This window comes from Onychostoma macrolepis, chromosome 09 (assembly GCF_012432095.1).
Source record: "Onychostoma macrolepis isolate SWU-2019 chromosome 09, ASM1243209v1, whole genome shotgun sequence".
NCBI classification, from domain to species: Eukaryota; Metazoa; Chordata; class Actinopteri; order Cypriniformes; family Cyprinidae; genus Onychostoma; species Onychostoma macrolepis.
The window spans coordinates 11,775,536-11,919,714 of NC_081163.1; the positions used below are offsets into that span (position 1 = coordinate 11,775,536).

The following is a 144,179-nucleotide window of genomic DNA, read 5'->3' on the forward strand; positions in this document are numbered from 1 at the left end:
GGGCTGAAAGCTAACAAGCCTATATTTGGCCCTCTGCCTACATCTTGACCCAACTATTTTACTCAAACACATGCAGTCATTATAGGTTAGCAGAAAATGATTAGTTAAAAGCTCATACCATGTAAACTGTCAGTCAGCGATGTAGCGGTCAAACCAAATGCAGGTGGACTCCAAAGACAAAATGCATCAGTCCTGATGCATCAATTACCGTGGTACCTGTGAAATCGTGCCATGACAGGACAGGGTCAGGGCTCTTCAAATCCCTGTCAGACTAGTATTTTCCCTCAGGTTTAATTAGAAACTCCTCTCTCGGTATCCAGTATAGTTAGTCTTTCTCTTGCACAACCCAGCAGGAGACAGAAAACATGATCAATACGCATAATACTGCTCAAGTTCTAAATATATCCTGACCTGACCCTGACCACGAAACCTCGTACAGTCTGTACATGTAGCTTAGATCATTGCCTCATCCTACACTGCGAACTATTTAGCAGACCATATTTTCACATTTATAACACATAAAGCCATGTAAATAATGAAACAACCAAACACACTGCCAAGAACCCTTGCTACAGAAGCACAACATTCAAATGTATCTCTCCAGTGGCAATCCTTCAAAGCATAAACAGCATTATTATAATAGTATTATCAATATGTCAGCTATTGATTACATGAACTTCATGAGAAAACTGTGCTTTCCTGCCCCATGATTATGTGGTTGTCTCAGAGCGGAGAAAATAAATTACAATTTCACCACTGAGCTTTTTGTTCAGAGCTGCACTTTATTCTGGTCACGGAGCGAAGGGCCCCTGAATCAAGTCCTATTTTCAATCAAAACAAAAGCTCTATTCTCTCTAGGCTAGCGGAGTGATGCTGTTACCGCCAAATCACATTTAGTGGAAAACAATATACGACATTCTGATTAAGACAAAAGCTAGAGTTTAGACTCAGTGCTTTGGGTCAATAAAGGTATTGACCTGCACAATGGAAAAAAAAGCTCTTGAGGCCTTTAAGGCTTTAACTGCACTGTCCTTCTCAAATTTAAAGGAACACAAAAGAAGAACGTTTAAAGAAAGTTCATGTAGCAGCATGTCAAGTGCCAAAAAGGGATGAAAAATACCATAACAGCAGTACATAAGAATCATGTGCTATATAGTTAGTAATAATATTCAATTAACATTATTAGCATTTTTTCCCCCAAGAAGAAGTAGTATGATTTTTGACAGGCATAGTCCTACACTATGCGTATTATATTTGCTACTACAGTTTCCCTCAGATGACCTCTCTGCCATTAGGCCTAACATATTTTTTTTGCTGTAAAAAAAATACACACTAAAAGATAATTATAAAAATGGGAGTGAACAGTTCTCCTAAATAGTTAGTCATTTACTCACCGTTATGTTTTCATCCGTGAAACACGAGGTAAACGGATGAGAGGAAGATGATTGTCCCAAAAGCATGAAGTCTGAAAGTATTACATAGCTTTGTATCAAAAACAGGCTGGTAATTAAGTCGATATTTACTCAAAATCTTGTCCTATTCCATTTAAAACTGGCCAGCACGAAAGCGTTTGTTTGTTGACAAGCGTTTCTCTGTAAACACAATGCGGTTTCTCACTCACGTGGACTTGAAAAGGGATTAACCGCAGGTGTATAAAAACACTCAGTAGGTTAACTAGGCACAGGTGTGGAATAAAAGGTTTACAAGGGGATAAATGTAGCTAAGTAATAATAAAAAAAGACAATTAAACAAGACAGATTTGACATGAATGAGAGTAATATTGACTGTGGACACATCTGGCTCTGTCAGGATCAGGATCAGGGTTATGCCGAGTTCACACTGCACGATTTTAGCCCGATTGTTCACTCGCCGACAGGTTTTGATAAATCGCCGACAAATGCCCGACATCGGAGGCAAATCGGAGCTCGTTCACGCGAGTGACAATCGCGCAGTGTGAATTACCAAAGACGCGATCAGAGAGAATCGCCGACATGTCGCCGACGCCTGTGAAATATTTGGCATGCTAAATATCTGGAGCTGTCGGCGATTCACAATCACGCTGTGTGCAATGATTTCTGACTGAAAACTACATCACGATGACCTTCAGCCAATGAGAGACAAAGATACAGGGCAGAGGGAAGTTCGGTGAGGAGTTATAGACCATATCAGTATTTTAATATGTACAATTATATCATACATAAACAAGCACAAACGCTTGACCAGCCGCAACATCAGCAGTTACTGCAAAATTATTATTTACCACTCTTTGCAGAACACAATCCCTGTTCCCTGCATCCCTCCTGCAATCTGTTTTTGTTTTTGTAGCTGGAAATCAGTGCATTTGCGGGCTATATTGTTTTAATAGCTGTCTAGCTCGAGAACAACGGGCTGACGCACGCAGGTTCTCGCGTATCACTTCTCGCGTGTGTTTTGTTGTGAAACGTAGTTTGCGGATCAGACAGAGTTGTCGGCGATTCTTCCTATTGTGAAATCGTGCAATGTGAAAGCCCCTGTCGCCGATCCATCGTGCAATGTGAACACAGCAGCGACTGAATGCTTCCCCAGATAGTCACGCAGTGTGAAAACAACAGCGATCCGACGAGTTTGAAAATCGTGCAGTGTGAACTCGGCATTAGGTGTTGGGTTTGGCATAAACACGTGAGGAGTTTTAATTAAATAAAGAGAAATTGTGTCATACACACACTTTGAGTTTCCATGTTTTTTGGGGGCATTCCATAAAATAATGCCTTTTAAACTGTACAAACTGTATATTCTAATCCCTACCTTAACCCTATCCCTCCCTACCGATCACACAAAACTTTATGCATTTTTAGATTTTCAAAAAATATATATTATTCTGTATTATTTATAAACTTGTTTACTCATGGGGAACAAAAATGTCCATACAAGGACAAAATTTACTGGTATTACTGTTATTAATATCTTTGTGGGGTTTTTGTCCCCATAACGTGCGAACACCCAGACCACACACACACGTTTGTTTTTGTGAAAAGTGGGGACATCCCATAGGCGTAATGGTTTTTATACTGTACAAACTGTATGTGCTATTGCCCCACACCAACCCTACACCTTACAGGAAACTTTCTGCTATTTCAGATTTACAAAACACTCCATTCTGTGTGATTTATAAGTGTTTTGAAAAGTGGGGACATGGGGTAATGTCCTGAAAAGTCACCTTCTCCTTGTAATACCTATGTCATACCCTTATCATTATACAAATTTATGTCCTCATTTGTCACAAAAATGCACGCACACGCACACACACACACACACACAATTAATTATAAATAAAAAAATTTGAAATAAAAAATCCCTATGAGAGTCATAACATTTTTAATCAGTACGGGTACATAAATATAAATCTGTTCACATATATTTGTTGTATTTTTCCTTGCTTACAGAGACATGACCTTGATACCCAACAAAATTCTTAACAAAATATAAGCTTTACAGTTTATATTCAACTACTGTTTCTGTTAGACTGAATATGCCAAAATGAGTTGTTACTTACATTCACAACAAAGTCTGACTGAGATCATTTTAGCATTTTATTTGACTGCCAAAAAAAGAAAGAAAGGAAAAAAAAAAAGAATAGCATGCACTACGCACTAATATATTGATGAATCACAATCTACAGTGGGCTGAATAGTATTGATCGAGAAGTTGAAAGGGGAAATGTGTCACTGCCATTTCATGTTGCTCATACTGAAAACGAATCATACAGCACATAGTACAATACAGTCACGATTTATGAGGCAGTTAGAAAAGTAGTTGAATTATCTTACGTGGGAAAATGAGTGGTTTGCTTAACTTTTGGTGAATGTATTGCGCCAAATCAACGGAAACACCACTGCAGGATAACAAAAAGCAGAGAGTGGCTTAACATTCCAGTGGCCTCTAAATGAATGAAGGACAGAGAGGAAAATAGAGGCACATTCTGTTCCTTCAATTCTGAATGAAATAGTTTAGGACTACTGCTGTATCCATGCCAACATGATTCTATTATTCTGGTTACTAGGCTCTTAGCCATCTTGAAAGAACCATCCAGTGAGCAAGTTAAATGAAAAAAAAAACAAATTCTACCTATCCTCGTTCTGTCTCTTATTTTTTGCACTGCTTCTGTCAAGTATATTCTATGTGTTTCTTAAAACATTTAAATTTAGAAGGATACATTTATACACAGGTAAAAATGAACTTCTATGAATTACACTAGGATACGTAGTACAGATCAGCAACAACATCAAGTTATTGAATGAGACCACATTTTAGTCAAATTGACAGTTTATTCAAGTTACACAATTAAAAACTTTTTTTCAAGTCTATCTTAAGCATGGCAGCAGGATTTTAGTACTGCAACTATTCTATATAAAAATATTTTAAAATTTACAGGTTAAATTCAGAATAGCAAATCTACTGTAACGCCACAAAGATAACACACTGAAGTAGTTCTAACACTATAGACGTCTAGTAGTACGTCTCTCTTTCCACCCAACCTGCAAAGAAAGAAAAAATAAAACTTATTTTTACTTTTACAGTTGAAAAATATAAAATGATGCACTCATGCATTACTTAGACATTCATTTGTATACTATTCATTTAAATCCTACGATACAGTACAGTTGGTTAGAGCAAGGTTGCAGTTTCCTGATTACCTCCGGGGTTCCGTCTAAGGATGAGCTTTCTGATTTCATCATAAATAAAGATGAGAAGAGAGTACGGGAAGGCACAGAACCACCAGTTGGGCCTGTAGATAGAGCACAGAATATAAACCACAGAAGCAGCCAAGAAAAAACTGCATATTTATTTTATACAAATCAATTTTAGCCTACTTGAGCGGGTACATTCTGAGAGCCACATCCATGCCAGGGCAATAAGACAAGAAAGCCGCCAGTGCTGTTTCCTCGAACAATCCAAAGATCAGGATTTTGTTCCTTGTAGGACACAAATGTAGTAAACAGACAATAAATATAAGAAAATCTCCTCAAGAACATGGCTTACGCTCATTTGTTCTCCCAGACTCACTTCATTCCCTGCTGGAAGACAGAATTACGTCTGGTCTTACAGATAATCAGATCAGCCCACTGCACGACCACAATGCTGGCGAAGAACGCTGTGTGGCACGTGAACTCCACAATCTTTCTCTGTTCGTATGTCTGGGAAAACGAAACATTGTTTTGACCAAAGCACAATATCATCATTAAAATTAGGGTTTTGAAGCTTTTAGTAGATGCCTGTTAGCTTTGAGGTAAATCTAAATCCCAAAGCACACCTAAATTCAATTTTCGCCGATATACACAAATTTCAGCTTTGCCATCATTGGAATAAATTAATTATAGTAAAATAGAAAACAGCTATTTTAAATTGTAATAAAATGTAAACAATATTATCATTTCACTGTATTTTAAATCAAATTAATACAACCTTAGTGAAAATGAGAGACTTCTTTCAAAAACATTAATAATTTTACCCATCCCAATTTTTTGAAGTTGTGTGTGCATTTTAAAAGGACTTTCTCTTTTGGGAAAATACAGTAATACTGTTGACTGTTGAATAATTGTATCCAAAACTATGCTGTCAAGAATGAGAATGTCCCTCCCCTGACTAGCATTTAGCAACTTTATGGTTCACAGCTGTGATGTAATTCTTAATACCTACCCACTGTTGCCCATAACTGTCCTCCAGATCATTAATATGCTTGTCATCCCAATATACACGAATTCCTAGTAGTCTTGACGGTAAAAAGCCATTTTCAGCAAGAATGACAAAGTATGTGAAAAATCCAGCGAGAGCCTGAATCATACCTGCAGAACAAGACAAAATCTTCTATTTGAACTCTTTTAAATTGTGAAGCCATTTTCACATTTTGACATGGGAAGCTTTTATATGATAGCATGTTAGTCAGGAAAAACTTTGGAATGAGATTCACAACATTCACATAATTTAGCACCTGATCGACGAACACCATTAAAAATGACAGTCTTCTTCGAATCTTCTGTGTTCTCCAGGAAACTTGGACAATTTTAGCATTTTTAGTGCCATGCTCAACCATTTAAGCTACTGGAACAAAGCAACAAACTGTCCACCTACCTATCTGGCCATATGCAATGCTAATAAGTCTTTCATTCACCAGCTTGTCTGTTTTAGGGTTTCTGGGCTGTCTCTTCATGATATCACTCTCAGCAGCCTCGTATGCCAGAGAAATAGCAGGGGCCTTGAAAACAAAACAAAATGATTAACTGTCATCTCTTGTAGAGATAAAATGCCAAATGTGAAAGTGTGAACAAAGAAATTAAGCCAGTGTGTTGTGCACTGACCATGTCTGTTCCCAGGTCGATACACAGAATGGTCACAGTTCCTAGAGGCAAGGGGATGTTGGCGATAATGAAGAACAGGAAGGGTGTGATCTCAGGGATGTTACTGGTCAGGGTGTAAGCAATGGACTTCTTCAAGTTGTCAAAGATCAGACGGCCTAGAGTGGAGAGAAAACGCTAACAAAGGAGCCCAAAACATTGAGAGGATATGAAAAAAAAGGTCTCCTGTACCTTCCTCTACGCCTGTGACAATTGAGGCAAAGTTGTCATCCAGGAGGATCATGTCAGCAGCCTGTTTGGACACGTCTGAGCCAGCAATGCCCATAGCAACACCAATATCAGCCTTCTTCAGTGCTGGAGAATCATTCACACCATCCCCTGTTACAGCCACTATGGCTCCCTTTGGAACAGAAATGATTTTTTTTGTAAACATTAAATTAAATATTGCAATTTCTAAATGCTCTCTAAACTGGGGGTTTTCAAAACGGGGACCAGAGGCTGCAAAGGGTCCTAGGTGGTTTATTCAACAATTTGTCTCCTCTCTGTCGCTCTGTGTCAGCGTAGCGCCATTTTGAAGAGCATCCGATGGACGCAAAGTGCGTACGCTATTCTCTGTCATCAGTAATGCATGGATATGCTGTATCCGTTCAAATCAAAGCGTAAATAAACGTACAATACGTATCCATGCGTTACTGATGAGAATAGCGTACGCACTTTGCGTCCATCGGATGCTCTCCAAAATGGCGCTACGCTGACACAGAGAGACAGAGAGGAGACAAACTGTTGAATAAATGTCGTTATTTTTATTTTCTTTGCCTACAAAAGGTATTCTCTTCGCTTCATAAAATTCAGATTTAACCACTGATGGCAGATGGACTATTTTATGATGTTTTTTATACTTTTCTGTGCCTTGACCGTGTAATTTACTTGGCAGTCAATGGGACAGTCACAAGCCTCCCGGTTTTCATCCAAAATATCTTAAATTGTGTTCCGAGGACAAAAAGCTTTTACGGGTTTGGAACGACATGGGGGTAAGTGATTAATGACAAAATTTTAATTTTGGGGTGCAGTATCCCTTTAACATGTTTGTGAAAACTGATCATTTTATTAAGGATTGAATAAAAATATCAATTTATTTCAAAAACTTCTGTAATGTGCATAAAAAATATTGAATGATTACCTGTCGCTGACACCCCTCAACAATAATCAGTTTCTGCTGTGGTGATGTTCTGGCAAACACAATTTCTGTGTGGTACTTCAGAATGTCATCTAGCTGTTCAGCTGTGAGGTCCTTCAGGTCTCCACCGTGAACCACACATGCCTTTGCATCTCTGAAAAGAGATATTTATTGACTTGATAGATTCATGTCAAGGAAATTTAGAGTGACGTTTTAGTAAAAGTATCACAATACCTGGGATTGACCTCATTGACAGGGATATTCAAGCGAGCAGCAATGTCTTCCACAGTCTCATTACCCTCAGAAATAATCCCAACACCCTTTGCTATGGCTTTGGCAGTGATTGGATGGTCACCGGTTACCATGATAACCTAATAGTTGAGAAATATACAGTATGTGTAAACTATAATTACATAATCATTTCAGCACATTGTAATGGAATTGCATCTCTGCTTTACCTTGATTCCTGCACTTCTGCATTTGCCCACAGCATCAGGTACAGCAGCACGTGGAGGGTCGATCATTGACATCAGACCCACAAAGCACAGATTCTCAGTAGGGAAATTTACATCCTCCGTATCAAACTGGAAGCCTTCTGGAAACTGTTCATCAGGGAGGTAGAAATGACAGAATCCTGTTGGAAAAAAATGTGAATGATCAGTCCACAGTCTGCTCAGGTGAACTCACAACTTTTATTTGAAGAAGCAGCTTTTTCTCTTTTACCTAAAACTCTTTCTCCAAGTCCCCCGAGCTCCAGATAAGCATTCTGAAAGGATTCTTTCATTTCATCATCCAAAGGTTGCTCCTTGCCTTGCATCAATATAGTAGCACAGCGGTCCAGGATTCTCTCTGGGGCTCCTTTCATCACTAGCAGGTGTTTAGACTCTGTGCCACCATTTGGGTTATTGTGCACTGACAGCTACCAATGCAAGCATCAGATCATTTCAGATAATGATGAGATGTATTTTATTAGTTGTGTAAGGGCTGTCAATGTAACACATTCATTTGTGGCATATTTTACATTCTTGAATTGGAAATCTACTAGTAAGTAGAGATCCAAGATCCTAAATCCAGTACCTGATATTTGTTTGTCGAATTGAAAGGGATTTCTGCCACTTTGGTGTAGTTGTCTCTCATTTCTTTCACTGATCCACAGCAAAGCTCAATGCATTTCAACAGTGCAGATTCAGACGCATCCCCAGCAACATCTCTCTAAATATTTAAACACACAAATGAGATATTAGAACATCTTACAAATTATATCCACAATGAAGATGTGACATAGCATGTTTTTGCTTTTCAATTTTCATTAGGAGCATTATTAGATGGTGCACTGACAAATTTATATATATATATATATATATATATAAATTTCTGGCTGTGAGAGACAGAAATCTTGCTTGTTTGTAGGTGACCAAATACTTATTTTACCGAGGAATTTACAAATTAATTCTTTAAAAATCCTACAATATGATTTTCTGGATTTTTTTTCTCATTTTTTCTCTTATAGTTGAGGTATACCTATGATGAAAATTACAGGCCTCTCTCATCTTTTTAAGTGGGAGAACTTGCACAATTGGTGGCTGACTAAATACTTTTTTGCCCCACTGTATATATGTGTGTGTGTGTATTTATACAGATTTTTGTATTTATTCATATGTATACATGTAAATACATTGTATTTGCACAATTGGTGGCTGACTAAATACTTTTTTGCCCCACTGTATATATGTGTGTGTGTGTGTGTGTGTGTATTTATACAGATTTTTGTATTTATTCATATGTATACATGTAAATACATATTTTAGATGTATTTAACAAATGTTTGTGTCAGTAAGATTAATGTTTGAAAGAAGCCTCCTATGTTTACAAACGCTGCATTTATTTGATCAACAATACAGCAAAAAAACTTACATTGTGAAATATTATTACAAATTAAAAGCATTAATTTCTATTTTGATTTATTTTAAAATGTAATTTATTTCTGTAATGCAAAGCTGAATTTTCAGCAGTCAATTCTCCAGTCTCCAATGTCACATGATCCTTCGGGAATCATTCTAATATTATCCATAATAATATTGTCTGACTTGATTCTTAGGAAACATTTCGTATTATTATCAATGTTGCAAACATTTTTGGGGGATTCTTTTTATTTCAGAAAGAAATCAATACTTTATTTTTTTAACAAACATATAACAAACTGCACTGCTTTTTTTTTTTTTTTAAAAAGCAGACCTTCACCAAAAGTCATTGTATAACTTGCGCACTTACCTACAGCGTCACACCCTGTAAGTATAATGCTGTGCATCAAATCAAAAACTAACCTTTAGAATTGGCACATCTGTCTGCTCTGCCAGGAACACAGCCCTGTTGCAGAGCCCAGCAACACGAGCCAATGATGCCCAGGTGGCCGAGCTGCGGTCAAAGGATGTCCCGCTCTGATTCTCTGTGGTGTCAGCCTCATGGATCTGGTTATCAAACCACATGTGGGCTACGGTCATGCGATTCTGCGTTAATGTGCCAGTTTTATCAGAACAGATGGTTGAGGTTGAGCCCAGTGTTTCAACAGCCTCAAGGTTCTTAACCAAACAGTTTTTCTTAGCCATGCGTTTCGCTGTGAGGGTGAGACAAACCTAAAGAATGAGAAGCAGAGAGCAGGTGTCAAGCACATATTAGGGCCTAATCTTCAAACAAAGTAAGTTTAAACTAACTAACCGTGACTGTAGCAAGAAGGCCTTCAGGCACATTGGCCACAATGATGCCAATAAGAAAGATAACAGCTTCCAACCAGGAGTAACCAAGAACGAGAGACAGAATAAAGAAAGAGACGCCCAGGAAGACAGCCACGCCTGTGATGATGTGGATGAAGTGCTCAATCTCAATGGAGATGGGGGTGCGCCCGACCTCTAGTCCAGATGCAAGTGTCGCGATTCGGCCCATGACTGTATGGTCTCCGGTGCTGATGACGATGCCACGTGCAGTACCTTGGTGCAAATATTGCATGAGAAACATTTAAATGTAAATTACATTTAAATTTAATTTGATTGAAGTGATTGATCAATTATAATATTACAAAAGATTTCTATTTAAAATAGCTGTTCTGTTGAACTGCATATTAGTCAACGAATCCTAAAAAAAATGTTTCAGTTTCCACAAAAAATATTAAGTAGCACAACTGTTTTCAAGATAATAAAAAGAAATGTTTTTCGAGTGCCAAATTATCATATTACAATGATTTCTATGTGTGAGGTACTGAAAACTGAAATAATGGCTGCTGAATATTCAGCTTTCTCTTCACAGGAATACATTACATTTTAAAATATAATAAATAAAATAGAAAACAGTTATTTTAAATTGTAAATGTCTTGCTGTATTTTCGATCAAATAAATGCAGCCTTGATGAGCATGAGAGACTTCTTTCAAAAACATTTTAAAAAATCTGATAATGTGATATTTTTGCTTACAACAAAAGTAGTTGCAATTAAATTAGAATTAGTAACACAGCAGAATAAATCACAGATGCTGAAAATTATTCAATGGCTCCCACATGAAGTCTATCATTTGTTTAATTTCTGAACAAATCAGTGTTTTTAATGAATTGGTTAAGTCAATGACTCAATGATTTACTCATCATTTGTCGCCACCTAATGGCATTATGAGTAATATTAAAAGTAAAAGTGTAAATATAAAAATAAAATGAGATGAATGTAATTATTGTAATTTTAACAATTATGAAAATATAAGTGAAACACTTTACTGAACATCTGTAGTGAATGAGAATATAAAATACCTTCTACACAGTTGGTGGAGAAGAAAGCAATATTCCTGGTCTCTAGAGGATTATCATTTGAGAAGTCCGGGGACCGTGTCTGAGGCTCTGATTCTCCAGTCAGAGAGGAGTTATCCACCTTAAAACACCCAATTTAAAAGCTATTTTTACATAATGTCACTGCCACAGAAAGGAAATGTGATGTTCACACTACACTGAACAGCTCAGATAAGAAATAGCGGCTCATAATAACCTTGCAGCCATGTGAGGCTATGATTCTCAGGTCAGCAGGGATCCTGTCACCACCTTTTACCTCCACCAGATCACCAACCACCACATCTTCAGCATTGATATGGCTCTTCTCCCCATCACGGACAACCAATGCTTGCTAGAAAGGAAAAAAAGCTTATAATCTGAACAAAAAAATACATAGAATACAAAGAATACAATCCTACAGTACATTTAAACGTATAGATTAATTTATTAGACAAATTGAATGGCAAAAAAAATAAATCAATAAAAAATTCTACCTGGGGAACCAAATTCTTGAAGGAGTCCATAATTTTTGAGCTCTTAGCCTCTTGATAGTATGAGAAACATCCAGTGATGATCACCACAGCTGATAGCACAACTCCCAAATACAGCTGCATTGCACAAAGGGATAAACAAGACTAGATATAAAACATCTAAGAAGCAGAACACACATTTACATATTTTTTTAGCATTCCCTCTCACATTGTCATTAGCTGGCTCATCTTCCATTGCAGCCTGAATGCCATACGCAAGAAAGCAGAGAACGGCACCAGTCCACAACAGCATGGAGAAACCTCCAAACATCTGCTTACAGAACTTCACCCACTCTGGGGTGGTTGGAGGTGGAGTGAGGGCATTAGGTCCATCACGGGCCAGAATCTCTGCTGCACGAGCACTTGTGAGACCCTGGTGAAGTCAAAGAGAGGGCTATGTTAATTATTGATCACTAGAGATTTATTAAAGAGTCATTTTATAAAAGAGACACTCTACTTCATGAACTTACTCTGCTCAAGTCTGTACCATATTTACGGTGGAGCTCTTCCAAAGTCAGTTTGTGATCATCCTGAAATACATTTTGTACAGAAAGCTTCAGTCTTGGAAAACTTAGAGTGTACCTTATTGAACAAAGCTAAGTAAAGTCTCACCAAATCCACTTCCTTTTTCAGTTCATCCATATCTTTTTCCTTCTTCTTGTTTTTGTTCTTTTTCTTTGCTCCTTGCTCTGACGTTGCCGCCAGCTCATACTGGTCCCGTCCATCCTGAAATAGATGTTTGAAACATCAAATAACAAGGCTGTGACAATTGAGTCATTTTGTGGAAAAAGTTAAAGAAATAATAACCCTATTACAAAAAAAAGAAAAGAAAATTCTGTCATTGCTTATTTTCATGTTGTTTCAAACCCATATGACTTTCTTTCTTCTACAGAACGTAAAAGGAGAAATTCTAAAGACTGTGCTGCTCACTTTTTTCATACAGTTACTAAGCTTTCTTTAGTTTTCAAGCTTCTAAAAGCACTATATATGTGGTCCATGTGGTTTGTGCACTTCACATTTTTCAAGTTATCACTTTTATGATACCTTAAAGTCTGTAAAGTTCCTCTTTTTAAAAAGAAGGAAAGCTGTATAAAATGCAACCTATACATTAAATGGGTTTTTTTTTTCCATGTTTCCAGTCATTATTACCTTGTATCTCATGTGGTGGAGATGAGGGCAAGTCCAACTATCTGACTATCAAAACATATTCAAATTACTGCCAACCTCCTGAGTTGTTAAGGGTCTTTGATGTATTTCCAAGGGATCCGCTTTCTCTTGACATGATCTGCTACATGGAACGAACAAGCATAATAATGTTCTGTGGCAAAGGGCCAGGACCAACTATAGGGACATGGAAGCAACCAAGTCATATTGGCCTCTATCCAGTGAAAAGGAATAAGCAGAAGCAACAAAGACCTCAGTGCATTTCATTTCCCAAAGAGAACACGAGTAGGCAAAGGTGGGAGTATTATTAGTTTATCTCAGAATTTCTGTGAGGGTCACGCATCCGCAAACTCGCAACAGATAAACACTCCGGCACAAAGACTAGTGCTCATGTTTTATTCAACTGTCCAGTCAACCAGAGTTCAGTGCAATTGTTGCCTCAGGCAAACATGTTATGCCACCTTTGTGGCGACACACAGGAGTGTGACAGGAGCAACTGTTTATGAGAATGAAAAATGGATTTGAGGATGTTTTTCCAAATTAGATCTGCTTTCATTGTACGACGTCAAACAAATCCACAGCAGTTGTAAACAGTCCAAGTTAACACAGTTGTTTGGTTGTACAGTGAAAGAATCTTTTAGTCTACATTGTGAAAATGGCTGCAGTACATTAGGAGGCAAAAAGTAACTGCATGTTGACATCTTTCCTCCATTCTTATTGCAAAGGATTAGGAAAGTTTTGTGGTAATTCAGGTGAACTGACCTAGATAAAGCACACCATGTTCTTAAGGGGAGGAGAGAAAACTCCACTCTGAAACAACAACCTGTGGCTCTAGAACTAGCGTTAGAAAGTAAGGAAAATGCGCAACAACAATAATAATAAAGTAAAAACAAATATAATAAAGTAGAACGTTGTTAGCAAAACAGTACAAGCACAATTACAAATCCTGATTCCACACTAAGTATGCAAATAAGGCCGTAAATAGCGATGAATAGTAATGAGTAGCCTACTGCATGCACTGCACAGGTCATACCACAGCCCACTACACTCCCATTTCTCAGTCAAACGGAATATAAAATGCGATCATAAAATAAGAAACAATAAACTAATCCATATGCCCAACAACATGATTACACAAAATTGAATTGAAACTTTTTGGTCTTTTTTGAATACATAGCCTATATACATTTATATGAATGTGTGTTTGTGTGTATAACTTATACATTTTAGATAAAAGATAAGTATATTAATATTTTCGTTTTAAGTTATACAAAATACTAACGTCTAGTTAATTAGTTCATAGCTGGTATTTTTCACCAGCGATTTTCACACACTCATTATAATCTTTATCTTTCTGAAAAAATATCTGCCGTAACTAAGCGCATCTCCATTGTTATTAATATGCTTCAAACGAAACAAGTTATTGAAACATATTTTACTTACCCCAACTCCCATTTTTGCTTGTGAACGGCGGCTGTGCTACTTTACGTTCACTTTCAAAGGCTTTTTCAAGCGCGTGGAGCAGAGCATCAGATCATCAGCGGCTCTGCTGCAGCTCAACTCATATGAGTCTCAATCACACGTTTGTGTAGAAACTGAACAACCAATAGGAAGAGAGCAAGCTCTTTGTGTAGCCTGTGTGTGTGTCTGTGTGTGTGCATAAGAGAAGTGTAAATCTAAGGTTTGAATCCCCTGAAACTGAGAGACAACGTTCTTTTTGCCGATGCATTTATATTACTCTTAATAATTAACAATGTGGCAAAATTCACAGCAATAGCTTGCTTAGGATAAGATAAACAATAAATAATACAAAAAAAAAAAAAAAAAAAAAAGTTTGTATTTCATTTTTTATATTACTGTATAGCCTAGCCTACTGTATACTGTATACTGTATAGCCAGTGCCGGTTAAAAGTTCGAAATAATTTACTGTATGTTTTTGAAAGAAATCTCTTCTGCTTACAAAAGCTGCATTTATTTTATCAAAAATATAGTAAACACAGTAATATTGTGAAGTATTATTACAATTTTAAGGAATTGTTGAATTATTAAAATATTCATTTAAAAGAACTATTTAAAATGTTATTTCCTGCAGTGGCAAAACTGAATTTTCAGTAGCCATTAATCCAGTCTTCAGTTTCACATGATCCTTCAGAAATCATTCTGATGTTGATTTGGTACATAAAAAAACTTAATTATTCCAAAATTTCTGTATTTTATTATACACACAAATAAATCCCCATTACAGGGTATAATGAGTATTAACAAATCTGGCTAAATTTGATTAAAAAAAAAAAAAACATGGAAAGATATGTCTGTGTGCAATATGAGATTTTCTGGTTTCTTTATTTCTTTCCTTTAACAAATCTTTCGCTCTGTTAAAATGAATCATTAATTAAAAAAAAAAGAGTGAAGAAAATCAAATATATTTTTCATCATCGTTTGCTTTTTCCTCCCTTGCATGTTTTACACTGCTTATGAGGAAACCATGACAATGTGGGAAACCAAGAACAGCGCCAGGAAACCTCAAGTGGCTAAAAGATAATGCAGTGGTGTTGAGCCTTACTGTGGAGCCAAAGAGGGGTTGCTGTGTAGTCTCGACTAGTCCTATAACATTATATTATGCAACATGAGAATTGTTAGCTTATATCTAAATACTACTGCATTTTAAAGCTGTTGCTCTGTAAATCTAAACGCTTAACATGGGGTCTTAGAACCTATTATGCAAGAGCTTTGGCGGTAATCTGTGTATATAGCTAAGCCGCGCTTTTCTGACACCAAACATTCTTAAACTAAATATCAGTCACACACAAGAGAAAGAGCTGCGGATGGTATGAATCCAGGCCATTTCAATGGGTTTTCCAATTTCATTTGATGCATTGCTTTTATTTTGTGTGTAAGCCTGTGATTACAAATGATTATATCACTCAAGCCTCTGTTTGGTGTTTTATCTGTTTATGCCAGAAGGACACAGATGCTACCTTAGACAAATGCATTGTAATTCTCCCCTTTCAAACCCTTTGATCTGATACAAATCCATTAAAGGTATTTCTCTCGTTGGGCCATATCAAAGACCCGCTCTGTTTTCTCTTGATCTCCGTCCAGCTCACATTCACCCTCTCCCCATTTCAGATGTCCACAGAAGTCTAAATATAGACCACACGCACCTTTTTAAACAGCTCAGGTACACTTTCTTATAATGGATCCTGTTGTAAATAAACACAAACGTGTCACACTATAGATGAGGCTTCAGATAACACCAGCTATACCTGCACTGAGATACAATGGCCACTGTAACGGTTCTGTCGGGTGATGGACAAGCCATTTCTTGTTTCCAAGTAGAGCACCGGTGCTGCTGGGTATTCTGACCTCACTTTACTGATGCCTGTTTGTAATGAAGTGTCGAAACCTGTCAGACAACGAGAAAATGAATTATTGACCTGAGCCATGACAGCAAACAGAATGACACTTCATATTAACATGGCATATCAAACAGTAGGTTTGACAGAACACATCTTTAGATCAGATACTTGTTTGCATATAGTGGAAATGCTATTGGTTTTGCATTTAATATTCAATGGGAAATAGACAAAGTTGCTTCAAAGGTATAAATATGTTTAATGGCTGTAATGTTGGATACAAAATGTCAGTGCTGAATTTTATTGGTCATAGGTTCATTGTAAAAATATCCTGTTAAATTTACTGTAGATAACCGGCAGCTGTAGTTGCCTATAAATAAATAAATAAATGAAAATACACTGTAAGAAATAAACAAATATGGTGACAATGTTTTGGGTATTGCAGGATACCTGTAAATTATATAGTAATTTATGCTTTTCAGTAAAACAGAAAAAAACAAACAAAAAAAAAAAACATTACATTTGATGTTACATTTAATTTAGAATTTCATGATGACAGAATATTAATTTTTGGGTAAACTACACCTTATTATTAACTATTAAATACAGTATTAACTTTAGATGTTTCACCACTTAAGACTGTTGTTGACAGTTGCTACACAATTATTGCAATTGCTCTGATAATTTGGTCTGGGAAGAATCTGATTAGAAAAGTGTGGGTTTATATAAAGCGCAGACTTTTTATTACAGACTGTGACATCTTGGAATCTAAAATTCATGAAAAGGGATCTTCTGCTCAAAAACAAGGCATAAACAAAATAATCTCTTCCCATATTTATCTCTTTCAACATTGGCTGGGTTTCTCAAAACACTAACTTTACAGTCATACTCCAGTTATTATACTCCGTCCTTACTCCCTTAGTTTCTGTCTGTCTTTGCATATTTGTAACTGTCAGTCGATATCTGTGTCAATGGGAAACACTTCATCTTCACGTCAGTCCCGATGTCACGCCAGCCCTTCTCTATCGTTTCCTCTGCCCACAACCAAACTGCATGCATTTCTCTCTATCAGTGCACCTGTCACCGCTGTCTGTCTGTCTCTCAGACTGTGCCACTCAATCTTGTCTTGATGCTGAACATCTTCGATCGAAGCCCTTTGATGTTAGCTCTGTCTCCAGCTCTGAAAGATGCAATAGACGTGGAAGTATCTCAAACACTGAATGTAACAGACGGTCCACATTTTTCAAATTAAATGAATAGTTCCCCCAAAACTGAGAATTCTGTCTGATTTATTTACTCATACATTTTTCCAAACCCCTTAGCTTTTTTTTCCCATGAAAGAAATGTATTAGATTATTAGATTATTGCAACCACAAGCTGTAAAGCTTTAAAAAGCCATATCTGTGTCGTAGGAATCACTAATGGATTACTTATGTGATACTTGTACTGTGCTTTTATAGTATTATGTCTCACTTTTTTATTAAAAGCAGTCCATGTGAATAGTGCACTATATTTCAAATCCACCCCATATGTTTTCGGGTATATTATTTAATTTACTTCTAATTAAACTTATAAACATATATATCCACTCGCCCAATATGTTAAATATAAACATATTAATGCTGTCCAAAATATATTAAAAAAAATACATTTTGTGTTTACCCATTTGTTTAAGACCAGAGGGATTTAATACATTTACCAAATATTATTATGTTTACGTAAATATTTTTCTTTAGTTTACTTTAGTTGTAGAGGTTCTAAAAATAAGTTTAATTTCCATGCAAATATAAATTTTTTTGCCCAGTTTTATATATATTTTCAATATATAGAATAAATGTGTTATTTTAAAGTCCTTTGTTTCACCTTACGTAATTTATTTTGCCATTCTCAGTTTTAAATAAAATATATTTTAAATAAAAAAAACCCTATTCCTTTAGCAATGCTGTTTACAAGATATGTTTAGCATATACATTTAATAGCTTTATTTACATCTGTGAATAATGACTTATATTCATAAAACAAAGACATTATAAGACATTCAAGAGACATGCAATATAGCCATAGCTATAAGGTGTATAGACTAATTTCATGATATTTCTGTATTGCTTTTTAAAGCGGTCATTATAAATGGTCACTGAATGGAGCTATATGAAGATGAAAATGACAGCATAATTTGAAATGATAATAGAGTGATTTTCATTTTTGGGTGAACTATTCTTTTGTTTGGTTTTTAGTTATGGTAGATAAGTGGTAATGTTAATACAACACATGGTTGACTAGAAAAGGCAGAAAGTATGTTTGCATTTTGACATGTTTATGGGAAGCAGGGCTATTCCTCAAGCCTTAACATAATAACTCTTGCCACCCAGATGACAGAACGTCCAGGGAAAGCTGTCTCACACTGAAACCATTATGCCATCGTCCCAGCAGGATGTTACGCACAATTGTCCCTTTTCAAATCCAGCGTGAAAGAAAGCGTGTAACAAAGAGTGAAAGAGAGGGTGACTGTTTATCGCCATCCAAGGGAATGTTCCCTCAGTCATTCACTGAGGCAGTCGCAGGGCTCTCCTCTATTTGAGTGCCCTCACTGAACTCAGCCTCAAGAGTAATTCATGTTTAATAGTACATGATGCAAAACGTGACTGATTTTTACTAATCACAGTAATCAGACTATTGGAACTAGAAGATTAGAGGAGATAAAATGATAGAGAGGGAAAGAAAAGGTGAATGAGAGACAGAGGGAAGATGAGGGTCTCCCAGTCTATTGCGATGCATGAGCGGGCGCCTGGCACCCAAAACAAAGAGCTGCTTGTTTCTTGAAATTCACTGCGAGTGAAAAAGACTGCATTAAAACACATGGCACAACATATAAACACAACTAGAGGAGTTACACGCACAAAACAGGCCCAAAGGGCAGAACTTTCCTACATGGTTGAAAGGGAAAAGTGAGGAAGTTTAATCTTTCCAGAAGTGTTAGGAAGACGAATGTTAAATCTATCCTGCATATGGTTACTAATAATTGCAACTGAAATTAAGAACATTGCAATGCATCTAATTTTTCAACAGTAAAATGTCTCTGGCATGTAGACATTGATTACACATGAACGTGTTAAAATATTAAATGAAATTTGTTAAACTATATTAAAATAGAAACCAGTTATTTTAAATTGTAATAAAATTTTAATTTTAATGTTTAAATATTTATTTTAATATTCATAGTACACACACACACACATTTAACATTTCTTATTATTATCAATGTTAAAAAAGGTTGTGCTGCTTAATATTTATGTGAAAACTGACATCTGCTGAATTGTAAATATCTTCTCTGTCACTTTTGATCAATTTAATGCATCCTTGCTAAACAACATTATTAAATTATTCAAAATAAAGAAATAAATAAAAAATCTCAATCGTAGTTGCTTACAGCTAGTGAGGGACTTACTGGTGCTCAGTGCTCAGTAAAACGCTGCTAGCTATTTTGTTTTTAGTCAGTAGCTAAAACAAGATGGTGTCTATTTTCTACTCACTCAGTCACAGCTTGAACACCTCTATATAACAAAAATGTCCTTCTGAATGAAATAAAACAGCACAGCTGCAGATGAAGGACACATGAAAAATATGAACTAACAGACATATGATAAAGCTGTTTGATGTAGGAATATGATATGAAAAACTTGATGTTTAGAAGATGCAAAACTCACAAATCTGACACCTTACAATTCTGTCACCTCTGGGAGATAAACAGATTCATTTTGTGCTGAGAAAAGCAAGACTATAGTCATAAAGGCTTCCGCATACTTACCCTGCATTTCCACTCCAATGATGGATTTCTGCACTGAAGAGACACAGAAAACAATGCTTCAAGCTGGATGTTGGATATTACTCAATACTTCATGAAATGTTCTGGGTGGCTGTTGGATATACTGATGGATATGTTGGACTGTTATTGTCAGGTTGAGTAGTAGCTCCTAAAGGGGTTTGGCTCTTCAAACTGTAAATACAAACTTGTGTAGACAATGTCAGATGAACAAACTCAAGAAAGCTTGTCATGAACATGCAACATTTATTATTAATTAAAACCACCAAAATAAAATTTAAAAAAAGACTTTCCAGTGTCTATGTACCTCATTTACATCCTTTTTCAACATTAAGCTAAAGTTATCAGTGTGTAGGCATAATGCAAACGGGTTTCTGTGTAGTTAGTAAAATTATCTAAATTGTTCTATGTTGAACTATCTTGTATTGGTGACCTGCTTTAAAACAGAACTTGGCCTAATTTAGTTATATATGAGTTGTTATTGTTTTGGTGAATGTCTGTTTTTTTCAGATTATAAAAAGTATGGCCCACTACAAAAACAAAATGCTCCCTCCCCCCACCAAATTCTATATGTTGTGAAGGGGGCCGGCTTCACGTGTTTGCCTGGGGGTCCTCAGCACCAGCGTTACACCCTGTCGAAGCGTGCGCTAGCGCCTCATCCCAGGGTGTGCATGAGTAATCTGGGTGCCAGTAACCAGATGCTGCTTCACAACTGAAGCAGCAGAAACGTCAAGTCTTTCGCTGGAATTGTGTTTAGCGTACTTAACCCGCTAAATCCTAAATTTCACAAAGAAACTTCACTCGACCGTCGGTATTGAACTTACCTTTCTGTCCTCCAGTTACAGATGCACTGAGCTCCAGTGCAAACCTTTAGAACGTGTGACATCACTGAAACTGGCTGTGTGATTTGGCCTTTTAGGTGCGCAGAAGACAAAGGCTACTGTCCTTGTCCATGTTCTGGTCGGAGTGTGTGCACAGGAAGCTTCCTGTCAGCAGCAGATTCAGTTCTCTTTCACAGCTTATTGCGCTTTTAATCGTACTTTTTAATATCAAGCACATCCCACTCTTTACTTTCTTATTCATCCATGTTTCTTTGTTATAATTTCAAACTGTCCCACACACTGAAAGCTATGCGGATTATCATACTTAAATACAACACATTTATAGGACATAAAAGGTCTGTGCGGTAAAAGAGAAATTACGAGGTGAAATGTTAATGAAATGAAATGTACAGTATTTCAGTCCAGTCACTTTTTTATACTTTTACATTTTCTCTTCTGTTGTAAAAAATCGTTCTTTTCGTCATTACCACAAACAAACTGCTTGAATCTGAGCGCAGGAGCTATAGGTTACCATAAGCCAAAGTGGTTTGCAGTTGATTGCTGCCACCAACAGCACTGTGCACTTGGCTGGCACAACGGTAAATTATATTATTCTAAAATTTTCATTAACTTCAGTAGGCTGCACAGCGAAGGAGTTTTAATTGGCTGTTTTTTAGTCTGCAGAAAGTTGAACTCTAGTAAAGTGTCTTTTTTTAATCATCGATCATTTCTTGGTAAAAGGTGATGATTTCTGATGATATGATTTCTGTCAAAGAGCCAGCGTGGCTCTCAAACCATAGGTTCCCCAATGCTGCGCTAAAGAGTACAAGACACTAATAAATCTGATTCCAGTGACATTTGGTTAACATTTTGACGAGCATTAAAGGAATAATTCACCCACAATTTAAAATTATGTCTCATTTAAACTTCTACATATTCAAACTGGCAGTGTCACAATGTGTCAGAACCAGTTGCCATAACCTAGCCCAGTCAGGTGCCTATTATAATTCGTTATTATTATTTTAAATCAGAGGATTTTAAAAATAGTTAACCAATGATACGCATTAAAAAGAGCTTGTCAGTAAAACTTCGTAACGCCATTGGATCATCAAGCTCTCAGAGAAACCTCGTAACTTCACCCCGCCTCCTTTCAGATGGACGCGCCGCGCACAGCCTGGAGACAGATCTCCGCTTTTTCGCAATAAAAGAGTAAATAAATAATTGATGTTTGAATAGTACAGCGTTTTCTTTACTCAAACACTATGTCTGTAAAGGCTAATGTTTTTGTGTGTTTGAAAGCGGAGAAGAATTAGGCTATTTCAAGCCATAGCCTATAGGCTACTTTTGTACGTTTTAAATATCCTGTGCATAAGCGCTTCATTTGAGATTTTGGCCAAGTGTATTAAACAAGAAAAACTAAACGCCCATATAGCTACAATCAACGTTATATAACCTGTAAAGGTTGATGAAAGCATATAATTCACTTGCTGCCTCAGATAACAGTTACAGCCGTAAAACACAGCTCCATCTCAGTCATTCTCCGGTCAAAAACACTGTTAACTCCATTTGAGCTTGATTTTCATATAATGTTAAGAGTAAGTGTCTGATACAATAACAACGCTAACGACGGGGTGTTGATTAATTATTGCTTTTTCTACCTCTTGTAACAAGCGTTGCTGTAATCACAGTGCCCTCTGCTGGAAAGAATTAAGGGTTCCTATAGTACTGAATATGAGAGTTCAGCATGTAAAGTACATCTTATCTGAAAAGATAAGCAATTCATTGTCCAAAAAGGCATTGATTATTTGAAAATAAACAAAACAAAAACATCATATGAAATAAAAATGGTGCATTTCTGATGAGAAAATATTTAATTAAGTCAGCATGTCAATTATTCAACAAAGTTGGCCTACTGTTTAAAAAAAAAAAAAAAAAAAAAAAAAAGAATTCTGGTGAAAATTTCAGCATCAGACAGACATAAGGAAATACATGCATACTTACTTTAGCCAACCACAGCCTATTACCATGATCATCTCATCAATATGATGCAGTCAGAACAGAGCACAGCTAACATAGATCTATGCCATCTAACCCACAAAGGAAGCTTCTAATGAACGTATGTTCCAGGGTTGTCCAGGAAATTATTGATCTTCTTTGCCACGTCATCAAGCTCATTAGTATTGCTGTATTTCAGGAGGTTGTGAGATCGTACAAAATAATGCCGGAGATAATGCTGGCTAACACACTTATGTAGCTTTTGCACCAGCCGTAATACACATCCTCTGAAGTCTCTCCAGTCCCTGGTGCAGGGGTACTTCTCACATGTCCAGAAAAGCAGTGTCTAGATGACGTAAAGACAGTGGGAAAGTGTGTAAACCTGAATTTGTGTATAAGCATGATGTCTCAAAAACAAAAAAAGAGTGGAAGGCTGTTTTGCTTGGGCTGGTACCTGTAGGTGGTAGGCAGTGATGACGGGTTTGCTTCCAGGACACCAGACGTCCTCCTTGAGCTGTCTGACCACCCGATAACACTTCCTGCGGCAGCCGCCGTCGTCATCTATATTGCTCAACAGCACCTGCTCTGCTCGTGAGAATGACAGCAGCCAGTGGTAGTTTGATGTGGCCATTAGATTGAATCCAAACGACTGCGGGGGATTTAGAAGATTAATCATCATTGTATTGTATGTAAACAGTACTCAGGCCATTTTCTGTTTATTAGTTAATTGAAATATAGCTAATAATAATAATAATAATAATAATAATAATAATAATAATGTGACCCTGGACCACAAAACCAGTCTTAAGTCGCTGGGGTATATTTGTGGCAATAGCCAACAATACACTGTATTGGTCAAACTTATCGATTTTTCTTTTATGCCATAAATCATTAGGATATTAAGTAAATCATGTTCCATGAAGATATTTTGTACATTTTCTACCGTAAATATATTAAAACTTAATTTTTGATTAGTAATGTGTATTTCTAAGGTCTTCATTTGGACAACTTTAAAGGCGATTTTCTCAATATTTAGATTTTTTTGCATCCTCAGATTCCAGATTTTCAAATAGTTGTATCTCAGCCAGATATTGTCCAATCCTAACAAACCATACCATTTAGTCAGCTTTCAGATGATGTATCAATCTCAGTTTCAAAAAATTGACTCTTATTACTGGTTTTGTGGTCCAGGGTCACATATTAAATTAATGAAAAACCATAATACTGTGAAATGTGATTGCAATTTAAAATAGCTGTTTTCTAGTTTAGTGTACTGAAAAATGTAGTTTTTCCTGTGATAGCAAAGCTGAATCTTCAGCAGCCGTCACATCTTCAGAGTCACATGATCCTTCGGAAATCATTCTAATATGCTTATCTGGAGCTCAGTTGTTATAAATTATTATTGGCTCTCATTAATTATTAATAATGGTTCTTATTATTATCACTGTTGAAAATTTCTTTGCTGCTTAACATTTATGTGAATAACATGATTTCCTCAGTATTATTTGATGACTAGAAATCTCAGAAAAACATGTATTTGAAATAGAAATGTATTTATTCGAAATAGAAATCTTTTGCATCATTATAAATGTCTTTATCATTACTTTTGATAATTTTAATGTGTTCTTGCTGAATAAAAGTATTTTTTGTTCTTGTATTTATTTATTTATTTTTTACGTTACTCCAAACTTTTGAATGGTATGCATTATGGTTTCCACAAAAAATATATTAAGCAGCACACCTTTTTTACTTTGATAATAATAAGAAATGTTTCTTGAGCACCATATCAGCAAATTAGAATGATTTCTGAAGGATCATGTGTCACTGAGGAATAAAGTAATGGCTACTGAATCTTCAGCTTTCCCATCACAGGAATATATTACATTTTAAAATAAAACAGACAACAGTTCTTTTAAATATAATTTCACAATATTACTGTTTTACTGTATTTAAAAAAAAATAATAATAATAATAATAATATGAAAAAATAATAAAAATATATTTAAAAATTATTATATAAATTATGTGTGCAAATTCCTTTGTATATACCCACTGACCTTAATACAGCGAGCACGCTCTGCGGAGGGCCATCTTCGAAAAAGCCGAGGCCACCTAGCTCTCTTTGGCCAGTAGTTCATTAGCTCCAGTGTAGGAACCAATTCCACCTCAATTTGTGCCTCTGATGTTTCCACAGCAACACGCACCACTGACCCAACTGATTCCAGCACACTCACCTTACCTGTCAAAGAACGGCAAAAAGAAAGTTAAAACAAATGAAATGTAGCGTGTATATATGCTTTTACACTTTATTTATTGTGCACATTTATGCTTGTCCATGTACCCAAGTAGTATTTATTCCTGGATCAACATCGTTGTCAACCAGTCAGTTTTTAGGGTTAGAACTGGGGTTACTTAGGGGCTTGAACAAGCTATCAACCTATAGTTTCATGTGATTTTGGCTCATTTATATCATCACAATGTGCTAAAGGGTGTTCATGTGTGTGGAACACTGTGTCTACCATCAACACATTGAGCTTGTGAGTCAAATAAGAAAACAGTCTGTCTGTTTGGAGCTTTTTAAACTTCATACTATTTAATTCTAAAGATTGTCTTTGGTACTCACAATTTTTTCCCTCAAACCAGTTCAGTGAAAATCCCGCTAATAGCTAATTTCATTGGTTAAGGTTAGGGGTTGTGTTTGGTGTAAGCATTCATCACTGTGATTGACATGACCAATGAAATGTTTAGAATCAGCTGTGAAAAAAAATCATGCCTCATCTGTTTTCATAGAATCTCCTAATAGCAGCAAACAAGCTTTTACTGATAGGAATCTAAATACTTATAAGTCTACAGTGAGATCCATCTGAAACATTTGCATTTTTCTAATGTAATACAGTTTTCATACAAATTATTCTTATAACAATTATATATTATAAAAATTTGAGAGAAAAGTTAAAATAAATAATGTGGCCAATGTCGATAATTAACTTAATTATATAATTATTAAATTAGAATATATTACATTAAATTACATTAAATATTTCTCACTCATTTTACATAATTCTTTCAGGTTTCCATGTTGAAATTATGTTTTGATCTTAGATTGTCAATGCGAACTTAAGCACTACTGTATGTATGTATGTATGTATGTATGTATGTATGTATATATATATATATATAAAAATATATATATCAATTAGGGAGACACCAGCAAATATTGTAAATACCCTTGATACTCTGTTTGTGGTTTTCATGCAAACTCTGTTAGAGTTACTAGTTATGGAAGAAAAGAAAGAAAGAAAGAAAGAAAGAAAGAAAGAAATCAATCAATCAATCAATCAATCAATCAATCAATCAATCAATCAATCAATCAATCAATCAATCAATCAATCAATCAATCAATCAATCAATCAATCAATCAATCAAATCTGTAATCCCAGAAGAGTTGCATATCAGTAGAGTACGATTGTTGGACGATTATAGATTTTTGATTATTCACCAGACAATGTGTAAAAAATTAAATCGAAAACAGATAGAAATCTAATTTAGAAGCACCTTTTCTCTCATTCTGTCTGTTTGAGTAAACAAGTGGACACTATAAAAACTCTAACTTGTTAGTCCGCAGGTCTTAATGGATGCCTCCAGTTGCTCTTTGAAGACGTTCACCACCTTGGCAGGCACAATATCACCCTCAATGGTCATGCGGGTATCATGCCACTCCTGACTCGGATTGACGAAACTCTCCAGCTCCAGCCACTGGTGGAGCTTCTCTGGCTCACGGACCGGGGAGAGGAGACGAGACCCGCTCAGTGTGTAGTAACGCCATTGACGCGCACGCCTCTCCTTATAGCCCATCAGACCCTGTAGGGGCACTGAAATCAGGAACAGAGTTGGAGTGAGCACCTGCCGAAATGAACAAAATATCTATTAGTTTATACACAGAGCAATGAAAAAACAAAACAAAACAGCTGCAGTTTTACCAAATACATTCACATTTATATAATAAATAAATTATATGTAATGAATTGCCAACGAGACGAAATTTCATATATTACATTTTTATTATGCAAACAATGAAGATATAGGTTTATGACTATGCATTTAGTTTTATGTATTTTTTATATGCATCCATAATAGCCATACATGGTCCATGCATATATATTGCAGTACATTGAAAAATATTTTTGCTTTTTTTTTTGCTTACTTGGATGGCAGGGTTGTATGCACATCTTCCTCGGAGTAATGCAGACCATTTTGACACTAAAGCTGGCTGGTCCTAAATTGGATTGTGGACACCAAAGGAATTATGATGTTACAAAAGTAGCCATAATTAAAATGCAGTTATTCATTGTTTAATAGACAAGAGGCCTACATGAAGTATTACTTTGAGACTGGCATTATGAACTCCAGAGTTTGCAATGGACTGGAAACGAGCATCCTTTGAGCTGACTTCAGCTGTAAGATCTTTTATGATTTTCTGCACATCTTCCACGGACTTTGAAACCTGACGATGCCTGAGATCCACCTGACAATAACACATTCGGCCACCATTAACAGCACAACAGAACAAAATTAGCATCTTGTAAACAAACCAAAGCAGTCACCCTTTTCTTTGGGCTATGTGAATAAAACAAAATAAAATAAGAAATAATAAATTCTTTTAGCTGACTACAAATAAAATAAACACCATGATTCAGTTAAAGTTAATATTTTAGTCTGGTTTAGATCTCAGTGCCCATGACAGCATAAATAGGTCACCTGATTTTGCAAATAGTTGTCCAGATCTTCTTCTGTAAAGTTGGTCATTTTGCAGTCTATCCTTAGAAGTGCTCTCTTTGAATGCTATTTTTAAGTCTTCTTTCCAGCTGCAAAGCTTGATGTGAGGTCTTTGTGGCCCTTTTTGCGGTTCTTTTGTGTCCCCGTGTACGTGTGACACAGATTGTGCTAGGGAAAAGCACTTCAGCAGAGTCCCATTGATCTCACAATATTGATTTCTGAGATGCTAAAAAGCTCTCATGGTCCTCTGGGCAAATGAGTTCACCAATTGCTTACTCACATGACAGATCACACTCATAGAGATATTTGAATGTAAACATCTGTTTCGTTTTAATCTAGCAGTGTAGATAGTGGAATATACAAACATGCAGATGGATCCCACTAACTTCCTTCTACATGGTGTATTTATATCAGTCTGAATATATCCAATTAATATAAGCTAGTTTCAGAAACATCAAATAGAGACCATTTTATATATGAGATGATATAATTAATAATATATGGGGGGCAGTCGTGGCCTAATGGACAGAAAGTCTTGTAACCAGGGATGGGCAGTATTTCAAATACATGTATTTAAAATACGTATTTGAAATACTAAATACTATTTTTTATTTAAATACCTTTGACAAAATCTAATGTATTTTGTATTTAAATACATTTACTGTTAGTATTTTTGTATTTTCCAAATACATAAAATACTTTTTGCCAATCGACCTCTTTATTAGACTGCTGATTTCCTGTATCAACTAGTTCAGACATGCCACTTTCATTCATGTGAGCTGCAGCTGTATGACATCTTTACAGTTAGCTTGTTGGTGATTCTGGATTTTCAGTCAAATACATGCTGTTTTGTTGTGTATAAACCATACAAAATGCTTGAAATTGTTATATGTGCATGACTTTAACGTTAAAACAAGGTGATCTTGCTTTTGTGGGAAAAAAACATACCTGTCCCAGCAGGTAAAAAAAGAGCACTAGCAAGGGGAACATAGCATTAGCACTAGTCAGTCTTGTTAGGTTTTTTTTTTTTTTTAGATTTTGGTTATCAACTAGCTAGTCAAATGTGTTCATTAAACTTGCTATCATTACTGCTTGCTATGGCGATATGACAATGTATATGTCGGCGATGATATACAGTGGGGCAAAAAAGTATTTAGTCAGCCACCAATTGTGCAAGTTCTCCCACTTAAAAAGATGGGAGAGGCCTGTAATTTTCATCGTAGGTATACCTCAACTATGAGAGACAAAATGAGAAAAAAAAAAATCCAGAAAATCACATTGTAGGATTTTTAAAGAATTAATTGGTAAATTCCTCGGTAAAAAGTATTTGGTCACCTACAAACAAGCAAGATTTCTGGCTCTCACAGACCTGTAACTTCTTTAAGAGGCTCCTCTGTCCTCCACTCGTTACCTGTATTAATGGCATCTGTTTGAACTCGTTATCAGTATAAAAGACACCTGTCCACAACCTCAAACAGTCCAACTCCAAACTCCACCATGGCCAAGACCAAAGAGCTGTCAAAGGACACCAGAAACAAAATTGTAGACCTGCACCAGGCTGGGAAGACTGAATCTGCAATAGGTAAGCAGCTTGGTGTGAAGAAATCAACTGTGGGAGCAATTATTAGAAAATGGAAGACATACAAGACCACTGACAATCTCCCTTGATCTGGGGCTCCACACAAGATCTCACCCCGTGGGGTCAAAATGATCATAAGAACTGTGAGCAAAAATCCCAGAACCACATGGGGGGACCTAGTGAATGACCTGCAGAGAGCTGGGACCAAAGTAACAAAGGCCTCAAATCCTGCAGTGCCAGACGTGTCCCCCTGCTTAAGCCAGTACATGTCCAGGCCCGTCTGAAGAGGATTGGGAGAATGTCATATGGTCAGATGAAACCAAAATAGAACTTTTTGGTAAAAACTCAACTTCTGTCAGGACCACTATCGTCAAAAGATATATACTTAGCATAAGGTTTTGGTTTGGCGGTATGGTTCTGTTCTGTGCAAAAACTCCCTGCCCATCCATGCAGCCTGTCATGAATGAGCAGGGAGAGCAACAATAATAACCCCCCTAGGGTAAACAGAACAGAACAAGCAGATATCATTAAATGTACATAATGATATTTAAATGCATTTAAGTATGATTCAGCAAGGAATATCAGAAGACAAGTCCTGACTGCGAAAGGAGGAGTTGGGGATGGAGGAGGGTGATTTGCTCCTGAGCAAGCGGAAAAAGCTGTTGATTGATACGGAAGAGAGCTTATATAGGAATGCCGCGATAGGTGTTGTATTCCTATAGGTAGATACGATCAGCTGAGAATCAGCTGATGCAAGCTTGACTCACGTGACCTGCCAGAACTAACGCTAACGCTTCATTTCTGTCAGGACCACTATCGTCAAAAGATAGATACTTCGCATAAGGTTTTGGTTTGGCGGTATGGTTCTGTTCTGTGCAAAAACTCCCTGCCCATCCATGCAGCCTGTCATGAATGAGCAGGGAGAGCAACAATAATAACCCCCCCAACACAAACGATAGGCATGAACCCCCCCAACACAACGATAGGTCAGAACCACCCAAACCACAACTGATGGCATCCTGAAAGAAGCATATCCTTCTGAAAATAGCAGAGACTGGGGCAGCAGCCCCTTACGGAGAAGGCAGTGAAGGGGTGCTCTTCTTAATAAGCAGTTAAGAAGAGCAGCAAGCCCCTTACCGGAAGAGAGTAGCAGCGAAGGGATGCTCTTCTTAATAAGCAGTTAAGAAGAGCAGCAAGCCCCTTTATGCAATACCTGAAAAGATGCAGAAAAATTGACAGCTAGTTGACTCACTAAAATGACAGCCTAATTTGCAGCAAACACATGTACTGCAGCCATAGAAGCGAGCAATGAACAGTTCAGAGAGAGATCGCATATTCTACCTGACCTAAAGCTTCAGCATCCATTTAAAAACTATAGAAACAGCATATGATAACTCAAATCAACTCATCAGTTTACAGGTTGCCGTCTCCCATTGTGCTCGTTATGTTACGTGTCTTCAATCTGACAACCCACGTGAGTGAAGACAGAAATCCTTACCAATGCACTCGATTGCTTTGCAACAAGCATGTTGCAGTAGTCAGAGAAACTTAAGGAAATAGCAGTCCCAATAACTAGATGAGCCATAAGCAGCAAGCGTATTTCGAGAACAATCAGATGGCCTAACAACAGGTTAAATATTAGCTTATTGCTGTTGTGAATTTACCAAGTACCAGTACTTGCAGTACAACCAATAGCTTAAAGAAACAAGCTGGTCTAGCAACAAACATGATACTGAGCACTAGATAAGCCCTAAAAGCAAGCAAAATCCCAGTACCCTAACAGCTTTAAAGCAAAGACCTTCTGAAATAACGTAGACTGCGGCAGCATGCCCTTTAAGAAGAACAGAAGCAGCGAAGGGGTGCTCTTTAATCAGCAGCTGAGAAGAGCAGCATGCCCCTTTAATGCAGTACAGCATGTGGTCAATACCCGACGTTTAGGCAGCCCATGTTGCCCTTATCCAGATAATCGTTATCATTATAACCTTTGGTAGCAAGATCTACATACTGCCCTTTAAGTATCAAGCACATTACAGGTACACTGATTAAAGCAACAGCATATCAAATAGAAATAAAAATAGATAAGTTTAATGAAACAGAATTCCCAATACTAGATGAGTCTTAAGCAGCAACCTGTTTCATATCAGACAGCCTTAAACAACATATTAAAAACAAGCCTGCTGTGGTAGGTTTACTGGGTAATGTTACCAGCGTGACAAAATACAACCAATGAGCCTAAAGCAACAGCATGCCTAGCAAACACGTTACTAAACAACTGCCTTAACAACGAGCAATATTTGACGATAGCATAATTGCCAACATAGCATAAGACAATGAGAATGAAATAAGAACTTAGCTTAGCTTCGTGAAGACATTCAGAGATGAATAAAGGGTTAAATGTTCATTTTACGTGGATGCTTTAACCCTCCTTGATATCTTTACTTCTACCAGCGGGGAAGCAGATCTCGTGTAAAAGCGTTGATGCAATCACATTAGCACAACTTCAGCGATGATTTGCGGGCATTGCAGGCGAAGAGTCTATGTCAGTGATATAACGTTATGAGAAGCAGTACTTGAGAAGCTTATATCAATCGCGGCGAATTTGCGTTCAAGTTCACAAACTTGTTGAATCTGGTGAGAACCCCGTGGGAAGGAACCCCTGAAAATTCCTGACTGAAAGCTTTCCCGTAGAGATGGAATTCGCCATCTGATTTGCTCCTGAGCAAGCGGGAAAAGCTGTTGATTGATACGGAAGAGAGCTTATATAGGAATGCCGCGATAGGTGTTGTATTCCTATAGGTAGATACGATCAGCTGAGAATCAGCTGATGCAAGCTTGACTCACGTGACCTGCCAGAACTAACGCTAACGCTTCATTTCTGTCAGGACCACTATCCTCAAAAGATAGATACTTCGCATAAGGTTTTGGTTTGGCGGTATGGTTCTGTTCTGTGCAAAACTCCTGCCCATCCATGCAGCCTGTCATGAATGAGCAGGGAGAGCAACAATAATAACCCCCCCCCAACACAAACGATAGGCATGAACCCCCCGACACAACGATAGGGCAGAACCACCCAAACCACAACTGATGGCATCCTGAAAGAAGCATATCCTTCTGAAAATAGCAGAGACTGGGGCAGCAGCCCCTTACGGAGAAGGCAGTGAAGGGGTGCTCTTCTTTATAAGCAGCCAAGAAGAGCAGCAAGCCCCTTACCGGAAGAGAGTAGCAGCGAAGGGATGCTCTTCTTAATAAGCAGTTAAGAAGAGCAGCAAGCCCCTTTTATGCAATACCTGAAAAAGATGCAGAAAAATTGACAGCTAGTTGACTCACTAAAAATGACAGCCTAATTTGCAGCAAACACATGTACTGCAGCCATAGAAGCGAGCAATGAACGGTTCAGAGAGAGATCGCATATTCTACCTGACCTAAAGCTTCAGCATCCATTTAAAAACTATAGAAACAGCATATGATAACTCAAATCAACTCACCGTCTCCCATTGACATTGTGCTCGTTATGTTACGTGTCTTCAATCTGACAACCCACGTGAGTGAAGACAGAAATCCTGTCTGGGTTTTTCAGCATGACAATGATCCCAAACACACCGCCCGGGCAACGAAGGAGTGGCTTCGTAAGAAGCATTTCCAGGTCCTGGAGTGGCCTAGCCAGTCTCCAGATCTCAACCCCATCGAAAATCTTTGGAGTCCGTGTTGCCCAGCGACAGCCCCAAAACATTACTGCTCTAGAGGAGATCTGCATGGAGGAATGGGCCAAAATACCAGCAACAGTGTGTGAAAACCTTGTGAAGACTTACAGAAAACTGTCATTGCCAACAAAGAGTATATAACAAAGTATTGAGATGAAATTTTGTTATTGACCAAATACTTATTTTCCACCATAATTTGCAAATAAATTCTTTAAAAATCCTACAATGTGATTTTCTGGATTTTTTTTTTTTTTGTCTCTCATAGTTGAGGTATACCTATGATGAAAATTATTTCATATATTATAATTAAGGATTTTGTTGTCATAATGATAACAATAGCGCATACAAAAATAGTAAATTAACAGTTCCATCAGCTACATGGGTACTGCACCAGAGCCACCTCTTCAAGCGGGCCAGGGGATGCTTAAACGAACTGCACTGGATACGGTACAGAGCAGTCACACTTCTGAAATGAACTGGACTTTGGGGGCCAGTCGTGCTCAAGCACGGATCAGATCCCCTGAGTACATCCTAAATCTAAGTGAATAACAGATAGCACTGTAAGCACACCACAACTATAACCATAAAGGCACAAAAAAATAAAGCATAGGAACTACAGTAATGTACAGTATTTGAAAAATAATGTGTTTTTTGAACATTAAAGCATGTCAACATATTCTGTTACACCAAATACACAAAATAATGATCTTAAAAAAAAACATCATATGACCCCTTTAATAGTGTTACTTCACTGGATGGCCAATTTCAAATGTATTTTGTGTATTTTCAAAATACGGTATTTGTATTTAAATAAATTTTCCCACACAGTATTTTGTATTTGTATTTAAATACATTTTTCCACACAGTATTTTGTATTTTTATTTTAAATACATTTTGATGTATTTGTGCCCATCTCTGCTTGCAACCCGAAGGTCACTCTCTCCACCTTCAATACCAAGACTGAGGTGAGACCCTTGAGCAAGGCACTGAACCCCCAACTGCTCCCCAACCGCGCATTCATGAATGCATGCATGGAGTGTCATTTGGAAAAATAAAAGACCTCTCAAAATGTCATGAATTCATTCACCACAATTTACTACATGTGCCTAAATTGGTTGGCTTCTAAAACAGCCCAATTTAGGAAAGGTCATATGAACACAATATGGAAAAAGACTTGCAATCACTGATTGCAGGCCACACGCACATTAACCATGTAGTCAATGATGGAGAGAAAGTGAACTAATGTCTTCTTCTGGGTCTAGCTAATTAATTGCAATACCAGTTCATTAACATCATAAATGAATGCAGTTAGGTGGAGAAAACAACTCTAAAACAAAAAAACAAAACTGAAACCAACCTGAATGGTTTGCTAATCTAGCTCGTAGCAAATCTCACAGAACAGCCAGACTTTCACCAGACTGTGCAAATAGGATAGCAGCAGAGACGCCCTGCACATAAAACAGTGAATTTTAAAATTGTATTGTAAGGAGAAAGTAGCCTAAGTTATGAATGTTCCTGCAAAGTGGCGATTGCGATTTGTCACCACCTAAAGGACAAATTCTATATCGCGCTTTGCCCTGAAAACAGTGACTACATTTCCCTGCATTCTGTTCGACATTAATATATAACAACAAACCCCAGTGCACATTCAAAACGGTGTCATTCAAAACACAAAGACATGCTGACCTAACTCACTCTGCAGTGGAGAAATCCGAGCTAAATTAGTGAGGTATGCCCTTGCTATATATTATTCGTGTTGTATTTAGGTTGCATTATCGTAAGTGTTCATATCTGAAATGTAGGCTAGCTTTGAACATTAGCTTTTATGCTACAACATCTTGTCAATAACACTGGATGTGTACGGTGGTCATATCACCAAACATCATCTAGAAACATTATAGCATTATAACATTATTGACAAAGCATTGCAAAGATCTGACGTAGCAAAATTTAGCAAGTCCTAAACCTACATGAAATTTGCTTGGCAGTTTCTCCGCCAAAATAAAAGCTCGATAGTTTCGCTTTTGACAACGCCATTGCCACACTCTCAGGAAAAAAGGAACAAAAGCTGTCACTGTGACAAATATCTACCTTTTAGGTACTAACATGTACTTTATGCACCTTTAGGGGTAAATAAGGTACACAGGCGTGTACCTTTTGAAAAGTGACAGCTTTCGTAACATCAGTGTTAATTTTTATATAATACAGGTGTACTGTAAAATAAAATTATTATTTTCTTAAACGGGTCATTCCTGTTATACAGTGACTTTTCTGTCTCTATGATTTACTTACTCATATTTTCTCTAAAATAGCCACATATTTATAAGAAATTGCTTAAATTATACATATTAGGTCTACTTTATCACTTAAACAGAGATAATAGACATAAAAAAATATTATTTTGTTTTTTTACACACCTTTTATTGATACATGCGTTCAGTTTTATTATGTCCTCAGTGCAAAGTAATCAACTTCCTCTAGAAATATAAACCATGAAATGATAAAAATCTCAAAATAATTTTAAATTATGTTATGGACTAGGCTAAACTTCATCTAATCATACATATAAATCATGTGAAACCATTTTTATTTATTTTTTTACAATTTTCTTCATTTACCGTGTCCCTAAAGTCATCTTCCACCCTGTTAGTATGTACTCCCTCGCCTTCCAAAATAGACTACTGAAAATAGATTCCACTGAGATCATTTTCAGGAAGTGATATTGTTTATTTTTTTCCGCTGGAATTCAACTGTGCAAATGGAGGTAATTGTCAGCTCTCACTCCTACCTTCTACCTTTGTTTTAAGTTTTTGAAATGTTTTCCTGCTTGTCACACTCTTAAAGTTCCACCCTGTTAGGCTATATTACGGAGAATGTTTGTCCGATCAAAAAAAACAAAAAAAAAAAACATATCTGACATAGTTATAAAAGTTATGTTCATCTGTAGAAAGTTAGAGAGCTAAATGTTGATCACTCAAAAAACTACAGCTAATTTAGCTCAAAATTTTCCACCCTGTTAGGTCTATAAACCTAACAGGGTGGAATGTGAAACTAACAGGGTGGAAATTCTAATAGAATAAATAGTATTTATTGTATACTGCAAATTAATCTACCTCCATAAAACTTTTGAGTGGTAATCCAAAATTATGAACCATCCTGTTGGCAAAAATGGGCACAAAAAAGTACCTGTTCTTAATAATCAAGACATATTCTATTAATTAATAATTGTTTTGTTTTTGTTTCAAGAATAAAAAAATATCATTATGGCATAAGGGACATATACTATCTTATTATTGCTCATTATTGTTTAACATTTACATTATTAAAATTTTGTGATAACTATGTATATGTCCCTAACAGGGTGGGAATGTCTGAACAATATACCCAAAATGTCTGAACAATATACCCACAATTATTATTTTTTTAAGTCACCGAGCTTGACCAGTATGTGTTCCATATAGTTAAACATGTCACCATTTTGGTAGAATGCTAAAAACATGAAAAACGTATAACTTTTTTTCCAAAAATTGTGAAGCCAAAATGTTACCGGATACCAGGAATGACCCAAACACATTTTTTTTTTTTTTACAGTGAAAATGTATTTATTTATTTATTTATTTATGTATTTTACCAAATTGTGCAGCACTACAGTAAAGCACAGCAAACCTGGAGCTTAAAAAAAAAAAAATCGTTTATCTATCTCAAAAGTATTATCTAGTAAAATTAGCACTTTAATGCTTTTAAAGTATTACAGGTTTCACAACCAGGCTTGACAAGTTATATTAGTATATTAGGCCTATATATTAGTGCTGTCAAACGATTAATCGCATCGAAAATAAAAGTACACAAAACAAATGCACACACATACAGTATATATTTTGAAAATATTTACATGTATATACATTTATATGTATATTCTTATATTTTATATTATATATACATATATTTAATATATAAACATAACATATTTTTCTTAAATATATAGATGCATTTGTTTGTATTTATACATAATAAATAAACAGTATACACATATTATGTAAATAAAAACCTTTATTTTGGATGTGATTAATCACAATTAATTGTTTGACAGTACTAATATATATATATATGTGTGTGTGTGTGTGTGTGTAGGACGTTTACTGTTGTTTGACATTTCTTTATAAAGCAGTTAAATTAATACACAAGAATCACTCAATTTTATTTTTTGGTGCCACTTTATATACTCAAAAGCAGTTGCTCAACTCAGTTTAGGATTTTTATATTTTTAATTTTCGTATATATTTAGGTGCCCGTTGCATATAGGCACAATGAGCTGCTGGATGTTGTTACGGCTGCACATCGAGGATCTTCGCAGATCTCTCCTTCCTCTGTACTGTTCCCTCAGCCTGCGAGCTTTCAGTTCTGGAGCTATCAGCCGCAGCTTGAGAGAGAGTTACCGTATACTGCAGCTGCCTGAAGATGGAGCCAGCGATGCTGCAGAGGTCAAGGAGGCTTACCTACGCATGGCCAAGCTCTACCATCCAGATTCCGGTGCTCCCACAGCAGACGCAGCTCTGTTTTCCCAGATAGAGGAGGCCTATCGGGCTGTTCTTGCCCGCCTTGCACAGCAGAAGTCAGCCTCACAGTATACCCAATCGATGGAGGAAGAAGAGGAAGATAAAATTAAAATGAATGCCCCTCAACACAGACATTACCTCAGTTTTGAAGGCATTGGTTCTGGCACTCCGAGCCAAAGAGAACGACAGTACCGACAGTTTCGTGTAGACCGTGCCACCGACCAGGTTCTGGAGTATCGACAGAAGGAGATGGAGAAGGCGGCAGCAGACGAAGGAGCCATGGTGACCCGAGATGCACGTTTGCGCAGCAAGCAAATCAAAATCACTCAGGCGGTGGAGAGGCTTGTTGAGGACCTCATCCAAGAGTCGATGGCCCGTGGAGACTTCCAAAACCTCAGTGGCACTGGCAAACCGCTCAACAAGTTTGATCATAACCCATATATGGACCCCATGACACACAACCTCAACAGAATCCTCATTGACAACGGTTACCAGCCTGAATGGATCGTGGCTCAGAAGGAGATCAGGGAAACCATTGCTAAAATGAGGGCAAGGTTGCAGGAGGTCAGGGCCAGGCTGGGAGAACCCATGAGACACTCAGAAACCTTCCAGTGGAAGGAGCACTGTGCTGTGTTTGCTGATGAACTGGGGAAACTCAACAAGAAAGTGGACAATTTCAACCTGATTGTGCCTCTTATGAGCAGGCAGATGGTGCATTACAGCCTTAAGAGAGAGCTGGAGAAAATACTGAAAACTGATCAGCTGCTCAGGCAGGAGAAGGAAAGAGAAAAAGAAAGGAAGCAAAAGGAGCAGATGGAGACAGCAAGAACATCTACGAGTTGTATTTCACCTGTTGGCCTGTTATTAGTGTGATTAAAATAATTGTGCCCCTTCTTTGTTTTTATTATAACTGTAATACAGTATGAAATAATTTTGTTTTATTAAAAACTAGCAGAAAATTAAACACAATAATAAATAAATAAATACTATCATGTTGATGTATAAATATTTTCATATTTTTACTAAAAAGGAAAAATCTATCTATCTATCTATCCATCCATCCATCCATATATTAAAAATATCTTATATTTTTTGTTACATTTATTATTATTTTTATTACATAAAATATTATTACAAATTAAATATTAATTATGAATATGAACAAATTAAGTGAATTATTTGGCAGATAAATATTAATGTAGTATAGTAAATATGTATAGTAATAAGGAGGCTTGGCCTTTTTGACACTCTATAATTTGTCCCAAAGAGACCTAAAATCGCTTAATAAAAAATAATTTACTTCCAAATTCATTTTAATTACAAATTCCTTAAAAAAAAAAAGTGACACTAGTGATTTTGTCCACAATCTCTAGAGGGCAGTAATTATTTTGTTTCTGTGGAGTTGTCATGCCAATCGTTCATGATCAAGCATGTAAGGTATTCTTGGAAAATCCTATTAGACTTCTCAAACATTCCATGAGCTTATAAATGCCAGTTGAACATGATCATTTTATGACAAATGGCAACAGGGTTAACACACTGATCCTCAAAATCTCACATCTGTTGAAGGTTGGTGTTTGTTGGGACATTGTAAACTAGTCATAACTGCAGGTGAGATGACCCGGTGGCATTATATAAAACCAAACTGACTGTAGAATTCAATTGTTTGATTTATTTTTGACATAATGAACAACGGTGACACTTTTTTTTTTTTTCAATTTAATGAAGCAGAAAATCAAACATATACTCTGTATAGAAATGACAGAAGTCACCGACTGTAATCTAAGCCTGCTCCTGCTCTCTTCCACTGTACCCTGGAAGCTGTCCGAGCGCAGCTGGGTTGCTGATGACCACAGGAGAGGCTATACTAGCCCAGTCTTTAGCTATATACTGATGATATGGATCCTGTGAGTTCTCCACCTTCTTTGAGCGAATATAGCTGAACATGATACCAAAGGTAAAGAAACTAAAGAGTCCCACCATCAGACAGATGTAGATCATGCCGTGACCTTTATCTTGGACCGGAGCTCCACTCAGATGCACAGGTGGACGATGTGGTGGCGCATACGGAGCTGCTCCCACCACCCATGTCTCATTAATGTAATGCTGCAACCAGGATACCAGCAGAGCGTGGACATCTGTGTAGTTCTGCTCTAGCATTTTTCCCACTGTTGATATAGATACTGAACTCAATATATATATATAAATACAGATATGGAATCCATCATTTGCTTATTTTTTATTTATTTATTTAGGAATATTTATATATTGCCAAATATATACAACCAAATGTTTTTTAACACATTTGACTGAATTTGGTTCTCATGATCTAAATATATTGGTCTAATGCTATACTGAATTATTATTTTTATTAATTTTAATTATATATTGACAGTTTTAAAGTTTGTGATCCGTACTTGTGATCTTTTGAAAGAAATTTATTTTTTAAATAATTATTTTTAATTTACTTTTATTCAGAAATTGTGCATTAAAATGATCAAAAGTGACATTGAAGGCACTGATAATATTACGAAATGCAGGTTTTTTTTGTTTTGTTTTACATAAAAAATATTAAGCGGCACAGCAGTTTTCAGTATTTTTTCATTGTCAAAGCAAAGCAGTCCAGCATAGATATACAAACTGATATTGATATTTAAGCAAGTGAGAAAGGTATATAATATAAAATAAATATAACAGACATACCTTATAGTTTTTGGTGGTAATAGGAAGTTTTAGTTTAATGCAAAAGAAACCAAAAAAGTGTGTCGCAGATCTTTCCTGCTAGTCTCCCTGTAGCTCTTCTAGAAAAAAAATCACTAAGGAAGACAGGACAGTATCTGAGATCATGGTTCCACCCCATTATGAACAGAGAGACTTATTCAGAAGGATCCAGTCCCCTCAAGATGTCAACAGCTTTTAATGAATCTAAAACAAGTCAAGGTCATCAGTTTCAACATGGGGAAAGTCTGGGTCTGAACATAAGTCTAGCTAACCAATGACGTGGTCAGATCATGCGCTGATCAGCCCCAGCCCTAATTAACAGCCAATGTGGTTAAGAATGATATTTTTGAATGTATCTTTTTGACTTTAACAAGCTAGTTAAAGGATATGTTGGTGGAGATGAGCATGAGTCACTGGGGACTGTATATATTTCTATCAACTCTGTCAGCTTGGCCTTGATGTTGAATAACTCCACATGCAAGCGGGAACAATGGTTTACATTCAGACAGCCAGGCATTCGAGACTCACAGATTCTATTTCAAGGCAAAAAAAAAAAAAAAAAAAAAGAGACATCACCTTGAAAAATCCTCGACTTGCGTCATTACTGCGATACCAGCATACTGGATGAACGCTGAGTCATCTTTTGAAAATGGCTAAATGCATAAAACTCGAGAGGCATGTGGGCTGAAAGTCAGAACACTTACAATTTCGCAGACTAAAATACAATTTCGCTTTAAAAAAAAAAAAAAAAAAAGGGTAAAAGGACAGCACGACTTTGAAGAAAAAAACATTTTAATGACGTGTTATGGCTTTTATTTATGCATGACAGGACAAAACACCCAAGCCATTGCCAAGTCAGTGACATTTTCAAAACCAAGTAAAAAAACCAGCATATACCATTATATACAGACATAAACAGTAAAAGGCATCAGAAATACATTATTAAGCTCAATGTAATAAAATTGGTGTTCATCCTGGTAAAGGGTGTAACAGTCTTCCAACAAAACTAATTACAGTGTTATGGTCCTACAAATGACTCAAGTGCATGAACTTGAGGACCATGCCTTTCAGTACATCCTAATGGATAAAGAACTACTTTGGGCCATTTCGAGTCTTTTTTTAAAAAAAAAAAGACAGTTTTATTAAAAAATTTAAAACAATGGACTCAAGTATATCTGAATCTAAAGCTCTATACATCTAGACAAAAAATAAAATAGTATACGAGAGTTACACTTAATCGTGATTCGTAATTTAGGAACGTGCTGAGGCACATGGTGGAACGAGACTTACAATTGCCATATGAATGGGAAAAAATAACCCCCTAAATTTTATGACAAAAATATTTACTTCATCATCAGCATTTACTCTAGTTCAAGTTCCAATAATCTCTCACAATTATTCATTAAATAAGAGCCTGAAAATATCAAGCTAAACTAAGAAGAAATAAACTAATCATATTATCACACCCACTGACTGGGATTCAACATGCTTCCCAAAATACAAAAACACTACACAATAGGAGACTCATGTTCTCCACAGCCACAGTTACCAATGAAAGCACTCTTGAAAAGCCCCAGCCTGCAGAAAAATGAGTCATCGAATGCATGCAATGAACCCCTTTGCCCTGTGAGATGGTGGACATATAGGTTATGTCGTTCCTCACAGGGCCGAGGTTCTGTCTTAAGGCGTCCTCTAGTGGTCTGGAGGACCAACTGCATGCCACGGCAGATCCCCAGAGGGTCCTGTGATAGTAAAGCAAAGATTATGGCACAACGAGAGCTTCCTTAAGCTCACTGCATGACAGAGGGACTGTATTCTGGTCGACGGGTCTGGATGATTTTTGGACGTTGACGTCTGCCTCCATCCATTTCCTCCTCATTTACTGAGATTTCTTGATCGTTTTCACAAACATGAACAACCACGCTGGGAGTGGTGGGAGTTCCTGGTTGGAGTTCATACTTTTCACCTGTCGAACAGACAGAATTTATTATTAGATGTCTAAAGCAGGTCAAATTAAATTAATAATTTATGCACTGACCTATTTTTTTTTTAAGAATGGAACATTCAGAAAAGGATTAAATTTAGGAATACGTTTCGTACCTGGCCCTAGTCTGGCAATGGCACACAGAAGGTCATAGTTAATGACAGGTGTGGCGTCCTTTGACTGCTCCCAACCAACAGGAGGCGACGGTGGAGGGGAAAGGAGGAACTGCTTATCTGGTTTAGGAGGTTCCAGGTGTGGACTGCCAATGTGCACAGACTAGATAGAAAACGGTGGAAAAAGAGGTTTTCTTGTAATATTCAGTACACTGTAGCCCTAACCAGGTGTGATAAAATAAACAGTAATAATTAAGGAATAATGCACAGTCAAGTTGGTCATTATTGCAAAATAAACCCTGACGCAAAAGTGCAAAGACATTACAGTTTAGAAGTCATTATACAAATATATATATATATATATATATATATATATATATATATATATATATATATATATATATATATATATATATATGCTACATTTAAAGTGACATACCTGTGCAAAATAGAGTCGCACTTCCCTGCCGTTGAAGTCACTTTTGTGCAGTTTTGCTCTTGCTTCTGCAGCAGCCAGAGCATTGGTGAAGTTAATTCTCACCCGACGAAAACTCTTAAAGAACTGGAAAGTGACGTTTCGGTCGAAGGCACGGAATAGATCCTCAAAACTTGCCTGTGGATGAGAGGAAAATATCTCAAGTGAATACAGTTGACTTTACATCTTCATGGAAACAGAAATTAAGAAAGGAACATTTTGCATGTGATTCAGGAGCACACAAATAAGCATTCCCTGTGGAGCAATCTGAGGTCAGGTTTTAAGTGTGCCCCCATTTAGGCTCTAAGTCAGACTGGCAACCTTTCTAACCAGCCTTAAGCCTAAACCACTAGATTACCCAACCACCCTATGGTGAGGCTGCGCTCTTAAGACATTATAGTGCCGAATCCATTTAGCTTGTTTTTGGGGATGCTGCCAGATTGATATTCAGTAAACGCTTCTATATTAAACCGTACTGACGCACATAGTACTAATCTAATACACATCCTAAAAATGACCACGTCTGTCAGTGCTCTGCAAGATATTGGTTACCAAGGTAACAGAGACTTACTGCATGCTGTGAACACGCAGACGAACCTGACAGAAAGAGTCCTGATGGACCATTTCAAGCTATGCAGAGATTTAATAGAGTATGATCCACAAATCCTGGGTTATTTCTGCATAGGTGTAGTGTGCGTAAGAGCTTACGTCAGATACAAAAACCCCCAAACTGACCAGCCAAATGCTCATTAAATGTTCCCACAGCATCTTATTCCATGACCTAACCACTACTACCACAACCAACCAACTAGATCATTAGCTAAATACATAAATCATACATAAGTAGGTCATTTAGTCAACCACAAACCACACAGAAAGCACAAATCAAGTTGGCATCAATAAAGACGAGATTGCATGAGGACTTCAAATAGCTGTTGGATATCATCTGTTCTATCATCTCATTCATGGCTTTCTAGCAGTTTGACTTCCAGCATTTAAAGCTCTTTTGATATTGTAAGGCACCATGTCAATGAAGCCTTACCCTTTGCTCAGGTCTGTTAAATATATCTGGATCCTCCAAGGAAGCAATAAGGCAGAAAGGGTTACACTTCATGGTTTTCAGGTGCATGACTGAAGCCCGTTGACGGATCCTCCGCAGGACTTGAGAGGTTAGAGAATGAAAAGGGCAGGAGGGGCTGAGACGCGTCCGTTTTGCCTTCCCCAGCGTGAGGACACGAATGACGCCTGCTTCAGGAAACAAATGCTTCGAAAATCACCCTCTTTGCTTCTGCTTTTCTTCCTGTCCTTCTCAGACCGTCTCAGTCCAGCAGAGAGCCTAGAGCGTTTTCACAAAGGAAATAGGTCAAACTGAGCAATGCACAGAAAATAAACCCCCCTGTGTGGTCACGTGACACTACTTTGTTGAGACAGAATCTTCTGGAATGGTCTGTGCTCCTCCACCACCGATCAAACGTCTTGAAAGCTTCGTAAGACTGCAGCTCACTCATCCGTCTCCTTTTATATAATGGCCCCTCTCAGCTGCACAACAACAGGCTCCGCCTACTGCAGGGGAGGGGTGACTCGGCTTGCAGGCTCCGCCCCACTTTCCCATTCTGTACCGAAACGAATGGCTCTGCTGACTAATCACAGACTCACACACACACACACACCCTGAGAGTGCAAGTCTTGGAAACTATGCGCCACTGCTTTCCATGCAGCTCAGATCCAATTCGGTCAATCTCTGCTCAATTCAGTCATACCATTTCAGGACACACAGTGTGGTAAAACAATGATCTGTATTGCTCATCTCACAGTAGGTCTCTTTCATGCTGCCCCTCCCATCGTGATGGAAAATCTAAATCAGCTGAGCTGGGCAGAAGGGCAGCTGTGTTATCAAGCGCTCCCCGCAGCATACTTTCCATGGGTGCTCGTTTTCTCCTGTCTGACTCCAGGGGCAGTGGATTTGTCCCGTTATTATTGAAGAGCAGCTTTTCTTTTTCTATCTGTTTAAGTGGCATTTAGTTATCACGACTGGCTTATTTTTAACACATCTGCATGATGTTATTTTCTCAGAGTCTTGCAAGCAATACAAACACGATCCATATTCTCTCAGTCTCCTGTGTACACACAACTATACTGAAACTAACGATGGTGCAGCTGATGCAGAGAGATTAACTGTAATTCTCTATCAAGGTAAACATATCCTCTACATTTAAAGGCTTGCTAACACTATTAAACAGAAGTTCTCAACCCAAGAAATAGGTCACAGAACTGTGGGTTGTGTCCAGCAGAAGGAAAGATAATGCTATAATTAAACAATATAATAAAATGCAAATAATAACACTTTGACACAATGAGCACAAACAAACTTTGCTTCTGTGTTGGGTCACCACAATCTGCTACCTGAAGCACAACAAGTTAATGATGACTGCAATACAAAAGTGCATAGCAAAACAATGAAGATAAAATCTGAGAAAAAAAAAACACTATTTGGGGTCAGTAAAACTTTAAAAAATAAATTAATACTTTTATTCAGCAAGGATGTATTAAATTGCTCAAAAGTGACAGTAAAGACTTACAGTTAAAAAAAGCATATTAATAATAATACAAATATTATACAATAAATGCTGTTATTTTGAATTTTCTACATTCATTTGAAAAATGATGATGATATTTCACAATATTACTGTTTTTACTGTATTGCTGATCCTATAATTGCAGCATACTATACTTTCCAAATAAATATTACTGACCTGGACAGAACTAACTCTGAAACTCGCATCTTTTTTATCTATCTATTTTCTCAAATTAAATAAAACCTTGCAAGGAACATACATACTAGAAATTCTCCCCATGCCTTTCACTCAAATTTTCCCCTCTCTATCTGGTAAAAGCTTTCCTGTTTGAGATAAGCACAGAGATGTCTACACTAGCCATAAGCATCTGTCAGTCATATGTGCAGATGTTTTTAGTTCAAAAGCTGGGAATCCAGTTTCAGTGGAACAAGGCCTCTCATTAGGGAATGGAAAAAAAAAACATGTATCCAGATAATAACAAAAAGGAATACAGGGTGAAAAATGGTGAACAGGACAGCATAGTTGTATTGCTGCATTTTATTTATGCTTTTATACGGGTGGAAAGCAAAAGGTATTATTATGCATACAAAAACATTCTGTTCCATTCAAAAGCATACAACACAAACAGCTGAATTCATCATCTTTAAATAGCTAGAAGCCAAAAATATACGTTATGTCCATCAAAGCAATGACAAATCATGTTATTGTCACTGCAATGATAAATTTAGTTTCTTCTTTACCGTCCAAGTAACAACAAATATCAAACATAAAAATGACACCCAAAAAATTAAAATAATAATAATAATAATATATTATAATATTATACAAATAAAGTTTTTAAAAGTATTTATAATAATAATAATAAATATTTTAAATTTAATTTGATTTACTTTCTCACACTGTAAAAAATTTACATCTTGAAAAATTGTGGAAAATAAACTTTGACTTAACAAATTGCTTCCCAAAAATTGGAAAAATGCAACGCTCAATATGGCCGCTCAATCGCAGGAAGTCCCGCCTTCTGAATGACAGAGCCAATCACTAATCGGTAAAGTCAGCACGTCACTGCAGCTGCCGTTAGAAGTCCCGGTTGCTATAGAAACAGTCAGCTTTCTGAGATGTGCATTTAGGACTGCGCATGCGCACTGGTTGATCTAGCCTGAAAAATAAGCTTTTTAACGCTATTTGAGCAAAAGAAACAACATTTATGATACAGTTGTTGTCAGATTTCTTTGGTGACTTCAAATATGAAATTTAAACGTAAGCTTAGTGAACAGTTTTGGAGAATTTGATGTTTCCCCATTCAGAGAGACAGGAGCTGCACTTGGATGCCCGAGAGGCGTTTCAAAGATGGCCGCCGAGTAACATGACTTGTCTTAAAGAGACTTTGACGTAAGTATTCGCCAAATGAATTAAACCAAGTTTCCGAATGTTTTACTTTAGGACACATTACATTTTATATAAATTACATTGTATTTTGCAGAATAACGGTGAATTCACGCCTGTACTCATGTCATGTTGGCATTATAATAACCTAGTTTAGCTCATACTGATCACTCGGTAGGGGTGTGCGATAGGCTATATGTTATATCATCTGCGATAATATCGTAATTGCTGATTTAACGATGTGGGGTTTGACATTATGAGTAACGTTATATCGCAAAAACCAAACAAAACACACCTACAGAGTGCATGCATACATTACGTGATGAAGGTTAGACGAGTGTCTTTCACTGCATGATTCGGTCTATTATTAAAATGCATTTAGAATGATCGCAAAATTCAAGATATGGGGGCAAAAAATTTATATATTTACATCATTTCAAATGGTTAATCAATATCACATGAAGAGTGACGTTTTTTCTTCCACAAAGCAACATGATTACAAATGTGATAATGATTTTTTACAGCAGTTCAATAAACAAGATGGTAATATTAAGGGACTTACGTTTTAGACACAATATTGGCTGTTTTTTCTCTATTTCGCCAACAAAAATAATTACAATTTGCGTCTCTGAGCAACATGTCAGTGTTTTGTTCCTGAATGAATCAACCTTTAAATGATTCGGTTCAATCGCAATGACTCACTGATTAACAGTGACTGCCACAAATTGGAATAGTAAGCATCAGCAGTTGCACTTCAAGAGCCCTGTCAAGTGTGCTAAATGTCTCCGTTGTCCTGGAAGAGGAGGTGGTGCTTCACAACTTAGGAGACTTTGTAAATGTGTTTATTGTACTCTTTGGATTATTGTGTGCACTCAACATGGAGTACAACAAGGATTTACAGTAAAAGGTTAGTTCACCAAAAATGGAAATTGTCTAATTACTCACTCTCATGTCGTGCCCAAACCCGTAAGACCTTCAGTCATCTTCAGAACACGTATTAAGAGGCTCTCTGACTCTTCATAGGAAGCTATGCAACTTACACATTCATGTTCCAGAAGAGTAGGAAAGACATCATTAAAGTATTCAGTGAGTCCAGTGGTTTAACCTAAATTTTACGAAGCAACTCAAGAGTTTTGTTTGCAGAAAAAAAAACAATTTACTACTTTATTTTCAAAATAATATCCAAAGTGTGGTGGTGCTTCCTCTATTGGGTTGCAGATCAATGTTTTAGTAAATAAGGTGGTTATTTATTTTTGCGCAAACATAGCACTCGCGTTGGTTCCTAAAATTGAGGTTTAAACCACGTTGATTACTCTAATGATGTCTTTCCTACTGTTCTGGACCTTGAGTGTGTAAACTGCATAGCTTTCTATGCGGGACGGAAAGCTCTCAGATCTCATCAAAAATATCTTAATTTGTATTCTGAAGATGAACAAAGGTCTTACAGATGTGGAATGACATGAGGGTAATTAATGACAGAATTTTCATTTTTTTTCGTTGAACTAACCCTAAAAAGTTAAAAGTACCTCTTATGAGATTATTTATTTATTTATTTAATTTTTTTTGGCAAACATCTGAAGTGTAAGTTTCATGAGTTCAGAGTACCTTTTGTGAGAATGCTAATATTCAGGTGACATTACCCTAAACACTGAAGTAACCTCAGATAAATGATTACATTTTATGGTGTTTTTGATATTTTTGCATGTTTGTGAATGTATTAATCTTATGAGAATTAAAATGCATGATTTTGAAAGGTTTACTGTGTAGAATATTATTTATTAAGTATTTATCATTGTAAGGTATTACAATATTGTTGTAGATTTTATTAAAAATGTACTAAAATGTGTCCGTGTTCAGTGTATCATTTAATTTTTTTTTATTTATTTTTTTTTATCATTTTCTTTTGGGACAACAGGGAATAAACAATTCAGCAAGGTTGCTTTAGCAATATAAATTTGCCAATATACATTTTTAGATTAGGTTAATCCAAAAAATGCATGCTACTACAATTTAAAATATTTAATTGGGCCAATAACATGGTTTGGTAGATTTAATGTTTTTCCAATTGGCTCAACATATTATTTCTCATTGAGCCGATGTTAACAGACTGCTGCCACAATTGAAAAAATTCAATTAGCAGAAATTCAATTGGGCCAATGGAAAAATTTAGATGTAATCAGTCACTAGAAAATTTTGAGTTGGGGAGGTTTGAAATTTTTTACAGTGCAGTGTAAAGGAAATTAATTTCCTATATTTAGAGTCGATGTATTGGTAAATGAAATACTTGAAAATGACATTTTCTGCTGCCATGTAATGACAGATTATCAATGGACGTCAAAGTATCAGGGAACTGGATCATTATTTAGTCAAATGGCAAATTAAATTCTTATCTAACCCCAATGTAAGGGTAAATGAAGTAATTATTTTCTGTCAGTGTAATGGCAAATTGAGTTATTATCTGCCATCAATGTAATGGAAAATAAAAGCACCAGCTGTCACTTTAATGGCAAAATGAGGTCATCATCAAGAAATGTGTGTAAAGGTGGGATATGGGTCATGGCTCAAGGTACAAAGAGCAAGATAATAATAGCCAAAAATGACCTGAGGTTAAGGTCAGGACTTGGCTCCATATCAAGTTTTCAGTATGAGCATGTCTTTCTACAGGCTGATATCACCCACTTAAATGGCACACTTCATGTTTTGAAGCACCAATTCAGGAAGTGGGTTCCAACTTTCTAAATGAGTCAGTGTTTTGTTTATAAGACCCTGGCTTAGGTTATGATATCAGAATGGGTTTGCTCAGGGAATGTCAATTCATCTGACACTTAAGAGAACAGCTTACATTTTCCACTGACTAGACACCCAGCTGAGTTTACGACTGCTCGAGGGCCCATGTCGCATACAGAAAGTGTCAAAACTCCTTCCAGACTTTCCACAGAAAGTAACAACCAAAGTGGATTCTTTCATCATGAGACAACCAGCTGACTATGAATAACCCCTCAAAAAAACACATTTTGACATTTATTGCTTCCAGAAAAATTAGATGGTGAAACCAGTGGAAAATATTCCAGTAATAGTGAAACTAAATAAAGTAAATAAATTCAATGTTTGACAATAGACAAGAACTTTTTAGTCTGTACATGTGTAAGCTTGAACAAAATGTGTATCGTAAGCCAAGAGTATGGTAAATGTGACAAGAAAGTGATATTTGGCTGTCCCTTTAAGACTTTAGACCTCACCCAAAGTTAAATTGCCATTAGCTTGTGTTGAAAACAAGCCTAAACAAAGGAAAAGCAGCATGCTCCAGGCTGATCGCAAAACTGCGTGTTGTGCAGTAGTTTGTTTACGGCTGCGCCACTGTAAGATGACACCACAATGATAAGTTTCTGAAATTAAGATTGTTCATTTGAGCAGAGATGATGATCATCTGCATTATGGAGGTTTAAAAAACAGCCACGTCAAAATACGAGCAAAGAACTGCTGAAAATACAAAAAGAAACTCTGTGTTCCAGTGGAATTTGTGAGTACGAACATGCAGCCAATTAAAGTGTTCGAGTGGCTTACCACAATTAAAGGAACAGTTTATACAAAAATGAAAATTCTGTCATTATTTACCAACCTGTATTCCAAACAAAAACAAACAAACAAACAAAGAAGCATGTTCGTAACCAAACAGTTTTGGTGACCCTTAACTTCCACTGTGTGGCCAAAAAAAACAATAGACATTAATCAAAAAATCTTATGGAAGTCCATATGGATTACCCACATTCTTCAAAATTTCTTCTTTTGTGTTCAACAGAAGAAAGAAACAAATTTCATTTTTGAGTAAACTATCCCCACAATTTAATTGATATGCAATTATATAGACTATTGTATTTACATCAGTTTCATACATGGCTCAAGTGTTCAAGAATAGAGACCAATATATTTAAGAATCTACCATTGAAAAGCTCTACTACACTGAATGACCTATAAGAGAATATTTGTGAGGCTGACCCCCCACCTCTATGTATAAGTCTATGGTGGTAACGTGACCTCCTTCTCCAGTCATATTTGCATCCGCATTGTAATACGTGTCCTAGAACTTGCTTCCTGTTTCCACATTACAAAACACAATGGAACAGATTTTCCATTTTTCTCCATTCTCAACAGCAGACTATTTTCCTATCACTATTATGCTCTCATCCCATTTCCATTTAACTCAAGGTTTCCATCCTACTTGGAAAACTGCACACACCAGAAACCTGTTGCCTAAGCTCAAAAATAACCTACTTGTGCTATAGACAACTTCTAGTCTGTGGACATAAGTGCTTGCTTTATTGTGCATTACATCTCAAAATCTCCTTAACAAATGCTCATTTATCATGAGACAAAATGACAAAAACCTGTCGTGCGTCACTGTGGTAACTCAATCTCTGAGTTGAATTATCTAAAAAAGAGCAGGAGAAACAACAGGTCATTGCTCTACATTATAATAACAATGTCTACAACTTGACTTAAGGCTGTCTGATAGCCAGGATTTGTGTAACAGCTCAACAAAGGTGACGTCAAGTGGAAAATTTCTTCAGCCAAGACAAACAACACCTATTCACCACTGCAATGTCATAATCATCTTGTAGAAAAATGGCAAAAAAAAAAAATGAGAGCAATATGCTTTGTTATTTATTGCTTTGTTTATTCACTCAGCTACTTGACTTGTAAAGCACTTCAATATTTCAGAGCTAAACTCAAGGGACATAGCGGGTATATAATACGTCTCCATTTCCTGAAAGCACGGCTACTACTTCAATACATCATAAACTGACGTTAAACAAATTATGGAGGAAGTATGTAAGGCTACACTTTTAGGACAAAGAGTGTATTTAGCTAAATGATTCGTTTTGATAAATGATATGGAACACAACCACACAAAAAAATCTGGATTGATTCAAACACTTTTACAATGACAATATTTTTTCCGCAAGTTCCTGTTTTCCTTTTTTACCATGAGGAACAAAGAAGCTGTCAGGGAAATTGAAGTCACACCACTGATGTCCAAATTTGCATAAATATTCCAAAAACTGTTGTGACACTATACCAACAAAAAACCCAGTCTTTCCAAGTTACAGACATTCAGGTTCAACCATCTAATGAATGCCTAATCATCAAATTTGATGCTTGCATCATACCATTAGGAAAAAGATTATATCTTCTTATGGCCCATTAAATAAGATTACTGTGAAGATTATGCGGTATAAAGTCCCATGTGTCACAATACAAGTTATCTCTGGTTCCATGAGTTCAGTCAACAGATCTCAATCCAACAGAGCATCTTTTGGACAAAGTGGAAAGATATTTGCAATATGAATGTGCAGCCAACAAATCCCCAACTGCATGATGCTATGCCAATATGCATTTTTTTTATTATTATTATTATTATTTATTTTTTTTGCATTCGATAACACAATGTCAAACCAAGTAAACAAATGATGCGTCTAAAACATTTTTTTGTGTAGTTCATCACATTAAAAATGGAAATGTCCGCTACGTTTGACAAGAAAGTGTCCAAATACAGCTGATATACTGCTTAATCTAAAATGAAGCACATTTTTGTTTAAAAAGTGTGCTGGTAATCTTTCTTTAACAAGCTACTTTGATATTTTGTTATTCAATGCAGTGACTTTCTTGCATATTAAAGTTGTTTTAATAATATATGAACATATCATTCCTTAACTGCATCTGTACGCGGGTCATACATGTATGTCTGGCCTAAATAAGATCCTCGAGAGGGCTACAGGAGTGTGAATTCAATATTACTCACTCTTAAAGGGTTTTCAATGGCAAAAACATCCACAGGAACTTTCCAGGCCACCAGTGAATCAGTCAGGTCGGTAAAATGCACGTCCACGGTGGCCTCACTGTCCTCATTATTCAACTGCTGCATAATGTAAATATGGGAACAGATAGGAAACTACTGTCCAGGTCGTAAAATAAGTTTAATTCCTTGAACTGGTGATAATCATATAGCGTGGCAAGCTAAGCTATCTGTCTATTCTGTATGAAATGTAACTGCCCACGACTCACGCTCACTTTGGGAACCGATTTATATATCGGCATTGACGTGTTCAACTGTTATTTTTAACTTTACACTAGATGTTTAACCTGAGTGTTACAAAAATAAGTAACCTCAATACAACCCTTCATTTGCGGAAAGCAGCAATCGACGTTAGCACTCGACAACTTCCCGTTTCCTTTTTCGACATATTCAGTGATTCCAGCAGGGGGCGGTAAGACATCCCTGCAAATAACTGCAGTATTTAGAAACAAGTTGCATAAAATATGATTTAAACCACTGAGCGGGGAATTTTATTAACTAATTATAGTTTGACCGTTTTTACTTTACTTCTATATATTGCACAAGACTGAACGGCTAATGCTATTATGTTTGCTATTCTTCTTAGCGGCGAGAAAAGACAAATCGTCCTTTGAATCAAATTATCAGGACGTTTTTGTCTTACTGGAGACATGTGTACACTAAAATGTGTAATCTTTTAAATAAAGCAAATTCTAGAATAATGACTAATCGGACCACTGGAACAGATAGCAATTCCATTTGTTGATATTGTAGAGATAAGAATTACTGAATGAACAAAATTTTGACATGCAATCATTTGTGATGAAAGGTTTTGAATAATATAGACTTTAATAATCTCTTTTCAGGTACAGTAAATGTAGAGTCACATAGTAGCTAAAGATATGATGTCCTTGATAATACAGGACTGTTAACGTTCCCCCTCCCCCATTGTGTTTGATTTAAAGATTTATTAAATGACTAAATTTTCCAATATAACTGATTAGAAAAGAAAACACATTTTCAAAAGTCATGTAGATTGTTTCCTTTAATATTTGAAGTTGCATTATATACAAAGTGTGCCATTATATTTCACAATGTGATGGAAAGGATAAAAATGCTTTGTCAAAACAAGGATGTTTCACATTTTATGCAAAGGATGTGGGCTTGTACCTTAGATGCAGAATAACTTTTTTCATACTTATCCTTAAGGAGACGTCAACATGGCCACATTCATTTCATATGTTTTCTAATTAAAGGGATAGTTCAGAAATGAAGATTCTGTCATCATTTACTCATGTTTATCCAAACTTTCAAAATCTTATTTTGTGTTCTGCATAAAGTCAGTCATACAGGTTTGGAACAAAATGATGGTGAGTAAACGATGACAGAATTGAAATTTTTGGGTGAACAATCACTTAAAAATGAAAAATAATGGCAAAACGAAATATTATAATACACAATATTTCTAGTTTGAAATATGTTGTTAATATTAATCTAATGAAGTATAAAGAACTTCTGGATTGAAGTTTGTATCGTTTCTTAAATGTGGACAACAATACAGTGCCACATCTAAAGCTGTTTGGAACATCCCATCACGTTGAACATACTCTTTTTAACCATTAATCTTTGTGTCGACCATAAGAGTTAAATATTTTAAAGTGAATTAATAGGAGCTGTGCCCTCATCACATTTCTTTTTAGATAAATTGGTAAAGTGGTCTCCACCATAGAACACAGTGGAGGGGAGAGGTAAAAAAGAAAAAAAAAACCTGACAAAATGCACACCTACACAATATACAGTACATCTTACAGTACGTGTCTAAACAATAATCTTTTGCAAATCATATGCATTTTAATCACCCCTTATCTAGAATAGTTATGGGTGACGTTCTCACTCCTGAAAATACAGCATCCCAAGCTGCAGCAATGCTGGGTCAAATATTTCAGTCACAAAGATAAAACAGCATTGTATACCACACAACTGCATCATGGTCTGTCGTTTACAAGGATGCACTATATGCACTAAAAATGAGAAAAGAAACCCTTAATCTCATCAATGAGTGACATTTTCTGTGAATTTTTTTTTTTTTTTTTTTTAGATAAAGCCAGACCACTATGTCAGTTACTGGCAAGCAGCACAGCAAGGTTTAACCAATGTAACTAAAAGAAAGTCTGTGGTCAGAACCCTTACAATGCATATCAATGCAAACATCATCCGTTAAGTATAGCAGTCAATTACAGCCACAACTCTGAACCTCAACATTTAATTTGCTTTAAAAGTTCACAAAAGTGTTAAGGAACAAACACAATTCTCTTCACCAATGTATTTAAACAAGTGATTAACACTTCATAAATTTTAAAAGACAGGAGAGAAAAAAAAAAAATACTCCTAAAATAATCATGTCTCTAACAGAAAGCTCTGAAAGTGTGTACCAACAGACCTGACCTGTGATCTAAACTGCACCCCAAAATCTTTTTTTTTTTTTTTTCCTTTTAGGTACACCTATAAATCTGAGTTAAATCTACCAGAGGTCCTTCTTCATGGTATCAAGAGGCACCATGTGTAGTGAAGGTAAAAACAAGCCTGAAAGCGAAATGTTTCACTGTCAATCTGGGCCGGTACTATGTATGTTTTACACTTTACCTCCTTAGACATACTGAATGGTCTAATCTGGTAGTTTTTATTCTATGGTAAAAAAAAAAAAGAAGAAAAAAAAAAGATTCCTGTAGCTTGCAGCTGTTCCAACAACTGACAATTTAATGATAACTGAAATCAATGTAGCTTCAAGTGTCCAGATGCTCAAGTGTCCAGATGCCCAAATGTCCTTCTCCTGTGAGCAAACAAAAGCTTAAATTTACATGACGGATGCAATCCTCTCGCAGAGATCATCCTTTTTCACAAATGCGAGCCACAGGTGTCCATCATCAGGACTATATACGAGATGCAGCAGAAGGATAGTGGGTTACTGCAAAATAGTTAAAAACATAAACAAGAGGTAAATACCAGCAACCAAGACAGAAAATGTTTAAATTAGTTCAGAATGACAGAACATGATTAAATCTAGGAGGCCAATAAATAAAACTGCAATTAAAATTGTCCAAAAACAATATTTCACCATTCATTTTGTTTCCACACTTGCACATACTTAGTTTAAAATAAAGATGTTTTGCTGCTCTAAATTTAAGCATAAATACTCACCCGTGTCTCATCATCATCATCATCTGAAACATGTGGCCGTGCAATACTCATCTCCTCCTTACTCTCTGCAATCTGTTTACATTTCTAAAAAAAACCAAACAAACAAAAACAAAAAACATGATTTGAATTTTTTTTTTTACTAATAATAAAAGGATTGGTTTTAAATAGACATATTAGGGCTTGGTAAGTTTTTGTGTTTTAAAAATAAGTGTATTACGCTAACCAAGGCTGCATTTATTTGATCAAAAGTACAGTAAAACAGTATTATTGTGAAAAATAAATAATTTTCTTTTTTAATATATTTTTAAATATAATTAATTCCTGCGATGGTCCAGCTAAATGTTCAGCAGCCAGTCTTCAGTATCACATGATACTTCAGAAGTCATTCTAATATGCTGATTTGGTGCTCAAGAAACAGGTCTTTGCTGTTAAAAACATCAGTACTGCTTAATATTTTTGTGGAAACAGTAATACACCTTTTCCAACACTATAAAAGTCTTTACTGTGACTTTTGATCAATTTAATGCATTCGTGTCGAATAAATACGGTTGAGGCCAAAAGTTTACACCCCCCCCCTTTCAGAATCTGCAAAATGTTAACTATTTTACCAAAACAAGAGGGATCATACAAAATGCATATTATTGTTTATTTAGTACTGACCTGAACAAGAAAGATGTCTACATATAGTTCACAATAGAAAATGATAGCTGAATTTATAAAAAATGACCCCGTTCAAAAGTTTACACCCCCTTGATTCTTAATACTGTGTTCTTACCTGAAAAATCCACAGCTGTGTTTTTTTGTTTAGTGATAGTTGTTCATGAGTCCCTTGTTTGTCCTGAACAGCTAAACTACCTGCTGTTCTTCAGAAAAAGCCTTCAAATTCTTTGGTTTTGCAGCATTTGTGTGTATTTGAATGTATATAATGACTTCACCCTAGGCTATAAATTATGTATTGTGCATTTTTCAGCAAAACGATTGTCTTTCTGTGGCTCTAATAAAGTCGGTATGCTTCATGTAGAGAGCTGTAATAGATTGCGCGTTCTCTTTCCACTTGCTCTGTTTTTTAAACACCGAACTGCAAACTCATTTATGCCACATTGTTCATTCTTGAAGCAAACTTATGTCCATTTGGTGATTTAAATAAATTGTTTTAGACCGCCACTTGATCTGAACGCAAAGCGTCTGGTATGTGTGTGCGTGTGTGTGATACCTCTGAGTTCTCCTAGACTCAGCGCTGCGGGACTAACTTTTTTTTTTTTTTTTGATTAGATAATTATCAAGTGTTAAAAAATAGAAGCAAATAAAGTGTGTGAGTACACATACAATATCCATATGTATGTAATTTTAATGCTATGGCCTTGTGTAGATATTTAAACATGGCCATCTTTAAGCATGACTGTTGAAATTAAATGGTAACATTTAACAATAAAAGTCCATTCGTAGCATTAATGAAAACTGTAGAAGTATCGTTCCTTGTTAGAGTGTTTTCATTTCAACATTCACTATTAGCTACTAATAGGCTATATTTTTACATTTTAAAGTTTCTTCTTTTAACATTAGCAAATTATGAAATAACTTTAATGATCAATATAGTAAATAATATTAATATTTTTATTCATTTACAAAGTATGGTTCAGTACTGTTGCTGCTTTTTTTTTTTTTTTTTAAATAGTAAAGCACTAGCTCTCTTTCAGTATCCATTTTGAAAACTATCGGTTGATTAATCGGTATCGGCCAGTGTGGTCCAACCTAGCTATCGGTAAAATCCACTATCGGTCGACCTCTAATAGATATAACCCTAATTAAATACATCTGATCCAGCTAATCTAATCATTTAGACTTATTTGAAAATTACATGGTATGTGTGTTGGAGCAGGGTTGGAACTAAACTCGTTAGGGCTGCGGCCCTCCAGGAAGTGAGTTTGACACCCCTGGGATAGACCTATAAATCTCAAACTAGTTGTTTTTAATTAAAGGAATCAGTTATTTAGAATAATAAGACATTCGGGCTGTTACCAGGCAAGTTAAATCAATATCAACAAAATTAATCTTTGCAATGCAAAGGAAACACAGAAGCTTCATCTGAAGTGGCATTTTGATGCATTTACACACTGTTTAATGCAGGACATGAATGCATTTAACCTGCAGTTACAAATGCAGAAATAATGTTTTGATATGTAAGACATAAAATGTTGAATACTCATTTGAAATTATGAAAAAAAAAAAAAAAAAAAAAAAGTAACTGTTAATAAGTGAGTCATTGAGATTGAACCGAATCATTTAAACAGTTGATTCATTCAGGAACGAAACACCCTCATGTTGCTCAGAGACGCAAAATAGTGCTGTGGCTGTGTTTGGGGTTATTTTTGTTATCGAAATAGAGCAAAAACAGGCAATATGGCGTCTAAAACGCAAGTCTCTTAATTAACTTCTTGTTTATTGAACTGTTGTAAAGAGAAAAAAAAAATCTATATGTAATCATGCTGATTTTTGGAGAAAAACGGCACTCTTCGTGTGATATTGATTTACTATATGAAATTATATAAATATAAATTTTCTGCCCCTATATCTTCAATTCCGTGATCATTTTAAATGCATTTTAACACACTGAATCACGCAGTGAAAGATCACACTCTAAATGCGCGCGCACACTAGTCTATACTAGACTTCACGGCACTCTGTAGGAGTGTTTTGTTTGGTTTTTGGCTAAATACTGATAATGTCAAATCGCACATCGTTAGAACAACAATTACGATATTATCGCATACCCTTGCACCACTGTCTTTTTGGCTAATTTGTGCAAAACCTTTTGCTAAACTGCCAAAGCTTAATTTTAACCACCAATGCAATGATGCAAGTATTTATACTTACCTCTACATGCTTGCGAAGGGTTAATGTCGATATTTATAAGCTGCTAGTTTGGTTTCCCTAGGTAAACAGCTTACACTGCATAATAGTGCATAAACATGGCCAGGGGTTCACTTCATTTCCTTCGAGTTCAACTTCAGCAGAATACGACGGGGTTTGGTTTTCAGCTGGGTTTGCACCATTAAAGCCTGTCTTGTCTGTCCTCGTCTTTCTTCTGATTTTAGAGCCAGTTTGTTCTCTTGCCCTTTATTTACTGCAGTAGTTTCCAGGGAGCAATTTTTTATTTATTTTTTATTTTTTACTCAGTAATTAATGTGTTTTAAAATGTAGCGAAGTACAATACTTCAAACAAAATATACTTAAGTAAAAGTAAAATTACAGATTTTAAAAATTACTTTAAAAAGTAGAAGTACACAAAAAAGCTACTCAATTACAGTAACGCGAGTAAATGTAATTTGTTACTTTCCACCTCTGCAAGGGACTCATGAACAACTATTACTAAACCAAAAACAACTGTGGATCATTCAGGTAAGAACACAGTATTAAGAATCAAGGGGATGTAAACTTTTGAATGGGGTCATTTTTTATAAATTCAACTATAATTTTCTCTTGTGGACTATATGTAAACATCTTTCTTATTCAGGCAAGTACTAAATAAACAATAACATGCATTTTGTGTAATCTCTCTTATTTTGGTAAATTCTGAAAGAGGGATGTAAACTTTTGACCTCAACTGTAAGTATTAATTTCTTACAAAATAAAATCTTACTGAACCCAGTATATGTACACATACACTGAGCAACTGGGATAGCAGTTCACAAACAAATCTCACCTCTGTAAACTCCTTGATGCTAATGCTGTTAGCTTGTTGAGCCACTTTCCTCTTCACCTCCTCAATACTGGCCAGATTAGGTGTGGGTGCTGAAGGGGGCTTGTTGGTAATGGTAGGAAGTGGGGGCATCGGGGGCATAGAGGCCAGGGCACCCATATTTGAGAGAGCAGCAGTCATTGTCGCCGCAGTCATACTTGCCATGGCAGCATTCATGGTCATGTTTGGCATTGCAGGCATACCTGGTATACCCATGGGCAGATTCATAGGTAAATTGGGCACAGGCAGTGGCAGAGGCAAAGACAAGGGGGCTGGAGCTGGGGTTGGCAGAGGTAACTGTAGAATTGCCTTCGGCTTGAGACTTTCAGGTATGGGCATTCCGGCTTTAGCACACATTGCAGCAGCATTAGCCTTCGCAATCTCCAACAGTTGATCTTTATCTGTTTGAAGCAGCAATTAAAGGAAGTTATGTAGACAGACATTTCTTGCTATTGTTTTGAAGTCAACATTAATATTATTTATGCTAACAAGAAAGGGGAGCCAAGCAAAGAGTATATTTACCTAGGTCAGTAAGACGTGGTGGCGTCTTGCTAGAACTGCGTCGAGATCTTGAGGTGGACCTCCTCTTACGGAGAATCAAAATTGGTGAGTGGCTTGGTTCACGTTTCCATCGATCTCGTCTATCAAATGATCGCCCACGAAATGCTGGTCTCCTCCGACGTGAAACAGAACGTGATCTTCTGGATCGTGACTGACGAGCTCTTGACCGTGAACGAGATCTTCTCTTTCTAGCAGGGGAACGTGACTTGGACCTCCTTTTTCGAGCTGGTGATCTAGACTTTGACCGTTTCCGCTTGGGGGATTTTGATTTTGAGCGCTTTGTTCTTGTGTGAGATTTCGATCTTGATTTTGCCCTTCGATTGGTTGATCTTGATCTTCTTTTCCGAGCAGGTGACCGAGATTTTGTCCTCCTTTTACAACTATGTGAGGGAGACCTGGACTTGCGTTTTTTTACAGGAGACCTTGACCTCCTCTTGCTACTGACAGATTTAGACTTGGATCGCCTTTTCTGTGTGGACGAAACTGATCTGGAGCGCTTTTTTCGAACAGGTGACGTTTTGTTGGAGGACTTTGATTCTTTTACTTTACTTGGTGAAGGTGATCGTGAGGTCCCTGATCGATCATCTTCATCTGATCTTGCAGTACCACATTGAGGAACTGGCTCTGAGGACAAAGATCTGGATCGGTTTAGTCTTCCTTCATATTCAGAGAGATTTTCAGGCTCTTCCTTGATTTTTTGGATTTGTGTGTCACATTCTGATGATGTTATGTCTTCATTTGATGGATTTTGCACAGATGCACATTCAGTAGTCACTGGTTTCCATTGACTTGACTCTGCTGTCCCTTTTACTTCTAAATTTTCCTCCACAGCATCCAAAATTACCTGTTTAGTCTCCAAGGTTTCTTTTGAACTATCATCCTTTACGGACGTTTCCTCTTTAGTCGGAGATTTAGAGTGTGCTTTCTTGGTAGGGGATATACTTCCATCTGATGACTGCCGGTCCCTGGAAATAGATCTTGATGTGCGTCTCTGAGAAACTGACCTTGACCGTTTACTTTTTTGCTTTTTAGGTCTTCTTAATTTTGGGGATTCAGACTTTGAATTATGTGAAGATGTCCGTGATTTTGACCTTTTATGTCGTTGAGGAGATACTGACTCTGACTTTGTGCTATGAGGGCTCCTAGATTTTGACGTCCTTTGACGGGCTGCAGGAGAACGTGACTCAGAGGGCCTGGAGCGTTGAGGGGACCGAGACTTACTTCGACGTCTTGGGCTTCTTGAACCTGATCTTTTACGAGCGGATCTTGATCTAGATCTTCTGTTTCTTCTTAAGCGTGATCTAGATCGCCTAAGAATCACAACGGATCTTGAGCGTGTTCGCCTTGCTCTTCTGGCGGATCTAGACCTGGACCGCCTCGCCCGAGAAACAGGTGTTCTCTTTCGAGAGCGGGACCTTGAGTGTCTTCCTCTCCGTACAGATCTGGACCGTGATCTTGAGCGCCGATTCTTCCGCCGAGAAATAGATTGCTTTGATTTTGAGCGTGAACGTCTTGGTCTTCCAGTTGACCTAGATCTTGAGCGATGACCACGTCGTGGAGACCTAGTCCTCGATCTTTTGATCCTCGTGTGGGACCTTGAGTCGGCGCGATATGCTCTTCTTCCAGAGAGCGACCTTGACCTGCGTCCAGTTTTCTTTGTTACTTTAGACGGTGACCGTTTTGATGGAGACCTTGAGCTTTTTCGTTTTGTTCGATCCTTCCCACCAGAGGCAGACACAGACCTGTCCCTTGAAGATGATCTGTCATTATGACGTCCTGATTTACTAGATGACTGTTTTGGAGTTCTAGAGCGACTGTGTTTAGATTTTTTCCCTTTAGTGTCTGAAAGCGATCGTGACCTTGACCTGGAGAGGGAGTGTTTTTTCTTTTCTTTCAGATTCCCATTTGCTTCATTTGAGATGTCCTTCTGCACAGCTTGCTCTTTGTGCACATTCTCTTGCTTAGGAATAATATCAGGAAGTTCTTGCGCTTTACTAAAACTTTCATGTTCACCAACAGCTTCCACTTTAATGTCCCTCTCTGCAATTAGTGCATGTGCAGTCTCAGGAGACATCTTTCTTATCCCTTCTAATTTTAAACTTCCTTCTTCAGTGTGATCTGAAGTCATTTCTCTCTTCTTATCTTCCAACTGGGGTGTGTTATCTTTAAATTTGTCTTTTGGAAATTTAGCTGCAGTGATAGGTGACTTCCTGTCCAACTTTAAAGATGTCACTTGCAATTTTTGTGATTGTTTGGAGTCTGGTTCTGATTCGGACCCTGACGCTGAGGTACTCGCCGATCTTGAGCGAGATGAGGACTTTTTCTCCTGCTTTTCCTCCTCTTTCCGTCTTCTTTTTTTCTTCTTTTTCCCAACACGATGTTTCTGCTTTTTAACCTTGGCATCAGCTTCCACATCACTGAGGTCTGTAAAGACACATAATGTGCTTTCACTTTACTAATTATAAATTTCAAATTAAAGCTTACAGTAAATCGGTTTCAATTTGTGCATAAATATAACTTGCCAGATCGTCTGTTAATCGAGAAAACATGGACATACCTTCTGTGCAGTTTTTTGTGGCATTCGCATGATCATCAGCCTCAGGGTTAGATGAGCCATCTTTTTTCACACTGTAAAAAGGAAAATATTTGATTTTAATTTAAAAGAATCTAAATGCATCAAGGGAAAAAAAAAAAACCACATTCAGCGTTGCCAAGCAACTAAACCTCTCACCTCGTTCTTGTTTGGGAATCACCATCTGACTCTACTCCAGATTCAGAGCTACTCTCCTTTTCACCCTTGCGCTTCTTACGTTTCTTCTTGCTTTTGTGTTTCTTATGTTTCTTGCTTTTCTTTTTTGGGGTCTCACTCCCATCCTTTACAGTAATGGCTTCATACGGAACAGCAGTATCAGATGGTTCATCATCTGTAGAGGTAACATACAATGTTTACAAACATATTTATGTGAACGTAATAATTCCAGCATGAAAGAAGCGTTCTCTAACACTTATAAGAAAGTTATAATATAGTTAAAAATTGACAGAACTTAATGATAACAATATCCAAATACCAAATATCACACTTATATCTAAAAACATATACTGGGTATATCAGTCAAGTTATCTGTGAGAAAAATGTGGGAGAAGTCAAAAGCTGTCAGGTTAATTAATAATGTGGTACTTCAGAAAATGCCTGAATATATGAGAACATGGAAAGCACTTGTACCAACAATCAATGTGCCATTAGCAACTTTCCACATGATTAAAGCAAAATGCTAAAACTGTGGCAGCATAAAGTATTAAAACTTTGTAACTTACCAGGACCGGTGTTCACAGCACACTCCATTTCAAAAACTGATTTAACTGAATCCCAGTCTTAGTTTTTGTGATTATTTCTGTAGTCTTTACTCTGTAAATCGGACACAAGATGCGTTAACCCTCCGTTTTCACTCTGAAATGAAAAACAAATACATATAAATTCAACAAACCAACCAAAAACACCACACAAATAAAAAAAAGGATGGTGATCAAACGTTTTATGCAAACATTTTTTCTGTGATGCATTGCAGAAAATAAATCAAATAACCATATGCCATTGTTTTCCAGAATGTGTTTTTTTGAAGTGTATTTATGACATTATCCCTCTACAGAGTTATACAGCTCTATACAGTAAATTACTTTTAGTAAAGAAAACATAACATGTATTAAAACACAATAAAAATAAAGATATTTTTTATATATTGAAACTTTGCTAAAAACAAAACAAACAAACAAACAAACAAACAAAAACATTTGCAAAGCAGCCAGCAAAAATATTTTAAGTACAGATCTGAATTACTGGGCCAAAAAACCTTATTGTTGAGCTCTGAAAATAATACAAATGCTAATAATGCGTCTTATATAAAAAGACATGAAAGGATGTTTTATGGGCTTGTTACATAATATCTGACCCACTTGGCTGAGCACATAGAGCTTCTTTGCACTCAATCAGCGGAGCTGTTGCATAATAACATCAGCCTGGCAAATCACTTCTGATTCTCACACGATTAAAAAAGATAACTTCAACCAGTGAATCAGGCCTGATTATTATATAATTTTTGATGCTGCAGTGGCACACTGAATCAGTGTGACTAGGATAGTAGCTCTTAACGTGTCCCAAATTAAGTACAGTTTAAATGACAGAGCTTCTATAGAAAGATGACTGGAGTTTCTCTACTTTCAGAACTGGTCATGTAAACTGGACTGATTAAAAATGCATCCCTCAACTCAAAGTCTTCTTTTCACTTTCAGTCATTCATACAAATTACCCCTAAGCACTACTAGGTGCTACCATTTTTTTTAAAATCAGTTTTACCCAAAATAACAGATAGTACAGTTAAGTTACTGTAAAATCACAAGGTGAATATATATTTTTTAATCTACCTATTTGTTTGACTATGATGGCTAGAAATATATGCCTCAATATATACACAACTATGGTTATCATGGAAAATCATAAGTGGTTATTATAAGTGGACTTACGGTACCACACCCAATTACTAACCCTAACACAAACAAACACTTACCATGGTAACCAATTTGGCCCCAAAAGTCTACTACTGTTAAAAAAAAAATTAACGCTTAGAATGTGTAAAATGTTCCTCTTGTTTGTTGACACCAGTGGTTACCAAGTTAATTGTTACGTTAACGTATTGTAAGCATACAACCGACGGTAACAACCAGCACCAATTTATGAAAAAAATTTAACCTAGTCAGTGCAGTTTTTACAAACGGCCACTCAGGCCAAGCATTCAGAAGCACAAATATAAGAATATTACTACATTACATGGATGCTAGATGCAGTCAAGCAAACGGTTAAGCAGGGCGCACGAGACAACTCGTGTGATTGTTTTGGTTTTATGTACCTTATGGATAGACGATATCTTTTTGTGAAACGTTTCATTTTCATTACAACATGATCATGCCTACTGTTAATGTAAGCACATATAGTACTTCAATACATGTTTGTTTGCTCGTTGTTTCATTCAGAAGTCAGAATGGAGATGGGCTCCCGCGCGGCTAACTCAACACGCGCATCCCACAAAGGCTAACTACAAGCGTGCTCTGCAACTGCACTGCCTGTTCATTTACATATACAATATAATCAATCCATTTGGTGTGATAAAATTAAATTATGCGGGCGTAGAATGTAATAACACATTATACACACGGCTGGATACGCGTCTCACGGATCACGCGGACAAAGACTCGTTAGCTTGTGTTAGCTTAGCATCCTATTCGCAACAGGCTTTACAACAAACAAACCGCGCGTCTGTTATACCAGCCTTCCGCTCGGCCATTCCCGTCGTATTCTTAAATTACGCCGCCATAATTCTTGAGAAATATTTCACCCACATATACTCACTTATGTTGTGGACTTCTTGATTTGTATCAGTTATGAAACCTCGAGAAAGTTGCTCGCTGTTGGTCGCCATGACATTCAGAGCACAGTCAGTCCGCCAGTATCCCAGAAACACATGAAACAGGACCCCAAGGCTTCTTCGCTCGTCTGTCGCTGTATCTACAAGAACAGAGCGGCATCTAGTGTCATCCTAGTGTCAATTCACATTCACAACTTCTCTACAAGTTTGACCAAAGCTACAATACCATTGCATATATATATATATATATATATATATATATATTAGGGTTAGGCTAATATAAAAGTTTGTTATATTTGAACTTTTTCGAGCCATAGATAGATAGATTTTTACATTTTGTGGCAGTAAATACATTTTTAAGTATTTGTTTTCCATGTAAATAAAACCTGGCAAAATATTATACCAGTTGAGCTCCTGAAGCTGTATTATGACTGTAATAGCCTACATGAAAGACAGAGTCAATGCAGAATATTCTTAATATTCTTAAACGGTGACAGTAAAGGTGTTAGTAATTAGCTAGTTCTTACTTTGGTTCACAATTCAAAAGGTTATTACTGGGTCTGAAGATGTTGCGGTAGCTAAGTTACTAAGTAACGTTTTTTGTAAATAATAGTTGTTTTACAATTGTTGATATTTTATCAGAATTTGGACCCCATGCTATAAAAATAAATCTCTAGACTATCATTGTGCATTTTCTATGCGTTTGTAGTTTCATCTAATTTGTGTCTGCATCTAGTTTGTGCAATATGCACAAATGCATTAAATCTTCATTTGATTTATAAAAGAGTCAATTAAATCATATTTAGGCTTTTGAAATATACAAAACAGAAAACAGCAGCAGAGGCAAAAACATCAAACATTTCTTAGATGTTTGATATTCTTGCCTCTGGTGCTCTTTGATAAAGGAATTCATAATTTATCTGTGAATATGCATTTGTTTTTGTTGAGGGAAAAGGTTTTCAAGTGTAAGGATGCACAAGAATGGAAAAGGGATGTTGCAGTTTCCTGAAGAGGGCAGCATGAGACCACAATGAGTGAAATATAATAGCTAAACATTGTATCAGGTGTAGATCCTCTTTTCTGGTGTGGGCACTGGGCAGCTCTTCTCTTTATTGCTGAAATGACATTTGATCATATATAGACTCTAAATAGATTTTGACTATTTCTGTTTAGCAAAATATTGTTGTCTTGTCAAACTTGGGTTAGAAGAAGAGAGAAGCCAAGCATTTTTATCTCATGAGATGTGCTTAAGCTAACTCAGCACATTTTCCATACAACATGTATTGTATGAGATCCCTTACTCAACAACAGCACAGCAATCTTGGTGTGCACAAGCACTGATATGTTCTTGCAGTAAAATTCTTAAGAATTACTATCAGGGTTTTGCAAAATTCAGTACTGAAGAATATCTCTGTCCATCTGTCTGCCCATCCATCCGTCCATCCATCCATCTAATTTTAGCTAATCAAGCCTAAATTAGGCTTGTTTTAAAAATGCTTTTCAAGGTAAAAAATTAAAACAGCTAAATTGATTTCTTTGAATTTCATCAGTTCATTCATCCGTCTGTCTGTCCATCCATCCACCCATCCATCCATCCATCCATCCACTCTATCTATCTATCTATCTATCTATCTATCTATCTATCTATCTATCTATCTATCTATCTATCTATCTATCTATCTATCTATCTATCTATCTATCTATCTATCTATCTATCTATCTATCTATCTATCTATCTATCTATCTATCTATCTATCTGTCTGTCTGTCTGTCACACTTAACCTTCAAACATCAAAGTTTTATCCAAAACTTTTAAATATTTCAGGTCAAATTTCAGTATTTTAATTGGAATTTAAAGGTACTCTCAATTTATATTACAGATAATCTGATTAATTGAAATACTGTATACTTTGTATTATATTAGGACAACTTTACAATTCTCAAAAAAAAAAGGTTTGGAATTTTATGGAGGGTCACTAATGACCTTGTGTGTTATTGCTGATGTATGTAAATTAATTATATAAAAATCAAAGCACACCTCGACTGTGCAAGGACATGCAATATCATTTAAAATCAACTGAGGGAGCACTTGCATTGTGCTGTAAGAGTACTTCTTCCTCTGAATGAAAACAAGCAAGACCACTAGCAATGAGCTCAATGACACAACCAATCAGAACATAGCTTAAGCGTTTCATTTGAATCATTAGAGCAACAAGAAGCAAGAAACAATGTTCGAGAAGTTTGAGATGACTTGTGATGTTGAACTGGATTTTACTGAATAGTTAAGGTTGCTGAGGTTGTTAACTTATCTCCAAGTATTGCAGCAGTTGCCTAGGTAACAGTTTGAGTTTCTCCTAAGCCATGCAAGTGTTATAAAAGTCTCAGAGGTGAAACACTGGAATACCCCCTAGAAACCTTTGGCAACATCTGCGCAGTGAAAGATTCTCAATACCTACCGCAATAGATACCAGCAGCACATAGAAGCTTCTCATAAGCCCATTTGCTGAGAAGAGACGTGTCAGGTGTACTTCAGGTGTCCGTGAGGACAAATTGCAGATGTTTAATGCCCCGCCATTAAGATTTTGTCTAGCGAATAAGCTAGATCTTTGTACACCATAAACGCTTCAATTTTAGGATGCATACCATTATGCAGCCAATCAATGTATCGGACGTCCTTGAAAAATGAAGAGGAGAACAGTTTATTTAAAGTCTTATGCAGGCCTCTGAATGAGTTCGAACAAATGACTAATTCCTGGAAGCATTAACTGATGTAATTTCAGGAGAGGCCATCTTTTTCCACTAAGTTGCTTTTACAGCATGCACATTATAAAAGCTCCCAAGAGCTAAATCAGATTCCATTTAGACTTTTTCCTGTTGTTTTCTGCTCAAATAGCACATTAATGACTTGCTTTTAGGGCTGCAATACAACATGGAATCATTTAGACATAAGACACACACTGTTTGTTCTCTGAGTCATATATGCTCCACACAGGGGCCCAATCCAAGTATACTGCAGGGGACTGTCATTCTGTCCAGTTGACACTTTAATTCTAACATTGTAACCTTTTGGAATGAATAACCTGTCAGGCATTTGAGTACAGCCTATAAAACAGATCAGTATCATAATGGCAGTTGCATTTAATTTTGGCTTTTGATTGGACCTTTAGTTTCAACATTCATATGATGTTCTGCAACAGTTCAACGGTTGCTAAACCAGAGAAGTAATTTATGTCAGTTAGACTCTTCAAATTGAGATATCTGACACACAGTTTCACTATTCATTTACAGAACATTCATATTTGTAGTGCCACATATTGGCGCGTTCAAGGGTGCTTTTAAACCACCTCATATTAACATGCCAACACTAATAATGTACAGTGGGACTCTGTGCTCATCTGCAAAACAGAAAGGAGAAATAATGGCTCTGGGTGCTCTGTTCTGAAGACACTACACCTTGTTGCCTTCGGGAACAGATACACGGGGTAGGCAATTAAAGTTTGAATTACACTCTCACATCTTACCACATGAGTCTGCGCTCAAAGAGTCATGCTCACTTTTATGATCAGTCATCACTGCTTGGTAACGTCTTGCCTCTATTTTCAGACGCCTCTCAGCAGGACTGTGAACAAGAGAAAGTTTTTCATTTGTCAAAGAAAGTTAAATTAATGTTTTGGCATCTCTTTGCTGTTCAATTTTCACTGCATACACTGCAAGTTACAGTAAAGCACAAACTAACTTAGCTCACTAGAGATGTGTTTTGCTGTTCTTTTATATATAGCAGGATGTCCAGGGTTTTTCAAGTTTTAAATACCAAGGGAGCCACAAATATTATGATCCTCTTACATGTATTTTCATATACAGACCCGAAAGTATAGGTGAAGACATCACTCGTTATTTAGAATATTTCTGTAAATTATAGAAATTATAAATAATTTTATAATATATAAATCTAAATATATTATAATTGTCACAGTTATGGTCAGTTAATTAGTTTCTTTAGTTTGCCTTGGTTTGAGTTTCCCGCTTGATATCATGGTTACTGATTTGATTAGTTCTTGAGTTCAGCTGTGTGTCATTAATTTACCTTAATTAAAAGACATATTTAAAGTCTATATAAAGTCATATTCCTTTTCCTCTGTTCTGGGTCCGGTCTTGCTTATGTTTATGGTTTGTCTCTCATCTGTTCTGCTTACCAGTGGATTAAAGACTTTGTGTTAAAGGGTCATGAAACCCTAAAACACCTTTTTTTATTTTTTTAATGTTAACATATATATACAGGTTGCACATCAGTGAAAACAACAAATGCACTCATTATGTCTAGACCCAGTTCTCAACACTTTATGACAATACTATTTTATTTTTATCGTTGCTCTACCAAATATCAGAATATTAGGTAACACCAAAAATGTTACCAGTGTTACTTTTCATTAAAAATGGGTTTGTAAAGAAGATCAAAGATCTTTAGATCAAAGCATTTTTTAGATCATAAATTCAGTCAGGTGTGTTCAAACTTTTGACTGGTATAGTGTAAATGTTTATTAGGATCAGATGAAGACGTGTTGACTGTTATAGTTGTGTCTGCAGTGATTGCGTTTGATTAAAAGCAAACTGTAAATTCTGGTTTATGATGTTTATATAACCTTTTATGAGACGTTGGCATCCTTAAATAGAGGTGAATAATGATGACAATATTTGAATCATTTTGACACCTGATTTAATGTGTGTTTCTTCTGTACAACTCTATTTGTTTTATTGATGACATTATTAGCTTAGACAGCAATACAGAGAGTCAGTTAGCATGCGTCTAGGCGATAATTCATTTCAGTTGGTTCGGACAGACCTTTAAATGGAATATGGGTTCAGTTTTATTATTTTGTGACACATTTATATTTATTTGATCGTCTACATTTACATTTCATCTCTAAAACCTTTCTGGCTGGAATAGAACAGATCATTTCTGTAATACTAGAGTAGTCTGTGGCCACGAAATATATTGTGATAAACTGCAGCAGTTTGATGGATATTTAATCCAGACGAGTCTAGCTTGAGAACATGACATTATATTGAATTACCCACATCTTCAGTGGCCAAGATGCAATTAAGCTATGTAAAAAGAGAGAGCATGTGTGGTCTGTAGAGGAAGGTCAAGGGGGTGAGTGGTGTATCATTTCTAATCACTGCAATGGTGACACCATTTCAGACAATCGTAGCTCCAATTAGAACTGACAAATCAGCCATTATATTATAACAGCAGCCATTACTGTCATTGTTTTTTTGATGTAAAGCAGTTAGTGTTTTGTATAAGTTCCGAGGCTAAACTTCCTCTCATGTATGCGCTCAGGATAGAATGTCTTGAAGTTCTGTTGTTCGTTCAGGGTGCAGTGCATAAACGCTATTCAAAAATAGAATGAGGTTTTGTCTTTTTGTGGAACAGATAATGAATTTCTTATTTTCTTATTGTGGGGAACAGAAATAGTGCTTCAAGGTCATTGTGTCCTTTTTGCTCACAATTTTCTTCTATCATACTGAAGTTTTCCAGATAATTATAGTGTGACAACAAAGAATTTCTCTCACATCAGCAAGCATTTAAATCAAGCTTTTCAGTTGAGAGATTTTGCATCACCTAAAGCACAAAAAGCCGTGAAATGGATGAAAACATAAAACCCAGAGTTCATTAAATGCTTCCATTCTTAGTACCACAAACAGACACAGTAATATTTCCAGACATATATATTGTGCATAGAATGTTCCATATTTAAATTCACAACTGCTCTCACAAAAGCCAAACGAGACATCTCATCTGTATGTTTTATAACTCAGAAAGTTAAACCAGGTTTTCAAAGGAGGCCCATGTGATCAGCACCTGCCAAATGAGTTTCTCCCATCACCTGCAGGTTGTTTCTCTCACACTTGTTTATATTCAGTGCTGTAGGCTTAGTATGAAGTCATAAACCTGCACTTCTTTCTGCTGCTGAGATCATTGGCAGTAGCAGATGGGTTGATGTTTATGGCTTCATAAAAACATGTCTATTGAGCACCGTCTCTCCTGGTGCTGTCACAGAGATGTGTGCCTCATGTTCTCATGTCCCTCATATAGTACAGCTAATGTTTTTTAAGCAGAGAATGAAAGTGAGAAGAAGACATAAAGGAATACACACACACACACACACACACACACACATTTCCTTCCTTTATGTCTTCATCTCACATTCATTCATTACATTTTTTTTATTCGGTTGCAGATGATCTTAAAATGTCAATCCTGTGATTCCTAACATTACGCAGCTAAAAACAGCTAATTACCCCCTCTTTTTTAAAGAAGCATGCATGTATGAAGGATTGAATTGAATAAAATTAAATCAAATTGAGTTTGACTATACTGCTTTTCAAAATCAGGGCAGCTCTGTTCAGCATTGCCCTCTTCCTCTCCTTCAAGGAACATGAATTACTATTATGTAGTTCATCTACAATGGGGGAAAAAATGCTCACAAACGTTTTGTTGTTTTTTTAAGCACAATTTGTGGAGTGATGTTTCTGGTGCAGCTAAATGCTATGTAAATGGGTCAATTATTTATTCATGCTGAAAGAAAATAGCAACGATCTCACCCCTGACCCTCAAGGGTTTATGGAACATTAGGATCTGTTTCAGGACTGGGAAAGTGAGAATTATAAACACTGATAGCTAACTACATGAATACATAATATGCATAAACATTTGTGGTCCAGTTTTGGAAGCCAGAGACAATTAACTCATGGTGACAAGGAGGGCAGTTCATTTTGTTTATCAGTGCAACATATAACCCTCAGAGACCGCAAAATACGGCTGCAGGCTTATATCTGACGCTGATAGTTATTTTTTTTGGTCTATACAGACTGTTTATTATTACTCTGTGGGGGTGTGTGTGGTTTAGTTTGCATTACAATTTTTAGTGGGGCACAATTCTGCAGACAAAACAACATCTTCTATTAAGGCAATAAAATAAATCTATTAATTTTACAGAACTCTCATAAACTTTCTCCGTGGTGGTTTATTAAATTGAGTTTTCGAGGAAAATCTATACGGCACAGGTGCCACACAAAATTAGATAGATAGATAGACAGACACAAATTTATTCCCTTAGTCTCTGCTCGATTGTCTCACTCGGCAGCAAAGGCCAGACATGAGGCTTTGCTCAAGTATGTGTGTTTACGTCAATCTCAACCCTTTAGTGACAGGAATAAGTTGCTTTATTGATTCCTCCCAGACTGTGATCTGCACATTATTGATCTGTGATAGAGGAAACAAATGAGACGGATGGAATCAATGAGTATCCTATGATCTTCATTGATTCTGGTGTGCTAATATATTAAAATCTATTCTAAAGTGTCCTTTTTGGTATTTAGGAAATAGTTAAGGCTTATTACAATAGCCCTAGGATGTCTTTTGATACTAACAAACCAAAAGGATAAACCCAAACAATCTCAGATCTGTCTAATTTTCGTTATGCCCTTTGGACGTTTATTTACTTGTTTTTCTGACTTGCATGATTGGAAGCCCCCCTCCATTCCTGATTCTATCATAACAGAATCAACTCATTTTATAAGAGCTTAATCCTCTTTGAAGTCGACCAGAACCCCACAGAGCGCAGAAGACTGTTGAACCTCATAACCTTACTGAATGCTAAGTTACAAAATCTCATTCCGAGGCAAGGTCAACTCGATAAAAGCATTGGTCGATACGTGAAGGCTGAGGATATGTTGACCTTAAGGAATAGATCACCCAAAAATTTACTCACCCTCAGGCCATTCATTTCTTCATCATAACAGATGTAGAGAAATGTAGCATTTCATCACTTGTTCACCGATGGATCCTCTGCAGTGGATGGGTGCCGTCAGAATGACAGTCCAAACAGCTGATAAAAACGTAACAATAATCCTTAAATAATCCACATGATTCCAGTCCATCAATTAACGTCTTATGAAGTGAAAAGCTGAGTGTTCTGGCCTCGTATTTTGACCAGCTGGCATTTTAAAATGAAAATGCCTTTATGATAGATTTGTTTCTTACAAACACACAGCTTTTCACTACAAAATACGTTAATTACATGTGGATTATTGTGATGTTTTTCTAATCTGTTTGGAACCCATTCACTGCAGAGGATCCTTCGGTGAGCAAGTGACGTAATGGGGAATTTCTCCAAATCTGTTCCAATTAAACAAGAAACAAACTCATATATATCTTTAATGACCTGAGGGTGAGTACATTTTCAGCAAATTTTCATGTTTGGGTGAACTATTCTTTAAACTATATACGTTCTGAAAATTTACTCACCTCCATTTCAGGAGGAGTCATTCAAGATATGGATGAGTTTGTTTCTTCACCAAAGGATCCTCTGCAGTGATCCTTTTCCAAGCATTAGAATATGCTTGGAAAAGATGCCTTTTTATTGTCTGCTCACGATGCTGTGTTATGTAATTTATAATCACAGTTATGTAATTAACTGCATAAACCTTTTCAAGCATTTGTCTTAAGTCTCACAAGTGTCAGTGTTTGTTATTGATGCAAGTAAGTTCTCAAAGTCATTTCAACTGATATGATTTTAAAATGGTTATCAGAGTGAGCCATTTAAAGCCTACAAGTAGGTCATGATTGCTTTTCCTTTTTCTTTAAGTAATTTAGCAGTGAATCAGATGTCTTTTTTTTTCTAGCCATTGTTTAGCATAACATTGTTCAGAGCTAATGAAATATTTAAGTGAAATATTTAATTAAAATTCAAGATAGCATGAAACCTTTAAAAATGATTCTGTTTGTTTATGCCATTTTAATTGGGGTTTTTGACAGCAGCATGTAAATGAGATCTAAGTATCACAGTTTCAATCTCCAAAAGCCTGCTTTCATGTACTGAACTGAACTTCGGGAGACTGAAGTGCACTTTTCATACAGTTTGGTGAAATAAAAATTGAAAGCTTTGTGAATGAGGTATGAGGCGAATGGTAATGACATTTTTGGTGCAGGGAATCATTAGTTAATGAGGGTCTAATTGTATAACGATTGAATGACTGTTATAAATGTGCCGGGTCACACGCACACACACACAAAAAAAAGAGAGACAAAGGGAGTCTGTAATCATAAATAATTAAGCTCATTTACTGTATAAAACTGGAATGTGGAATGCCACAGATACCGTACACAATAAGCTAATCGCTCACTGTTGTATTAGTTAATTAGAAGAATGCAGGGGATGATAAAATATGGTCTTGTGTTCATGCATGTCTGGCTCTTGACAAGTTTAACTCAGAGGATTCATTTATTTTCCCACATTGATTAAAGCATTCTAATGATGGTGTCCCTGTGTATGTCTAATGTGCCATCACATACAAGTTTTTTTCTACTCGAACTGCCTATATAAGCAGCACTTAAAGGCATCTGATGTGCTCACTGTACACAATGTCCGAAAGGTAATGTAAGCTAAGGTAGGCCATCCAATAATGCACTGTAGACCAGTATTGTGTGAGAGACACTGAGTAGAACCCAGAAACAGTTGAGGTCGCCCCACTTTAACTTGTTAGGAAACACTTTGGGAGCTCTGACAAGTTTAACTACTGGGCTGTTTTTGAAGTTTGTTTGAGGGCAACTCTGAGCAATGGACTGCATTGAGCTTCAGCATCTTTCTTGTCCCATGCCACTTCACACAATGTGGAACTGAGGAAGTAAAACTGAGTGTCAGCAGCCTCATACGCCTTTTATTTTAATTTTTTTTTTTTTTTGGAAAAGATCACAGGTGTCAGTCATGGCTCACTTTACAACCCCAATAATCATATTTTAATCAATTTTTTTAGGATAGTGACTTATGTTCTCCCGGGCATTTATTTTGTAAATGTCCTTTCTTCCAGACAGTGGAAGTCAGAGGTAACCAAAACTGTTTTGCTACAACACTCTTAAAAATATATTTTTTTGTGTGTGTGTGTTCCACACAAGAAAGAAAGGAAGTCATACAGGTTTGAAACAACATAATGTTGAGTGAAAATGACAGAATTTTCAATTTTGGGTGAACTATCCTAACCTTTAGGTGAGGTGAGGCATGAAGAAAATATAGTTCTGTATGGAAGTGTAAAATGTAGTAAAGTTTTTGATGAGATTGCAGTGTGACCTGATTTTTATTTTTATTTATTTTTTATATAATCTAAGCAAAATTGCAACTGAACATATGTTTTGAATAAAAAGAAAACAAGTAGTATGATAGAATAGAATAGAAAGTGCAAATGTTAGAGGGTCAAGTGTAGATGGAAGAGATGTGTTTTTAGCCATTTCTTGAAGATGGCTTAGGACTGAGTTGATGTTTTTAAAAAAAAAAATATTTTATTATTTTATTTATTTATTATTATTATTTGTTTTATTTAATTCTTTTTACAAAAAGTTGTTTTCAGTATCCACTTATTATTCTATAGGTGCTATGCAGTGATGTGCACAGAAATAAGGTGACCAGGTGTGTCATACTGATTAATTTTTCTAACGATTACTCAGTTGATCAGTTGAGGACTGTACATGAGACTTAATGATTAACAAAAGACAAATATTACTATGTTAAAAAAAACAAAAAAAACAAAAAGTATACTAAGTGTGAATCTTTGCGTAGAAATGCATTTAGACTAGTACAGATACTGTTTTTCATCCCTCTGCTGGCATTCGTTTATCGGGTTTTTCTATTAACATTGCATTAATTTTCTACATTTAGCTTTAAACTGGGGCCACCCACCTTAGCATTGATGCCACTGCATTTATATTTTGAAGCTTTTTCCAGATGCATTTTATGTCTCACACTCCTCCCACATCTCAGATTGCAAACTTGAACTTGCTATTGAAATTATGGCTGTAGCTACTTTCCCTCTGGCCTTTCTCTGTTCATTCCTTTCATCCTACACTCCCAATAAGCAAGTATCGATTGTGCAGCCCCTGCAATTTTATAAATACAAGTCATCACATGTGGTGTGGCTTTAGGCTAGTCAGGTTCATACATTTATGTGCTTCTGCATCTGTGCCATCTTCTGATAGTTTTTCCACCCTGGTTTATGTTAGAGAATTTGATTTTCCAATCCCGAGCTCATGTGTCCATTGCTGGTGCTTACCTGCTGCCATTGCAAAAGGGAAAAGTCACAGAGTGTATTTGTTTCTTTGTTTGTGTGTGTGTGAGACCTTTGCGATGTCTTCGCCTGAGGACAGTCCCATTAAGCCGGTCCCATTACCTGCCTCTTGCTTGGGTGCAGCCCACTGGCCCTGTCACCAGCAATCCCAGCAGGACAAGTCTTGTGACATCTCTAGAGAAGGAGTCTGACCTGACATCTCATCACATCCAGCTCCCCATTACCGCAGCTCATCCTGATAGTTCTTTCCTGGTCCCTCTGCACAGACAAACAATAGAAAAGAATCCCCTTTTCCATTAAATCCATCAGATCATGAAGAATGACAACAGAGGATGGACTGTTCCGTCTTTCTTCCTCCATTCGAATAGCCAAAGAGCATCCATTAGATAACTCAGTCTGAGGCCCTATGTTGTGCTCAAAGGGCTCAAAGCTATTCTTTCTCCCTTTCACTTTCTTTTCTCGCTTCCTCTATTGATTTGTCTTCTCCCATGGGCTCCTAAAAAAGGCTCTCGGCTATAGGTTGCTTGGTTTTAGGAATACATTGTGAGGATGTCCTGCTGAAAAGTTCTGCAAGAGACCATCCACACATGTGGTAAAACCTCTCATCACCACATTTTCTGATTAAACATACATAGAGGAGTGCTGTGCCATGACCATGAAATCATTATGCCCCGGTAAAAATATTATGCATGGCACTTTTCATGGTGTAGCATATCCAGGGCTGTTTAAATTCACAAGACCTGGGACAAAAAATGAATAGTTTGTAGTTGTTTCTGCATATTAAGTTGGAATAGATTAAAGTATATATACACACAGCACTATACCCATGTAGATAACGCCTGGTTATATTGGATTCAGTCAACTCTAATGGTATTTAAAGTGTCATACATTTTTTAAGTTTAGACACTGAAAGGTACACTATTATATTGACAGCTTCTACAATATAAGAATTTTATGTATAACTTTAGAGATGTTTTTATTCTACTGTAGAATTCATCACTTTAGCCTTTAAATTGTTCAAAACGTTAAAATGAATAAAACATCATTGAATCAATTAATTTCTATTTTGTTTACAGCTTTGGATAAAAAATTACAAATGTACCATAAAATTATATATATATATATATATATATATATATATATACACACACACTGTCAATAAAATTCCGTATAATTTACAGTAAAAAAACAGCAGCTGTGGTTGCCGGAATTCTACCGTAAAAAATATGGTTGCAATGTTTTAGGTTTTAACTTAAATTTACAGTTAAATACCGTAATTGCATTAACTGATATAATGTTAATATAGCCTACCAACCTATTAAAGTACCGATATCTGTTTTGTACCTTTGTAATACACCGATAACCACCAAATGCAGGTGGTGATGAGAAAGTCACATGATGAACCAAAGCCCATCACAAGCAGCTTTTAATTAACATACATAGAAGGTGCACAGTGTCATTCACTCAAACACTAAACACCATCATGGTGAGACTCATTAAACTGAAATATGCAATAAACATTAATTTAACAACATTAGATGTAACATACAACCCTAATAAACATAATTGATAGGAAAAAACTAAGAAGAAACATAGTTATTTCAAAGTAAAAACATCAAATTCAAACAAAATTTGAAATGCAACGCAGGGAATTCTGGGAACATCAATTTACGGTTTTCCATGTAAATTTTCCATTCTTTTTCACTTCCAAAAATGGTATTTCACCTTAAAATTGTCTGAAATGTCTATTACAGTTTTTCACCGTATATATTAGGGGAACTTACCGTTAACCATTTAACAGGTTTTTACTGTAGCATTTTCACAGTTTTTTACAGTTAAAATCATGGTCATTTTTTACAGCGTACATACAGTATATATATATTTTTTGGGTTATTATGTTTTATAAATGGTTGAGATTAGGCTATTTTTTGGGTAGTGGTGGAGTTAGGTGCTTTTTCTATTTTTTATGTTTTAATCTTTTGAAAGTCCTTTTGAGAGTTTTTTCAAAAATATTTTGAAACTGTTAATTTCTTTCAAAAGAATGTGACCAAATACTGAAATGCGCTGCAAATACGTACAACACAACCAAATACAGAAACGCGGTGCAAATACTGCCAACATAACCAAATACAGAAATGGTTGTGTTTTGAGAATTTGCAGTGTGTTTTTGTGTTTGATTGTGTTGCAAGAATTTGCAGCAAATTTCTGTATTTGGTTGTGTTTCGAGAATTTGCAGCAAGTTTCTTTGTTTGGTTGTGTTGTACGTATTTGCAGTGCATTTCTGTATTTGGTAGTGTTGTGATTATTTGTCGTGTTTCTGTATTTGGTTGTATTGTGAGTTTGCAGAGCTTTTCTGTATTTTGAGTATTTGTAGCACGTGTTGTCAAACTGATGAAGATGCTTTCTATTTGCATCTGTTTTCTTAAGTTGCAGTGCGATGAGCTCTCTCAGCCACCGTAAATAGTCCATATGTGACCCTGGACCACAAAAGCAGTCATAAGGGTAAATTTTTTGAAATTGAGATTTATACATCAGCTGAAAGTTGAATAAATAAGCTTTCCATTGGTGCATGGTTTGCTAGGATAGGAAAATATTTGGCTGAGATACAACTATTTGAAAATCTGGAATCTGAGGGTGCAAACAATTTGCATTGAGAAAATGTTTTTAGAAAAATTGGGAAAATCGCCTTTAAAGTTGTCCAAATGAAGTTCATAGCAATGTATATTACAAATGAAAAATTAAGTTTTGATATATTTAGGGTAGGAAATTTACAAAACATCTTCATGGAACATAATCTTTACTTAATATCCTAATGATTTTTGGCATAAAAGAAAAATGGATCATTTTGACCCATACAATGTATTGTTGGCTATTGCTACAAATATACCTCTGCTACTTATGACTGCTTTTGTACTCCAGGGTCACATATTGTACATTTAAATGTCAAAACATAAAAAAAAAATATTTGTGTACATGAGTAAAATGTTGAAAATCTATGATTACATTCTATGAAAAAAGGTACAGAACTGTCACTGAAGAGGTACCCTTTCAAAAGGTACAAATATGTACACTTTATATATACTTTTAAATACTAATATGTACCTTTAAGGTACTAATATGTACCATTTAGGGGAAAATAAGGTACAAAGATGTACCTTTTGGGGTTACCATCGCAGTGGCAGCTTTGCAAAGCGAAAGCGAGCAAAAGCAGTATAGCTGTTCAAAAGCCAAAAAGAGAAATGTTGAGCTGCATATAAATTAGGCATATTCAGTTTCACATATGCGTTTACCATGAGTATAGCAAACAGCCATAATACCCAACCCACAATACAGAGGAGAAAAGCAAGTGAGGGTGTGGGTGGGAATAAATTGTTTAAAAGATTAAGAGTGGAAGTGCTGGATTCTGAGCCCACTCATTGCTTCAGGGTGGCTCTGGTGGTGTTGACCAATATCTTATTGGAGTACTAAGTATCGTGGGTTCAGTCGATGAACTTTCACTGTGATCCACCGACAGATCACGTTCTCACAGCTGGTCTGGGAGCACTTCACAGCATTGCTGTGACCCTATAGTATAAGAGAAACCCGGAGAGCAAATTGAACACATTCTTCTACAGAGATTGGAGATCAGATGCTGATTTTTAACAGGAGAGATGAGCAGCGTTGTAATATCATGTGTATGTTTAAACAACCTAGTGTTCAAATATTTTATAATCTTCTCAGATATTTATGTGGGAAGTGAATGCCATTTTCTTTGGTTTTATACAGTGTTTCAGTCTAATTTAGTCATAAATAGCAGGCCATAGTTTTTATGTAATTTCACTGAAATTTTATAAATATCATCTCCTTGGTTTCTTTGCTCTTTTCCTCCTTGTCTTGTCTCTGAGTTTCTTTCCTCTCCACTGTCCCTTACACGATCATTGATATTCTGAGAAATAGCCCCTTGAGGAGGGCACACAATGTATTTGCTGTAATGCAATCTGGAATTATGCGGATACAATTTTCAATCTTATTTGTGCACAAACTCATAAGAAAGGCTCAGGCTAGAATCCAATCTCTCTCTTGCAAACCGGAAAATACAGGGTATTAGAGAAGCTATTGGAGTGTGTAGTCGCGTATGTTGACATACAGGGAAAGAAGCATGTTTGTGTGTGTGTGCTGTCTTTTAGTGTTGTGATAGATCTCCAGGTTTGGTAAATCGCAATCATTCTGGCACTAGCTCAACTTTATCTACTCTGGTGGTCGGTCCAGCGCAGGGTTCGCTGTGGGTCAAGCTGACCAGTGCTGAATAAAAAAAGTGTATGCTGTAAAAGTTTAATGTGTTGGAATATAAGAAAGAAGTGTTGGTACAATATAATGTGTGAAAGTGGTAATAGGAAATTTATATCCTGTTTTATCAATCATTATGCACTCCACAGCCATGGAAAAATAGAAATACCAGGGAATTTTAAAACGGTATCTGGAAATCTGGAAATAATAATAATCATGGGAATTCATTATTTAATCATTACTTACTTGTTTGATTTTTATTTTTATATGGCTAAATATTATTATTATTATTATTTAGAGTTATCTCAACTTGTTGTTTTAAGTTTATACAACAAAAATTTGAGAATCTCCCACAAAAATTAGTTGAGCAAACTCAAAAATCTGCTGATGCTGGTTGCCTTAAAATTTTAAGTTGGCTCAACTTTTTTTTTTTTTTTTTTTATAGTGAAATACCTACCTTACTGAGAAATCACAAAAATACAATGAAAAATTCATGGATATTTATTGGTCAAAACTGTGGGAACCCTTTATAATTATTTGGTAATGTTGTATTTAGTTAGTAAATTGCTGTAAGTCAGCCTCTTAATTTCAGCACAAAAATATATATTTGCTAAGAAACACTGCATATGTGGAAACTAAACAGCATATGTCATCGGATGCAACACTCTGATTCACTCTTCACATCACACATTCAGATGTGATACCATGAAAGTTGCTTTAGGCAGAAACCTCTGTCAAATGCGAAACTAAACAATATCACGCAAGCAAAAATGCCTGGGGTTGATTACTTGGTATATGTTTCTTGTTTTATAAAGGCAATACCATCTCACAATCATACTGTAGATAATCACATACGTCTTAATACTTTGATGCAACCAGTCATACTTTTTAAGCCAGAGAGGTCTGTTATTTTTTCAGTGCAGAATGGTACAAAGTGTGTTGTGGTTTTCCCCATTAAAAGGCCCATGCTGCATCTTTGATTAACGATGAGAAGCAAAGGTCAAAAAAGTGAGCATACACCAGATGCCGCTTTTGTTTTCAGTGCCGCGTCCCTTGCTGAGTTACACTTTATGTGGAGGAAGAGAGAATATAAGAAACAAGTAACAAGCTTTCATGAAAATTATCTTTCCCTCCAGTGACCCGTGTGGTCAAGTCACAGCAGCATAGCTGAATGATTCTAGAGACAAAAGTGTTGAAGAAGGAAAAGAGATGCTGGCACTGTTTCTGTCTCACACATGCGTCTTTTTAAAATGCCTTGGCCCTTATTGTTCTTAATAGAAGTGAAAAACAAGAATGGCGAGGCATTTATTTAAACAAGCAATGTTGTCACTAATCCTGCCAGCATGCTTTTAACACTGCGGCGTGGTTAATGAACAAATCCATCAATCTCTCCACCTCCCTCTCTTAGCTGCCTGTATTTTAATGGACTTTAATGGAGACTCTGAATTGTGTAAAGCCCAGGCCTTTTGGAAATAACAGGGAGCGGTGCATACTGTGCATGGACATGTTTTGAATTGCTATACTAAACTGTGATGCAACGCCTCTTCAGTGATGAAGCTGACAATTTGAATGTCAGATAATGTGACTTGCATGGTTTTTAATGTCCACAGCATGTATAACACTGGGCCTGAACTGAAATCAGTGTTCAAAATGTCCTATTGCGTTCTGAATGTAGCTCTTGCTGCTGGTTAGAAAAGTCTTTAGGAAGTTAGGACTGTTTGTGGAGAGCGTGGGCAGATGATGTGATGAAGGGAAGTATGATGACTTTTATTTGGCAATATAAAGTGTTTGTGTATCAATACTGCTGAGAAATCTCATTCTGATGCAAATGTACCAATCCATTTAGTTCTTTTGAAAGCACTCTAGATCACTTTGGATCGAGTAATTGAGTAAACTACCTTTTTACTTTTTGCTGCCACTTTGTTTAGTAAAAGAAGTTACCATTTTATTCCAGAAAGTCTACACAGCATTAGTCAATAAATAAATTATTTTGTCTTTGGATGATAGGCATTTAAGTAAAGACTACGTCAATGACTTAACAGGGAGAAGTTTGTGCGTTTACGTAAAATTAGTTTCAGACAGGCTTCCAAGCCAATGAATGATCTAATGATCTAAAATAAATGTGCGTTCTCTTTATAACCAAGCAAATATTTATTGACTACAATGATTATATTTAGAACAAAATTGAGTCATAAATGTAATATATATATATATATTAGTGCTGTCAATCGATTAAAAAAAATTAACAAATTAATCTCACATTTTTCTGAAATTAATCGTGATTTATGCCCCCTAACATTAAAGTTTTTAAATGTACTTTTATATTGCAATAATTTCACATTCAATCTTCAAATGAATGTACAAAAAATGTTTTATCAATAAAACGTTCCCAAATAAACCAAAAAATGATGTGGAATAATTTTTTTTTATCATGTACCATCAAAACCCTCTACTGCATAAATTAACGCGTTAAACTGAAAAAATTAATCGCCTGCATTAACGCGCTAATTTTGAGACCACTAATATGTATATATGTGTGTGTGTGTGTGTCATGGTCATGGACATTTGTTTCTTCTTTTTGTTCGGTTTTCCTTGTCTGTTTTTTTCCTTTATGTCCTCATTTATCATTGGCTCATTAGTTGATTATTTGTTCATATCCGTCACCTGTCCACCCCTCATTAGTTGCATTCATTTCATTCAGTTTCATTCATTGTCTGGTACACAGTAAATTACCCAGTGTTAAATCAACACTGCTCGGTGTACATATGGGAACCAGTTCCCATATGTACACCAAGTGGTGTTGATTTGACACTGGGAAATTTACTGTGTACTTTTTGTCCTTAGAAGCTTGTGTTGGAAGTTACCTCTCTTGGATTACCTGTTCTCCTGTGGATTTGGAATAAACTACTGTTTGAATTTCTCTTCGTCTTGCACTTATATTCATCCAGGACGTAGCATGACTCTCTCTCTCTGTAATTACTAAGTGGTTGAAAGTAGATTTATTTATAATACACACTACCCATACAATTCTGAAATAAGATTTAAATTGAGCTTTACATTCTCAGGAATAAAATACATTTTCAAATATTTTAAATTTGAAACCAGTTGTTTTAAATTGTAATAATACAGGTGCTGGTCATATAATTAGAATATCATCAAAAAGTTGATTTATTTCACTAATTCCATTCAAAAAGTATAACTTGTATATTATATTCATTCATTACACACAGACTGATATATTTTAAATGTTTATTTCTTTTAATTTTGATGATTAGAGCTTACAGCTCATGAAAGTCAAAAATCAGTATCTCAGAATATTAGAATATTACTTAAGACCAATACAAAGAAAGGATTTTTAGAAATCTTGGCCAACTGAAAAGTATGAAAATGAAAAGTATGAGCATGTACAGCACTCAATACTTAGTTGGGGCTCCTTTTGCCTGAATTACTGCAGCAATGCGGCGTGGCATGGAGTCGATCAGTCTGTGGCACTGCTCAGGTGTTATGAGAGCCCAGGTTGCTCTGATAGTGGCCTTCAGCTCATCTGCATTGTTGGGTCTGGTGTCTCTCATCTTCCTCTTGACAATACCCCACAGATTCTCTATGGGGTTCAGGTCAGGCGAGTTTGCTGGCCAATCAAGCACAGTAACACTATGGTCATTGAACCAGCTTTTGGTACCTTTGGCAGTGTGGGCAGGTTCCCAGTCCTGCTGGAAAATGAAATGAGCATCTCCATAAAGCTTGTCAGCAGAAGGAAGCATGAAGTGCTCTAAAATTTCCTGGTAGATGGCTGCGTTGACTGTGGACATCAGAAAACACAGTGGACCAACACCAGCAGATGACATGGCAGCCCAAATCATCACTGACTGTGGAAACTTCACACTGGACTTCAAGCAACATGGATTCTGTGCCTCTCCACTCTTCCTTCAGACTCTGGGACCTTGATTTCCAAATGAAATGTAAAATTTACTTTCATCTGAAAAGAGGACTTTGGACCACTGAGCAACAGTCCAGTTTTTTTTTCTCCACAGCCCAGTTAAGATGCTTCTGGCGTTGTCTCTGGTTCAGAAGTGGCTCGGTAGCCCTTTTACTGAAGACGTCTGAGCGTGGTGACTCTTGATGCACTGACTCCAGCTTCAGTTCTCTCCTTGTGAAGCTCTCCCAAGTGTTTGAATCAGATTTGCTTGACTGTATTCTCAAGCTTGCGCTCATCCCTGTTGCTTGTGCACCGTTTCCTACCCAAATTCTTCCTTCCAGTCAACTTTGCATTTAATATGCTTTGATACAGCACTCTGTAAACAGCCACACCTTTCAGTAATGACCTTCTGTGACTTACCCTCTTTGTGGAGGGTGTCAGTGTTCGTCTTCTGGATCATTGCCAAGTCAGCAGTCTTCCCCATTATTGTGGTTTCAAAGAACAAGAGATACCCAGAATTTATACTGTAGGGATGGTCATTTATTCAAACTCAAATGTAAATATTCTAATATTTTGAGATACTGATTTTTGACTTTCATGAGCTGTAAGCTCTAATCATCAAAATTAAAAGAAATAAACATTTGAAATATATCAGTCTGTGTGTAATGAATGAATATAATATACAAGTTTCACTTTTTGAATGGAATTAGTGAAATAAATCAACTTTTTGATGATATTCTAATTATATGACCAGCACCTGTATTTCACGTTATTGTATTTTTTATCAAATAATCGAAGTCTTGGTGAGCATAAGAGACTTTAAGAAAAACTTTTTAAACAATCTTACCGACCTCAAATTTTTGAATGGTGGTGTGTATAATGTTTATAGATAGGTAGATAGATAGATCAATGACGTCAATGGCATCGCTGTGAAGAACATTTTACAGGGTTTCCGCGGGGTCTTAAAAAGTCTTAAATTTAGTTGCATCAAATTTAAGGCCTTAAAAAGTCTTAAATTGTACAAGAAAGTCTTGGCTGAAAAAAAAAGGCTGAATGTGACAATTAAACTTCAAAAGGCTAAGATTTCATTAAATAAACATGACCGCTGCATGTTCAAAGTCTGGTGCTGCAGCTTTGTGTACTGCCTTTACCGGGAAAATCGACATATTTCTGGCAAACGCGACACCTGCTGTCAGAGAATAAATCAGTTAACATAGGTTAAACTAGTGCATGTACGAGTGCCTTCTTTCACTGCATGATTCAGTCTATTATTAAAATGCATTTAGAATGATCACATGATTTAAGAGACGGGGGCAGAAACTGTATTGCCTATAGCCTATATTTATATAATTTCATATAGTTAATATCACACGAAGAGGGCCGTTTTTTCTTCTTCTCCAAATGTCAGCATGATTACAAATGTGATATTGATTTTATGCAACAGTTCAATAAACAAGAAGTTAATGTTAAGAGACTTACATTTTAGACACCATATTTCCTTTTTGTTCTCTATTTCTCCAACAAAAATAATTCCAAACACAGTCACAGCACTGTTTTGCTTCTCCGAGCAACATGACGGTGTTGCGTTCCTGAATGAATCAACTGTTTAAATGATTCGGTTCAATTGCAATGACTCACTTATTAACAGTGAATTGCTGCCACCTACTGGCGGTTTTAATTTCACATTTAAGCTAAGTATCTTCATTTTTTAAAAATAATTTCAAACACCAGTTTTCAAGGTTTTATGTTTCAAATATCAAAACATTATTTATGCATTTGTAACTGCAGGTTGGCATTCTATGCCCCTCTGAGCTGCATTAAACAGTGTGTAAATACATCTAAATGCCACTTCAGATGCATTGCAAAAATAAATTATGTTGATACTGATTTCATTTGCTTGGTAACAGCCCAAATGCAAGAATTTGACTCAAAAGATGATGCACACTTTTAGAAAAAATGGCTTAAAGGTAAAAATGCCCATAAAACATCTTGGAAAATAATCATTTCTATCACTGCTGTGAACTGACCACACAGAATAAGAAGAATATAAAAAAATTCAGGAGTCAGCTGTCCACGGTAATCTTTACGATACCAGCATAATAACACACTCAGCAAAATATTGTCTAATTATCATTATCGTTAAAATCCCAGAAAATATCAAGATATCATTTTTTGTCAATATCGCACACCCCTAATTCATGTTATTTAATCTGTATAATAATTTATTGATAAAAATTGTTTAAATCAATACAATAATTAATACTTTTGACTTATCCATTTTCTTAAAAATGGTTTAAAGGATGAAAAGTTGATCATTTTATAAAACTTTTTGTTTTCATGAAAACTTGTATCTGAATTGTAAATTATGCTTTTTACAGTCATTTTACAGTTTAATATGGTACTATAGACATTGTCCTACCCTGCTCATATGGTATTAATTTTATTTGTGCAGGTCTTAAAAAGTCTTAAATTTGAGCTTAAAAATCCTGCAGAAACCCTGTTTTAAGCACTTTTATTTTTAAGAGCGTAGATAGATAATCAATAAATGGACTTCTTTCAACTGTTTAATATAACACTGTTACATTATTTCCACCAACTACAGAACCGCATACACAGGATTGTGGGATACGATTGGAAGCAAAAGATACATCTGTGCTTTTAAAATCCATCTAGTTAAAGTCATCTTATAGTAGATGGATTGTGGATTCACCCATGTACCTTCGCTCCGGCATTTTTTTATTTTTTATTTTTTTATTGCATGGTACTAGAGGTTTTCAAATGGAAGCCTTTTAGATGGCAGAAAGCTTAAGGTGCAACAAACTTCTAATGGAAATGCCACTGAGCTAGCCAGTGTCCACGCCATTAGAGAACCAGACTGAGCGAGCCGAGTCAGTCCCTATGTTTACACCAGGTTGGGGTCATTAGAAGAGAACTGATGGACTAGTGCAGCTCTCTTCCCATTGACAGATGTGTTGGTCTCTCTATGCACATTTTTGATTGATAGCTGTGCTGAACGCTCAATGCCAGTCATATAGTCACCAGGGTGTATGAGCCAGTGCAGAAATAAACCTCTAAACCGGGACGCAGATTGAACCGTGCTCAACTCCAGCTGTGACGGATTGTTTCAAGGGGGTTATTTTTGAAGCTGAAGTCATTAGTTCTTTGGGAGAGCACATGCTCTGCTCATTCAGATGTACAGCACACATCCCTGAAGAGCTGGTGCCCAGGTGACTCAGGTAGGAGGTCACCTTCCTAGTGTAGGTATTGATCAATCCATGTCTCTCTTAGGACAAGGTCATCTTATTTGGAGCTGCAATCGATTTACTGTGCTTTGTTTGTGCCTAAATGTCAACAAAAGATGTGGACCAACCATGTTGTTTGTTTTTGAGAAGATAGAAGCAATAAATCTACTTACATTTAATCCAATAACATTTGGTCCAGAGAGGTGGTAAAACGTAATTTCAGACAATAGCAGGTCAGAATTTCAAAGTTAAGAGGCCATAATCATATTTTTGAAAGCAGCCTGCAGCAACGTCTAGAGAGAAGACATCTTAGCATTCAAAATCAGCTTTAAGTTTTCCTAGCAAAGTCCTTTAAGACACTCAGTGGTTTGCAGAAGTAATCGGCAGACTGGCTTTGAAATCAAAGCGTTGCAGATGAAATGACAAATTCAGATGTGATCCTCCAGCACTGAGTCTGAGAGAACAGTTGTAATTTGCTCCTCTTATATTAAATGCGGCTGAATGCTGCACATTTGATGAAAACAAAACCATACCTGTGAAATGAGAAAATACTGAACATAAAATGCATAAACTATTTTTTCACATCACTTCAGTGCAGGAAAAAAGTATGTGACAAGTGATGCATAAATTGCTCATAAAAAACAAATCATGTGAATCTGATCTTCAGCTAAGTTACAAAAAATAAGTCAGCTTAAACAAATATTACATTAATGATGCATTTTTATGCCTTATTGAACACAGTGTGTAAACATTCTAAGTGCATGGTGGAAATGTGAATCCCCAGGGTAATAACTTCTCCAAGAGCTTGGAGTCAGAAGTCAACTAACCTAGAGTCTAATCAATGAGATGAGATCAGAGGTGTTGGTAAGGTGCACTGCGAAATTTAGAATTTGCTATTCGCGAAAAGCATTGCCTCATGTGAGCTATGCTTTGATCAAAACAGCTCTCTGAATGTCTAAGATTGAGAAGTGTTGACTTGCATACATCTGGCAAAGGTTACAAAAGTATCACTTTCTTGCTGAACAGAAACTGTTTTCTGAAGCGGAGTGATGCAATATTCCTCCTGACCAGTGTGCAGGTTTGGAACACAATTACAAAAATTGTTTAGTGGAGCTGCTAAAAGATGATCAACATATTCAAGGATTCACATACCAAGATATGTTAAAGAATGTTGGTAACCAAACAGTTTTGACTTCCATTGACTATGGAAAAAAAAAAAAAGAAAAAGCGGAAGTCAATTGGAAACAAAAACTGTTCTTTAACCCTCATGTTGTGCTCCAGTCATTCTGAACCAGAGAGGATTTCCTTTTTTTCCAAAAATGCTAGTTAATGTTGGATTGGACTAAAAATTACTGACTTTTGTACTTTTTAAATCAGAAAATTGTAACTGATCCATGAAACCCTGATAAATTCACAGGGCCCAGATACTCTTCCTACAACTTGCAGAGATCCAATTTAGATGTGCACATTACATTATACTTTACATTCATGTGCATTTACATTAAAGTGACGTCACTAATCATAATCGTATAGAGCATACATCAAGAAATTTCCTTGTGACATTCAGTTTGTTTCACAGTAACCTTTTGATGCATTCCAGAAAGCCTTTGTAGTCTCGGTTTACAGGCAGGGTCTGACTTATGTGCTGCAGAAATTGGCCTGATGCACTTCCAAAGAGAGGAGGCAGTAAAATAGCATCTTGCTCAGAGTTTTTGTTAGAGAAGCAGACTCAGACAGATGGTTAGAACACAACAGGTGAGATTTATTGCAATCGGCGGAGTCAGCGGGTAGCTGAAGGAGGTAGGTAACAAGTTCAATGAACAGGCACAGTAGTATGATGAAGGGGATAATGGAAGTTCTCTGATTTTCACAGGAACTCATGGCTAAGGGGAACGGAGCACACACCTCACAATCCTGGACGAAGGAGACACACTTGTGGAGATCCTGGGAAACACAGACAATGGAGTAGAGCTGGGAGGACCACGCTGGAGATGAAACAGGATGCAAGTAGAATATCAAGGTAAGCAGCTATAGTAACATCAGTCCACTTTAAACAAACGAGATTGGACATTGAACTGGTGTGAGGTGTGTGCTTTTGTATGCTGGCTGATAAGGGTGCTGATGATGTGCAGGTGTGTGCAATTAATACTCAGGTGATGGAGTGCGTTGTGATTGGGAGGTGAGTGAACCTGGCTGATCCGTGACAGGTTTAGACTCAGCACAGCATAAACTTATGTTGACATGGAGTATCTTTTTCAAGCTCAGTTTTCTTTAGGGCAGAGATTTTTTTCAGATGACATATGGGTTGTCACCAGTGGCTGATGCAGTCATTTGGCCTTGTGGTTGACACATACACATATAGACAAAGGATAGCACAGTTGATAGGGGCTTTCTCCGTTCATTGCAGCACAGTGTGGTTTTAGGAATGGTCTGGTGTTATTTGCGAGATGGATGAGGCCACAGCAAGAGGTGAGAAAACTGTCCACTCAAGACATGGAGAAATTTCAGCTTTACTAGAGCCTTACATCCTTCAGTCAAGCAATTTTTTTTGTTAGCAGGGATGGATGGTTCTTTGTGTAACTGATTTTATTTTAGCCTTTTTCTTACTTATGGGAGAGGAAAGATGACTGGAACTGAGAAGGAGTCAGGATTGAAACCTGCGAATTAATACACAATTTAATAGAAGAGTTCACTCAAATGTGAAAATCCAAACTTACTTCTGTAAGAAAGATACATTTTTAAAAGAATATCCTGTATAAATGATGTGAGCATCATAAAATGTCATAAGGTGGTTCATATGACTAGCAATCTTTGACTCGTTCTTTTGAGTCAGTCTATTATCTTTCTTATGACTTATGCAATAATTTAATCATTATTTCGAAGCAGATCCCTCTGTATGACTCATGTAAGATCTCTCATATATGACCTTTGAACCGGATCTTTATTGTGATTCATTTGTTTAAGTTCACAGAACTGAACTCTTCTATGATACATTTGTGTTCCTTTTGCGTCCTTTTTACAGCTGTAGTCGTTATTCACTTTCATTGGTCTGTATTCAAAAGATTTGTGCGCCATGCAAGAAAAGCAAGTCGTATATGTTTTTATTATTTAGCCAAAATGTGCAATAATCGTTGATCAAGTTGTTTAAAGAATTCTGTCTAAAACAAAAGCATGGAGTATGCCAAACCATCATTTTAGGTAATTTGATGTCTGCATTTGGAAATTATCAAAACTGCTTGGTGTTTGGTCATGATAATAAGCATAATTTCAGTTAATAGGCACCAACATGAAATACCTAATTTCTGACAGGTTAAAAGTATAAACACGTTTTCAGATCATTATGAATTTGCATTTGAGAACATCTAATTAGCGTTCCCCCTTTCATCAGAGTAATGGATGATAAATTCAAGTGAATAAATAAGGAAGAGAAAAACACTGGCTGCACCCAAAAGCTGAGAAACAGAGTTAGGAAGGCAACAAGGCATGTCTGAATCCGGTGATTGTGTAACATCCTGTCAACTGCGATTCTTTCATTTGAAACCTTTTTGATGTATCCTTCACTGCCTGTGATATCCCACTATCCTGTGCATTGGATAACGGTTGAGCTGAAATTTGGTGGTTGGTGTGTGAAATGTTTTTCGACTTTTGATTTCATTTCTAGTGAGAAATTAGCATTGCCATATTTAAATATTTGCTTAGTTATCACAAAAACACTCTGCAGGTACGTTTGTGCATAAACACTACCTGCAAAGTCGATGATAGGGCAGCAAGGCAAAAAGTCAGCCTAAGCTTTCGGACGCAGTCGTTATGAAGGAAACTTCTTGTTTCAATTCAATTTTTATTTGAAATAAAAACATAGGATTGAAAGATTAAAGTCAAGCTGTCGTGCATTATTAAATGGGTAGGTTGCAACCCGATCTCATGAAAGTGTGTATAAATAGTACGCCAAATGAAAACTCGTGGTATTGATACGCAAAAATGGACTTTGGCGTGTATATGCTACGCGATAGGATTAGGGTTGTGGTGTAGATGCGTATCATATGTATGCGAAAACTGCGTATCATATGCACGCCAACAAATTTCGTATCATGTGCATGTGAAAACTGCGTAGCCTATTATATGCACGCCAAACACGTTCGTATCATGCGTACGCCAAAGTCACCACCTAACCAATGTTATATGTTACAGTCAGTTTGAACGTGGATACCGTTTCACCGTGTGAAAAATGTGACATTTTGGCAAGTCTAACTGATTCGCTATGTATGGAATCATGTAATAGCAGTTTTATTGAATTAATTCAGCTTTTTATTCAAAGTAGTAGATAAAACTTTTCAGATCATTACAAACTTGCAGTTAATGATATTATCTTCCTTCATCAGAGTAATGGATGATAAATTCAAGTCCACATCTATAAGTTCAGATAATGATTACAGATACAGATAATGATCTACATGGTGCATAAATAAAACAGACGTCCATTTTTACAAGCAAGTTCACACTTTGTAATGTGTAGCTACAGTATTAACATAACTAATCATTTACATTGCCACAAAGTATATACAATATTATAAAATGCTTAACAGAATATATATAATTTTTACAGGCCTTTTGAAGTGTGTGCGAGCCTGCAGGTGCAGTTATTACTACAACACTGCTGTTATACAAAATACTTGGCACATTCATGGCACAAGGTAATAATTTCACTGGAGAAAGTGATATTCAAGTCATTCCATAAGAAGTCTACTTACTTGTATGCAATGTATATGAGGAACTCATGGCTCATGAAATTCATCAGGCAAAGCTTTCTGCACCGCTTAGAAAATGAAATTAGAAATTGTCCCCCACATTTTCAGTCAGTGCATCCAACGCGTCTGGCTATGTGCTTGGCTGGTAATTCAATTAAAGTGTGTTTAAGGTGAGTTGCAGCAGCTGTCAGTCTCACTTTGCTCAGAACACAGCGTGTCAGTGTGTTTTCTCCCTCTGCTACCACCCAAGGGAAAAAATAGGCAGGGTGAGAGACTGTCAGAGAGAGAAAGGCACTGCCTGTGTAGCTAGCTAGAGGTCTACTGCTTCATCCATAGTTCCTCTCTCCAGCTGTATTCTCTCTGCTCAATTGAGCTTCAGTCTTTTAGAGAAGTCTTGTTCAGAAGAGGCCTGATGTGACAGATATTGCAGGTCCAATTGACTACTGTTCTCAGTTTTACTTATTATTATTATTATTATGGGCTTTAATAATTATGGGCTGTTAAATTATGGGCTGTTAATCGATTAAAATGTTAAACAGATTAATTATATGATATGATATTTAGACCGACTAATTGAATTATTTACTTATATCAACATTTGCTGAGAAAATTTCTTAAATAAGGACAATTCCAAGATGAAAGCATTACGAAAATTGATATACAATGTAAAAATTATCTAATAAATATATTTTAAATGATATATTTTATTATTTTAAATATAATTTTTAAATGTATATATTATTGTTATTGTTTTTACAATTAATCTCAACCAATTACTGTTTTAAATTGACAACCTAGAAATTGACAATTAACTACATCAACAATCTACCTGTATTTCACATTCAGTACAGATTTCAAAGTAATAAAATAGTGGGCTGTCATTCAGTTAAAATGTTAATCAAGTTAATTTTATGATATGCCAATTAAATCAATCATTCGCATATATTATTATTTATTTTTTTTCGCTGAGAATTCCTTAAATGAAGACAATTTAAAGATGAAATATATTAGTGCTGTTAGTCGATTAAAAAAAAAACAACAAAACTAATAACACATTTTTCTGAAATTAATCGCGATTAATCCCACCTAACACTTAAAGTCTTTAAATATACTTTTATATTGCAATAATTCCACATTCAATCTTCAAATTAATGCACAAACAACATAAAGACAATGTATTTTTTAATATTTGTTTAATGGCATCTTTTTTTATGACTGAAGGCCTGTATCACTGATACCAATACTGATTTCTCTATAAAAATCTTTGTCCTTTGATTAATAGACATCACAGCAGCTGGTTATTAGGTTGTTTTGGCTGTTATTTCTTTAAGAGCTGTCGCTGCTGAACATGACGCGGATCTGACATGCATCATATTTTCTCTCAACTCTTTTTACCTTTTCTGACCCACTTCAGGTCTTAAAGTCTCTATTAATGAGCTGACGAGTTGAATCGGGTGTGTTAGATGAGGGAGACAGTGCAAGGATGCTCTTGGACAGTTCTGAAAACCATTTCAGAGACATGTTCTTAAACCTCTGGCCCTCTTTTATATTTTGAAATTTTAAAAATCTTAGCTTCATCGGAATGAGATGACACTTGGTGACTTTTGTCACATTAGCAATATGAACACACACACACAAATCATGGACATGATTCGGATATGTTAAAGGGTCAAAAAAATAAAAAGTCACACTTGACTTCTTCGCAGTCAAAAATCACCGACATAGGAAATTAATGGGAAATACGAAAAAATGTGAAAACTCAGTGAATCTTTAGGTGGTACAAACTACAAATCAGCCACTGGTCAGAAAAAAAGTGTGCAGCAACTTTGTGTGCAGCACTAGGGGTGACTGTCTAGAATATCAGGAGTGCAAAATAGACACGCACGCGCACACACACACACACACACACATACATATGCATATATACACAGAAATGAACTGGTAAAACTGCAACAGCAAATTTTGAAAATGTTAACATTAATTGAATTACATTGAATAAAATATATATGTTTATATAAAGTGTTTTGAATTATCACTCTTCCTTATTTTGTTGTTAATGATCAAATACTGAGTAACAAAAATGCTTTCTATGTGTTCCCTTTCTAACAAGATTTTAATGTTTGACTGTAATCATAATGTAAAACCTGATACTTATCTAACCAAAAATGTCTAAACCTTGACAAAAAGTAGTCTTTTAGAATGTCTAGATGTATATCTAATAGCAAAACCTAAACAAATTAAGAAATGATGTCTAAAAAGCAACGTGAATCCAAAAGCCTCTGTATATATCTATATAGGGTGCTAATACAAGAGGTTACGCAACATTACACAAGTTTTTATTTTTTAATGCCTCCAGATGGCCCAATTCTCACTTAAAAAAAAAAAAAAAAAAAAAAAAAAAAGGATTTTAAATGCATTCACTCTATTTTAATGTGAAATATTGCATTTATTAAAAAATAGTAAATAAATAAATAAAAAATATATATATTAATTCTAGTGGTAAAAATGGCTCATTAAAATTGTATAAATATTGCATAGTATCATAAAATTCCCTAAAAAAGTTACATTTCAAGGCTTCGGTCACTTTTGACCGCGACAGAGGCAAGTGTGACTCCTAAACAAAGAGGTCCAGAGGGTTAAATTGTGACTCATATAAAATATTACATGCACGCACAGTTTTAAGGCAGCTTTAATCGCCTTTTTGGTAACTTCGGGTGTGCAGCGGAGCCATTATTTGTATCTTTATCTGTATTCGGATAGATCGGAAAGTGGGCGTGGCTTAAACCGGACGTTCGTCAAATTACATGAAAATAACATTTTAAATCTGTTCGATTTGTAGTTTTCATTTAACAAATATACCTTGTATAACTAAAAGTATTATTTTTTTTATTAAAATTATAACTTTGTAAATAACTTGTATTTAAAACTTTATCAAAAAAGAAAAATAACTTTTATTCTTATTTTCCAGTGAAACTTTGTGTACAAATTTGACAAGAGACAAGCATCCACAATATTAAATAAGCACTAGTAGGAAAAAAAAAAAGAAATGGAAAGAAAGTGTTCTGTAGCCTATAGTAGAATGACAATAAAGCTCGCTTGAACTTTTTAAGTAACTTAGATCAGTGATTTTCAATCCTGTTCCTTGGGACCCATTGCTCTACACATTTTGCATGTCTCCCTTATCTGACACACTCATTTGAGTTCATGGAGCTCTTTCCTAATGAGCTGATGATCTGAACCAGGTGTGTAAATTAGGGAGACATGCAAAATGTGCAGAGCTGTGGGTTCCCAGGAACAAGTTTGAAAACCACTGACTTAAATCATGTTGCAGGAGTCTGTGATCATTCACGAGTTTATCATCATTTAATGGGGTGGAAGTAGTATTGGTAGTGGCTCTATATTAAGCTTGTTTAGGACTACAAATGAGTTGGACTACAAATCCCATGAGTCTAGTTACTATAAAGAGGAAATCAAAGTTTTTGGTCTTCCTCTTTGTGGTACCATGTACTAAGCAGGAGAAGCTGTGTGGCGTGTTTTAAGGCTGTGTGATAACTGAAAAAAAACTAGTTACCTTGTGAGCAGTGTGGAAGTAATTTGTGGAGGTAAGGGTTGTGACTCTTGTGGTTATAGTAAGCGTGTTTGGTTTTAATGTGTTTGTTTGTTTTTATTTTTTTAGTGTGTTTACTGGAGATACACTGATGGGTGTTTCAGAGAATTGAGTAGAGTTATTCAATAACAGGTACTGATTTTAATTGAATTATTGGTGTATTTGAAATTAGTTTAAGCTTATTTATTGGTGTTTTATTCTACCTGGTCTCATGGCATTTACGTACCTGGGTGCACTTTTTAGCGTGACACTTTGAAATAGATAGGCATAAAAATACGTACCAATAAGTACATATCACTGCAGTTTCCAAAATAAATGAACACTTTCACACAAATTTACAGAGTTGCGATTAATAAAGCGTAATTTTCGCACCATTACCGTATTGACCCGAATATAAGACACTGTTTTTTTCTTGAAAATACATCTGAAAAAACGCGGTCGTCTTATATTCGGGGTCTAGACTTTGACATGTCAGTAATACACCCACAACAATAGGTGGCGCCAACAACGCATAAAACGAGTGTGCCATGAAATATGTAATATGTCGTGACTGTCATGTTAGCCTGATGGGAACAAACTTCCTCTGTAAGTGATTTTAAACATAAGACAGTACCCAGATTTGAAAACTACAATAAGATTTCACTTCTACTGTTAATAAAATTGAAAATTGAGATGTTATAAATGCCTAAATGTTATATAATTCAGATGGGCTACCTGTTATTTCAATGGTGTATCAAAAAGTGTATATTTTCAATGTCATTGTTGGTACATTTTACCAGTATTTACCATACTTTCAAAACAAAAATTAAAATAGGAAAAATATGCAATTTGAAAATAATTTAAGAAAAAATGTTTTACAGAGAGAGAGAGAAAAAAAAAACAAGATTTGGTTTTCAAAGCCTTTTCCCAAAAGGTACATCTGGAAAAAGGGGGGTCGTCTTATAATCAGGGTCGTCTTATATTCGGGACAATACGGTACTTGAAGAATATCATGCTATGACTTCAAAACAATATTAATATGCTGGGAGATTTGAAAACTGATGCTTTTGAATGTTGGCATCGCACATATCCAGTTTCATATCGATGGGTTTTCATAGATGATATGTTTGTTCAGTAGCTCACGGAGTACGGAGACGGACTTAGAAGACGAGAAGCACCGGTTCAAATCCCGTGTAACTACGGTTCGACAAAGCAGTTAAAATCTGCGTAAAAGGAAGTTCAAATTGCACAGTTGCATCAGTTAATAAGTTTTTATATCAGTTTTGCATTTGTTAACACTATCCGGTAGGTTTAGGGCTGGATTTGGTGTGGGGCATATTTCCAACACGATAGAGCATTAACCTTTAGCGACAGTCCCCGGATATTTGAATTCTGAACCGCCACAATACGTATCTGAAGCAACGTAATAAAAAAACAGCAATACGTACCAATATCTACGTAATAAAAACGTGCCAGGGTTCACATATTGAACCTGTGTTTTAGCGCCACTCAGTGGACATTTCTATTTGAAACTGCGGCGAAACGTGCAGCAAGGTACGTAAAACGGTGTCGCACAAAAAGTTCGCAGACGTACATATTTATGAGACCAGGTTGGTTTTATTCTAATATTTTAAAGGGGCAATCATGAATTGTATTTTCTTTGTTTTTACAGATGATGCATGATTGCCGTTTACTTTTTTTGAGAATATTGGTGGCTTCATGTTGGGTCTCAAGATATGACTCTAAGTGTTACATTGTGATGAAGTGGCTTGAATTTATTGTGAGGTTGTGGTTTAATGTATGGTTTTGTTTATTTGTTTTGTTTAAACCAACAAAAACATTGGGGTTCCCATTCTCTTGTACATGGTTAACTCTGCTAAGGTGAGGGGGAGCAGTTTGTAGTGGTTTGAGTTAAGTGAGTGTTGGGTTTTGACACTTGTAGTGATATTTGGTTTTGTGTTGTGATTGAGTGTATATTCTTTTTCACAGAGGAATTGCCATTTTATATGATTGGGGAGCCCTATGGTTGGTAGTGGGTTTAACCTTATTTGTTTTTTCCTTTTGTGTTTTTGCCACTTCTAATTATTCTTTGTGCCCAATAAATTTGTTGTATTTGCAAGGAAACACACTGTGGTTGTTGCCCTTCTTTTATATCCTCCCCATCACTGGTGAGGTCTGGGGAGTTATAATCAACAGAGCACAACAAATCATCTGGACCCTCCAAAAGCCTTGATCAAGCATTGCTTTTCTTCGTCTTGTATAATTAAATGCAATGCCATTCACGAAAAGGGATAATGTAATTCGCTTTTACAGATGGATTTCGAAAAGGTTAGAAGTTATGACCGTTTTTGGCATATTTTTATCAAGTTGATTATAACTCCAGAGAAGGCTCTGATTTCTGAGAGAATAGTAAAAGTCATGTGCCCCAACACAAGTGGGATGAAGTGCCAGGACAACTCATCTCTCTTTTTATAAATTAAAAACCACTGATCAGACAATACTCGTTCTCGAATTTTATTGTCCAAACAGACGGTGTGTGTTTGTCTAGTGAACTTTTTGTAAAAAAATTTCATGTTCTGACTTTTACCCGTTGCTGCAAATAGACGGCTGCTGGTGTAGTCCTCACTGGCCCTCTCTGCTAAAAACAAAACAAAACAATAGAAGCCCAATAGAAACCATCACAGAAATTCCAGTGGTTTCCATTCAAATACCATTATGAACTATTAGCTTTTTCCAGTAAAACCATTACAAAATTCAATTTGTAGTGTGTTTTGGGCATTTTTCCAATAGGATTTAACATCCCAATACAATCCATCACATACCAGTAGAGACTATTATAGTTTCCAGTACAATACAATTCCCATTATAACCGTTAAATCCGTTACATTTTCTATTGTGTTTTGGGCAGGGTTCTAGTGTGTGTTTTTTTTTTTTTTTTTTTTCCTCCCAGCAGGGTGGCTGGCTCTGACCTGCTAATTTGCTGGCCAGCTTGGACCTGCCGGGTGGATTGGCTCTGACCTGCACTGTATCTACCTGTCTTTATCATGGTTTCTTCTTGAAGAAACCTTGAATGTATTGCTGCTGTTGTCCCCTTTTCATTTTTTACACAAAATTCTGTCTAAAAAAAAAAAAAAACTCTAACTTAATCATCAATATTACACAGTATATTTAATAGCCATATTCTCATCTGATTCTGTTCTGTTCTGTGCTCCTCCATAACTGTCTGGTTTGGGTCAGCCAGCAAATCAGATCTAAGACTTCAACGGACTGTTAGGACAGCAGAAAAGATCATTGGTGTGCACCTGCCCAGCCTTCAGGACTTGTTACCTGCCCGTTTCTTCACTCTGGAGTTGTACATCATCAAAGACCCCTCTCACCCTGGACACAACTTGTTTGCACATCTCCCTTCAGCCGGACGCTACAGATCTCTGTGCACTAGAACATCTAGGCATAAAAACAGTTTTTTTCCCCCATGCCATCTCCAGCCTAAACAGCTAACACATGAATCATTACCGGTGTTCTGTAATTCATTCTCCATCTTTAATTATTGCCTCTTTCTCAAGTATTATGTAAATACACATACATATCTGTTTATTTATACAGCTGTATATAGAGTAAATAATGCACAAATCTGTACATAAATCTACTGTTCCAGATTCATACTTATTATTATTATTATTATGATGATGATGATTATTATCCATTGTTAAGTCTTACTATTTAAATGTTTTTTCTGTTCTCATGTCAGATGTGTTTGTATGTATGTACCAGGAGCACCTTAAAACCACAACAAATTCCTCGCGTGTTTGCGCACACCTGGCGAATAAAGCTAATTCTGATTCTGATTAAAGAAAATAATTTAAATGTGAAGCTCTTCTTGGACATTGCAAACGAAAAAAAAAAAAAAAATACAAGACTACCACGCAAAAACGTTTGTTTATTCAATACAAACAGGTGTTTACTATTCTACATCTTAAAATTCCAAGTGTCAGAACGCTAACATTATTAAACCCCACATTTTAGCGTTTACCACGTTACTGCAGACTACTTGGGAAAGTGATTTTGCCTTTAATCTTTGAAACAACAGGAAGAAACATAACATAACAATTTCTATTTTAAGTGATGCAGGTGCATGGTGGCAACACAAATAAGTACAAACTGAGCTTATATATATAGGCCTATAATTTAATACTTGCAGTGAACAGAGACGTGGTCTGCAGCCTGCGAAATCGCGCTTCTCCTGTTTGAGCTGTGCAATTCACAGCATCCAATGGTGTTGAGCATTGTGAAATTAGGCTTGTTTGAGATGCGCCTCGCCTCGCCTGAAATGTAGGTGAGAGTAGGCGGCTGCAGTGAGGGGAGGAGTGAAATAAGAGCAGTCAAGACGGACAGTTCTGCCCTCTCGAAGTGGAACAGATACATACGAGATCAAAGGCGGATATTGCGTTATTCTCACTCATATGCTGTGCTGCTGATAAACATGATACAATTTCAGTTCTGTTGCTTTTATATGAATATAAATATGATGAACAAGACACTCAAAGTGCTTGCTATTTAATTCCATAGGAAAGGCGTATTTATCATCCATTTTTTTTATTTTAATTCAAACATGTATTTTAGATTTTTTATAGAAAATATGACAACAATCACATCTCACACAGAAATCGCACTGTCAGTGTTTGGGAATATTCATGCACAATTTAAACCAACATGATCTCACAGTATTCCGTGTAATGTTCACGGATTTAATTAACCTCTGAATCTGTGGTGACATCACGGAATCGCCGAAAATTCCGTGATGGGCTCACAGAAAAAAAATCTGTGATGGGCTCACAGAAGTGATACCAATGTAAGTCAGTGACAGGCATCAGCCGTGCTCCACGCACGGATCCACTGGTTCAACACTTTAAATATGCCGACGCGATAATTTATCGTCATCATTATTGTTCAGAACTGGGTAGGTTTAGGGTAGGGGTGGGGTCAGGTACTCCAGTGAAAGTATAACTGCATCGGAGTCACTCTTATTACGTGGTCCGATGCAGCACTGGTGTTGAACCAGTGATTCCGTGCATGGACCACGGCTGATGCCTTCTGTGAGCCCATCACGGAATTTTCTGCGATTCCGTGATGCCACCACAGATTCGGGGTTAATTAAGTCCGTGAACATTACACGGAATTCTGTGAGATCAGGTTGATTTAAATACATAATTGCATGAAATCAGATTTAAAAAAATAAAACATTTTAGAAGAGAACGCAGCATCATGGTTGTCTGAACCAGTGAGCATTAAGCTGTGTCGTCAGTCAGTCGTTTCCCATCATGCTTTTGATCAGCGCAGTCGGTGGAGAGCAGCTGCGCGCGACTGCTCAATCCGACACAGCCGCCTCGCCGTCGCGAGAGTGTTTTGGCACACATCAGCATGACATCAGAGCAAGGCAGACATAACTCTTTTCTACACTTTTCTAACAGGCATGCATCTCGCGGTGATCGGTTCTGCGCAGATTTAAGTTTCTACAAGTTTCTAGACATTTCCTTGTTTTCTGTTTGACATAAGATTATTTTTCTTACCCCATTGGCAGATTATTTTGCTTGTTTCAAGCAAAACCTCACTTAATTTTGACATGTTTTTTCTAGTGCTGGGCAACGATTAATCGCGATTAATCGCATCCAAAATAAAAGTTTTTGTGTACATAATATATGTGTGTGTATTGTGTGTATTTATTATGTATATATGAATACACACCCATGTATGTATATATTTAAGAAAAATGTGTTATGTTTATATATTAAATATATTTATATATCATATAAATTATATTAATAAATATATACGTGTAAATACATGTAAATCTTTTCAAAATATATACTGTATGTGTGTGTCTTTACATACACATAATAAATATACACAGTACACACAGATATATTATATAAACAAAAACTTTTATTTTGGATGCGATTAATCGCGATTAATCGTTGCCCAGCACTAGTTTTTTCTGAAAACGAGACGATAATTTTTACTTGTCTAGAAAATCCTTGTTGATTTAAGAATTTTTAGATATTTTGGCTGGAAACAAGACTAAAAATCTAAGTAAGAAAAGCATTTTTTTTGCAGTGTAAGTTTAGCTAAATGCTTGGTAAAGACATAACACACAGTAATTTGGGTGCAAAATATGTTTTTATTGCCTCAACACTTATATTAGTATACTAGTGTTGTGTGTGCCATTAAACAGAATATTCCTTGAATCACATACATCAACAGGAGGGTTAAAAAAAAAAAAAAAAAAAATGCAAGAAAATACATTTATCATTTATCAAAGCAATGAAATATAATCAGATTGAATCGTGTTCCCTTATCAAATTGACCCCTGTACACTGCTGTCCCCTTACACAACCTTAACCAGGAAACCTGTCCCTAACTTTACTCGTATCACACTTCAACAGCAGCAAAAGTCTTGTACATTAACAAAAGCTTTTGGAAATAGATTTGTACATTTCCTGAAGAAAATGTGAGTGGTGCTTGCCGTGGCATATCACTGTGCCTGCTGCGGCCATGTTACGGCAGCAAACTTCCTTGATTATTATGTCGGAATGGGAGTATAGTTCCTAATCATATCGGCCTAGAAAATTTTAGCAACCTTTCATTTTCAGCTGGTCTTAGTACATGATAGAACTACAGAAGAGTCAAGTTTTAAATAGGAAAAATATCAAAAATCTTTGGTCATTTTTGAATGCGATGCTACTGGTCTAATCAGATTCAATGATCTATGCTAAGCTATGCTAAAAGTGCTATCGCCAGACCCGGAGATCACCTGAATAGATTCCAAAACAGTAAAACTCCACCTATTAACTCTGGGGGAGTTGGAAAATGAGCCTATTTCCAAAAAAAGTGGAGTGTTCCTTTAACACGCAAATTTTGACACCACTAATATATATATAATTGAAATAATGTAATATATATAATTAATGTACGTTATTGTCACATTACAGTGGTTGCAGGAAGACGCAGGAGGCACGAGGAAACACTGGGAATAATCACAACGGAAGCTTGAGCAATACATGTTGCAAACAAGAATACCCGACAAACATGAACTGCACAGACTGGGGCTTAAAAACTCAGGATGACGAGGGACAGACAGATGCAGAGAATCAACTAATGATCAAACTAAACAAGGACAGGAAGGTGACCAAATAAGGCAAAACAGGAGTTGAAACACATGAAAAACGGGTCCTGACAGTTATATATTCTACAACAGTTGTGATTTTAATTTTATTACAAATTATTTTTAAATATTTTTTTAAAATATATATTTTATTATTATTATTATTATTATTATTATTATTATTATTATTATTAGTAGTAGTAGTAGTATTGTTTTGTAATTCATCACATTCAATTACTGTGTTAAATTGACAGCCTAACAATAAATGTCAACGACCTGTATTTCACCCTCACTGAGATTTCAGATGAAGCTGCACTGGAATTCTTCATAAATATTACCTTAAGTGCTTTTCTATAGTAATAGAATATATCATATTTGGCCGTAAACTTTTCCCAGAAAGTTGCACACTAGTATGTGATTTTGCTGATGAGAATAAACAATAAAGTGCTTTGAGGTAAATGGTTTTGTGGCTAGAGAAGCAAACAGTGCTGAGCAGTAACTTTGAGCAGTTACCTTCAAATAAACAAGTACTTTGAAGAACGTCAAATCTATCGTCCATCTGTTTAGAAGAGTTAGAAGTTAGAAGCAGAAAGGGGAAGAGAGGAGAGATGACATACCATCTGCGTTATGTTCTCTGGCATTGTCACTGTATAGAACAGAAAGCTGAGGGATTTTGCTGACTGAATGAGAGCCTATGGAAATCAGTACTGCTCAAAAAGGCCCCAAATATGTCCTAGCTGAGCTGCTGCCAAATTTTAGTCTCTTCTTCTATCCTAACAAGTGTCTGTGGGTTGTGAAGATGCAGGACTTCATTGCAATGCAAACAATTTACCAATGAAAAGTGTAAATCAAGCATTGTGGTTAAAAAGTATATAATATTTTTTTTTTAAGTGACCGATCAATTCACTTGATAAGACTCTTCTTCCTCAGCTGGGATTGTGTAGATTGTGCAATGCAACTGCAATTTAGACCTTCAACCTATTGGCCGCCATTGAAGTACACTATATGGAGAGAAATCCTGGAATGTTTTCCTCAAAAACCTCAATTTCTATTTCAGAAATCTGGGAATGCAACCATATTAATGTCTCAAATAGCCTACAGGACTGACAACCATATTGTGAGCATGGCAAAGGGAAAAAAAATATTGAGGCATTTGGTCCCACTTTATATTAGGTGGCCTTAACTACTATGTACTTGCATTTAAATTAATCATTTGGTACAATGCACTTATTGTGTACATAACATGTTTTTACATTGTACTCATATTTTTAAAAATACCTTTATGTAATTCCATCTGTAATTAATTTCTGTAATTACATTTATAATTATACTGTTGAACCATCCCTTACACCTTAACCCACCCTTAAACCTACCCAAACCACCAAACCTGTCCCTAACCTTACCCATATCCCACCTCAATAGCAGCAAAAGTGTTTTATAATACAATATGAACACAATAAGTACATTGTGCTTATTTTTGTTTTATGTAAGTACATTGTAGTCAGGGCCACCTAATATAAAGTGTGACCAGGCATTTTTTACAATGCTCTTTTGCGTTCTGTAGAAGTGACAAAGTCATACATGTTTGGAACAGCATGAGGGTGAGTAAATGTTGGCAGATTTTTCATTTTAGGGCAAAAGAAACTGCCATTGTGGGCCCACAAAGTCCACAAGAATGTAGGGTGTCAAAAGGGTGCTCATGAGTAAAACTATAAGGATTTATGGAGCATTTGGGACAAATCCTCAGACTGGTATAGGATGGTCTGGCTCAGGTGGTAACAGCTGTATGTTTTAAAGAAAAAAGAGGGGGAAAAGTGAAATGCTATTGAGTGTATGAAGATGTTTCAAGTTTTTATTGCAGTACCACGGGGGGCCCATTCACTCTGCAACAACGACTGTACTTCAACAGGCATAAAAGTTATGAGACCACCATAAATCTCTTTGTCTGTAGTCACAGTGAAGGTTAAAGTTTGGACATTGCATTTTAAGAAAGCTATTATGAAATTGCATGTTGTAAATTGCAGGATTACAGTTACAAAGCAGAAACATTTGGTTATTCTAACATTACAGTTTGCAAACACACATTTTTCAAAAAAATAAGGAGATAATCTGTTATAATTAATATGGTTTCGCATAGTTGGCCTAATGTACCTTTGTACAGCACAGAGAGCCCAAAATGAAAATTAACAGCCAGAAACAATTTGTACAAAATGAATTCTGTACAATCGTGTGATTCACATTAAGTGGAAATGGTCACCTCATGCTATTCACAGTATGTGCAAATAGCACTTTGCTGCTGTTTGCACTAAGTAGTCATGAGTGACTGCTATTATGAACCTAGAAATGTGGTCCATATGCTGTGCATTGACTCTTAAAGACCCCTGCTCATCTACTTTTAGAGTGTCCTTTCACATTGCCTTTATGGACTGAAATGAAGAGAGAGCCATTTTATCAAACAAAGAATGTTTTTTTTTTTTCAGTATGCTTTTGTGCTGTTGCTTTCATTCAAGGTTAATTAGAATGACTTCATCATAAAGTCTCTCAGACTTTCTGTAACTGCTGTGCTGAAAGATTGGTTTACGTGTATTTTTCGGTTCACGTATGGGAAGGACATAACATGCTCCGTCACGTCACCCCCCTTCAATAGTCGGCCAACTGATAAGTCAACATCATTATTCCAAAATCCTTTATTGAGTATTTTGACAAAAGCAGGAGGCCGCAAAGGTCGGTTTGAACGAGAGAGATTCTTATCTGAGCATATAGTCATTCTTATTCTGAACAGAGTCTATCAGACTTGCACACTTGCTCAACAATAGAGCACTTTCCATTAAAACACTTTTAAATCAATCATAAATGGGTATTAAAAACCACAATGGTGATTGCCAGCAAATTCTGGTCAAAGAGCAAACCACACAAAAGATCACCAGGTGAGTGTGGTGAATAAAGGGTAAGAAGGAGTGAATGAACAATGGGGAAGGAGAGAGAGAGAAAGGGAACAACAGAGATTAGATCAGGTGTTTTACTGTACAGGAGAGTCTGCTCTCAGGCTTCATTATGCTAGAAGCTGTAAATCCATTGGGGGAGTTAATTCAATTTGAAGCACCATATAAAAGCATCATTTACTGCAGCTTCGCATCCACTGCTGTTGGTCGATATCCCTGGTTCCTGTAGAAACGACACTGGTAAGAACCAAAAGCACAGCATACTACATAAAGGTGGATACTTGCACCTTTACAAACACAATGTGTGGCACAGGTTGTTCAACACAAGCTTGCAGTGTTGGGGAAGCCACATTTAAACTTGACATGCTAAGCTACGTATGGAACATGTTTCCACCTAAAAAGGTGATTGCTACTCATGACTGTCATTAATCAATGTGACTTGTGAAATGTGACTTTATATGTAAAAATGTTACTTTTGATCTTGCAATGTTACTTTATATTGCCTAATTTTAACTATTTTTTCTCACTTTGTATCTTGCATATCTCACATATATTGCAGTTGTCATTTATTAACATCGTGATTTAATTTATTATTTTAAACTATATCTTACAAGTATCTTGTTTATTTTTAAGGTAGAAACTGGCTTCCATAATTTCTACATTTGAATATATTATTTGTTCTAACCGTTAGAGTCACATGATCATTCAGAAATAATTCTAATGTTCTGATTTAGTGCTCAAAAACATTTATTATTATTATCAATCCTGAAAACAGTTTGATATACTTTAATATTAAATATTTTTATAAATATTAAATATTTGTAATATTTCTATGGGAAATATTTCAGTATATTATTTGTAATATTTCTGTGGAAAATATTTAAGTTTTCAGGTTCCTTTGATGAATAGAATGTTCAGAAGAACATCATTTATTAGAAAAAAAGGTTTGTAACAATACAAAATTATGTTCTGTCACTTTTGATTAATTTAATGTGTCCTTGCTGAATAAAAGTTTTAATTTCCTCAGAAAAACAAAAATGTACTAAACAAAACTTTTGAACGGTACGGTGTAATTTATCAGAGACACAAAAACAATGTATTATCAGTTCATTTACACAAACCACCTGCACAAATGTATTTGCCTGATTGAATCCACTTTCCAATGCCACAAGAGAGAGGATAGTTTAGGAGAGTGTATTTCTTATATCCTCCACTCACTCAGTTGTAAAGCTGTGTGCTCAATGCAAAAATATAAACAGCAATGTAGCTTTTTTGCTGTCTAACACTGCTGCTTATTAGTAAAAGGAAAAAGGTCAGTGTAAACTATAAAATCATTGTATGTATCTGGATAAAGGCACCTTCCAAATGCATAAATGAAAATGCAGTTAAATTTGTAATGTATAGCTACTGTTAGTAAGTTAGGCGCACTGCTAACACTACTGGGAGTTTTTATTTATTTATTTATTTGCCTATGTGTTTTCTCTATAGGATCACTAGATGCATGACACTTGTGTTCCCGCTAGAATATCGGTCACGCTTTAAAATCAAGATCAAAACCTCCTATCTGCTGCATGAAAGCAGTGTGGAGAGCATGTAGACCCCTGGGAGATATGAATTTGTGGCATACAGCACAGCGGTTTGGGTCACCTTGACCCAACTAGCAACAAAGTCCCTCATCCGACAGCAATCCCCCGCTGAGTTTGCAGACTTCAGAACATGTTTGTCTTATTTCCTCTAAACATGGTCACTGCCTGTTGTTCAGCCAACCTAGATCAGGAGATCGCAGGCTTTAAAAACTCCATCAAATTCACTGCCTCACTGACTCAATCAAAGCATCTTTTTTTGGCTAGGGGGCTGAGTCAGGGATGGAGGTAAAATTGGATAAGTCCATAATCGCCTTTGTGGTTTTGTAGACTCTGCTTCTTAGTTGCACATGATCTGGTGCCCTGACACAAGCAGAGAGGAGGATTATTGGATACTTCGGTGAGGAGTGTAGTACTCATTAGGGCAGGAGGTTAGGGTTGAGTGGTGAAGGACAGAGGGCACGTTAGGGTGCAGTGGGCTAATCAACTGAAAAGACTAGCTTTAGAACAGCACAAATATTTCCATGCTAGTCAATGTTGGTTTATTCTGGTTAGCAGAGTTGAATTGAATTGAGAATGTTTTTTTTTTTTAAGTTCCAGAATAATTTATCATGAAACAAAAAGAAAACAGAATTCTAATTCAGATTATCATTAACTAAAACCATAATAATAATAATAAAAAAACATTTTCTTCACTTAAAATATAATAAACATTAACTGAAATAAATTTCCAAAGGCAACATTTCTCAGTTTCATTTAGTTTAAGTTAAGCAGTAAATAGCTAAAACTAAATAAACTAAAACTTAATAAAGGTTTGGTTATAAAATACATATTAGATAATATTAAATAACAGAAACCAATAGACATGGAATTAAAACACAACATTTCTAAAATGTAAAAAAGAAAATATAAAAAAGAAAAAAGTTAATTCACAAATACTAGTATATTAATGATACTAAAATGGCACTGATTTGAACATAATGAAGGAGAATTTAAATGTAATTTTAATTATAAGAATAACTAAAATTTTACTAAGAAAAGTATATCATGAAAAACTGTCAATAATAGACAGACAGATAGACAGATAGATAGATAGATAGATGAAAGTGCAGTGCTGATGCTCCACACTGGAGAAAAAAAATAAAATACTTGTAGGATGTACTTTAATTTTTGTAACAATTTGTAAGTAAAGTAAACACATTGTAAGTAAATTTTGCTGCTACTGATCTGTACAATTTACACAGTGTGTATTGTGTATAATACTTGGTACACAACAATGACGGTAACATTCTCTGGATCATTTGAATGTGTCATTTTAAGTAGAAAAGGACCTCCAGATGTAACAAAACCACAAGTTACTAAACCTAACAAACAAAAGCAATAATAAAACAGTGTAAATACAATAAATAAATAAATTCAACCTTATTAACTATTCATGCATGATAGGAATAGCAGTATCAGAAAAGTTGAGTAGGTTTTACTTAATTTTATAATATTGATATTTTCACTTTCATTTCTACAAGCTAGAATGCATCATTGTTTGTCATACTGGAGAAAAAGATGCATGATGCCTCCCCTGGATGTAGTGTCCCCAATTGTCCATATGGTTAATTCGCCCATGCTGACAACCCAGCATCCAAAACACAACATATTTTTCAGAAAGTACATATTCACTGTTCAGCATCAATTAAAAGTCTGAAACACACTGTGACCTGAGGTAGAGCCAAAGCTAAGTGGACCAACCAGCCATTAGTATCTGAGCTAATGACTCTGGACCCTCAGTAGACTTCTGCGTGCAGTTTTGAAGTTTATATTCCTCCCTTTAGAGTACCAGAGTCCTTCATCCATGCTTGGCCTGGAAAGTTTTAAATATGGACGACCTGATTTCTGCCTTCAGTGACCCTGGAGAGACCCCTGATTCTATTCTACCAGGAGCCTTTCTCCATCTCCCAGTTTGACATTAATACAATCGAAATACACAGAGCACTTTATCATTCATGTGAAACACCGTTTATGACCTACACAATCCCTCATTACTCATTTACATGTAAATTATTTCACATTCCCGCGCTAGCCTCCTTTTTTCATTTTTGCCAGGCAACTATCGTCTTTTTATTTCTTTTTAAGGGCTCTTTATATATTTTAAGGTGATAACCGATGTGGGTGGATAATTGAAATCAAAGCAAAGGCGCAGTATGGAAAGCAAGAGCTATATATAATGATTTTATATAACTTGTTAACCGATGCATAATATTCTATAGTAAGAATGAACTTGGGAGAATGTAAGATCTTTACAAAACTGTATAGCTTTGACAACTCTGACGTTTTCAAATTCAGGATCAGCTTGGGAGAAGACAATTAAGATATTTAAATTTATTGATATTTCTTTGAGGTTTATGAATGTTTACATGAGGCTGACTGTGTATACCACATGGATTCCATATCCTCCTGCCATATTGTTGCATAACAGTTAATTTGATTATTTTTTAAGGATGTGGGGCCATATTTACGAAACAGGGAAAATTAGCGTTAGAGTGCAATTCCATAAAAGCACCGATTGGAGGGAATTTCTGCCGGTGATTTACTAACAATATGCACACAGACACATTATGACCAGTGCAATCTACCAAGAGCAATGCAAATACCATGCAAAAATGACTGTGTCCACGCTTTTTCAGTGCTAATTCTTCACTGCGTGTCTTTAGTAAATCCTGACAGTACTATTTTAACACCAAAAGATGGTTTGCACTGTGCAGGCCGTTAGTAAATCTGGCCCTTAAAGTTTTGTATAAATTGGAAAATGCTTTATGAGGTTACATGTTAAAATTGTAAGAATTAATTCTCCCCTAAATATCTTGAGACGTTGTTCCTTTGCTGTTTTTTTGACTGAGGGAATATTATCTAAAAGCTTCAGTCTGAGAAACCATCTCTGATGATGGTTGCGGTAAAAGCAGGGGCAGTTCTCAAAAGTGCTTTTCCAAAACGTCACTCAAACTTTCCTCTACATTTACCAATGGACACTCTTCACCCAACTTTGATAAAATGCATAATTTCCAACACTGAACTCTTTAAAGTGCCTCTCGGGCATTCTTTCTCTTAACAAAGCCAACAGCAAATTGCTTCTTTCTGACAGCAGCAGTTCTGTCTCTGAAGCAGGTTGAGGTAGCAGGACACTCAATTAAAACCTCTTCATATTTATGGCTGCCTATCTCAGTTTAGCTCTTCTAAAATGCCACAGATGCACACAGGCCACAGTTCTTCGCTAAATTACAGGTTTTTATATAAATGGGAAAACGTGTTGGCTGGTGTCATTAGTGTTTCAATCCCAGTCTGGAGCTGTCAGCAACCTGCATTATTCACACGAGATGTGTTGAGTGTTGGCACGCTGTGGTTTCTGAAATCCTCAGTGTTGGCATGCTGCTAAGCTCTGGTATCCCTCGAGAGGAGAGCCAGAGAGGAAGAAGCCAGCAGCCTGAAAACACTTCATCATGGGTTTATCAATGAGGTCAGAATGAATATACAGAATTTATATTTGATTGGACACTGCGTGGCCAATTTGTGCTCCTGTGCTGTAGGTTTAGCAAAGGTGATTCATCAAGGTCAAAAACGTCTTGTGGTAATAGATAACCGATAAGTCACTGTAACTTCTGCAGCTGCATTGTTACTTTTTAAGGTACTTTTGCACTACTTTTTCTCACTGTGAGCTGGCTCAAGCTCTCTCACCTACAGAGCAGGGGCATCACTAGACCCCTTTTACTTGGGTTCGAGCCCTGGTAAAATACTGCTTTAACCCAGTGAAATATTGCTGATAAATCCTTATGCATTATTTTCTCTGATGATATTTCAGTAGTCAAGTCATATGTGTATTCTATTCGCTGTTTATAAATAAAACTGGTGCCAGATATTCAAAGGAATCACTTGTTTTTATATAATTGCTTAAAAGGTTTGAAATTGTTTCCAGTTCAGCTTTATTCATTCGGATAGTTAACTCACACACTGGATCATTAGTAGGGTTTCTCATACCAAAATAGTAACATGATATTTTATAAGAATGGAAACAAAAAGCTTTAGATAAAATAAAAAAAAAGATCTGAATTGCATTGCATTTGATGCAAAATTTCAAATCAACTGGCATGTGCAAACAAATGATGATGGAGCTTTTCTGTTACTTTTCTGAGCCACCTTTTCAATTATTTTTGTGGATTTAGTGGACTTTAGTTCCAACCATAGACTGTGGCTCAAGTGTCCAAATCCTTTTTGCGGGCATTGTATATTACACAAAAAAGGTGTATTTTCACAGGATTCACAAATGTGGGAAACCATGAACCATGAAACCATGCTTTTGACAAAGAAATTGCTTGGTTTCCAAAAAAAATCCATTGCTGTGTTATTTTTTTCGGCTCTACAAAAAACTTGTACTTCATTTTTATTTATCAGAAGTAGTTTGAAGTCTTTAATACATAAATCAGAGTGGGGTGAAATAAATCTTTGCCTGCTCTGTTTGTCATGATAAGCTGTCTTGTGATGAGACTTTTTCAGTACTGCTAAACTTCACACACATTCTCTAGAATAGGGGCCGACAGCCTATGATATTCATGTCAGCACTGACATGCAGAAGTGTAATCAGTAGCACCTGAGCAATAGAAAGTGAAAGAGAGGTTTATGTGTTTAATTTAAATGTTAATTTAGTAGTACCTCACACCTCACACAGCCTGTATTAGTTGATTAGGTGCTATAAATAGACTATTAAATAGTGAGAATTAAACACAGCACCACTGATTGTGCAACAGAAATTGTAGCGGCACCACACTTGTTAAGGGGAATTTTTGCTTTTAGAAAAATGTTACCACTATCACTTAGTAATAAATTGTTCATGAACAATTTGTTCATTTAGAACGAATCTTTTATTTGACTCTGGAGTAGTGAGTTGCTCTTTCATGCTGTCCTGGCCGTGCATGCACAACAACCTTTCATTCATCAGCTCTGTACAGGCAACAGCTCTACTCAGCTATGGTTCAAAGTGCTTTGAAATCATTCTGAAACGCATACAATGATTTTTATGCTTAAAACATTGATGCATTTCCAAGAAATACCTTTGAAGTTCAATGAATCAAGCAAAATTTTGTAACAAAATTAGTGGTTCTTAAGGTTATTTCTATCTGCGTTAAAGCACTCTTTACTTCAAACAAAAAAAGGGTGAACTTTTTTCTTTTTTTTTGTTTGGCCTTTTCAAATGTCAGTGGTACATGAAGTGTAATGGCCTGGGTTGAGCACATAATGAAATAAGCACCTCTGAGTATTGAATACGAGCTTTTGCATCACTGAATTACAACATGTCCTTTTTAAAGGAAAACAGCATTCATTTGTATGGAAGAGGTCCTTGACTATAGCAGACACTTAACGCCCTCTTAGCGTTATTGGATTTATCAGATGAAAAATAACCAATGCATTGCCATTGACAACATTTCTATGACACTTCTATGGCTTTAGTAACTTTACCTATGGCATATACTGTACCAACAAATAAGATATGGTGTAAGAATTCTAAAGGCAATCAAACATGCCACCCACTGAAAACCGTTCAGCTCCAAGTCTTGTATTGACTTCTTGAGAAAATCTTCAGACTGGGATCGTTAATAGCTCAAAATGTAATTGAAACGACTTTGAATGAAATCTGAAGTTCATAAATGTACCTGATGCTTTCACATTGTCCGAACTGTCCGCTGTTTCTATAATAACCTCTTTGACTCGTAGATGTTCTTTTTTTGGCCATTTTGCCACTTTTTGTTACATCTCAATGGCTTCTGGAAGCAAAGAGAAGTGAAGTGGTTGCCCTACCTTTAAACACATTAGAGATTCTAAGGGGAACATGAATATTTTATGCTGTGATCACTTAGCCAAAGGTTTATGCGGTTTTGTTGAATATGTGTGGATGGATTGTCAACGTTGAGTAAATAAATATGAACAAACATCAAGAAACATAGTCTGGATGCAAAAAATCAATGCGTTCAGGCCAGGAGCCAGAATCAGTCTCCTTCCTCTGTGGCAAACTATATACCCCACAATGATTATTCCTCAGAGACGAGCAATAACACTTCCTGTACACTCTATAGCATCTGTCTCATAGTCTGGTGCATTGCATCAATGATGTATGAGGAGATGGCATCGAGGGAGGTTTATCCTGTAGGCATGAAAGATTCATAAATGTCATTCAAAACAGAATATTAGACAGCCACAACAAAAAGTCTGCACGCCATTTAGAGAGAGGCTTCGTTACTAAGAAAGAAGCCTTTTGTCACCTTTGGAGACTGTGGCTTGAGCTATTTTTGGTCTTGCTTAATGGACTCGTGAAAGGTTCCAATGTAAGCGAGCAACTCAACCTCAGTGGGCTTCCTCTGATTGCATCCACAAGCTTAGAAAAAAGGCAATTGGGGTGGACAATTAACCTTTAGATCTGGGCTCTGATTGGTTGAATTGTGGTTTGACCTTTAAATGTAGGTTTAAGGGGGACAGTGAGACAGCTGTTTGCTTTTAATACATCAGTAAACACACAGAAATCAGGTCTTGCCCCAGTGGTTTTACAAACACATCAGCTGTATTAACAGCTCATTATGGACTTTGTTGATGATATGTGGCATGCCCTGCAATGTTTTCCTTGCTGTGATCTCAGTGAGAGGTGGATGTGTGTGGTGTCAGCATACTTAAGACAGCTACAACACTGGTGTTTTCTCAGAAGAGGAATGAATATAATTAAAGGGATGAAAATAAACATAAATAATAAAACACAAAAATATAGCACAGAATCTTTTAAAATATGGATGCACATTATATTGGCACCATCAGTATCATTAGTGTTGATTAATATTGGATATTCATGCTTATTTTCTCTATATTTACATTTCGTTTGTCGCTATCTAATATTAACTAAAGTTTATCTTTAAAAACATGAAGAATTTTATAACACTGTTGAATGTAATCTTTAGCATATCTCAATTGTAATGTTGTAATGCATAAATTAAGTTTACGTAATTTACTTAATTTAAAACAATTGATTTGGATTTTTAGTTTTTCAAATATTTATATATTTTTTTATATGTTAATGTATTTATATTTATGTATATACATACATAGATCAAAGCCTATAATACTAAAACTAAACCACATTTTCGTAACTTGAAATAAAATATCTTAAAAAATGTATTTCAGCTAAGCAACATTTCTAATTTTCGTTTAGTTTAACTTTAGTAAATTACCATAATAATCAAAATTAAATAAACAAAAACTAATAAGTACAAATAAATAAATACATAAAAAATTAAATCTTTGCCTTTTTCGGAATTCTACCAGTTGCATAACTGATGTGCACTTATCTGAGGGTAGGTGAACAGTTATGAATTGTGCATTGGTGTCTGAAAGTGAACTCAGCACTACGTTCTAAGCATGTGCGGATTAATAATTTGAGGCCCAAGAGGATAATAATTTATAGAACACTGAGAAAAGGCTAATGAATATGTAATTATAGATTTTCTATCAATCCCAATGATCTGTATATTCATCTCAAGAGAGCAATATACCAGGAATATATACAGTATAATAATGTATGTGCATGCACAAGAACATCAGAGGAAGAGTTGACAGAAGTATGAATTTTTTATGCACGTGTGCAAATAAATCTGTAGATTTTTTTACGCTGAGCAGTGGAGGTTTCGCTCTGGCTGAGTTTCTGTCTGTATCAGTGTGACTCTGAGATTCACAGCTGTCTGCCTGCTTATCTCTCCTGTTGAGTTTCGTGCTCAGAGTTGCTCTATAATTCATGGATGAAGAGTCAGCACTAGAGGATCACCATCTACTAACCAGGGATCGGATGTTCAAGTCCCTGTTAGTCCTGCGGATGCAAATAAAAGACTATAGCTTCAGATCTGCGACCAATGACAAACAACAACAAACAGTCTGTCCTCAGAGAGAGAAAGTGGAAGCGAAAGAGCCATTCATTTTAGTCATACCCACTAACATATTAATAAAGGAAGAGGCCAATATCATAAAATATTAATGCCCCCGTCCTGTAGCGGGGGAGCTGACTTGTGTTCCTGCAGGTTATGCTTTATGTTTTAAAATTGAATAAATGTCTATATCAGTATTAGATCTCTTAACAGTGCTGAGCTGATCTTTTAGGTGCCGTCCTCAGCCGAAGAATGGGAATTTCCATCATTCCCCCTGACCAAATCTTTCCTGCGGCGCCCCGCGACCTTCACAACATTCAGACAGTCATTAGGTGGAATTAACAGTGGCAATTAACCTTTCACAGATCACAGGAAGTGAGAGTCACAAAGTGTGTGTGAGGACTACATGATGTCTTTACGCATCACTGTGAGTATGCAGACATTATGAAGCTATTAAGAACCCATTAGGAAGCAAATACTTCTTAAAAGTTCTGTCCTAGTTCACATACTTCTGCACTATTTTACAGAAAATGGGGTTAGTTGTCACATAGTTGATATGTTTGAAGATAGCCGTGAAGAAAGCTGGAAATGTATGACAGCAGCAGATATGTCTATGGATGTGCTTTTTTTAGCTGGAAGGAATGTTGGGTGTTGGCATGACTGATCAAACAGTGGCACAGCCTGGCCAGAGACTGAGGGATGAGAAGCAATCTGAGAAGGAACGGGCTTTGATGAAACAGATTTGGACTAAGCTATCGCTCTGCTCAGTCTCAACCTGTTATTCTTGCACCAAATGAGATCTTAATCACCACATCGATTACACCTTATTTGTCAGAGAACAAACAAATGATCCTTCATGCATCAATGATGGTTTTGAGCTAGTGCAAAAAGAATGAAACATAAAACAGATTAATTCCGAGTGTGGATAGGATATTTGTGTTGTTTTTGTTGGTTTATGTAGGAATTTCTTATACTTTTTGTTATGCTCTTCTTATTTATGTAACATACTGTATACTAAGGTCTTTGTTGATGCTGTTATTCTAATGATCATAATTGTACTTGTGGCATACAAATGTTTCTATGTTTTGAAAGAATATTTAGTCTGCTTGGATAGAAAAGCCCAGTGCCTCTAATATATGACCAAATATGTCACCAAACAAAGTTTTCCTTGCAATCAGTTCAAATTTGGACCACATATTTCCAACAATAGCCTTATATGTATATATTTAAATATATATATATATATGTGTGTGTGTGTGTGTGTGTATGTGTGTAAAATGATTGAATATTTTAATTTAGAACATCATTAATGATTTATACAACAAAACTCTTTATGCAACTGAATGTTTATCTTTATCGTTGTTGTTTTATTTGTTGTTCGTTGATTATGGCAGTATGTTTTCCTTATAGTCAATTCAACCTTCCAATTAGACAAATCTTCAACAACAGCCATCGACTATGTTTACATGGACATCAGTAATCAAATTATTTACCTTATTCTAAAGGTCATTGCACACTGAGAGTCCGAGATTGTCGTCCGAAATTTTCGCATGTTAAAAAATAAATACGACCTCATTGTGTCAATTACGTTTACACCAAAACTTTCGTCCGTCATAAAAAATTTTGGATCAGGTTTGATTTCCTGCGTTTTCGTAGCATGCATTTTGATAGGAAAGGATGATGAATACGAAAAAACGGGAAAACGCACACGGAAATTTCGGACTAGTGTGCAGGTCCTTAAGACAATATTATGATTAAGGTGTTTACATGAGTTGCTTTTAGAATATTCCTTTCATGTTCCTGTTTTTCATGTTAAATAGCCTAGATCGATTAATGGCACACGTCATCTCCAAGCAACGCCATCATCATACAGTTATACAGTTTTGGGTGTTTCATTTTTAATTTTACGAAAGCTTCAAGTGCAATTACTTATTTGTCATGCTATAGGCTACCTGCAAACAGACGATGGCGTTGTTGAAGCCATGCTCTTTTGTTTGCTGTCAAATGGTTGACCACTACTGTGTGTGTATCCTGTTGCAAAATTTGGCGAAAAGTCCCACACGAGTGTGATTAAAGTGTGTATATGTCTATACTGCACTTCAATAATGTGACTAAAATAAGAATACTCCAGCTGAATTAAGGAATTCAAAAATCAGTTTACATGGTAGATTCTTAATAAGAGTATTGTTTTAATCATGTTAAAATCTGAATATTGTTGTCCATGTAATCATACTGATTTTTGTCCATGTATTGATTGAGAAGAGGCAGTTAACAGCGAATGGATCTCAATGATTCATTGACTGAATGAATTTGATTCAAACCAATAAACCACATGCGATTTTGGCCCTGTCCCAAATGGCACACTTCATGTGCACTTACGTGGTCGCCGCCTGCGCTTGTCCGTTAAGTCCAGGAGACCATAGGGTGTTCCATTCGTCATTTGCAGCCGTTACGTGCCCTTGATGCACACTTCTGCCAAGCCCACACTGAGGCGAGCTCCGCAGCAGATTTCTACCCGACAGTCAAAGCGGCATTACATCTCGCAAGTGCATACTCAGAAGAAGACCGCAAAGGTTTAGGGTGTGATTTGGGACAGGGCCTTTGAGGCTGTAAATCTTTTTGACTGATTCATTAAAATGAACCTATTCATGAGAGTTGTTTTTGTAAATTCGGTCATCATTGTTTGAGCTGTGTTCGCTGTTGCTTCAAGGAAACATTGTCACACACTGTAAGGAGATGATTTCTGACTAAACCGCATGTGAACATTGTACACGAAGGTTTCCCGACTACATTTGAAAAAAATCTTCAAAATACTGGATTTAGTGCTCATGGTAAAAGAAATAAAAAGATATTTGAGAATTGAAGTCACATTGTAAAAATGATAAGAAACAACATCGCAAAACGACCTTTTATTCATTTATTTATTTACTCTGAGGTGGAAATTGGTTCCAAAAGATATGCTATTTAGAGGTTAATGTTGTTGGATAAGTAACTAAAATGGCATAGATTTTCAGGCGGGAAAAAAAGCACTTATTAAAGCTCCGTTCCAAGCTATATTTGAGCCAATGTGCATGTTTGTGTGTGTGAGAAGAACATGCACCTAATGTTTGCGAAAGGATTATCCAGTGTCAGCAGCTCTTGGGTGAAGGTGGAACAGATTGCTTAATGTACAGATGTTTCAAGTGCTGTCACGGGGATCAGTCATTTGCTGAATTCTTTGTTTCTTCTACCTCATCCTGTTATCCTGCAAAACCCTTATCGTTGAGTCTTTCTGCTGCGTCTCACCTTTGTGCCTATGGCCTTTTATCGCTGCAAAGGAGCAGCGGATCCGGGCCAATCCGAAGGCCAGGGCCGCTCACTGCCTTTGAAGTCAGGAGCTTTGCCGGTAGATCAGCTGGTTTTATGAGAAAAGGTGCCTTTGAAATGCAGAGGCACGGAGGACGTGGCATTCCTCTGACTCACGTTTACCATCTATAGAGTCAAAAAAAAGGATGGAAGTGTGAAATGTGAGGCGTTAATAATGTAACTGCTTTAAATATATCCGTCATCAATTTATATTCAAGGGCAGGAGGCCCTTTGGGAGGCAGAGGAAGGCTGGAGGATTCTCTAGAGAGCGACTTAGTGTAAGTGCATGATGGGATGGGTCAGTGAGGCTCTGCTCAAGACGTTACATTAAAGCACCGATCTTTTTCTCTTCTCAGCTTTCTGTGTTATACAGCAGGGGCTGCAACACCGAAAGCCACACACACCGAGTTCTCATGTCTGACTTGCTTCTGCTTGAGGAAGAGGTTCATTTCAGATGCAGTCTCTTTCCCCCACTGATTTACTTTGCAGTGAAACAGGGAAAACCTTCAAGTGAGACGGATAAAGGCAAGAGACTGTTCTGAAAAGTTAGTTTAATTTTCTTTTGAAATTATAGCGGTGGTACATTTTTACCTCCAGGTCATTCTGTGAATTGGGCACCTTTTCCATTTTGTTACAAAGATTTTCAGTCAATTTTAATCAAAGATCTTAAACATCGTATCAAACTAATAATATGTTGAGATAGATTGTTAAGCGTATTGTGTCATCCAAGGTTAAATTTATACATGGTGGGATATAATTGTGTTTTCAGTTTAAGTTTTGTAATTTAATTTAATATAAGAAGACTTGGTATCAGTTATTTAGTGTATAAAATTATTAGGGTGGGGTTTTGACACAACTTTCATGATGCAATTCGATTCTGACTCACAAGCTTTCATTTCATTTCAATTCAATTCTATATCTTTTATTCTATATGTCAGGTTCAGTACATGTCAAATTTTCTCAAGAAAATCTCTCTCTCTGTCTCTATACATATATATATATATATATATATATTGTAGGTACATGAGTCAGTTTATTCAAACATGAATTAAACATTGAAGAACAGTAAAAATTATAATGAATGTTATATGGTGCATATATTTAGCAAAATGATCCTCTCTAGAGTTAATTTTTCTAGCTGACTTTGTCACCCGAATTTGTTTGTTTCTGAGGTAAATGCGACGTTACGAGACACTGTTAAGAAGCTGTTATATTGACATCTTTCCGTGGTTGAAACACTGTTTGAGTGATTACATGAGACAGGATATGGGTTTCGGTAAGTTTTACTCTTTCTTTTAACATACCTTCGGATGTTTATTCATGTTTATTTCTTGCTGAAACTGGTATTAAAGTGGAGGAGGCGATCAGATCATGCACAATTCGCGCTGCCGCTTCTCTTGAACTGAGGTGCCAAAACGGCATTTATTGTTTGAATACTGTAATAATATTGTACGAATTTGAAATCTGAGACTTTGTTTAATATCAAAAGTTACAAAGCACAAAGCTTATTGCAATTTATTGGATGGGAGGTGCACTACAATGTTACATTCATTAACAGGCTAGACTAATTGATTCTTGGGATTTAGGAATCCATATAGTTTTGTGAAAATGAGAATTTATTAAATTGAGAAATCAATATTTTTTACAGAGCCCTAAAAATTATAGCAACAATATTGACATTTTACTGATAAATGTACAAAAAACTAAAAAATAAACAAACAAAAACAAATAAAGGGATTAAACATGAGACTTTGGATCGTCCTTGATGACTTCACTTCTGTTTGCTGTAGCAGTTTGCAGCACGCTTTCAGAAATTCTTCCCCTTCCCCAGCTCCACTTTTCTAGATACATGCCAATCAGAGAGATGTCATTGTCTCAGAGAGTTGTCATGCCAAATGTAATTGGATTAATTAATGGATTTTTGTTGATGCTTTTTAGCTATATCAATATTAGCACATAGTAAAAGTTAGGACTAACTATTAATTATTACAGTTATTTTACATATACTGTACGTACATGAGAGAATAACACCTGTCTTGTAGAATGACTTAGGAGAAGTCATTGATGAAATAGATGTAAAAAACTGAAAAGTATTTTTACATCATTTATACATTTTTTTTTTTTAGCCTTCAGCTACATCAGCACATCAACAAAGAAAAAACAACAACCTGTGCTAGTCTTTTCAGCAGTGAAATCAGATACAATCTTTTTGGATATTTCCTCCAGAATCCTTGTAATTGTTCACATATTGTGATAGAGAGCTATAGCAGGAGAAAATAACTGAGTGAGAGAGAGAGAGAGAGAGAGAGAGATTACCAGCACAGAGGTCATTTTCCCAGCGATTAACCACAACTATCTGAGCAATAGTCATTACTTAACAGTTTTTCTCCCTTGAAGAGTCCAATGCTGACAGGAAACCACAATGAGAGTTTGTTGGAAGAAAACAATTTAATCTTCCTTTAAAAAGCAATTAATGATGGTTTCACCAAACGCCTAAAGGTCAAATATTGATTGAATTCCCGTGTTATCGTTTAGTAGCGATGATGAAGATATCCCATCAGACTGCTTTCAGTTTCTGTCAATGTTTGTGCACCTGTATGGTTTTATATGACCTTCATATATAAATGATCTGTAAGAGAAAAAGGTGGAACCATTGTGAGGTTGTGCAGAGTTCATGTCTTTTTACAGAGAAGTATTATCATTCATGTTAGCTTGCAAAGATAAGAAATAAAATCAGGGATTTTCCGTCAGCGTGGTTATGCTACTTTATTTTCCTTTTGGTTATATGTTAAATAATCCCATCTATATTTTACCTGCCAAACATAGTTTTAATATTTCAAATCAATCCATGATACCTGAAAGAAAGAATTATTATGAAGATGTCTTAAAGTCATTAAGGATTATGTGATTATTAACATAATCTGTTTGAGTGAGGCTGATATTGCTTCTTAATTTAGCTTAAAAAGACTTTGGGACACAGGCATCATCAGTCTGTAGTCTCCCATATTTTTGATATCTAAATATCAATCTAAGAATATGCTTAGTAAAATCAAATCATTCTGACCTTTATAAATACATGTCTATAAACAGATATCTGGCTTACTCTTTATGCATTCCTTAATCATAACAGACTTGCAGAAATCTTCTTACAGAAATCTCATTCATATTCAAATGCCCACCATTTGCATAGTTTGTAATAAATACTTGAGTTTTACACATTGTACTTTATGTAAATCCATTATCTGCCTGTTTCCATAGATATTCCACCACAGTCAACAGAGAAAATGTGTAAAATATCTGTCATTCTTATGTGTTTCCTCCTGTAACTATGCAATTTCTCAGTGTTTTTATGTGATGCTGTATGTATAATGCTTTTGAACCCTGTTAAAAAAATAAGTTGGTGTGTGCTTTTATTAAAAATTAACAGAGTAAGTTTAATAAATTTTAGAAACTAAAATATGTGTTCTCTACAAAATAAATGTTTTGTATTTATTTATTTTTTGTAATTTATTTTTTGTAATTATTGTAATTTCTACTTGTTTCCATTTTCTTCCACATTAGTGTTCAATATATATATTGAATATATGAAGTAAATGGCAGGAAGTAGGAAATCTACTTTATCTACTAAATCCAATATTTTAGTAAAATATGTTGTATTCTTATTTATTTTTTATTTTTAATTTTTTCTGTTATCTCTTTCTTTGAATAGAGTTCTGTATAAAGAGGTTTTAATTTTTTTTTTTTTTTACAAAAAATGGCAAGAGCTAGGATATGGACTTTGACTGTGGTGCAGCAGAGATTACAGTGGAGGTGCTTTTAGCAAAAATGGCCGGATGAATGAACACAGTGATTCATCATCATTATTATTTCTTTGAAATCCAATATTTAAGTGTACCTTCACGAGTGAGGAACAAATGGGCCTCCTTATTCCAGAAACTATTTACATTTGCATAAAAGGAGCTCTTTTCACTGATCCGCTAAGGTAGCTGGATTGAAAAAGTCTTGAGCGTCAATTTATAGCCACTCACAAATGAATCCAGAAATCATTCCTCAAGCCTACAAGATCAATTGGTCTTTCCAAAGACATAAAATAAATGAAATGATTGCTTAGTGGAATAGCGCTTAATTGCCAAGTCCCGTCACAGTAAAAGTCAAGTCTTTCTAGTTTTTGTTTATTTTTGTTGTACTGCTCTGAGAATAAAGATCTCTTTGATAACAAAAGCATCTCAATGTCATCGAGACTAAACGTCTTCTTGCTGCAATAAACATTCACAGCCTTGCCTCGCATCTCATTTCATCTGGATGTTTACCAGTTATGTGATGTGATGCTGTTAATGCACACTCAACCAGGCTGTTCCACTCACAAAAAGCACTCTGTCAAAATGAGGATGGCTATGAGAAGACTGATGGCCTTCACATTTGCCAAGCGCACCATTAAGGAAATGTTTAGACCCATAAACAAAATGACATAACGGGCGGCTATAGCCCTTAACAATGCCATAAGGGGAAGGTTATGGCATTTGCCTGCACTCAAAAGCAGAGTTTTAAACCCACAGCCTGTAAATCTGCCCGTGTCACTGGAGATTGTGACTTTCATCAGTTCCTGTCACCCTGAACCGTAAAACGTGACGTCACTTTTAGTGTGGCTGTGTAATTTATGAGGACGAGAGAGCACAGCCAATGGCCTGTCTCGACATCAGTCATGTCAGTGTTACCAAAATACAATTCAGTCAGAGTTAGACGGCACACCCACAGACTATTCTCTAACCGTCTGATGCAAACTACTCGCTAAACTGGCAGGCACTTTCTCCATCTGGCAAGCTCTAATATGACTAATTTGGCTGGTTTTACTAAACTTTATCAGTTCATGTGGAAACAAAGTTGTTTTAAAAAATTGTCAGGTTGATACAATGAGTATGGTTGGAAAGGAAATAATCACTAGATTTACTAAAGTTTGCAAGGAAAGGCATCAATTTTTTTTCTTTAAAGACACCCAATGCATCTAAAGTAGAAATGTAGGCTATGTCAGGTGCTGGTCATATAATTAGAATATCATCAAAAAGTTGATTTATTTCACTAATTCCATTCCATACAATTCCATTGTATATTATATTCATTCATTACACACAGACTGATATATTTCAAATGTTTATTTCTTTTAATTTTGATGATTATAACTGACAACTAAGGAAAATCCCAAATTCAGTATCTCAGAAAATTAGAATATTGTGAAAAGGTTCAATATTGAAGACACCTGGTGCCACACTCTAATCAGCTAATTAACTCAAAACACCTGCAAAGGCCTTTAAATGGTCTCTCAGTCTAGTTCTGTAGGCTACACAATCATGGGGAAGATTGCTGACTTGACAGTTGTCCAAAAGACGACCATTGACATGTTGCACAAGGAGGGCAAGACACAAAAGGTCATTGCAAAAGAGGCTGGCTGTTCACAGAGCTCTGTGTCCAAGCACATTTAATAGAGAGGCGAAGGGAAGGAAAAGATGTGCTAGACAAAAGTGTACAAGCAATAGGGATAACCACACCCTGGAGAGGATTGTGAAACAAAACCCATTCAAAAATGTGGGGGAGATTCACAAAGAGTGGACTGCAGCTGGAGTCAGTGCTTCAAGAACCACTACGCACAGACGTATGCAAGACATGGGTTTCAGCTGTCGCATTCCTTGTGTTAAGCCACTTTTGAACAACAGACAGCGTCAGAAGCGTCTCGCCTGGGCTAAAGACAAAAAGGACTGGACTGCTGCTGAGTGGTCCAAAGTTATGTTCTCTGATGAAAGTAAATTTTGCATTTCCTTTGGAAATCAGGGTCCCAGAGTCTGGAGGAAGAGAGGAGAGGCACACAATCCACGTTGCTTGAGGTCCAGTGTAAAGTTTCCACAGTCAGTGATAGTTTGGGGTGCCATGTCATCTGCTGGTGTTGGTCCACTGTGTTTTCTGAGGTCCAAGGTCAATGCAGCCGTATACCAGGAAGTTTTAAAGCACTTCATGCTTCCTGCTGCTGACCAACTTTATGGAGATGCAGATTTCATTTTCCAACAGGACTTGGCACCTGCACACAGTGCCAAAGCAACCAGTATCTGGTTTAAGGACCATGGTATCCCTGTTCTTAACTGGCCAGCAAACTCGCCTGACCTTAACCCCATAGAAAATCTGTGGGGTATTGTGTAGAGGAAGATGCGACAAAGCCAGACCCAACAATGCAGATGAGCTGAAGGCCACTATCAGAGCAACCTGGGCTCTCATAACACCTGAGCAGTGCCACAGACTGATCGACTCCATGCCACGCCGCATTGCTGCAGTAATTCAGGCAAAAGGAGCCCCAACTAAGTATTGAGTGCTGTACATGCTCATACTTTTCATGTTCATACTTTTCAGTTGGCCAAGATTTCTAAAAATCCTTTCGTTGTATTGGTCTTAAGTAATATTCTAATTTTCTGAGATACTGAATTTGGGATTTTCCTTAGTTGTCAGTTATAATCATCAAAATTAAAAGAAATAAACATTTGAAATATATCAGTCTGTGTGTAATGAATGAATATAATATACAAGTTTAACTTTTTGAATGGAATTAGTGAAATAAATCAACTTTTGATGATATTCTAATTATATGACCAGCACCTGTATGTTCCACAATGTTTTCAGAGTTATGTTCCATCCATCTATCCAGTGAGTCAGTGAGTATCCAGAGGTACCATGCGACGTCACAGTGTTTTATCTCTGCCATTTTTGTGTCCGAGTCACAGCTGCGCAACCTTTCAGTCTGTGGCCACAGCAGCCACAACTACCAGAGGAAGATCAACGAAACACTCCCAGAAGGTTCACAAGGTTACAATATGCTGTGATATGTTGTGCTGTAACAACAGTCGTCAGAAAAACCCCGAACTACAATTTAATCGATCCCAAAGAGGTTCGATCGGCGGAATAAATTGCTGGCTTCAATCAGAAGGCACCACTGGCAGCTAACGTACAGTCAGAAAAGGATAATAAGGGACAATTGTGATTCTTTATAGGAGAATAAAGGACGCTAAAATACTTAGGCTATGTCATTTGTGTCTGCAGTTAAGTGTGTGTGTATATGTGTATATATATATATATATATATATATATATATAAAGGTGTATACAAATAATCACAAGGTTCTCAAGAATAATCACACTTGTTTTGCTAAACCTATTTATTTATCATTATATTGAATTTGTCATACAAAATTAAAAAAAAAAAAACATCGTCCTGAGTAAATTACCTAATTACCTTTGTGAATTTTGACCGGCCTACTACATTCATATATGGCATACATTTTGAGAGCATAACAACTGAAAGTCTGAAGTAATTTTTTTTTAACAATGGCAAAATTTTGAACTGAAATGTTATTGCAGCCATGTAGCCTATGAATAAATGAAAATGCATGTTTTTTTAATTAAAGAGAACTTAGTGTGGGCTGCTTTTGGTGCCTGGATTTGTGCTTCAATAATGAAATCCAGGTTTAAGAATACACTTGAGATGAAAGAGGTCTTCCCTCAAGTAGATTGCATGTTTTCTTGGCTTGCTGGATGTTGGGCTCATGGGCTCAGTAATCACGTTGTTTGCATTCACCAAAACTGACTTGCTGAAATCAAAACTCGGAGAAGGGAATCGCTCTGCTGTGAAGCAGGAGCGACCAGCCGCCAGAGGATTCTTCAAGCTCTTAAAGCCTTCATCGAGCGGCTATGTTCGCAATTCAAACAGTAATTTTTCCAAAAATAATGATTAATTATAAATTGTGCTAATATTAGCTAAATTGCCATTAAATTCAGATTGTGTAATAAGCTAATAACGTTGTTACACTATCATTGACTCGAAAGTGCTTTGAGCTGATGTCAGTTTTTCATTTACAAGTAATCAGGACATTATGTGGCTTAACTGTTACACTTGCTATCCTAAAAATAATCAAGTACAGGGATCAGTGTGGGAAATGGTAGTAAAAGGTAATTTATTATTTCAATATATTAATATTATCTATTAAATCTCATATGTTCTGTGCTCGTTGTAACATCGGACACAAATATGGCGGCGAGCATAGCAGAAGTGACGTCTATTCTGTTTGCAGAAACATCTAGGGCTGTCGCGATTTGTCGATTTTATTCGACTATTCGATTTTTAAAAATCCTATTTTGCTCGTGTCGACTAACCGGCAAAATACCGAAAGTGGTGCATTTCACGGACGAGAATCCATAAAACACATTATTAGACTGTTTTCCAAGGCTGCATGATATATTAAACCCTATTTAAAAATCATAATTAAGCATAATTTTGAATTCACAAACACTACAATTTAATTAAATAATTATATGCGATGCAGTTCTAATAGTATGCGCTTTAATTATTTACATGCATGTAGGTTACATATGTGCGAAGTAACGTTAGTTCCACAGAAACTTATTTACATGTGTGGAGCGTCTCAAACTCCATCTCTGCATGTTGTTGTGAGTTTGGGTTTATTGCAACGTTCATCTGTGGACGCAATGTGCGCCATTTCATAAGATTTGAAAGGGAAATCATTTATAAATCGACGCAAACACAGGAGAATACATCGCAGGTTCAAAATAAAAGTACGCGTTTTGAAGTCCACATATTCATGTAATTACAGTGGCTATATCATTTCTGTCCTAAAGAAACGGCCAGATATTAAAGATTAAGTGGACATTTGAATTAAATGGTGCTTGATCAATATTAAACAAGGTAGATGGCACAGTAATGTGTAAAAACAATCGTCAGGCAGTTGGCGCCCCTTGCAGGCCTTTGTTGTTATGGGTAATGTACATTAGCTCTATTGTTTATAAGACATTATGTATTTTAACAGTTTTGTTCAATAAAACCATATGATTTCTTGCTTTTGATACTTTATTTGAACCAACTATTATTGCCTCATTGCTATTATATATGTATTTTAAGTAATTTTAAAGGCTATTATTTACTTACATCTATTTGTATAACCACAAATAATAAAAATAAAATAAAATAATAATTATAATAATTATAATTATAAGGCCCTATGAAATCCATTTTATTTCTAAATTCTTTTTTTTTTTTCCATTTTAATTTCCGTTTTAATGTTTAAATTAAGTTTTCTTAATCAAAAAGCCTGTCTAATTATTTGGGTTTTACAGTTTTATCTTTACCAAATTATGTTTTCCATTATTTTCTGGATTCCAATTTAAAGGTTTCATTAAATGTTAATAATCAAAAGCATGTCCAATTAATTGATTTTATTAAACATTTTTTTTTTTTAAGAAATACTGCACATTTGCACGTTTCTTCTAAATAAATTCTGGTAAATAATATTTCTGGTAAATACTCCTTTAAAAAGCGTTTGATTATAATTTTATTAGTAGTAGACTAGAACACGTGGATATGTTGTCATTCTTACACTATAATACTGAACTTTGATTTCAGTGATTTGGACTATGAGATGGACACTTGCTTCTTTTTTTACTTTACTTTTGCTTTAAAAAAATAAAGAAAAGGATTTCATAGAAATTTGGATTTCATTTGGTTTAATAAAATATAGTTTAATAAAATATTCTTAAGTAAAATTGTTGATTTTTTGTGGGAAATTAATCGTTTAGATTAATCCATTAATCGATAAATTAGTTGAAAGATTAATAAAAATAAAAATAGTTAGTGGCAGCCCTAGAAACATCCTTGCCATTTTTAAAAAAATAAAAACAAAAAAAATCCTTGAAACAAGATAAATTTACTTGAGAAGCAACGGCGAATAAGATATTAAAACTTGTTTACAGAAAGTGCATCAAATTTGAGTGTATTTTTCTTACTGAACTGACAACAAATGCCAGTGCAGAAAGAAAACAAAATTTATATGAGCATTTATATTCAAGACACAATCAATGAAAACAAGTTCTAATATTTAATGCAGAGTCTATATATATATATATATATATATATATATATATATATACGAAGAGTTCAGATGCAAGTGCCGTCTGGAATTTTCTTCTAAAATGATCATTTTTAATCACTCTCCTGTATTTATGTTCAGTTATTTCACTTTAATTGCATAGAAAATGACCTATACATTGCCATTAAGAGTAAAATTACTGAACCTAAACATAGGAGCCTGATAAAAATACTAATTTTAGATGAAAATTTCAGACGGCACTTGCATCTGAACTCTTCAGATATATATATATATTAAAAACCCTGTAAAAAACCCTAAAACTACATACAGGTTTTTATTTTTACTAAAACTCAAGTAAAAAAAAAAGAAGAAGAATAATTTTTTTTCAGTAGTTATGTAACTCAAGCTACTTGAATGGGGAAAGACCAAACATCTAAATCAGCAAAAAAAAAAATATAAAAAAAATGTTTATGTATTTTCAGACTGGTCCAGCAAAAATCCGTATCATCCTCCTTACACTGTTTCTAACCTCACTTTGTAGACTTTGCTCACTAACTGTAGTTTGGTAAAAAAAATTTTTAGTTTAGACTGGTCTTGTAACATCTAATTTAACGGAAAATAAAGTCAGTAATTAACAGGGGAAAAAATATATATATCTTAAGTACGATGCTTAAGGGATTATAAAGATTAATTTTAAAAGGGCAGCAAAGATGCTGAGGCAATGATCAGAAGATCCTGTGTTGATTCATTCCCACAGTATGCAATATGGGGTGAAGTATATTGGAAAGGTTTGACTTGCCTTACTTCAGCAATAGATTCAGACGCCAGACGTAGAATCAATAATGATGTTCTCAATTACAGGAACAGTGAGAGCCCCAAATGAACGCTCTAACGAGTTACTTAAGCCTTGCACGGGTCAGAAAGTGAGAGAAAGGGAGAAGTGAAAGATGGTGTGAAGAAAGAGAGAGAAACTCTGCTCATCATAAATAGATCAGCATGCTACTTGAAACTGTAGGTTTGTTAGTTGCAATCATCATTATTCATCAAACCGTCAAGGTTCACTGCTAGTGCCGTATCAAGGTCAATTTGGCTTGAGTTGCATGTTTGAGTGTTTGGGATGAGTATATAATAAGATGTAGCAAATACTAATGTAGTGAAACTGTTTGCTTATTTTTTTTTTCAAATAAAAAGACAAAAAGAAGCATCTGTCAAGATGTTATGCTGTTCACATTGAAGTATATTGATTGCTACAAGCTCGAATGCACTTTTTTTTTTCTTTTTCAGATAATAGAGGAACCATCACATAGAACATGTCTAAATGGGCAAAGAGTCACTAGGAAATAGATTGCTTGCCATTTATTCACATTGTGAAATGACACTCTTACTGACAACACAGACGTGACCAAAACAATAACCATGGACACAGACAAATAAAACCAGTGCCTTGATAACAACATCTCAGAGTGGAAAAAATTCCATTTCAAAAAACTGGATTCGGTCAACTTCATTAAAAGTTTAGTCATAATTTTTAAATGTTTTATCAACATTTTTTCTCATGCATACTCCGTTATAAATTAATTCTCATTTTTAAACATTTGACTCGGATAAGAATATAACATTTCTAAATATAGCTGAGATACACTTTTGCAATCTGCACTTGCCATAAAATACAATTTTCTTGAAATTCTTGGAAAGTCACTTTTGATCAAATTAATGCATCCTTGCTGAATAAAAGTGTTAATTTCTTAATCCCCCCCCCCCACACACACAAAATGATATACCTTTTACAAAATTGTGATATAGACATAAAATACATAGTAGACACAATTATAGTTTAAAAACAGTAAAACATTTTTTGGTACCATTGAGTATTGAATTCACATTAATTGTTTAAAATTATTATTTATTACTATGATTTATTTAATGTTTCTCAAGTATTTGTAATGTTATTCTAATATATTTCTAATATTTTTCTCCCACTCTGTCCACAATTTTGGTCTTTCTCCACCGAGCTTTGCAAATCATTATGGGACTGCATGCTCAACTAAGGATACATGCAATGCTGTCTAAGAATTTGGCCAAAATAAGGTGTCTTTGCATGCAAAGGCATGTCTTTAATGCCTTAAAAGTGTACTAAACTTTGGGACAGAGGCTTGGAGTTTGAATATGGATGTCCATGGAGGGATTTATTTGACTGCCCATCACTTCCTTTCCCTTCGAAGCACACTTATTTGTTTCCTTATGTGAAAATTACTGCTTTCAGAGTCAGAGTGGGGTGAGAGACTCTGACAGCTTCAGCTGGCTTGTCAGTGTATCAGGTGAAGAGGGTCAGCGTGGTTATGCACCCATCAGACTGTCAGCTTTACAGTGGGTTCAGGCTGCCAGAAAGATGAGGCCACTGCCGGTCTGATTTCATCACTTTACACTGACAATATAAATTGTTCTGCTTCCCAAACATCACATTAAGACTGATACCAGATGCTCAGCACACTATTCTTTAATGCAGGTGGTTTTTTATACGAAGTGACATACAGCACACTCAACATATGCGTTTTTATGCTGATGTTTTGAACTTATGACCTTGTGTTGCTAGCATGTGTCATTGCAAGCTGGAGTACAGCAACATATAAATGATGATCCGATGACTAAGTTTAATTGACAAACCCAATTTACATAATTTATGTGCAGTCTCCATGTACTGCCACCGTGGTTCCAATTCAACATGCTTCCTATGAGATTAAATGAGGAGTTGTTATCTAATTACTTGTAGACAGGTTTGCTGTAAATGACAAGTCCATCATGACAGCCCTTGTCTTGATATGTCACATGACATGCACAACCAGTCATTTTTAATTATTCATTCATGTTTGGATGCATCATAACATAACCAGCATTTCATAATATTCAAGGCGTATTCAAAACAGTTGTGTATACTTTATGTGACAATTTGTATGTTTGCGATCAGACTTCATTTTTGTGGGTGTGTTTGTGCCATTATTTGATTTGCATAATTCCTTTAGGGAATTAGGTGCTAAAACAATAAAGACAGAGAGTGCAAATGATGCTTACAGCAGATGCTATCTATTCTTAGTGAATCCCCCCTTCATGTGTTGCTTATTTATGTCTTTAATTATCTTTGATTACCACACTGAGTATTTCCTTTAACAACAAACATGAATTATATTATTATGAGTGAGCCATTAAGAATTATCAGCCTGATCTCAGTATAGGATTTGTAGGAGTTTTAAGATCAAAAGTTGTATCTGTTAACATTAGTTAATGGACTGTGAATTAATATGAACATAAAAAAAAGTTCATGCAATAACTAACAATTCAGAAATTAATACTTTTATTCAGTAAGAATGCATTCAGTTGATCAAAAGTGAAAGTAAATATTTTTGCATTGTTACAAATGATTTCTTAAAAAAACAGCACAGCTTCCACAAAAATATTAAACAGCACAACTGTTTTCAACATTAATAATATTATTATTATTATTACCAAACCAACGTAGAATAATTTCTGAAGGATCATGTGACATTGAAGACTGGAGTAATGGCTGCTGAAAATTGAGCTTTGCCATCACAGGAATAAATTAAATTTTAAATGGTAATAATATTTCACAGCATTATTGTCTTTACTGTATTAATGATCACATAAATGCAGCCTTGGTGAGACGTTTTAGAACTTTTGAAGAGTATAGTGTACATTTGGATACATGCTGAAATGTGACCCTGGACCACAAAACCAGCCATAAGGGTCAATTTTTCAAAATTAAGATTTATACATCATATGACTGAAAGCTGAATAAATAAGCTTTCATTGATGTATGGTTTGTTGGGATAGGACAATATTTGGCCAAGATACAATCTGGAATCTGAGGGTGCAAAAAAATCTAAATATTGAGAAAATCACCTTTAAAGTTGTCCAAATGAAGTCCTTACCAATGCATATTACTGATCAAAAATTAAGTTTTGATATATTTACAGTAGGAAATTTACAAAATATCTTCATGGAACACGATCTTTACTTAATATCCTAATGATTTTTGGCATAAAAGAAAAATTAATAATCATTTATTTCAATAATTTTGCTCAATAATCAATCAGTTGTTACAAATATACCCCAGCGACTTAAATGTGCCATAGAATAGAAAACTGCATTTACCTTGGCATAATTGAATAATAAGAGTTCTGCACATGGAAATGACATCCCGTGAGCCTCAAACACCATATACTCGCCCATGTTCTAAGCCAGCTGCCAGCCGAACCATCAGAAGTTCTGCGGGTATTGTGAAGAAACAAGTGAGGACAACAGCGAAAATGGCAGATCATGGAAATAAATGTTATGTTCCAGGCTGTGCAGGGGATGTGAAGTGCAGGGATGGGTTGGTGTCTGTATTCAGAAAGGCACGGAAAGCAAATTATGCGTTCTAATAAAATAACGCGAGCCACTAAAGGGACATGGTTAGCTCCTTGCTAGCGGTAGCCTATTACATTGCAGTACAGATTTCACTTACCACATAAACAGAGTAAGGAGAGATGTTTGAGGATGATGGCGAATGATTTGTAGATCCTGAGCACCACTGACAAGCATCTGATCTTGTAAAATGTGTGGTGAGTACTGCCGCTCCATAGTATAAACAGAGTTTGTGCGATCGCGAAAGTGAAAGTAAAAAGCGATCGTGCATTTGAAAGCAGTTTCAGTGCCCCGCATATTAATAGCGGCTCCCTGATGCCTGCATTTTATATACAGTATAATTACCCGATGATATAACTGCGAGAGAGAGTATATATATATATATATATATTTTCCTTCCTGCTGTAAGCTACTGAAATGAGCCGCGCTGTGAAACAGCCAATCAGAGCAGAGCTCAACATTATTATTCATGACCCTTCCAAATAAGCCAATATCAGACCATTTCATTCTAGGGAGAAATTCTAGGGTTGTAAATGCACATGTAAAACCGTTTCTGGATAATTTTTGCCCTTACAACCCACATACCTTCTATGTAGATATCAGATAACAATTTAAAATATTGTATCAATGCAATATATGGCACCTTTAAGACTGGTTTTGTGGTCCAGGATCACAAATGTGAAATATGGACTTATTGACATATCGATCGAAAACTGCTTTTTTTAAAATAATGACTGAATGATGACACTGTGAATACAATAAAAAATAGGCTCAACGTCAGATTGCATCTTGCAGCTACATTTCTGCTATTTCTGCTATACTCCTGCTGCTCAGAACTGTGCCTCTTACATGAAAAGTGTAAATGCTGCAATCTGTTCATTTGGGCTCTAAAATAAGTACACGCTGCTTTAGCATGCAGTTCGAAACAAGGTCTGAGGTCATAACAGCGGTCATTAATCAAGGTGAGTTCTGAGAAGAACCACTTATAATAATGCCAATTATGTGGACTGTAGACATATTGACAGTAGTTCTACATTCTGTATGTGTGTGATTAGTATAAAGAGCAGCACTCTTGGTTGTTCTTCTCAGGTCACTGAGTGACAGATGAGTTTAATCTAAGGGGCCGGACCAGCTGCTGAATATTGATGGGGGCAGAGAACTAGTTAACCTTTCTGAAAGAAACATGATTCCAATTTTTGCTGTGTCTATGCCTGTGTGTGCGTGACTGTTTGACATCTAAACTGAAGATGTCATAGATTAGCCATTTAACCATTGATTTGAATATTGAGTTCTTAACAGTGCTGACATTTGGGTTGAATGCATTCTGCCGCCCCCAAAAATTGAACAATTATGCTAATATCATATTAACTCATCGTTATATGATTTCTTACTAATTTAGTCTGATAATGACTTTTTTGTAGTTATAGATTTATGGTTTAGAAAAAATGACACTAAACTTTCTCCTCCTTTTAACTATCTCAGCCATCTAATTTCCTTGCTCCCCCTCTGTGCCACTTCTTTCAGCAAACAAATCTTTATTGAAAATCAGATTCTCTGAGCAGCGAGCTTGTAACAAAAGCTAAGAGCCTGTTTAATAATGTAGGTGGTGACCTGTGTGTTATTGGAGACAGTATGATTGGATATTACATTCAGCGGAGGAAATGTCAAGATCTGGGCTTTCTCCAAGAGGTGTGTGACCTCGGTTATTAGCAACAGCTGCTCTGAAAACCACAAATGTCACTGGCTGGGGAACCGGAGAGCTGGGACTTGGAGAAGAACGGTTAAGAAAGACTGGCGGATACATGACCACCGATCACAGACACACCACACCTGACCTGTGTTAATGAGAGGTCGTGAGGAGAGGAGACCATTGGGCACTGACGTTTTCGGTCTTGAGTCTGAGTGCCAAGTGCATCTATTTGTGTCAGGATTGCAAACCACAGCTAATGCAAGTTACGCCTACTACCACTGCAAAGAATACAAAGTCTGGTCATGACAGAATATTTTTTTTAAATTTTGTTTACAACATTTTTTCTTCTTTTGCCCTTTTCTGGGAGTTAAAGAAATGTATTTATTAAACAATATTGTTAGAAAATATTTATGAATATTTATGAAGCCTGTAGAACAATGTTCCTCCAATAGGCATTTTATAGAGTAGACTTAGGTTAAAATTTTGTACCTCTAAATAGTATTATATCATTTTTTTCAGTGACTATTTCTGCAGATTACATTAATGCTCCAGTAGGTGGCAACAAATGACTGATCATTCATTCAACCGATTAGTTCAAAACGCTGATTCTTTTGGGAATCAGTCAAATAGTCTTTGAGTAGTTGAATCACTCTTTTAAATGATTTGTTCAAAACTCTGATTCTTTCAGAAGCTGTTCATTCCAAGCTCACACTGCACGATTTAGCCCCGATTTTCACTCGCCGACAGGTTTGGTGAAATCGGCGACAAATTGGACGAATCTGAAAGAATCGCCAACGTGTTGCCGACGCCTGTGAAATATTTGGCATGCTAAATATCTGGACCTGTCGGCAATTCAAAATCCCGCTGTGTGAAATGAGTTCTGACTGAAAAATACATCGGTGATGACCTACTACAGCCAATGAGAGAGCAAGAGACAGGGCAGCAGGAAGTTTGGGGAAGAGTTATAGACTCCCCAACCATTTCATCCTCTAGTATCTTTTTTTTTTCTTTTTCGCCCTTTTGCTGCAAATCAGCGCACAGACCATTTGTATAGCAAACTTCTTGCAGGCTACCATTTTATCTCTGATCTCATGGTGATCTTGTGTTATTTCCTTATCACTTCTTGCGTGCGTTTAATTGTGAAACGTAGACCAGACAGAGTTGACTGCAATTCTTGCTATTGTAAAATCATGCAGTAAAATCCTCTCTCCGATCCATCGTGCAGTGTGAACACAGCGGTAACTGAATGCTATCCCAGAAAGTCGTGCAGTCAGAGCCGACGACTTTGAAAATCATGTAGTGTAAACTCGGTATTAGGAGTGAGTTCGATCATTTAGTTCAAAAAAAGCTAAATCGCTCCACAACCACACGTGTCTTTTTAAATGATTAATTCAATCATTCCCCCAATTCACACTAATTCATTCTGAAATGAAACACCACTACCATGTTGTTCCTTGAGATGTGGCTTTGTTTGGAGGCATTTGTCATCAGTGGAGCAAATATAGACAAGATAGTGTCTAAAATGTAAGTTATTAAACTTCTTGTTTGCAATGTAATACCATCAGTTCACTTATATGTGTTATTTTAAACGAGGATTTGATTAAAATGAAATTCTGCTACAAACATATTTTAGTGTCAGTGCCAACAGACAAGTGGCTTCCAGGGACGTTTAGCTGGGTTTGACAGGACAAGTCGATTTTTAATGCTTGCTGTATACTCATGTCTGGTAGCGTATAATAAACAAACAAAAAGAATCAGCAATTAAATTCACCCAGCATTTATTGGAAATAGGATTGGCTAGCAGACAGTACAAGCTCTTACTGGAGACTCGGTCATAACTAAAAGTTTTATAGGTATAGAGTATCAAGGTTATAGATAAAATGCATACGATCTTACACAAGCTACAACAAAAGCACCACAGAGCACACACTGAAAGAGTAAACTACTGTATGAGCAACCGTGACTGCATATAGTGTACATTGTGTACATTTATACAAGTCAGATAGGTATTGGCAACCAGCTTCATCTGATGAATGCAATTATAGTATCTGAATGTAAATAAACTAAACAGTATACTAGAATTAATTTCAAGTATATTAGATTAACTGTATAAAATGGCATTATTATTTACATAGACCTGAATCATTTGTCATGAAAGTCCATATGTGACATTTTCCATGTATTTTAATAAAATTATATGCATGCAAATATTGTTTATTTGATTTTATATATTGGTGCATATAAATAAAAATGATTAAATATCTTCCTTGTGTTCATTTAATGAAAAGCATGCCTTGATTAGTTTTTAATTAGATTGGCTACGTTGTCTCTTGTCAAAATAATGGTTCCTTTTATTGGAAAATGTAAAATTTTTGAGATGATTAAGTGTATTGACCATATGTATACTTATTCAGTATGAATGCAGTAAAAAGAAAAAGTACAAAAGGTTACAAAGTTAAAATAGCGTATAGACAACAATAAACATCTATGGTAAAAGTGGTCTTACGTTTTGCATTTCACAAGCATGTAGGGTACATAAAAAAAGCTAAATTTGCTGTAGTCTCTTATTCTCTAGCACAGGACATTTCCTAAAAGAACACACTTATTTTTGTTTAGTTTTTTTCTCTCATAATTCAGTATTTTAACTTGGGTAAAAGAACCTGCGAATGTCACATTTTAAAAACTCTCACCAGCTTTTAATAATAGTGACACCCTTTAATTCACAAAGCGCTAAATATTAGTAAGAGACTTACATTGTGCTAAAACTGCTAATAAAATCTAAGACAGGGAGGAGTCGTCATTACATATTGTCATCGTTGTTGGCCTGACCTATTCTGAATGCTTTTCCATGCAGTGTGAATAACTCCGCATTAATACTAACCATTACTGATTAAAGAAGAAATTAGACTTTTTCTAGACACACGTTATTGCTAGTTTGACTAATCTGTGAGATAAAGAACATTTGTGCCATATCCTGCATTTAACATCTGTCTCCCGTCATCCCATCTGTTCTTAATTTTCAGTATAACGTCAGAGATTATATCAACGCAGTGTTCACAGACACCTAGCTGGTGATGTTTTGCTGTTTACAGGAACATAACAATTGAATATTCACCTGATTTTCATTGGTAATACAAAGGCAGCTCACAGGTATCTACAGGGAGTTGAAATGCTGATTAACTTCTTGCTGTGTAATGGCATCAGAAATCCTTCAGCAGTGTCGTTTTGCATATACGCAAGGGGTCGTACAGAGAATTCAAGGCAGCGAGAAGTAATTTAGACTAGGATTTTGGTTTAGGAGTGCAGGAAGAGACTGATTTTACTCATTTGTGCATGCAAGAAGTCAAATAAATAAGGCTGGTCTTCATGCACCATGTGTCTCTGTGACATTGCACTGAAATATGTTGGTATTGTGCCACTGAACTAGACACAGCCTGGCCCGAGTACAAAGCTTTGTGGGATTTCAGAGGTGCGGGTGCAGGATGTACAATGCAAATCACTTTCAGTGAACTTGAATGAGGACGTGCTGGTCTTTGACCTGTTTTCACGGCAGACACTTTTGCTGACAGTGAGGTTGTTGTGTTTTGAACTGTGTGTATATGTCTGGTAGTCGTCAATAAAACGATAACAGCAACGCTCGTCATTTAGAAATGATTACGGTTTGAGTTGTTATTTTGCATCTTTGCATATATTTGTGCATCTTTTACATATATTTGTGCATTTAGCAAACAGTGAATTTGTGAGTTTGTGTATCAAGTCTTGCACTTACATGGCTCAGCTTTTATTTATGTAGGCCTCTAATGCAGCTCTCAACAATCAAAGCGCTGCCAAATGTGGTGTGATGACAGAGATTACATTAATAATGCACATCACTCTCTGCATTGCTTTTCTTTCAGCCCTGTTTTTAATTTATTTTTTAATTTATTTTACACTGTTTATTTAACTTCATTTTTATTTAATTATTATTGTCATATTAAAAATATTCTGAGTATTTTAATATTTTAGTTTAGTTTTATTTAATATTAATTTATGTTAGATAATATTAAGAAATTAAATATTATTTGTTAAATATTATAATATAATACAGATGATTTACATTAATCAGATTTTAGCTTTGTTTATGAAATGTTATAACATAGCTAAATTAAGAATTGTCATTATTAAATTGATTTTTCAGATCAAATTTAAAATGTTAACATTTTAATATACTTTTTGGTTACTTTTTTATTAAATAATATACATTTTTAAACAATATAGATAATAAATATTATTAGTTTACTATTGCATTTGAATGAAATGATCTGCTGTTTCTTACTTTTAAGATATGTGAAATTACGTGTTGCAGTTTTGTTGTGTTTTGGTTAAAGTTTTAGACCATGATAGATTATGATTATTTATTATATCAGTACTTATGAACATCTGTTGCAAAAAAAACTTTTGTGCACAGTGGTTTTTGCAAGGCAATACAAAGCTGACCTCTATTAAATCATTTCCACAGTTAAATTCAATTGCATTTTGGGTAAATTATATTACGGGGTAATTCTGTTATGGTTTGGGTTAATTTGATTGTGTTATGGACCAAAGCTGTTTGTTATCAACTGTAGTTTGCTTTGGAAATACTGATGTGTTGTGCTGTTCAAGGCCTTTTGCTTTACTGTGCAAGGAATAATTGATGACGGACCACTGAATTATTTCAAATTAATGTACACCATAGGTGGCCAAGATGCAGATGCTTTTCATAAATATTAAAAGTAATCTTGGGGGGAAAAAATCTGATTGTCACATTAACTAATTTGCTTGGCCTCTCTCCAATCAGAATTCAGCATTCAAGCATGCTGTGGTAAAAAATGCACCTAATACTTTTGATGCTAAGGGCCACAAACCATATTAGAGTGCCTGCTCACCAACATTGAGATTTGCCTTGATGTCTATCTGAGACCAATGAAAGATGCTGCGCTTGAACACTCACACAACAACAATAAGAAAAAAAAGTGGTGTTGCAGCTTTGACCACAAGGCCTGACTTCAAAGTGCAGATGAAAGCTTTTCAGATGTGGACGGCTTCCCAGAGAGGGTTTGCTCAGTACTCAAAATGCTCTGTATCTCCACGTCGTGAGACCCAAAAGAGCCAGAGTGGGCGTTCTGACAGGACAACCTCTGGTACTGGACTAAGAGGCTTCAGACAAGTCTGGATATAGTGTAATTCTCAAATGTTTTTGGTACAAAGCAGTGCCTAAAGCAGAAGACTATGACAAGCTTTGTAAGAAAAAGGAAAATCTGGGAGAATACAAGACATATTAGATTTTTCCCCCTCATATTTGATTGAATTTTATCTAAGGACACTACTGGTGATGAAGATTATGGTTTCCGCCAGTGGGGAGACTGCGGCTAGTTGTCTTTTTTTACTTTGAATATTGTTTTACTTTGATAAAGGCCTGCTAACTTCCCTATGTATTTTTCATTTATTTTAACTGGCCACTGACCATGAGCTTGGGAATTTAATTAAAAGCCCTTATGTCCATCATATGGGTGATTCTACTGAAGTAAATATGAGAATGAATAAGAAGAAGCTTATCACTTGAATGAATGTGCTGAGATATTAAGCTAATGGAAAAAGAGTGACTATCAGTGTGAGTTATAAGCTTAAATTAGTATGCGTAAGTGAACAGAGATGAGGCATGTCAGACTGGTTGCTCTTAACACTATTAGGGGATTTATAACCCTTAGGGCCATAGTATGATAAGAAAAGAAGAGCAGAGAGCCATCAGACACTGACCGTTTTAGAAATGTCAAATTACTTGGTTTGGTTCAAGAGCCAGACTGGTAACCCAAAGACTGTGCATTCAAATTCATAAGCTATCACTGATGTTCCCTTGACAAGACATTTGACATTTGCCATATTATCAGACAAGCATTTGCTCTTTTCTAAAGGAACTGCGTGTGTTTGGATGGTTTTTATTATTCATAATTATGGTAAAATGTTCTTTCCAGTGCAGTTCTAATAGTGGCACTCAGTTGCATGTGATATTTATTTTTCAAATCTTTAAATTAACCTGTTAACGGAAATAGGGGTGGGCGATACAACCAAAATCTTATACCACAATCTTTTTTTTCTAAGTAAGGTTTTTATGATATCAAAATTTTTGATACCATTGAAATTTTCGTAATCCTCATCATCAATTTCAATATCACAAAAAACTAATGCTAACCTAACTTATATAAGTAAAAAAAAACACTCAAGCTTACTGTAGATAAGTAAACAGTCTGTGATAAAATAAGAAAAATAGACCTATGTGAAAAGCAAAAGTGATTCATCTGGGAGCAGTAAGAGATTTTCTGCTTTTTGTTGTTTGATTAACATTAATGGCACAGACGGCACTAGGTTTATTAACCTGTTGTTACTTTAAGACTGCGCGCATGGATCTAATAAATTCATACGCATGTGCTTTCTCAGGTTTTTACATTCAAGACATAAATGACTATGATTACAAGGATACTCGTAAATACGGGTGTTTAAACGCAAGCCCAGGAGCCAAAAAGAACTACATTTGGCGTTTTGTGTGTGGGTTTGCAGGTGTGTGTCCTCAAACCATCTTTCAGACAGTGCGCACATACCAATTTTCACATACACAAATTATTGCTGCTTATTGCACTCAAACGGTTTAAAATCACTTGTTTTTAAATCGCAGTGCTTAAAAAATGCATTCAAATTACAAGCTTTAGTGATGGTGTAGCATAGACACATTACATGAGCGCCAACATGTTGCTATCTCAGACAAGCAAGTGCCGATGCTTTGCAAAAGGGTCAACTGTTGACACAGTAAAAGTATACAACTTCAAAATTTGATGGGAGGATCAGATAATTAATCCTCAAAGAATTTTATGAGATATCCCTTGCTTTTGATCACAGTACCTTAGCGAATCTGAGCACAGTGTGTGACATTGTCATGATCAATTCAGTGAAACTCTTTTCGAGACACGTGATCACTGGAGTCTTATTCTCAGGAGAAAACCATAGATGCAGCTACGCCATGCTCATATTTAGTATACAGATGGCAATGGCAATCATCATGCTAATTTATGTAAATCTCTCATTTTATTCAATCACTTGAAGTGACTTAACCTTTAACCTCATCTATGTTATACATTCTGAGTGTCATAAAAAACCAATTACATTTTACTGCTATCACACTTTCAGTGTTATTACAGAAATAAACTTATGAATTATGATACAGAGTCATAAAATCTCTAAAATTGGCCAAACAGAGGATTGCAACTGATTCTAAAAAACAGGAGATGGTGGGATTAAAATGTTTGAAGCAGTAAAATGTTTGAAAAGGTTAGCCTCCTCTCAAAATCATGTCTGACATTAAAATATTCTCTCAGAAATGTCTCCACTTTGAAGGAATAAATGTTCTGTGTTAGCCAACCATATTGTGCGCAGTTGGTTTTGAGTAGCTTTTGTGCTAATAACACAAAAGGGCGGTTAAATGGATGTGAAAGGCAGTTATGCATGATTTAAACAGTTAGACATCCAATGTTTGAGGTCAAGAATTGGTCACAGAAGACACTGAAAACAGTGAAAGGTTTGGAAATAGAAAGTCAATGAGCACATGTATACCCTGTACAGAATCTATACTCTTGAATTGTATACTCTGCCATTCAAAAGTTTGGGATCTATAATGTTGCTTGTTGTTTTTTGTTGAAAGAAATTACTATTTTTATTCAGCTATGACACATTAAGTTGATCAAAAAAAAAAAAAAAAAAGAAGAAGAAGAAGAAAAACATTTATAATGTTGTAATGTAAGATTTGTATTTCAAATAAATTATGTTCTTTTAACTGTAATATTCATTATGAAGAAAAAAAAATCCACAAAAATATTAAGCGCCATAGCTGTTTTTAACATTGATAATAATAAAAAGAACAAATTATATTATTTCACAATATAACCTTTTCTATATTTGATCAAATAAATGCAGCCTTGCTCACACATAAGAGACTTCTTAAAAAAAAAAACTTTTAAAAATCTTACTGACTCCAAAACTTTTGAACAGCAGTGTACCTGCAACGCTTGAGAATGAGAATTTACAGTGTGTTTCCTGTAAAACTACCAGTGGCCGTGTCAGTCTCGGGTCACCCAACAATAAGATTATATCAGCAAGCTTTGAAACTTCTAGGAGGATAATACTTGTGTGGATATATACTAAAGAAGGTTCTGAGGAGCTGGCAGCGCTTTCTGAATGTGTGATGAGAGGGGAGTGCTTACATCAGTGTGTCCTGACGCTGCAGTTCTTCTGCTGTTCAGTGGGTGGTAGCAGAAACCCCTCTGACAGCCCGTCTCGCTTTAATAAGCAGGACTGTACAGGGAATTCAAAGCCCACCTTCACAGACACAGAGACAGCGAAACAACAGAGAGTAGAGGAAGAACGTATTACCGCTGTTTTATGTCCTGTGCTCATATGTAAGTCAGCTGATGCTCTCCTGCTCGGCCCCTGTCTGTATCCTGGAGCAAAAGGCTGGATTTAAGTACACCCTCTTTGTATTCAGCTTTTTCTTTTTTTTCTTCTTTTTTTCAGGCCATTATGCCAAAAGTGTTTCCTGTATTACAAACATGCTGTCTATGCGACTATTTTTTATGAGGAATTTGACTGTCATCATTTTCCAACTGAAAATTAACTAACTGGATCATAATACTG

General features: G+C 36.0%; 6 protein-coding genes and 1 long non-coding RNA gene across 15 annotated transcripts; 2 read left to right on the top strand and 5 right to left on the bottom strand.

The window, feature by feature from the left end:
- Window positions 1-3,328: 3,328 nt before the first annotated feature.
- Window positions 3,329-14,604, bottom strand: atp1a1b (ATPase Na+/K+ transporting subunit alpha 1b). The gene is made up of 22 exons (XM_058786810.1): window positions 14,452-14,604; window positions 12,457-12,570; window positions 12,315-12,374; window positions 12,014-12,217; window positions 11,809-11,922; window positions 11,532-11,666; window positions 11,300-11,417; window positions 10,225-10,493; window positions 9,834-10,142; window positions 8,587-8,721; window positions 8,233-8,428; window positions 7,968-8,143; window positions 7,744-7,880; window positions 7,513-7,663; window positions 6,564-6,732; window positions 6,336-6,490; window positions 6,109-6,232; window positions 5,677-5,822; window positions 5,044-5,174; window positions 4,851-4,952; window positions 4,674-4,765; window positions 3,329-4,514 (listed from the first exon to the last, which is right to left on the bottom strand). The coding sequence occupies exons 1-22, from the start codon at window positions 14,461-14,463 to the stop codon at window positions 4,486-4,488; spliced, it is 3,078 nt and encodes a 1,025-aa protein (XP_058642793.1). The 5' UTR covers window positions 14,464-14,604; the 3' UTR covers window positions 3,329-4,485.
- Window positions 14,605-22,963: 8,359 nt separating this feature from the next.
- On the bottom strand, window positions 22,964-30,259 carry mab21l3 (mab-21-like 3). 4 transcript variants are annotated; one of them, XM_058787390.1, is made up of 7 exons: window positions 27,759-30,259; window positions 27,385-27,525; window positions 27,205-27,276; window positions 26,612-26,903; window positions 25,058-25,239; window positions 23,455-23,649; window positions 22,964-23,346 (listed from the first exon to the last, which is right to left on the bottom strand). In XM_058787390.1, exons 1-7 carry the CDS (start codon window positions 27,804-27,806, stop codon window positions 23,113-23,115), a joined length of 1,164 nt encoding a protein of 387 aa, XP_058643373.1. In that variant the 5' UTR covers window positions 27,807-30,259; the 3' UTR covers window positions 22,964-23,112. The 4 variants fall into 4 exon arrangements, with proteins under 4 accessions (XP_058643373.1, XP_058643371.1, XP_058643370.1 ...); XM_058787388.1 differs by having other exon boundaries at window positions 27,373-27,525; XM_058787387.1 differs by lacking the exon at window positions 27,759-30,259 and having other exon boundaries at window positions 27,373-27,722.
- Window positions 30,260-34,649: 4,390 nt separating this feature from the next.
- On the top strand, window positions 34,650-38,606 carry dnajc28 (DnaJ (Hsp40) homolog, subfamily C, member 28). Of its 2 annotated transcripts, none has more exons than XM_058787608.1 (2): window positions 34,650-34,785; window positions 37,342-38,606. In XM_058787608.1, the coding sequence occupies exon 2, from the start codon at window positions 37,364-37,366 to the stop codon at window positions 38,483-38,485; it is 1,122 nt and encodes a 373-aa protein (XP_058643591.1). In that variant the 5' UTR covers window positions 34,650-34,785; window positions 37,342-37,363; the 3' UTR covers window positions 38,486-38,606. The 2 variants fall into 2 exon arrangements, with proteins under 2 accessions (XP_058643591.1, XP_058643592.1); XM_058787609.1 differs by lacking the exon at window positions 34,650-34,785 and adding an exon at window positions 34,827-35,820.
- Window positions 38,607-38,713: 107 nt separating this feature from the next.
- On the bottom strand, window positions 38,714-40,943 carry LOC131547217 (uncharacterized). The gene is made up of 2 exons (XM_058787614.1): window positions 40,316-40,943; window positions 38,714-39,780 (listed from the first exon to the last, which is right to left on the bottom strand). The coding sequence occupies exon 2, from the start codon at window positions 39,770-39,772 to the stop codon at window positions 39,395-39,397; it is 378 nt and encodes a 125-aa protein (XP_058643597.1). The 5' UTR covers window positions 39,773-39,780; window positions 40,316-40,943; the 3' UTR covers window positions 38,714-39,394.
- Window positions 40,944-41,130: 187 nt separating this feature from the next.
- rcan1a (regulator of calcineurin 1a) lies at window positions 41,131-53,118 on the bottom strand. 4 transcript variants are annotated; one of them, XM_058787613.1, is made up of 5 exons: window positions 52,668-52,792; window positions 43,948-44,241; window positions 42,870-43,043; window positions 42,434-42,593; window positions 41,134-42,299 (listed from the first exon to the last, which is right to left on the bottom strand). In XM_058787613.1, the coding sequence occupies exons 2-5, from the start codon at window positions 44,032-44,034 to the stop codon at window positions 42,124-42,126; spliced, it is 597 nt and encodes a 198-aa protein (XP_058643596.1). In that variant the 5' UTR covers window positions 44,035-44,241; window positions 52,668-52,792; the 3' UTR covers window positions 41,134-42,123. The 4 variants fall into 4 exon arrangements, with proteins under 4 accessions (XP_058643593.1, XP_058643596.1, XP_058643595.1 ...); XM_058787612.1 differs by lacking the exon at window positions 52,668-52,792 and adding an exon at window positions 44,324-45,097; XM_058787610.1 differs by lacking the exon at window positions 43,948-44,241 and having other exon boundaries at window positions 41,131-42,299; window positions 52,668-53,118.
- Window positions 53,119-53,727: 609 nt separating this feature from the next.
- sona (SON DNA and RNA binding protein a) lies at window positions 53,728-65,796 on the bottom strand. The gene is made up of 8 exons (XM_058787083.1): window positions 65,600-65,796; window positions 63,514-63,646; window positions 62,930-63,122; window positions 62,756-62,826; window positions 60,160-62,622; window positions 59,602-60,038; window positions 55,899-55,982; window positions 53,728-55,665 (listed from the first exon to the last, which is right to left on the bottom strand). Exons 2-8 carry the CDS (start codon window positions 63,539-63,541, stop codon window positions 55,663-55,665), a joined length of 3,279 nt encoding a protein of 1,092 aa, XP_058643066.1. The 5' UTR covers window positions 63,542-63,646; window positions 65,600-65,796; the 3' UTR covers window positions 53,728-55,662.
- Window positions 65,797-90,359: 24,563 nt separating this feature from the next.
- LOC131546941 (uncharacterized) lies at window positions 90,360-99,347 on the top strand. 2 transcript variants are annotated; one of them, XR_009272806.1, is made up of 3 exons: window positions 90,360-90,629; window positions 96,582-96,644; window positions 98,164-99,347. It is a non-coding gene; the product is annotated as an uncharacterized LOC131546941 (long non-coding RNA). The 2 variants fall into 2 exon arrangements; XR_009272805.1 differs by lacking the exon at window positions 90,360-90,629 and adding an exon at window positions 96,408-96,507.
- Window positions 99,348-144,179: the final 44,832 nt, after the last annotated feature.

What these genes read in the sequence shown, in the direction of transcription:
- atp1a1b (XM_058786810.1), bottom strand. An exon ending in CTCCACCAACTGTGTAGAAG is followed by an intron (nt 10,494 to 11,299) that starts GTATTTTATATT and finishes ATTTGCACCAAG; the next exon opens with GTACTGCACGTGGCATCGTC. An exon ending in TCGACCTGGGAACAGACATG is followed by an intron (nt 6,233 to 6,335) that starts GTCAGTGCACAA and finishes TTTGTTTTCAAG; the next exon opens with GCCCCTGCTATTTCTCTGGC.
- mab21l3 (XM_058787387.1), bottom strand. Translation starts at nt 27,579, where the DNA reads ATGCTAATTTTGTTCTGTTGTGCTGTTAATGGTGGCCGAATGTGTTAT. An exon ending in CATACAACCCTGCCATCCAA is followed by an intron (nt 26,904 to 27,204) that starts GTAAGCAAAAAA and finishes TCATTTCGGCAG; the next exon opens with GTGCTCACTCCAACTCTGTT. An exon ending in TAAGACCTGCGGACTAACAA is followed by an intron (nt 25,240 to 26,611) that starts GTTAGAGTTTTT and finishes GTTCTTTGACAG; the next exon opens with GTAAGGTGAGTGTGCTGGAA.
- dnajc28 (XM_058787608.1), top strand. Translation starts at nt 37,364, where the DNA reads ATGAGCTGCTGGATGTTGTTACGGCTGCACATCGAGGATCTTCGCAGA.
- LOC131547217 (XM_058787614.1), bottom strand. Translation starts at nt 39,772, where the DNA reads ATGCTAGAGCAGAACTACACAGATGTCCACGCTCTGCTGGTATCCTGG.
- rcan1a (XM_058787610.1), bottom strand. Translation starts at nt 52,790, where the DNA reads ATGCAGCAGTTGAATAATGAGGACAGTGAGGCCACCGTGGACGTGCAT. An exon ending in CCATTGAAAACCCTTTAAGA is followed by an intron (nt 43,044 to 52,667) that starts GTGAGTAATATT and finishes TCTCATCCACAG; the next exon opens with GCAAGTTTTGAGGATCTATT. An exon ending in CATTGCCAGACTAGGGCCAG is followed by an intron (nt 42,300 to 42,433) that starts GTACGAAACGTA and finishes TCTGTTCGACAG; the next exon opens with GTGAAAAGTATGAACTCCAA.
- sona (XM_058787083.1), bottom strand. Translation starts at nt 63,541, where the DNA reads ATGGAGTGTGCTGTGAACACCGGTCCTG. An exon ending in CACAAAAAACTGCACAGAAG is followed by an intron (nt 62,623 to 62,755) that starts GTATGTCCATGT and finishes GTGTCTTTACAG; the next exon opens with ACCTCAGTGATGTGGAAGCT. An exon ending in GCATCAAGGAGTTTACAGAG is followed by an intron (nt 55,983 to 59,601) that starts GTGAGATTTGTT and finishes GGTTTTTTTTAG; the next exon opens with AAATGTAAACAGATTGCAGA.